This window comes from Mobula hypostoma, chromosome 30 (assembly GCF_963921235.1).
Source record: "Mobula hypostoma chromosome 30, sMobHyp1.1, whole genome shotgun sequence".
NCBI classification, from domain to species: Eukaryota; Metazoa; Chordata; class Chondrichthyes; order Myliobatiformes; family Myliobatidae; genus Mobula; species Mobula hypostoma.
In genome coordinates this window covers 3127735-3245141 of record NC_086126.1, presented here as the reverse complement: position 1 = coordinate 3245141, position 117407 = coordinate 3127735, and the positions used below count along the sequence as shown (strand labels likewise).

Here is a 117407-nt window from a genome sequence, read left to right as displayed (position 1 = left end):
CCCGCTCCAAGATCAATCTAACCCTTCCCTTCCACATAGCTTCCATATTTCTATCATCCTTGAGCCTGTCTAAGAGTCTCCTAAAGGTCAGAATCAGGGTTATTGTCACCGGCATGTGTCGTGAAATTTGTTAACTTAGCAGCAGCAGTTCAATGCAATGCATAATATCAAAGGAGAAAAAAAATATAATTACTAAATCAATTACAGTATATGTGTATTGAATAGATTAAAAATCGTTCAAAAACAGAAATAATATATATTAAAGAATTGAGGTAGTGTTCACAGGTTCAATGTCCATTCTGAAATCTGATCTTTGATTATTGGTAAATACCAAAGCCGAAGAGGTAAGGTATATCAGTTTAATCCAAGATATAAATATTGGACTAAAATTACATTTCTCAAGCGTACTAAATAAATATGCCCATTCGACTCTGTCAAACGCTTTCTCAGTGTCCAGTGAAATGACACATTCTGGAGTTCTAGATGAAGAAGTATAAACAATATTTATTAATCTCCTAATATTAAAAAGAAATAACGATTTTTAATAAATCCAGTCTGGTCGACAGAGGCAATACATTCTCCAGTCTAGATCTCCCTGTTTTCAGATGCTTCGTGACACTAGGCAGGGTTGTCCTCTTAGCCCATTATTATTTAATATTGCCTTGGAACCTTTAGCTACTGCTATTCGTAACTCACCTAATGTACTTGGCATTACCCGTGGGAATGAGATACACAAATGATCACTATATGCAGATGATTTGTTTCTCTAACCCTGAGAAATCCATTCCTGCAGTAATATCCCTGCTTGCTCAGTTTAGTAACTTCTCTGGCTACAAATTGAGTCTTAATAAGAGTGAACTCTTCCCATTAAATATGCAGGTTCCGATTTATAGACGTTCACCATTCAGACTGGTTACTGACTATTTTACCTATCTGGGTGTTAAAATTACTAAGCAGCATAAGGATTTATTTAAACTCAATTTTTTTACAGTTAATTAATCAGTTAAACAATTGTTTACTAAATGGTCCCCATTGTCTTTATCACTGATTGGCCGAATCAATGCTACTAAGATGATTATTCTACCTAAATTTTTATATCTATTTCAAACGGTACCAATTTTTATTTCTAAATCCTTTATTGATACTGTTGATTCTAAAATTTCCTCTTATATATGGCAGAATAAAAATCCTAGACTAAGTAGAAAATACTTACAGAAGTCCAAAAAGGATGGTGGTTTGGCATTGCCAAATTTAAGATTTTATTACTGGGCAATTAATATTCGATATTTAATATCTTGGACACAAGATTTGGATTTAATTCCAAGTCCACAATGGGTAAACCTTGAATGTAAATCTGTACAGGGCTTTTCACTGGTGTCTATTTTAGGGACTTTGCTTCCCTTTGTTCTCTCTAAATTGAATAAACAAATGGTTAATCCAATAATTAAATACACATTACGAATATGGTTTCAATTTTGTAAATTTATTTTAACAAGCCCTATTATATCTAATTTTTTTTCCAACCCTCTGTTATGGATCAAGTCTTTTTGATATGGAAAATGAAGGGTATAATATGTTGCAACACACATCAAAGTTGCTGGTGAACGCAGCAGGCCAGGCAGCATCTCTAAGAAGAGAGCATCTCAGGCCGAGACCCTGAAACGTCGACTGTACCTCTTCCTAGAGATGCTGCCTGGCCTGCTGCGTTCACCAGCAACTTTGATGTGTGTTGCTTGGATTTCCAGCATCTGCTGAATTCCTGTTGTTTGCGGTATAATATGTTTTTGTGATTTATTCTTGGATAACTGTTTCATGTCTTTTGAACACTTGTCTAATAAATATAATTTGCCCAGATAGCATTTTTTTAGATACTTCCAAATTAGAAACTTTTTAAATACCACACGACCTACCTTTTCAACTTCATATCCAACTGATATCGTGGAAAAATTTTTAGGTTTGAACCCTTATCAGAAGGGTTTAACAGCAATTATTCATGATATGATTATGAAAATACAGCCAGGTGTATCTGATAAAATTAAGAATGAATGGGAAAGGGAACTTCAACTTCACTTACCTATACAGAAATGGGAGAACATTTTTCAATTAGTTGGCTCTTCCTCTATATGTGCTAAACATAGGTTGAAACAATTTAAAGTAATGCATAGGGCCCACATGTCTAAAGATAAACTAGCTCGATTTCACTCTGACATAAGTCCTGTTTGTGATAGATGTCACTCTGAGGTGGCTTCTTTAACTCATATGTTCTGGTCTTGCCCTCTTTTGGAAAGACATCTTTGATATTATTTCAACAGTTTTGCATATTGATTTAAAACCTCATCCTATTACGGCAATTTTTGGTTTACCAATGATGGAACATAGTTACTTATTCTCTTCAGCTCGTTGGATGATCGCATTTGTTACATTAATGGCCAGAAGATCCATTTTATTGAATTGGAAAGAGATCAATCCCCCTACAACATTTCAATGGTTTTCCCAAACTATATCTTGTTTAAATTTAGAAAAAAATCAGAAGTGTCACTTTTGATCCTTCGGTTAAATTTGAAGAGGCTTGGAGGCCATTTATTTCACGCTTTCATACGACATAGCTTGACCTTTTCCGAATCCTTTTTATTAACCTAAAATATACGGACAGAGGAGTGGAGTTAACGACATTAATGATTGTATTCGATGTAATATAGTAGCCCAGCTTTTTTTAGTTTAGTTTTTTTTTATTTTGGGTTTTTTTTTTCTTGATATTTTTTCATTTTTCTTCTTATCGTGTTTAATTATATTAAGAGTTTGGGAGGCCTAATATACTTGAATTATCCGTAGTTTTTACTTGCGTATGTCAATTACCAATAATGTAATCCCAATCTCTTTGTATCAGTATTGTTGCTATGTTTATGAATTTGAAAATTAATAAAAATATTTTAAAAGAAAGAAAGAAATCGGATGGCAGAGGGGAAGAAGCTGTTCCTGAATCGCTGAATGTGTGCCTTCAGGCTTCTGTACCTCCTACCAGAGGTAGGAAAATTTCCCCCAATGTATCTGTCTCTGCTGCCACCCAGGCAGGGTGTTCTGCAGGCCCACCGCTCGCTGGAAACAGGAATTAACCCTTTGGAGGGTTGCCCTAGGAGCCCAATTCTGTGTGGCGGGGTGGGGAGGGGAGGGAGAACTGTAAACTGGCCCTTGCGTTAACCTAGGTTTTGCATAGCCCTCGCCCTCCATTACCCTCAATCTCATGATAGCCTAACCCTCGAATAACACAGCCTCACATGACTCCCATCATTGAATAGCCCTTGACCTTGAGTTACCCTCCCTCCCTCACATTAACCCCACCCTCTGCTGTAGGGAAAAGGACAGAGAGGGTTAACGACGAGCAACCAGGGACGTGGATTGTGCTAACGTGGTAACGGGGATCCGCAGACAAAGAGATATGGAATGTAGCCGTGACAACACCAAAGTTTCAGGAACTTCACTGATCATGTTACAGTGTGCAGCCATTGTTGTAGAAAATTGTATTTACTGTTCGACCTGCGGGGAATCATTTGACCCTGTAATCAGGACCCAGACTGTTATTGAATGAAGTTTTCCTGTTGCCACCAATCTCTTATCAAACTGTAGTTGTTCTGGTAATCTCGTCAGCTGAGAATGCAGAATCTATACCAGATCCATCCTCGGGTAGATCAGCTTTGTCTGGCCTCCTGGTACCAACCAGTTTTTAATAAATCGCCCGATATTTCCAACTCCAACTCCCTGTGACCTTTCTGTTGTCTCTGAAATGAAACAAATTTCAAATCAAAGTCTGGGACTTAGACCAGGCTTGTTTAAAGAAATCCCTGCCCAATCACCATCAGCATATAACCTGTGGCACCAGAGGTCCCGACAGACTAGACCACTGTTATACTAAGAGAAGGAATGCCTACCATTCCGAGCCCAGACCGCATTGCGGTAAATCTGATCACTGGGCTGAACTTCTCCTACCTGCTAAAGAGCAAAGCTCCAGAGATGAGAACAAAGGGGTGGTTGTTCGAGGTGGAGGAGAGGCCCTGGGATTGCTGAGAGTCAGTGGACTAGGCCGTGTTCAAGGACTCATCTGTGAATCTCAATAATACACCATGGTTGTCACGGACTTCATAAAAACAGTTGTAGACGAGTGTGTCCCCACGAAATCATTCAGTCTTCAGATTGGCAGCAACATCTCCTCCTCAATCTCTATCAGCACAGGTGCACCATGAGGCCATGTGCTTCACCCCTGCTCTACCTGCTTTACACCTATGACGGTGTGGCTAAGCACAGCTCTAATATCACATTCAAGGTGGCTGACGACGGTGTTGTTGGAAGAATCGAAGGTGGTGATGAATTAGCTCACAGGAGGGAGACTGGAAATCTGGCTGAGCGGTTCCACAACAACAGCCCCTCACTCAACGTCAGCAAGGCCAGGGAGCTGATTGTAGACTTCAGGAGGAGGAAACCAGAGGCCCATGAGCCAGTTCTCATCGAGGGATCAGGAGTGTAGAGGGTTAGCAACTTTAAATTCCTCAGTGTTATCATTTCAGAGGACCTGTCTTGGGCCCAGCACGTAAGAGCAATTGCAAAGGAAACCCAGCAGTGCATCTACTTCCTCAGGAGTCTGTGAGGGTTCGGCATGACATCTCAAACTTTGACAAACTTCTGTAGGAGTGTGGTGGAGAGTGTATCGACTGGCTGCATCACAGCCTGGTATGGAAACACCAATGAATGGAAAATCCTACAAAAGGTTGTGGATTTGGCCCAGTCCATCACGGGTAAAGCCCTCCCCACCATTGAGCACATCGACATGAAACACTGTCACGGGAAAGCAGCATCCATCATCAGAGATCCCCACCACCCAGGCCATGCTCTCTTCTCACTGCTGTGCCATCAGGAGGAAGGTACAGGAGCCTCAGGACCCACACCACCAGCTTCAGGAACAGTTATTACCTCTTAAGCATCAGGAAGGAGTTACAGGAGCCTCAGGACCCACACCACCAGCTTCAGGAACAGTTATTACCCCTCAACCATCAGGAAGGAGGTACAGGAGCCTCAGGTCCTACATTACCAGGTTCAGGAACAGTTATTACCCCTCAACCATCAGGAAGGAGGTACAGGAGCCTCAGGTCCTACACTACCAGGTTCAGGAACAGTTATTACCCCTCAAGCATCAGATTCCTGAACCAGAGGGGATAACTTCACTCACCCCAACAGTGAACTGTTCCCACGACCTATGGTCTCACTTTCAAGGACTCTTCCTCTCTTGTTCTCGATAGTTATTGCTTAATTATTTGTTGTTATTATTATTTCTTTATTTTTGTATTTTCATAGCTTGTTGTCTTTCGCACGCTCGTTGTCTGTTTGCCCCATTGGGTGCTGTCTTTCATTGACTCTCAAAGTTCAAAGTAAAGTTTACTATCAGAGTCCATACACGTCACCACATACAACCCTGAGACTGATTTTCCTGCAGGCATACTCAGCAAATCTATAGAATAGTAACTGTAAACAGGATCAATGAACAACAGACTGTGCAAGTGCAGATATAAATAAATAACGAGAACCCGAGATAAAGAGTCCTTAAAGTGAGATCATTGGTTGTGGGAACATCTCAATGGATGGGCAAGTGAGTGTAGTTATCTCCTTTTGTTCAAGAGCCTGATGGTTGAGGGGTAATAACTGTTCCTGGACCTGGTGGTGTGAGTCCTGAGGCTCCTGTACCTTCTACCTGATGGTTGAGGGGTAATAACTGTTCCTGAACCTGGTGGTGTGAGTCCTGAGGCTCCTGTACCTTCTACCTGATGGTTGAGGGGTAATAACTGTTCCTGAACCTGGTGGTGTGAGTCCTGAGGCTCCTGTACCTTCTACCTGATGGTTGAGGGGTAATAACTGTTCCTGAACCTGGTGGTGTGAGTCCTGAGGCTCCTGTACCTTCTACCTGATGGTTGAGGGGTAATAACTGTTCCTGAACCTAATGGTGTGAGTCCTGAGGCTCCTGTACCTTCTACCTGATGGTCGAGGGGTAATAACTGTTCCTGAACCTGGTGGTGTGGGTCCTGAGGCTCCTGTACCTTCTACCTGGCGGCAGTGAGAAAAGAGCGTGTCCTGGTTGGTGGGAATTCTATTACGATATAGAATATACCGAGTGAGCCCACTGGAAAATGAACCCCAGGGTTGTATATGGTGACATATTTGCACTCTGATAATAAATTTACGTTGAACTTTATCGAAGAATGCCAAACAGCAAATCTGGAAAAGAGCCAGACTGTGCAAATAAAGAATATCAGTCTCAGGAGCATTGAGGTGGTAGCGAGAAGTGAGTCGGGTTTAATTCCTGCCAACGTCTGTAAGGAATTTGTGACTGTGTGGCTTTCCTCCGGGTGCTCTGGTTTCCACCCACAGCCCAAAGACGTACCGGTTAGTAGGTTAATTAATCATTGTAAATTGTCCTGCAATTAGGTCAGGGTTAAATTGGGGTTATCTTGAAGTGCCAGAAGGGCCAATTCCACACTGTGTCTCTAAATAAATAAGAGACATGCACTACCCCAGTCTTTTCCCCAGGGTATGGGAGTCTAGGACTAGAGGCTTAAGGTGAGAGGGGAGAGATTTAACAGGGACATGAGGGGCAACTTCTTCACCCAGAGGGTGATCTGTACATGGAATGAGCTGCCAGAGGTAGTGGTTGATGCAGGTACATTAACAACATTTAAAGGACACCTGGACAGGTACATGGATAGGAAAGTTTCAGAGCGATATGGACAGGTATTTGGATAGGAAAGGTTTAGAGGGATATGGACAGGTACACGGATAGGAAAGGTTTAGAGGGATATGGACAGGTACACGGATAGGAAAGGTTTAGAGGGATACGGACAGGTACACGGATAGGAAAGGTTTAGAGGGATATGGACAGGTACACGGATAGGAAAGGTTTAGAGGGATACAGACAGGTACACGGATAGGAAAGGTTTAGAGGGATACAGACAGGTACACGGATAGGAAAGGTTTAGAGGGATATGGACGGGTACACGGATAGGAAAGGTTTAGAGGGTCCAGGTTAGACACCCAGGAACTTGAAATTGGAAGTAGAAAGTCCCTCCAGAAGGACTTGTGTGTGTTCCCTCCTCTTACCCTTTCTGAAGGAAACAATCAGTTCTTTGGTCTGACTGACGTGGAGTTGCTGTGGCACCTCTCCACCAGCTGAGGTATCTCGCCCTCACATCACCATGTGAGATTCTGCCAACAATGGATGTGTCCAGACTCCGTATTGTGTGACCATCCCCGGGGAGGCGGGTGGGGGTGGGGAGCAACACTCACAACACGCTGGAGGAACTCAGCAGGTCGGGCAGCATCCGTGGAAAAGATCGGTCGACGTTTCGGGCCGGAACCCTTCGTCGGGGCGGGGGGTGGGGGGGGGGGAAGCATATGTCCAGACTCCTCCGGAGTGTATGAGCACCCCCGGGGAGAGGGGATGTGTCCAGGCTAACACTCCCTGGGGAGGGGGAAGGACGATGTGTCCAGGCACATCCAGAGGAGGAGGGGGTGTGATCCGGAGCACCCGGAGGAAATCCAAGCACTCACAGGGACGGGTAGAAAACCCTTACAGGCAGGGGCAGGAATTGAACCTGGTCGCCTGCACTGTAGAGCGTTGTGCTAACCGCTACACTACCGTGCCGTCTCAAAGTGTGTTTGTCATATCACAAACTGGAAATTGATATTCTTCTGGGCACCCAGAGGAGAACAGAACAGACTATCATGAAAAAGACACATTGTGCCAAAGAGGGCAAATAGTTCAAAGAATGAAATGAATAACACTGAGAACAGAGCGAGTCCACGGCCGTGAAATCAGTTCCGGGCGAGTGAAGTTATGCACCCCGGACAAGGAGCCCGACGGCTGGAGGGTACTGATGGGGTGCCACACCACTCCCAGGACCCCAGTCGAGGGGCTGCCCTGCCAGATAGAGGCCCTCCGTTGGTTGAGGTTGACCACGGGTGTCATACACAGGCCAGGGCAGTACGCTGTTGCCCACACAGCGGGGTCGCCCTCTCCACGCAGAGGCCGGCACAGTTTGGCACCAGCGGCATCGCAGGAGTTGGCAGCCATTGTGGGACTCCCTCAGGGACTCCAGCTCCGGATTTTTCCCTCGGGGTTCACTCCCGAAGCCTTTCCCCACGGGCGGGTACCGTCCCAAGGCAGCGGGGGTTTGAGATCAGACTCTTCCTTCTCCGAGATGAGCTGCCAACCGCGGCTGGCGAGCTCCGTCTGCCCAAAGAGACTGGATTTAAGGTGCCCCTTTGCCCCTTCTCCTGTCAGTAGAACCTGGGTTCCACCAGGGGTTAGTAGCTAAACCAGTGAAAGCCAGGAGCTGGACTTGGTTGTCGAAGGCGATTTGAGACGCACACCATTTAATAGGTAGTGGGAGCTTGTCCCCTCTATCTCCCCAGGCCACAAAAACCTTAACCAACTGTGCTGGGAAGTTGCCACAAACGCGCTCAGACTGAAGCCGATCTTGTCCGGCGGTATGGAGCGTATCCCTTTAATGCTTTTCTATCCATGTACGGTGCGAGTGCCTTTTAAATATTGCTAATGTCTCACGGCCCCCGGGGATCTGTCCACACAGTGGTGGCATTGTCTGCGGATTCAGCCTGAGCCCGGTCCCCATGGTGACCGGCCGACCAATTCGCCTGCCCCGGATACTTAGTGACCCTGCTAATCTGCTCCTTGGCCGCACTGACGTTTCTGCCCGTCGGCAGCAGAGCCGCCTCCCTCCCGCTGAATGCAGAGAGAGGCCGAAAGCAAAGAGAGCGTCGAGCCCGGTGAGATTGTGCCTGCTGCGTCCCTCCGGTCCGGGAGCCTAACGGTTGAGGGGTGTCAACTGCTCCTGAACCTGAAGGTGTGGGTCCTGAGGCTCCTGTACCTGCTCCTTGCTGTCAGCAGCGAGAAGAGAGCAAGTCCTGGGTGGTGGGGGTCCCTGATGTTGGATGCTGCTTTCCCGCGACAGTGTTCACGTAGATGTGCTCAATAGTTGGGAGGGCTTTAGTAGTAGTAGTCATACTTTAACGAAAAATTGGTTTTCGTTACAGTTGCACCATAAATAATAAATAGTAATAAAACCATAAATAGTTAAATAGTAATATGTAAATTATGCCAGGAAATTATGAAATAAGACCAGGACCAGCCTATTGGCTCAGGGTGTCTGACCCTCCAAGGGAGGAGTTGTAAAGTTTGATGGCCACAGGCAGGAATGACTTCCTATGACGCTGTGTGCTGCATCTCGGTGGAATGAGTCTCTGGCCGAATGTACTCCTGTGCCCAACCAGTACATTATGTAGTGGATGGGAGACATTGTCCAAGATGGCATGCAACTTGGACAGCATCCTCTTTTCATACACCATCGTCAGAGAGTCCAGTTCCATCCCCACAACATCACTGGCCTTACGAATGAGTTTGTTGATTCTGTTGGTGTCTGCTACCCTCAGCCTGCTGCCCCAGCACACAACAGCAAACATGATCGCACTGGCCACCACAGACTCATAGAACATCCTCAGCATCGTCTGGCAGATGTTAAAGGACCTCAGTCTCCTCAGGAAATAGAGACGGCTCTGACCCTTCTTGTAGACAGCCTCAGTGTTCTTTGAATAGTCCAGTTTATTGTCAATTCGTATCCCCAGGTATTTGTAATCCTCCACCATGTCCACACTGACCCCCTGGATGGAAACAGGGGTCACCGGTGCCTTAGCTCTCCTCAGGTCCACCACCAGCTCCTTAGACTTTTTCACATTAAGCTGCAGATAATTTTGCTCACACCATGTGACAAAGTTTCCTACCGTAGCCCTGTACTCAGCCTCATCTCCCTTGCTGATACATCCAACTATGGCAGGGTTACCCGTGATGGACTGGGCTGTGTCCACTACCTTTTGTAGAATTTTCCATTCATTAGTGTTTCCATACCAGGCTGTGATGCAGCCAGTCATTACACTCTCCACTGCACATTTATAGGAGTTTGACAAAGTTTTAGATGTCATGCCAAATCTTCACAAACTCCTGAGGAATTAGAGGCGGCTGTGCTTTCTTGGTAATTGCTTTCATGTACCGTGTCCAGAACAGGTCCTCTGAAATGATAACATTGAGGAATTTAAAGTTTCTGATCCTCTGATAAGGACTGGCTCATGGACCTCTGGTTTCCCTCTCCTGAAGTCGACAATCATCTCCCCGGTCTTGCTGGTGTTGAGTGAGAGGTTGTTGTTGTGGAACCACTCAACCAGATTGTCAATCTCCCTCCTGTGTGCTGATTCATCACCTCCTTTGATTTGGCCAAGGACAGCGGTGTCGTCAGCAAACCTGAACATGGCATTGGAACTGTGCTTATCCGCACAGTCATGGGTGTAAAGCAAGGAGAGCAGTGGGGTGAAGTTCACACCTGTACTGATGGAGATCATGGAGGTGTTGTTGCCAGTCTGAACTGACTGGGGTCTGCAAGTGAGGAAATTGAGGATCTAGGTGCACAAGGTATTGAGGCCAAAGTCGTGGAGCTTATTGATTAGTTTGAGGGGATGATGGTATTGAATGTTGAGCTGTAGTCAATAAAGAGCATCCTGACGTATGCACCTTTGCTGTCCAGATGTTCCAGGGTTGAGTGAAGGGCCAACGGGATGGCATCTGCTGAGGACCTGTTGTGACGGTAGGAAAACTGGAGCAGATCCAGGTCGCTTCTCAGGCAGGAGTTGATATGTTTCAACACCAACCCCTCAAGACACTTCATCATAGCGGATGGAAGTGGTACTGGACCATAGTCGTTGGGGCAGGTCACCGTCTTCTTCTCGGGCACTCGGACGGCCGGGGCGGGAGGTTAAACATCTCGGTGAGCACCCCAGCCAATTGGTCAGCACAGGTCCTTAGTGGCGGCCAGGTACCCCGTCTGGACCGGGTGCTCTCGGTGGGCACACCATCCTGAGGGCTGCTCGCACGTCGGCCTCGGAAATTGTGCGATCGCTGGGGTCTGTGGGAGTCTGAGACGGTTCCTCCAGGTTTTGATGGTCAAAGCAGGCAGAGAAGGTATTGAACTCATCTGGAGGGGAGGCCCTGTGTCGCTGAATTGAACTTTAATAAGAGCTGATGGCATTCAAGCCCTGCCGCGACTGTTGGGCGTCCTTCGTTGTTTCAAGTCTGGTCCAGAATTGCCGCTTCTCCAGTGAGATGGGGTTTTGGAGATCGTACCCTGATCTCCTGTGACTTTCTTGGTCACCAGGCCTGAACGTCTCTGATCCGGCCCTCAGCAGAGTGCCGACCTCATGGTTTATCCAAGGCTTCTGCTTGGGGGAAGACTGAATGATTTTGTGTGGACAGACTCACCTGCAACCATTTTAATAAAGTCCATGACAAGCAGGATATATTTATTCAGATCCCCAGATGAGTCTTTGTCCACTGACTCTAAGCAATCCCATAGCCTCTCCTCCACCTCCCGTGACCACCCCTTTGTTGTCCTCATCTCTGGAGCTTTGCTCTTTAGCAGGTAGGAGAAGTTCAGCCCAGTGATCAGATTTACCGCAATATGGTCTGGGCTTGGAACAGTAGGCATTCCTTCTCTTAGTATAACAGTGGTCTAGTCTGTCGGGACCTCTGGTGCCACAGGTTATATGCTGATGGTGATTGGGCAGGGATTTCTTCAACCAAGCCTGGTTGAAGTCCCGGACTTTGATTTGAAATTTGTTTCATTTCAGAGACAACAGAAAGGTCACAGGGAGTTGGAGTTGGAAATATCGGGCGATTTATTAAAAACTGGTTGGTACCAGGAGGCCAGACAAAGCTGATCTACCCGAGGATGGATTTGATATAGATTCTGCATTCTCAGCTGACGAGATTACCAGAACAACTACAGTTTGATAAGAAATTGATGGCGACAGGAAAACTTCATTCAATAACAGACTGGGTCCTGATTACAGGGTCAAATGATTTCCCGCAGGTCGAACAGTAAATACAATTTTCTACAACAATGGCTGCACACTGTAACATGATCAGTGAAGTTCCTGAACCTTTGGTGTTGTCACGGCTACATTCCATATCTCTTTGTCTGCGGTTCCCCGTTACCACGTTAGCACAATCCACGTCCCTGGTTACTAGTCGTTAACCCTCTCTGTCCTTTTTCCTACAGCAGAGGGTGGGGTTAATGCGAGGGGGAGTGTTATGCAAGGGATGGGCTAGGTGAGGGGAAGGGTTATGTGAGGATGAGGACTAAGCAAGGCCCCTCTCCCCAGCTCGGACCGCTGATGGTTGGGGCGATGACGGGGGTGTGCCACATTCGAGGGGCTGCCCTGACAAGATGCCACAAACTCCCATGGAATGAAGCCGATTTTGTCCGGCAGCGACTGATACGCGGTGGGTGCATTCCGTCTCGCCTCTGCTCAATGAGCCAGAGTTAATTATTCCTGAACAATTGGCACAAACAAAGCAGCAACCTTTAACCCAGAGGCACAATCCTGCAGTCCTGGTGAGGAGGGCGAATGGCGGATGAAAGTTCGAGAGACCAACTTCTCAATAAATTCAAAACCTCCCCTCAGAATGAACATAAAATCAAATCTTGTTTATTATCCCTAACATTCACTGAGTGGCCACTATATTAGATACACCAGCTCGTTAATGCAAATATCTAATCAGCCAATCATGTGGCGAGCCTACAAAATACTCAGAACGGCTTCAGGGAGCGGTGTCTCAGAAAGGGTAAGAGGAGGGAACACACACAAATCCTTACAGAGGGACTTGCTACTTCCAATTTCAAGTTCCTGGGTGTCTAACCTGGACCCAAAATACCAATGCATCTACAAAGAGGGCACGGCAGTGGCTATATTTCATTAAGGACCCCCATCACCCAGGACGTGCCCTCTTCTCATTGCTACCATCAGGGAGGAGGTACAGGAGCCTGAAGACACACACTCAACGATTCAGGAAAAGCTTCTTCCCCTCTGCTGTCCGATTCCTAAATGGACATCGAACCAGTGAATGCTACCTCACTTTCTTAATATATATTATTTCCGTTTTTGCATGATTTTTAATCTGTTCAATATACATATACTGTAATTGATTTTTTCATTTCTTCTACATTATGTATTGCATTGAACTGCTGCTGCTAAGTTAACAAATTTCACACACATGCCGGTGACATTAAACCTGATTCTGATTCAGAGGAGAAGGGCCAGACTGGTTCAAGCTGACAGGAAGGCGACAGTAACTCAGATTAACCACACATTACAACGGCGGTGTGCAGAAGAGCGTCTCTGAACGCACAACACGTCAGACCTTGTAGTGGACGGGCTACAGCAGCGGAAGACCGCACCGCGTTCCTCTCCGTTAACTGATGAAGTAGAACCTGTGCGCAGGTCATGACATTTGTGGCCTTGCACAAAATCACCGGAAAACAATGCTGGAGAGGCAGCGACACACACAAAATGCTGGAGGAACTCAGCAGGCCAGGCAGCATCTACGGAAAAGAGTAAACAGTCGACATTTCGGGCCGAGACCCTTTGGCAGGAGAGCTAGTAATGGCGGGGGACAAAGAAATGGTGGATGAATGTAATAAATATTTTGTGTCTGTCTTTGCTGTGGAAGATACTAGCAGTGTGCCCGAGATTCGAGAGTGCCGGGGCTGGGGTGAGTGCAGTTGCTGTTACTAGGGAGAAGGTTCTTGGGAAACTGAAAGGTCTGAGGGTAGATAAGTCACCTGGATCAGACAGTGTACACCCCAGGGTTCTGAAACAGGGGGCTGAAGAGATTGTGGACGCATTAGTAATGATCTTTCAAGAATCACTAGATTCTGGAATGGTCCTGGAAGACTGGGAAATTTGAAATGTCACTCCGCTCCTTAACAAGGGAGAGAGGCAGAAGAAAGGAGATTATAGGTCAGCTAGAATAACCTCAGTGGTTGGGAAGGTGTTGGGAGTCGATTGTTAAGAATGTGGTTTTGGGTACTTGGAGGCACATGATAAAATAGACCCAGGTAAGCATGGTTTCCTTAAGGAAAAATCTTGCCTGACAAATCTGCTGGGATCCTTTGAAGAAAGAACAAGCAGGATAGACAAAGGAGAATCGGTTGATGTTGTGTACTTGGATTTTCTGAAGGCCTTTGACAACGTGCCACACATGAGGCTGCTTAACTAGCTACGAGACCATGGTATTACAGGGAAGACTCTAGCACGGACAAAGCAGTGGCTGATTGGCAGGAGGCAAAGAGTGGGAATAAAGGGAGCCTTTTCTGACTGGCTGCCAGTGACTAGTGGTGTTCCACGGGGGTCTGTGTTGGGACCAATCCTTTTTACGTTATATGTCAATGGCTTGGATGCCGGAATTGATGGCGTTGTGGCCACATTTGCAGATGAGATGAAGATAGAAGGAGGAGCAGGTAGTTTTGAGGAAGCAGAGAGTCTGCAGAAAGACAGATTAGGAGATGGGCAAAGAATTGGGGGAGGAATATAATGCAGGGAAGTGTATGGTCATGCAATTTGGTAGAGGGAATAAGGGTGTAGACTGTTTTCTAAATGGGGAAGAAATTCATCCAACTTGAACCTCAATGGAAAAAAGCCTGCTTGCATTTACCCTGTCTATACCCCCCATAATTTTGTATACCTCTATCAAATCTCCCCTCATTCTCCTGCGCTCCAGGGAATACAGTCCTAAATTATTCAACCTTTCCCGATAACTCAAATCAGAATCAGAATCAGGTTTATTATCGCTGGCATGTGTCGTGAAATTTGTTAACTTAGCAGCAGCGGTTCAATGCAATGCGTAATCTGGCAGAAAGGAAAAATAATAAATAAAATTTAAAAAATAATAATAAATAAACAAGTAAATCAATTACCTATATTGAATAGAATTAAAACAAACGTACAAAAACAGAAATACTGTATATTAAAAAAAAAGTGAGGTAGTGTTCATGAGTTCAATGTCCATTTAGGAATCAGATGGCAGAGGGGAAGAAGCTGTTCCTGAATCACTGAGTGTGAGCCTTCAGGCTTCTGTACCTCCTACCTGATGGTAGCAGTGAGAAAAGGGCATGCCCTGGGTGCTGGAGGTCCTAGTCCCGGCAATATCCTTGTAAGTTTTATTTTCTCTCTACTCTTTCTAGCCCTGGTTTTCCTCTGCTGCCTGTCGTCCCTCGGGCTGCCGACGCTGACGGCTGCTCGCTGTGTTGTGGCCACTTGATTATTCACCAATATTGTTCTGAAATGTAATGCCCCCATCCCACAGGAGAGGGTCGGTGAAAATTTCCTGGAGCACATTCTCTCCCCATTTCTCCCTCCCCCTGACTGTGTAAGTCTCTCTCCTTCTCACAACTCCCTCTATCACCTCCCTCCCTCCACCTCCTCACCCCCTCCACATTCTCAGTCACGCCTGTGACCCTCACTCGGACTCACTCCCTCTCCACACTCATTGCTACCCCTTTGCCTCCCTGCCCCTCTCTCTTGTTAAACAACAACTCACAGCACATTCCATTCCGCTAAACGTTGGCTTCCTGGAATCTGGACGGAATTATCTGGGCCTGTTTTTTTTAAAATGGGAGGACTGATCGGGTTTCTCTATGGACAAACAGCAGATGCTTTGGCACGGACTCTCTGACCTGGGGACTCCCTGTAACGGCCAGTGGTAAACATTTGTGTAAACTCGCTGGAGCTGTTGGCCTGGCGGCGGGGAGAGGGGTGTGTTAAACTGTTCAAAGGCAAATGGGGTGTCCGGGGGTGTCCAAAAGTTCGAAGTTCGTTTATTATCAAAGTGTGTATACTATAGAAAACCTTGAGATTTGTCTTCCCGCGGCCGCAAAGCGAAGAACCCGCAAGAAAAGACCATCAAACACCCAGTACACAAAGAGAAAAAAAAGAATTAAAAAAAACAATAAAAAAACAGGAAGAAAAAACAATAAAAATCAGCAAATGGCATTCAGAACTGAAGCTTTACGAAAGATTCAAAGCCAGGCCTCAGTTCAGCGCAGAGCTGAGTGAACATCAGGGGATCACAGACGCGAAGCCAGGCCTCACTGCAGCCTCAGTTCAGGAAAGAGCTGAGTGAACATCACGGGATCACAGACGCGAAGCCAGGCCTCACTGCAGCCTCAGTAGGCCAGAGTCTCAGTTCAGGAAAGAGCTGAGTGAACATCACAGGATCACAGACATGGAGCCAGGCCTCACTGCAGCCTGAGTAGGCCACAGCCTCAGTTCAGCGCAGAGCCGAGTGAATGTCACAGAGCAGTGAGCTGAACTGGCCCGTCCCTTGCCTCCGACGCCAACACCCTGACCCTTTTCAATCTGGTCCGGCGCTTAAATGGTTCAAACATCCGGCCGGTTCTCGCTCTTGGGGAGCTCTGTGGGGCCTGAACCCCACAGCCATGATTCGACCCGTACCTGACCTTCCCCGTTCGGCCTGGCACTTAAGTCGATCAGACACGGGGGCTTTTCCCGCTCTCGGGGCCGCCGCGGTTCTGCTTCAACCCCGCCTCCGCCTTCGCTTGCCTTGACATGTCTTCCCTGTGCCCCCGCCCGCCTCTGCTTCCCTCGGCTATCTCTCTGGCCGGCCTCTGCGTTGGTAGCTTTGATCATTATTAAAAAGTGTTATTAATAAGGTATTTCACAGCTTTGTGCTTTGCCGCCGTTAAGCAGTCGCTGGGCGTCACGAGCGCCATCTTAAACCGGGACGATTTATTACATCAGGCTCTTGAACCGGCGTGGACATCTTCACTCATCTCGACTCTGAACCGACTCCACAACCTACAAGCTCACTTTCGAGGGCCCCTTACAACTCGTGTTGTCAGTATTATTTTATATTTGCGCAGTTTGTCTTCTTCTGTACACGGGTTGTCTGTCAGTCTTTGTTCGAGTGTAGCTTTTCATTGATTGATTCCCTTGGGTTCTTTTTTCGTTCGACTGCTTTATGTGAAATTCTCTCTTTTAACAGCACAATGCTTTATCTGCGATGAGGGAATAATTCTGTGTTTACCATGGAGAAAGTTGTTTCGACTGGGGAGTTCAGGGAAGTGGATAGTGATTGGAACATATTCCAAAGGAGGAGATGCACTTTAACAGCCACTGCCTTTTTCCCAGGGGAGGAGGTGGTTAATACCAGGGGTCATAATTTTAAGGTGATTGAAGGAAATCAGATAGAGGTTTATAAGATCATGAGAGGCATGGATTTCGTTGTTATCCCCGGATTGGGGAGCATGACTTCTGAGAATAGGTTGAGTGAACTCGGCCTTTTCTCCTTGGAGCGACGGAGGATGAGAGGTGACCTGATAGAGATGTACAAGATGATGAGAGGCATTGATCGTGTGAATAGTCAGAGGTTTTTTCCCCAGGGCTGAAATGGCTAACGCGAGAGGGCACAGTTTTAAGGTGCTTGGAAGTAGATACAGAGGAGATGTCAGGGGTAAGTTTTTTACGCAGAGTGGTGAGTGTGTGGAATGGGCTGCCGGCGACGGTGGTGGAAGTGGATATAACAGGGTCTTTTAACAGCCTCTTAGATAGGTACATGGAGCTTAGAAAAATAGTGGGTAGGGTAATTCTAGAGTAGGTTACATGGTCAGCACAACACTGTGGGCCGAAGGGCCTGTAATGTGCTGCAGATTTCTATGTTCTGTGTCCTCCCCGTGCCTTGTGGCACATCTTGCAGCTGCCTTTGCATTTTGTCTGTTTTTCTTTTCAAGGCCGAGTTGTCAGCTCGACACTCAACCCAGCACGGGCGGAAAGCGTGCGAGGAGCCGGCTGGATTCGAACCCGAGACCGCTCGCCTCGAAATCCTGTTCAGATGCCGCTACACCACCGGCCGGCTTTGATAGAGTGGACAGGGAGTATCTGTTTCCCAGGGTAGCGATGTCTAACAGAGGGCATTGAAGGTGAGAGGGGGTAGGTTCAAGGGGGACGTGAGGGGTAAGTTTTTTAACTCTGAGAGTGGTGGATGCCTGGTGTGGTGGTAGAGACAAATACATTAGAGGCTTTTAAGAGACGTTTGGAGGGGCACATGGTTGTGAGGAAGATGGAGAGATATGGACATGGTGTAGGTAGGAGGGATTAGTGTTTGGGTGTTTTTGATTTGCTTTTTAGCCGGGTCAGTACAATGCTGTGGGCCGAATGGCTTGTTCCTATACTGTACCTGTTCCTATGTTCTATGAAAGTATGGGCGGGGTGGATGTCAGAGGTAGGTTTTTTTACACAGAGAGTGCTGGGTGTGTGGATCACCCTGCCTGGGCTGGTGATAGAAGCAGATATATTAGGGACATTTAAGAAACTCTTAGATATACACATGGATGATGGAAAAACGGAGGGCCATGTGGGAGGGATAGATTGATCTAGTATCAAGGGTCAACTGTATTCAATATATACACTTACAAGTGTAGGGAATTTGCTGTGGTGTGTTGTCAGGGCAATAGACAACAAAAACAGCATTCAACAGCTGTAAAGAAAGAATTATACAAAAACACTAATAGGGTTAGAGGTTGAAGTATGGATATGGAATAAGATGTGTGTACGTACATAAACTCCCCAAGTGGGCCTCAACCCCGTCATAGGGTTTGGAGGCTCACGTGCCTCGGTGACCCGGAGAGCTACATTGGCTGGAGATAAGGCTTTACGCTTTGGCTCTTGGTAGGGTCACCCATCCCAAACAGGTCAAAGGGTAGAGGTCAGACTAAGAGTGGCCGACCGATCCCCCAGGTTCAGGGCTGACAACCCTATCTGTCACTGAAACAGCAATGAAGAATCCTTCTACGTCAGAGTGCGACGGTATTCCTGAGACTCCACCCGGGACTTGAGTGACTGACAGTGGTGAAAACCGAGAGGAAGCCACTGGCACGATGGTGGGAGCCCCGAACACCGCCAAGACCAAGACCCCGAACCACACCAGGGGCACAGTCGAGAAGATGGCCAAGGACGGACCGAGATGGAGGACATTCCCCGCTGCCCTAAACCCCAGCGAAGTAAGGGGCACTTGGTGATGATGATGAAATACACCGGTGTTGGCGCGTGGCCAAGTGGTTAAGGCGTCGGTCTAGTGATCTGAAGGTCGCTAGTTCGAGCCTTGGCTGAGGCAGCGTGTGTGTCCTTAATCACACGTTGCTCTGCGACGACACCGGTGCCAAGCTGTATGGGTCCTAATGCCCTTCCCTTGGACAACATCGGTGGCGTGGAGAGGGGAGACTTGCAGCATGGGCAACTGCTGGCCAAGGCACAAATCCATGGTCTCACGAGACTAACGGATGCCAATAAAAAAAATCAGTCCCAGTATGTATTTACAACGTGGGTTAAGGTGATTACAGTGCAGTGACAGGGGTAATAGATGGGGGGGGGCGGCACGGGGAGGCTAACCAGAATGGTTGATCATATTGTCATATGTTGAAAGATTGGAGCGACTGGGCTCGTATACACTGGAATTTAGAAGGATGAGAGGGGATCTTATTGAAACATATAAGATTATTAAGGGATTGGACACGCTGGAGGCAGGAAACATGTTCCCAATGTTGGGGGAGTCCAGAACCAGAGGCCACAGTTTAAGAATAAGGAGTAGGCCATTTAGAATGGAGTTGAGGAAAAAGTTTTTCACACAGAGGGTTGTGGATCTGTGGAATGCTCTGTCTCAGAAGGCAGTGGAGGCCAATTCTCTGGATGGAGTGAGATAGAGCCCTCTATGATAGCGGAGTGAAGGGATATGGGGATAAGGCAGGAACTGGATACTGATTGTGGATGATATCAGCCATGATCACAGTGAATGGTGGTGCTGGCTCGAAGGGCCGAATAGCCTACTCCTGCACCTATTGTCTATTGTTTATCAGATTAACTGCCTGGAGGAAGAAATTTTTAAGATGCCGTTAAATTTTTTAAAAGCCCAATAGAGCTTTCAGGAAGGGAGGGTTTGGAGAAGGCGGTTAGCGTCCGCGATGATGTTTCCTGCCCGCTTCGTTGTCCTGGACACATCCAAGTCCTGCGGCCCTGTTGTGTGTTCTCTAACTCAGCGGTAACACGTAAATCTGAGTCAGGGATGTGGAGGGATTCTTTTAGCCAGAGGGCGGTGAATCTGTGGAATTCAGTGCCGAGACATCGGGTACACTTAAAGCGGAGGTTCAGGAATTAGTTCGGGTGTCGAAGGTTACGAGGAGAGGGATAGTAAATCATCCGTGATGGAATGGTGGACTAGACTTGATGGGCTGAGTGGCCTCGTCCCGCTCCTATGTCCCATGGTAACTCCAGCGTGAGCAGCCTCAAGCCCGGCTTTGAAAGGAAGGAGGTCGGAGCCCCATCCCAAACCTCCAAGAAACACCAACAGACCTCATTCCCCCCCCACCCCCGGGGGAGGAAGGGCTACACCCGGGGACAACCCGAAAGACCGGCCCAAGACAGAGGGACTCCGGCGAGCTGCCGTACCCCTGTAGAGGGTGGCGGGGTCTTGAACAAAGCAAACAAGTCTTGTGATTCTGATGCTGAGCTGGCGTTACAACGCGAACAGCATTGCAAAAAGTGTTGACAGAGCAGCGCCGGGGGCAGGCGGACTACACCGTGACACAGTTGTGTATGCCCGTTACGAGAAGCTAGGACCGCGGTCTTTACGAGGTGAGGCGACGGGACGGGACGGAGGGTCTTTTGACCTTTGTGCAAAAGGCTGACATATTCAGTGAACCCTTGAGTCGGGATTTGTGAAGACGCTCACGAGTCGAGGTGGGGAGGCGGCAGGGAGGGAGGGAGGGAGGGAGGGAGGAGGAGGGGGATGGGGGAGGGAGGAAGGGAGGGAGGAGGAGGGGGAGGAAGGGAGGGAGGAGGAGGGGGAGGGGGGAGGGAGGAGGAGGGGGAGGGGGGAGGGAGGGAGGGAAGAGGAGGGGGAGGGAGGGAGGGGGAGGGGGAGGGAGGGAGGGGGAGGAATGGGGAGGAGGGGGGAGGGGGACGGGGGAGGGAGGGAGGGAGGAGGAGGGGGGAGGGAGGGAGGGAGGGAGAACGGCAAGTACATCGCAATCCTTGAACAATCAAGGACGAACATAAATCAGAAGGGACGGGGCCTACGCAGCCCCCAGAGTGACAGTGGCTGTTGCTGGGGTAATGTTCGCAGTCTTGGCGCTGTGCCCGGAATCAGCCGACCTGACAACCTTCAAATCTGCTGACGGGCGCTCTCTCTCTCTGTCTGCTCGCTGGCTGTAATCCATCTCCGTCAGCTGACACGCCTCAGCCGGGCATGAGACAGCAATGATATTAAAGCTGACGCTGATACAACGTCCTGTGCGGACAGAGTTCTTCACCGTAACCCGGTACCCGCCAGAATAACAAATTCCTTCCCGGTTCCATCACTCCCCTTTGACCCTCTTGAACGGGCAACCAGAAACCCTCTCCCTAACCAATTCTCCTTTCCCCCCCCCAGTCAGTTCTTGCCCCCCTGCCGACCTCGCCCCCATCCGGCGTCCTACTACAATAAAACTTAGCTTGATTCCCCCAGCCCACCCCCCTTTCCCCAGCACCCTGCCATGGGCACACGGGATTCTGCAGACGCTCTCGGCCCGACATGTCGACTGTCTATTCCTCTGACCTGACCTGCTGAGTTCCTCCCGCGCCTAGCGTGTGTTGTCCAACTTTCTCTCGTTCGGTTCCTCTCCATTTCCCCTGTATTTTTATAAGACCAGAGGACATAGGAGCAGAATTAGGCCATTCAGCCCATCGGGTCTGCTTCGCCATTCCATCATGGCTGACTTGTTATTCCTCTCAACCCCATTCTCCTCCCCGCAGCTTTACTAAGAGCCCATCGACTCCACATTAGATATACCCAATGACCTGGCCTCCACAGCCGTCTGTGGCAAAATTCCACAGATTCACCACCCTCTGGCCAAAGAAATTTCTCTGGGGTACAGCTCTCCCCACCATGCAGGGACATTTCCAAGAAGGCGATATCTCTCATCAGGGACCCCCACCTCCTCTTCTCGATGCTGTCGTCTGGCAGGAGGAACAGCGCAGGAACAGTCCATTCAGCCCCTCTAGTCTGTGCTGTCCCGTTAGTCTGCCTCTTCCCATTGGCCTGCACCTGGACCATAGCCCTCCACCAACGAGGAACAGATGTTCCTCACTGTCTCGGCGAGGGGACAGCTCTCATCAGGGACCCTCACAATCCAGGCCGTCCCCTCTTGTGCCCATCCAAACTTCTCTTAAACATTGCAGTGGACCCCGCATCCACCACTTCTGCCGGCAGCTCGTTCCACACTCTCGCCACCGTCTGGGTGAAGAAGTTCCCCTTAAACTTTTCACCTTTCACCCTTAACCCATGACCTCTGGGTCTAGTGTCATCCACTCCCAGAAAAAGTCTGCTTTTCCCATTAGTCTCAGAGAGAAAGTTTACGTAGCAGATTTAGAAAAGGTGTATGAATTATGATAATTCAGGAATAATTTATGATAATTTTAGGTATAATTTATAATTTTATGATAGATTATATTTGTCGTGCAGAAAAAGAGGTAATTTTGATATCACGTGTATGTCTATCACTCATGATCCTGGGTGCCAACATCTCTCCTGGCCCAACATCCTGGGATGCAAACACGAAGGCACGATGGCAGCCAGATTTCACCGGGGGTTCGAGGGGATTTGTCACCAAAGACTCCAGCAGACTTCTACTGAAGTCTTAGGCGGCCAAGGTTTTTATTTAAATGGTTCCAGATGGTCTGGCCTCTACAGAGCCCGGATCTCAACACCGTCGAGACTGCCTGGGATTACCCGGAGAGACAGAAGCAAGTCAGGCAGCCGAAGTCCGCAGACAAACTGTGGCAAGGGGCTCGGAACAACCAGCCAGCCCATTTCCTTATAGAACTGCCGGACAGTGTACCTAAGAGAATTGGTGCAGTCTTAAAGGTCACACCAAATATCAGAATCAGAATCCTCCATTATTGCCAAGTATGTGGACACATACAGGGAGTTTGATGCCAGTTTCCCTGAGCTCTCGCTGCACAGAATCAAAAAGCAAACAAAACAATAATGCAAATAATCGTGAACTATATACAGTGAGGTATACCTGTGTATGTACAGGTGGACTTGATTTATAATAGACTAAATTTCAAGAGTTCATAAGACTGATGGCATATGGAAAGAAACTGTTCTTGTACCTATTTGTCCTGGCATACAGTGATCTAAAGCGCCTACCAGAAGGAAGGAGTTGGAACAGGTGATGTCCAGGGTGTGATGGGTCTACAATGATGCTGCTTGCTCGCTTCCTGAATCTAGATGCATATAAGTCCTGGATCGAGGGCAGCTTCACACCAATAATCCTTTCTGCAGCCCTGACAATTCTTTGGAGTCTATTCTTGCCTTGTCTGGGAGCTGATCCAAACCAGACAGTGATGGACGAACAGAGAACAGACTGCATTATTCCTGAATAGACAATAATCAAATATTGATTTGACAGTTTCTTTTGCTGTTTACTGCTCTTTATAGTAAATGTTTTGATATCTGGAAACTTTTCATTTCATTTTTTTTTTATTTGACAAAATCCTTATTATCTACACGCTTTATATACTCAAGACCTGTTTGATCATTACAAAAACCAGAGAGAGAATGGATTAAAAATTACAATGCAGTTGAAACTGATTAGGGCCCAGTCCAAGTTAAAGCCCGCCACGCAGTCTCAACACCAGATGCAGAGTTGATTCTTTCTGAATGTTGTAGTCAGAAAAGGTTCGTCCATCTTCCAGCTGCTTCCCAGCATCATTTCATTATTTTTGAAAGCATCTTCGCTTTGCAGGATTTTCTTTTTACATCTGCCCCAAGACTTTTGCGAAGTGCTGACCGATGAGGAGTATTCTGACTGGCTACATCACTGGAGGGGCCACTGCACAGGGCCAGGAAAAAGCTGCAGGGAGTTGGAAACTCAGTCAGCTCCATCACGGGCACCGGCCTCCCCAGTATCTGGGACATCTTCAAGGAGCGATGCTTCAAACAGGCAGCGTCCATCATTAAGGACCCCCATCACCCAGGATGTGCCCTCATCAGGGAGGAGGTACAGGAGCCTGAAGACACACACTCAACGATTCAGGAACAGCTTCTTCCCCTCCACCAACAGATTTATGAATGGTCCATGGAGGCCAACACAGTATTTTGCTCTCTCTTTGCATTATTTATTAACTTTATATATTCTGATCATAATTTATGTTAATGTTTATGTACTGCACTGTGCATGGTCAAGACGGTGCTGAGGTGCAGGGTCCGTCAAGGTGGCAGCTGAGACTGAGTTGCCCCTTCGGTTCGTAGGGGCCGTCCTCGGAACGGAAGGGAGGGGTCAGAGGTCAGGGGTCAGGGTTTAGGGACGGGGACGTGGAGCAGTTGGAGGTCAGGCCACAGCCCAGCACTCGGCTCCATGTTCCATACTCGAAGCCTAATGATGTCTAAGAAAAGAGGTGCCGGCTTTGGTCCAGAGATGGTTCACAAGAATAATCCCAGGAATGAGAGGGTTAATCTATGAGGAGTATTTGATGCCTCCTGCAGTTTTGAAAAATGACGGGGAGGGGATCTCATTGGATCCTCCTGAGTATTGAAAGGCCTCGACAGGGTGGACGTGGAGAGGATGTTTCCTATAGTGGGGGAGTCTAGGACCAGAGGACACAGATAGAGTGGATGTGGAGAGGATGTTTCCTATAGTGGGGGAGTCTAGGACCAGAGGACACAGATAGAGTAGACGTGGAGAGGATGTTTCCTATAGTGGGGGAGTCTAGGACCAGAGGACACAGATAGAGTGGACGTGGAGAGGATGTTTCCTATAGTGGGGGAGTCTAGGACCAGAGGACACAAATAGAGTGGACGTGGAGAGGATGTTTCCTATAGTGGGGGAGTCTAGGACCAGAGGACACAGATAGAGTGGACGTGGAGAGGATGTTTCCTGTAGTGGGGGAGTCTAGGACCAGAGGACACAGATAGAGTGGATGTGGAGAGGATGTTTCCTATAGTGGGGGAGTCTAGGACCAGAGGACACAAATAGAGTGGACGTGGAGAGGATGTTTCCTATAGTGGGGGAGTCTAGGACCAGAGGACACAGATAGAGTGGACGTGGAGAGGATGTTTCCTGTAGTGGGGGAGTCTAGGACCAGAGGACACAGATAGAGTGGACGTGGAGAGGATGTTTCCTGCAGTGGGGGAGTCTAGGACCAGAGGACACAGATAGAGTGGATGTGGAGAGGATGTTTCCTGCAGTGGGGGAGTCTAGGACCAGAGGACACAGACAGAGTGGATGTGGAGAGGATGTTTCCTATAGTGGGGGAGTCTAGGACCAGAGGGCACAGATAGAGTGGATGTGGAGAGGATGTTTCCTATAGTGGGGGAGTCTAGGACCAGAGGACACAGATAGAGTGGACGTGGAGAGGATGTTTCCTGTAGTGGGGGAGTCTAGGACCAGAGGACACAGATAGACTGGACGTGGAGAGGATGTTTCCTGTAGTGGGGGAGTCTAAGACCAGAGGACACAGATAGAGTGGACGTGGAGAGGATGTTTCCTGTAGTGGGGGAGTCTAGGACCAGAGGACACAGATAGAGTGGACGTGGAGAGGATGTTTCCTGCAGTGGGGGAGTCTAGGACCAGAGGACACAGATAGAGTGGATGTGGAGAGGATGTTTCCTGCAGTGGGGGAGTCTAGGACCAGAGGGCACAGCCTCAGAATAGAGGGATGTTCATTTAGAATGGAGATGAGGAGGAATTTCTTCAGCCAGAGGGCGGTGAATTCGTGGAATTAATATCCACAGATGATGGTGAAAGGTAGGTCGTTGGGTAGATTTAAAGCAGAGGTTGATAGTTTTGGTGATTAGTCTGGGCTGCGAAACAAGTTTCATGTCAGGGACGTTGAACCAGATCCTGATTCTACTGATCTACGTTCACTCCGATTGAAAGGGTGTGAATGTATTGAGGACTTTAATTCCCTTAGTTGGACTCTCGAACTTTTATCACCGTAATTAGCTTTCCTCACCAGAACTCCAGAATCGTGCCTCCTGGTTGAAGTTCACTGTTTTGTGCCAATTGTGCAGGAATAATTAACTCTGGCGTGTCGAGCAGAGACAAGATTCCACGGAAGAGTGTTCATGGGTTCATTGTTCAGAAATCGGATGGCGGAGGGGAAGAAGCTGTTCCTGAAATATTGAGTGTGTGTCTTCAGGCTCCTGATGGTAGCAATGAGAAGAAGGCATGTTCTGGGCGAGGGGGGTTTGTGGGGGGAGGGGCAGTCCTAAATGAGTTTCTAACATGTCAGTGGTAACAAACCGATTCATAGAAACCATAGAAAAACTACAGCGCAGAAACAGGCCTTTTGGCCCTTCTTGGCTGTGCCGAAACATTTTCCGCCTAGTCCCACTGACCTGCACACGGACCATATCCCTCCATACACCTCCCATCCATGTATCTGTCCAATTTATTCTTAAATGTTAAAAAAGAACCCGCATTTACCACCTCGTCTGGCAGCTCATTCCACACTCCCACCACTCTCTGTGTGAAGAAGCCCCCCCTAATGTTCCCTTTAAACTTTTCCCCCCTCACCCTTAACCCATGTCCTCTGGTTTTTTTCTCCCCTTGCCTCAGTGGAAAAAGCCTGCTTGCATTCACTCTATCAATACCCATCATAATTTTATACACCTCTATCAAATCTCCCCTCATTCTTCTACGCTCCAGAGAATAAAGTCCTAACCTATTCAACTTTTCTCTGTAACTGAGATTCTCAAGTCCCGGCAACATCCTTGTATACCTTCTCTGCACTCTTTCAACCTTATTTATATCCTTCCTGTAATTTGGTGACCAAAACTGAACACAATACTCCAGATTCGGCCTCACCAATGCCTTATACAACCTCATCATAACATTACAGCTCTTATACTCAATACTTTGATTAATAAAGGCCAATGTACCAAAAGCTCTCTTTACGACCCTATCTACCTGTAACACGGCTTTTAGGGAATTTTGTATCTGAGTTCCCAGATCCCTCTGATCTACTGCACTCCTCAGTGCTTTACCATTAACCCTGTATGTTCTACCTTGGTTTGATTCAGGCAACAATAATCTTGAGCAATGGACACAAAATGCTGGAGGAACTCAGCAGGCCGGGCTGCATCAGTCAAAGTTTCGGACCAAGACCCTTCTTTAGAACCAGACCTGAAATGTCGACTTTTTACTCTTTCCCTGACTTGCTTAGTGCTCCCAGAAACTTGTGTGTGTGTGTGTGTGTTGTGTTGCTTTGGATCTGCAGATTTTGTTGAGTTTGCTAACAATAATCTCGAATTAGGCTCTGCCCCCTCCCCCACAGACAGCCAGTGCCAGACCATCACCAGCCCTCCAGTAAAGAAGTATTTTTCTTCCCTCTTGCCTCACTATCTAATGTCCTGCCAGAGGGCGAAAGCCCTTCCAAGCACCCTCCAACCTCTCGTTCACCTCCCCCGAACAACCTCGGCATCTATTAAAAACTTGTTTTCCAAGCAACCCAGAGGCATCTGCTGTTCTGGGCACCTCTCCCAAAGCCTTGCTTGGGAAAAACAAGCAGATCGCTCGAGGTGGGGAGAGGACCCCCGCGTTTGCCGAGGGTACGGCGTTAAGGTGGAACTCCCAGTAGAAACTGCAAGCTGATCTCTTGCAGGTCCAGTGATCACAATGGCTCTCCGCTATATTCTGCATTGTGTTTTTTACCCCGTTCAACCTCAACGCAGACAATAGACAATAGGTGCAGGAGTAGGCCATTCGGCCCTTCGAGCCAGCACCGCCATTCACTGTGATCATGGCTGATCATCCACAATCAGTATCCAGTTCCTGCCTTATCCCCATAACCTTTGATTCCGCTATCTTTAAGAGCTCTATCCATCTCTTTCTTGAAAGCATCCAGAGAATTGGCCTCCACAGCCTTCTGGGGCAGAGCATTCCATGTATCCACCACTCTCTGGGTGAAAAAGCTTTTCCTCAACTCCGTTCTAAATGGCCTTCCTCTAATTCTTAAACTGTGGCCTCTGGTTCTGGACTCACCCATCAGCGGGAACATGCTTCCTGCCTTCAGAGTGTCCAATCCAGAGTGATTTGATTTGTACGAACAGTGGACAAGGGGGAACTCAGGCAACACACACATCAAAGTTGCTGGTGAACGCAGCAGGCCAGGCAGCATCTCTAGGAAGAGGTACAGTCGACGTTTCGGGCCGAGACCCTTCGTCAGCCTGAAAGTGTGGCCAAATCTCCATAGAGGCTGCCTGACCTGCTGAGCTCCTCCAGCATTTTGTGTGTGCGCCTGTGAATCTAAGGATGTCTGTCTGCACACTCTCCCTGTGACTGTGTGTCCCCAGAACAGGGGACAATTAATTTACCGACCCCGCCTGTCGTTGGGATGCGGGGGGAGGGAACACCCCCCCCCGCTCGGAGACAAACTCCACACACAGTAGCTTGGGATCGGACTGGGAGGGAGAGTGACACCCCACCCTTGTGGAAAACGGCCCCCCCATCAGAGCAAGCATCCTGGAAGGGGAAGGTCGCAAATGCCTCCATTTAAGGGATCGGGAATGGGATGAAGGGAGAAGAAATGGGAAGAGGGATGGGAGGGGAATGGGTGGAGGAGGAGGACGGTGAGGAAGGGGGATGGGGAGTGAGGGGGGGAGTTACGGGGCCACCCGCTTTTGCCGACGCCACCTTAAACCTCCGCCCCGGTGACGCTGCCGGGGGAGGCGGGCCGCCCTCGGCAGCCTATAAGAGGATCGGTCGGCAGTACGGGCTGCTTAGAGAGAAACCGGGAGCTGGAGCTGAGCAAGATGACCGAGACAGACGTGGAAGCGGGGCTGAAGGACGTGGAGCTGAACGAGGTGGAGACGGAGTCCGAGAAGCTGCCGATGAACTCGGATGGCGGCGGCGGGGGCGACAGCAACGGCGCGCTGAAGGCCAAGGAGGCCGAGCCCGAGGTCGAGCAGGCTTTCACCGGCTTGAGCAAAGAGGAGCTGCTGAAGGTGGCCAACACGCCGGGCTGGGTGCGCCTCCGCTGGGCGCTGCTGCTGCTCTTCTGGGTCGGCTGGCTGGCCATGCTGGCCGGCGCCATCGCCATCATCGTGCAGGCGCCCCGCTGTAAGGCGCTGCCCGACCTGCGCTGGTGGCAGTGCGGGCCCGTCTACCAAATCCAGGTCGGCGCCTTCCAGGACACGCGGGGCCGCGGCCAAGGAGACCTGGCCGGTGAGTCGGGCTGGTCTGTGATTGGGGGGTCTCCGGGGTGACGGGCCCACGTGGGTGGTGGGGTTTGGGCATTGTGATTGGGGGGTGAGTGTCTCCCCGGTGATGGGCCCACGTGGGTGGTGGGGTTTGGGCATTGTGATTGGGGGGTGAGTGTCTCCCCGGTGATGGGGCCACGTGGGGGGGGTCCTGATTTTTTCCTCGGGGGTGAGAGGACTGGGGCTCTGATTGGGGGTGACGTGGGGATTGTACGAAGGTAGCGGCCACATCATTGGGGGATGGGGGGAACCTTGGGGATTGGAGTCTTTCCCACTGGGGGGGCACGTGGGGTGGGGGAGACGACATCTTTGGTTGGGGTGATTTCCCCCCTATTTACGTCACACGCACCCTCCCGCTGCTGATTGGGCGGCCTGGGGAGTTGGAGGGGGCAATCCCCGAGGCCACGTGGGGTGGGGGCTCCCGGTGGTGAAGGGGAATCCTTTCCCATTGTCGGGAGATTACCGGGGGGGTGGGCGACTCCAGGGAGACGCGGGATTTGTGGGGGGGGGGGTGTTGGGGTCTGTGCACCGGGAGAAGAGGAGATGCTCTACCGGTTGCATCAGCCAGCTTGCGGGGAGCGGGGGTGGGGATGTGTCGCTGCCGCAAGTTGCATCAGCCGAGAGAGAGGAGGCGGGGCCCGGATCTCTGAATGACTGGATGCGGAGGGGAGATGTGGGGATCCTCCGCTCTAGGGAGGGAGGGTGGGGGTGCAGGGGTATCGGCGGGGCTGATATGCCCCCTCTGGGGACGGGCCACTCGCAGCCGCAGGGTTACTCGCTGCTGGCGAGGGTGGAATAGGGGAGAAGTGGCCCGTGGGGTGAGTGGTGAATTGGCTTGTGGCCATATGCACAGAGGTACAGCGGGGGTGGGTGGGGGGGGGGGAGAGACTTCGGTTTCATACGTCACCAGTCCACCAAGCAAGAGTTAATTAGTGAGGGGGGCAAATGAACCTTTGCCTCTTGGATAGGCAGGTGGATGATAGAAAAATGGAGGGTTACGTGGGGAGGGAAGGGTTGGTTCATCTTGGTTGGTTAAAGGGTCAGCACAGCATTGTGGGCCAAAGGGCCTGTACTGTTGCGCGTTGTGTATTTCTGCACTCCGATCATGGATTTTGAAGTGTGGGGGGGGGTACAGTTCACCCTGAGCCAGTTTCATTGCAAGAGGGGGGGTTCTCACTGCGCTCTCCGTTTTGCGCAGGGGTGGAACAGCGCCTGGAGGAGATCGCTGCCCTCAAGGTGAAGGGCATTGTGATCGGCCCCATTCACCGCAACACCCCGGACCAGATCGGCGAGACCAGGCTGACCGAGATCGACGATGCCTTCGGGGACATGGCTCAGTTCGACAGCTTGCTGAAGGCGGCCCACAGGAAAGGTAACCCGCGGGGTGGTGTTGAGGGAGGCGGGGGCTCAGCCTGGACCCTGGGGACTCCTGCTCCCTAGTTAGGCCAGTGTGGGACACTAGGGAGTGGCTGCACCTCGCAGGAAGGATGGGGGGAGAGGGGGTTAGGCACAGGGTTGATGGACGGACGTTGTCTCAATGGGCCAGAGGCCCAGGTTCAATTCCGCCCTGCGTGGAGACAACGTCATCTCCCTGTGGGCTCCCCACCCTCGGGCTCCTCCTGCCGCTGGCTACTTGGCCGGTCAGTTACCCCGAGTGTGTGAGTGAGCGGGCGGGATGTGGGATCTGCTGGGAAACGCGCAGGAGACGGAGCTCGGCTGGCGGGTCACCGTGAATGGCCAGTTCCTGCACTGGGCTGGAGAGGCGGGGTGGAGGTGTGGCGAGTCGGTGGGCTGATGGGTCAGCATGGAGCAGATGGGCTGAATGGCCTGGTTTGTGGTCTGGGCAGGTATCAAGGTGATTCTCGACCTCACTCCCAACTACCGCGGGACGGAGAAGTGGTTCGATCTTAGCTTCAACGAGACTGGCGGGGGCCGCGACCGTCTGCAGGTACGTCCACCATTTTCCAGCCGCGTGTGCGGTCTGCGTCAAATGCCGGTAAGCACGGGGCATTCAACCCGCCGTTAACCGACCAGCCGGTGTGCCTTCAGACCGTGAGAGGGAGCCGGGGCACCTGTGTCAGCCTGTCATCCCTGGTAGTGTGTTCAGCTGCCGGCGGTGGGGGTGCCCCCCCCTCCCCGCGCCCCCCCCCATGCCTCCTGACTGGCCGTAAGTTTGACTCTGGCCCACTCCCGTATCGGCAGCACTGACCTGCAGGAGGCTGGGAGTCGACCAGCGGGTGGGACGTGGGTGGAGCTGGAGGGTGGGGGGAGCCCACCTACGTTGCTTAGTTACAATGGTGGGGTGGGTGGTGGTGGTTAATGAACTCGACACTGCTGCCTGCTGGCCAAAGCCAGTCACTGCACCGCTGCCGTTTACATCCAGGGCTTTGAGCAGGAACGTCATCGGAATGACGTGAATTTGGTGCAGATCCGCCACGTCCCAGGGCGAAGATGACTGCCTGACCTGGGGTTAAAGGACTGTGTGGGAGTGGGGAGGGGCAGGGGAAACGGGGTCGTATTTGGTACTGGACAGTGTTGATGACACTTGCGGGCTGCACCCCCAGTTAGAGGTTACGGGGAGAAGTCGGGGGAATAAGAGTTGGGTAGTAAATGGGGTAGAGAATAAGGGTGGGGTAGTAAATGAGCCACGCTGGAATGGCAGAGTAGGTTCGATGGGCTGAATGGCCCGGCCCTGCCGAATCCTGTGTCTCGTGGCCTTGTTCTGGGGGTGTGTTGGCCGTTGCAGGCGAAGCCTTTCTCGCCTGATTTCGATGGCGCGCGGGGCGGGTAGACTGGGAATCGGGGCGGGCGAGGCCGCCTGCCCGGCGCGGAACCCTAGTGACTGGTGTGCTTCCCCGCAGGAGAAGGAGGCCTTCCAGTTCTGGCTCCAGAAAGGTGTGGACGGGCTGCGCCTGTGGGGAGTGGAGAAGGTTCTCAATTCCGTGAGTATTGGTGCAGATATTCCGGATGCTAAAATCCCTCTTTTTCACCGCCGCCCTCCCCCCCCACAGTTGATCCGTAGGTCCAAGCGACTCCAATTAATGTCGGAGAACGTATGCACCCTGAAATTCCTCCTCTTCACAGACGCCCACGAAACAAGAAGCCCCCATAGAATGATAGAAACATCAAACCCCGAAGCCCCCTGCCCAGCACAAGCAGCAGAAACACTGGCCCTTCCCCACCCTGAAAACAATAGCAAAAGCCCCCAAAGACTATCAAAAGCTCCAGCCCATAACCCAGCACTACAGTACCCCTCACCAGCGAGGGAGAGGGGGTGCGGAGAGCAGCAACTCGCTGGTTGTTCAGGTATTAGTCTCCTCCCCACCGACCCGGGGACTGACAAGCTCCCCCCCTCAGGAAAAAGAGGGTACGACTTGAGTACGGGGGCCTTTCCCTGCAGCCTCGCATGCCGCACTGCCTGCCGTCCTGACGATTCGGTCAGTGGGAATCACTGTGGTGCGTGCGGACTTGAAGCTGATGAAGTACTCCTGGTCCCTGAATGTGATTCCCACTGCCTCCTCGGCAGGAAATTAATTCCCGTTGGTCATCTGGGAATTTTGGGAAGTCTAGTTTGGGGGGGTGGGGGGAAATGACAGTGTGCATGGTCCAGCCCCCCTTGAAAAGGGCCAGTGGCCTCTCCAGCTCAAGAGGCAGCAGGAAACCGGGAACATCCTCAGGGGGCGGGGGGGTACTTAATAAAGTGGCCGCTGTTGCTGGCCTGTGTCGCCTGTGGGAGCGGGTGAGGAGTGACTGACCGATTATCCTCTATTGTAGGCTCCGAATCGGGTAATCGAGTGGCATAATCTCACCAGGAACTTCTCGACAGACGAGCAGCAAAGGTAAGGCTGAGGACCAGAGGCCTCGTACGCTGCAGTCCTGCCTCGGCATTAATGCCAACTCTTGTCTGACAAGATAGCACCTTGACCTCATGGTCCGCCTGGTTGTGATCTGGTTTAACATCACGGGCGCAGGTTCTGAGATTTGTTAACTTTTGCGGCAGCTGTGTGGAGCAAGGAGTAAAAAATACTCTTTAAGTCACAATGAGGAATATATTTAAAAGAAAAAAGAAGAAACAGTGGGGATAATGTGCATGGGTTCAGGTCTGTGCAGGATCTTGGGAATGAAAGGGTTAACATACGAGGAGCATTTGATGGTTCTGAGCCTGTACTTGCTGGAGTTCAGAAGAATGGAGGCGGGGGAAGGTCTCATTGAAACCTATCAAATATTGAAAGATATTCTCGATAGAGTGGATGTGGAGAGGATGTTTCCTGTAGTGGAGGAGTCTAGGACCAGAGGACACAGATAGAGTGGATGTGGAGAGGATGTTTCCTATAGTGGGGGAGTCTAGGACCAGAGGACACAGATAGAGTGGATGTGGAGAGGATGTCTCATTGTGGGGGACTCTCAGACCAGTGGACAGAGCCTCAGAATAGAGGGATGACCGTTTAGAACGGAGATGAGGAGGAATTTCTTTAGCCAGAGGGTGGGGAATCTGTGGAATTCATGGCCACGGACAGTCTCCAAGACAAGCTTTTCACTCTGCGTGTGACAATATGAAGCCAATCCTTCAAGTCTGCTTCTTGCCCCCAGGGTTCTTGTCATCGCCACGATGAATCCCAACCCCGACGAGATACTGCAGCTCCTGAAGGAATCGGATGTGGACCTGGTCTTCAGTAACTACCTGCGGCAGGCCGTCTCGGAGCCCGGCTGGCTGTCGGCCGCCGCCATCCACCGAAGCGTGCAGCGCTACATCAGCAACAGCAACAAGACCTGGCCGATCTGGGCGGTACGCAACTCCTCCTCCGCCGCGCCTTGCAGGGACAGGCCCTTCGGCCCGCAGACCTGTGCTAGCCCAATTGTCTGGGGGGGGGGCCCGTTGGTCAGGGTCTGTTGCGTCCTAGCGTCAGAGTACGATATGGAGAGCAGGCTCCCCCTCCTTTCCCACCGATGAACCAAAAGGAACGGCAGAGACTGGCGCAGTTTGGCACCGGTGCTGTCGCAGGGAGTGTTGAACCCAACATAGGGCCGTCCTTGGGGCTTCAGGTCCAGAGTTTATTTCCCCTCTGGGTTTACTCCCAAACTCCTGCCTGTGGGTGGGGATGGCACAAGGCAGTGGAGGTTTGAGATCAGTTTTCCTTCTAGTCGAGCTGACGCGCCCCATCTTCCTAAATCAATTAAATTAATATTCAAATGGGTAACCTATCTAATCCCCATCTGCCTTCACCATATCCATATCCCTCCATCTTCCTCTCATCCAAACGTCTCTTAAAAGTCCCTAATGTATTTGCCTCCACCACCGTACCGGGAAGCACATTCCAGGCATCCATAACTCGTATTTTATATATTTTTTTTAAAACTTGCCCCAAACATCTCCTTTGAAATTACCCCCTCTCACCTTCAATGCCTGCCCTCTGGTTATTTCAACCTGGGAAATGGATACTCCCTGTCCGCTATCGAGCCTCTCAATCTTATAAACCTCTGCCAGATCTCCCCCCCCCCCGCCCCCCCTGACGCTCCGGGAAAAACATTCCAAGTTTGTCCGGCCTCTCCTGATAGCACACGCTCTCTAAACCAGACAGCATTCTGGTGAACCTCTTCTGCCCCCTCTCCAAAGACTCAACATCCTTCCTGGAGTGGGGCAACCAGAAATGTATGCAATACTCCAGGGATGGCCTAACCAGAGTTTTAAAAAGTTGCGACACAACTTCCTGACTTTTGTACTCATTGTCTTGGTTCAGAAAGACAAGTATTCCTGTTTCCCTATTTCCTTCCCTCTTGGGAGTTCTCTTTCACCCCCTTCCCCACACCCCATTTCAAAGCTGGGTTGAGCTAAGGGGATTTTGACCGGACGTCCCAACTTTCCTTTCAGGTATCTGGGTCCAGGATGGGTCACCTGGCCACCATGAACCCTCACCTGGCCGGCCTCCTTCCAGTGATGTTGTTTACACTTCCTGGAACACCCTTCACCTACTACGGCGACGAGATCGGGCTGTGGAACAATGAGGTACGTGTCTGCTGGAGTGGTGGGGGGTCAGTTTGGCTGGGGGTTTTTCGCTTCGTACACCAGCAAGGTGAAATGCTAAGTTGCCACTGAGGGAAGCAACTGCGATGTTGGTGTTCATCGCGAGAGGGCAAGGGTGTGATGCTGAGGCTTTGTAAGCTGTCGGTGAAGCCTCATTTGAAGAATTGTGAGCAGTTTTGGGTCCCTTATCTACGACGGGATGTGCTGGGATTGGAGGAGGACCAGTGGAGGTTCACGGAGAATTATCCCGGGAACGACAGGAGCATTTGAGGTCTTTGTGCTTGATGGTGCTTAGAACAATATGGCAGAATCTCATTGAAACTTATTGAAAAGCTGAGATACAGTATGTTTTCTGCAGTGGGGGAGTCTAGGACCAGAGGACACAGATAGAGTGGATGTGGAGAGGATGTTTCCTGTAGTGGGGGAGTCTAGGACCAGAGGACACAGATAGAGTGGATGTGGAGAGGATGTTTCCTATAGTGGGGGAGTCCAGGACCAGAGGACACAGATAGAATGGATGTGGAGAGGATGTTTTCTATAGTGGGGGAGTCCAAGATCAGAGGACACAGATAGAGTGGATGTGGAGAGGATGTTTCCTATAGTGGGGGAGTCTAGGACCAGAGGACACAGATAGAGTGGATGTGGAGAGGATGTTTCCTATAGTGGGGGAGTCTAGGACCACAGGACATAACCTCATCCCTTTAGAACAGATGAGGAATTTCTTCAGCCAGACGATGGTGAATCTGAGGAATTCTTTGCCACAGACAGCTGTGGAAGCCAAGCCATTGGGTATAAAAGTGGAGGTTGACGGGTTCCTGATTAGTCAGGGCATTAAAGTTACGGGGAGAAGGCAGGAGGGTGGGGTTGAAAGGGATGATAAATCAGTCCCAGTGGAATGGTGGGGCAGACTCGATGGGCCGAATGGCCTCATTGTGCTCTTGCAGTCTTTAGGAGAGAAGTGCACGAAAGGAGGCATAGACTACATCTGCGGGGCTGAATGGCCTTTTGGATTTGGGTGTAGGCCATGTCTAGTCTTTTTTTTAAATGTTTCATGGGATGTTTCGGGGAGTTGGAGGCTGATTGAGCCAAGGCTGGTGGGGTGGGGAGGCGGAAGTGTTTCTCTCTGGGTTGTTGCCTCTGACTGAGTCCCCCCTGCCTCTGCTCGTCTCTGCAGCACGACCGGGACCCGTGGATGTTGTGGAACTCGTCAGTAAATGCCGGCTTCACCTCCAAGGCCAGCGGCCGCCAGAAGCCCAACTTCAACCAGACAGTGGAGGTGAGTGCTCGAAGGGTTGTTCAATGCAGTAGGGGAAAAAATAATAAACGAGTAAATCAGTTACAGTGTATGTATATCATATAGATTAAAAATTGTGCAAAAAAACCTGAAATTATAGAAAATAGTCGGGTTCAATGTCCATTTAGGAATTGGATGGAAGAAGCTGTTCCTGAATCGCTGAGTGTGTGTTTTCAGGCTCCTGTATCTCCTCCCTGATGGTAACAGTGAGAAAAGGGCATGCCCTGGGTGCTGGAGGTCCTTAATAATGGACGCTGCCTTTCTGAGACGCCGCTCCCTGAAGATGTCCTGGGTACTTTGTAGGCTCATGCCCAAGATGGAGCTGACTAGATTTACAACCCTGAAACATCGACTGATTATTCCCTTCCGTAGATGCTGACTGACCACCTGATTTCCTGCAGTGGTCTGTCTGTGCCCCGTTCAACCCTCACCGAGTCTAGCTACACCATCGAAAGGCTCCAGTATAGTCTGGGTGTCTTGCTGTCTGGTGTTTCCTGAGCATTTAAGGATTTAATTGTGACGTGCAGCGAAAGTTGTCGTTTGCGTCGATGGACCGACGTGGTCCGAGGATCTGCCGGGGACAGCCTGTACGCGGTCATGGGGGGGCGGGTGTGGGAGTGTATGGACTCCTTATGGGCAGTGTCAGGAATTGAACCCCCGATTGCTGGTTTCGTAATCGGGTTACACCGGCAGCTAAGATACCATCAATACGGGAACTGCTCTGCCCGTGACCGTGGGGAACCGCAGAGAGTTGTGGGGGTGGGACGCAGCTCAGCACGTCAAGGAAACCAGCCTCCCCTCTGTGGCGACAGACACGAAGTTGCTGGAGGAACTCAGCAGGCCGGGGCAGCATCTGTGGAAGAGAGCACAGTCGACGTTTCGGGCCGAGACCCTTCACCGGGACTCATCGGAACTTTGAAGAGTCGCGTCGCAAAATGTTGACTGCTTGCTCTTTTCTCGTAGATGCTGCCTGGCCTGTAGGTTTTCTCCTGCTTTGTGATTTTCCGCCCCCACACCTCTCTCTGTCTTAATAAATCACCCACCCCAGACATCCTGTCCTCTCGCCTCTCCCATTGGGCAGTCGATACAAAAGCCTGAAAGCCCGTCCCGCCGGGCGCAAGGAACGCTTCTCCCCACCATTATCAGAATATCGAACCCTGAGATGAGATGGACTCATGACTTCACAAACTACCTCGTTACGATCTTGGCAACTCGTTGTTTTCCTGGCACCGCACCTCCTCTCGCTGTCACAGTTCATTCTGCATTCTGTTATCGTCTGACCTTTGTTCTACCTCAGTGCACTGATCAGCATGAACAGCTCTTCCGCTGTACACGTGCCACTAATAAATTTTTCTCTCTCTCCAGGGCCAGAAATCCGACAGTAATTCTCTACTCTCACTATTCAAGAAATTGGGTCTACTGAAGGTGAAGGAGCGTTCGCTTCAGTTTGGTGAGTTCCAGCCGGTGCACACTGAGGGCAGCGTCTACGGCTACCTTCGTGTCTGGGACCAGAGCACCCGCTTCCTGGTCCTGCTGAACTTTGGTACAGAGCCTACCACTGTCTCCGTCGAGGGGAAGGAGGGCCTCCCCTCCATGGCCAGCGTGGAGCTCAGCTCGCTACCGCCCAGGTTGGAAGAGGAGATCAGCTTGGACTCCGTCACCCTCGCCGGAGGGGAAGGCCTCGTGCTGAAGTTCCCCTTTGTACCCTGAAGTGACACACCATCTCCCTCCCCTCCACCCACCACCACCCTCACACGCCGGGGGGGGGTGGGGAAACGTCCCTCCGAGTGAGGCTCCCACATTCCATTGTGCGCTGCTCTTTAACAAATGCTGGTTTTTTCCCGTTTTGTGTTGTTGCCGTTCCTCTCCCGGATGCCGGACGGTTTCCTCAGCCTCCCTGTTTACGGTCGGAGCCTGTCGTTGGCCTGAGCCATGAGGGGGGCGCGGAGCTGGGATGACCTGGTCCGACTTCATAAGCATTAAAACCCAGCCGTGCCCCTTTCAAACCTCCTGGTTTTATTCTCCTGGGCTGCCCCGGGGTGTAGTGGCAATGGCTGAAGACCATATGTAGGGGGTTAGGAGCAGAACACTTGGCCTGTTTTGGGGTGCGACTGATCTTTAAGACAAGGGAGCAAAATGAGGCCATTTGGCCCATCGGTTGTAGATTTGTTCCCCCCAACCACATTCTCCCCGTAACCTTTGACCCCTTGACTCATGAGAACCTACCGACCTCCGCTTTATATGTACCCAGTGACAGCCTCCATAGCCATCTGTGGCAACGAATTCCACAGAATCACTACCCTCTGGCTAAAGAAATTACTCCTCATCTCTGTTCTAAATGGACGTCCCTCTATTCTGAGGCTGTGCCCTTTGATCCTAGACTCCCCCACCATAGGAAACATCCTCTCCACATCCACTCTATCTGTGCCATCTGGTCCTAGACTCCCCCACTAGAGGAAACATCCTCTCCACATCCACTCTATCTGTGTCCTCTGGTCCTAGACTCCCCCACTAGAGGAAACATCCTCTCCACATCCACTCTATCTGTGTCCTCTGGTCCTAGACTCCCCCACTACAGGAAACATCCTCTCCACATCCACTCTGTCTGTGTCCTCTGGTCCTAGACTCCCCCACTATAGGAAACATCCTCTCCACATCCACTCTATCTGTGTCCTCTGGTCCTAGACTCCCCACTATAGGAAACATCCTCTCCACATCCACTCTATCTGTGTCCTCTGGTCCTAGACTCCCCCACTAGAGGAAACATCCTCTCCACATCCACTCTGTCTGTGTCCTCTGGTCCCAGACTCCCCCACTATAGGAAACATCCTCTCCACATCCACTCTATCTGTGTCCTCTGGTCCTAGACTCCCCACTATAGGAAACATCCTCTCCACATCCACTCTATCTGTGTCCTCTGGTCCTAGACTCCCCCACTATAGGAAACATCCTCTCCACATCCACTCTATCTGTGTCCTCTGGTCCTAGACTCCCCCACTAGAGGAAACATCCTCTCCACATCCACTCTATCAGGGCCTTTCAATATTTGGTAGGTTTCAGTGAGGACCCACCCCCCCCCGCATTCTTCTAATCATAGGACGTGGTGAGTCCATCTCCCTGTCCTGAACGGACCGGACTGCCCTGATGCTGTACCACGGTCCCTGGACACGAGTTTCAGTCGGGTATGCACCCGACCTGTTGGGTGGCCAAGTGGTAGTTCAGTCTGTCGGCTAGACAGACACTGAGAATGCTGGAGGGTCTCTGGTCAGGAGGGGAATAAAGAAACCAGTGCCGGTCACGGGTCTCGGCCCGAAACGCCCGCCGGCTGTTTATTCCTCTCCGTAGATGCTGTCTGACCTGCTGAGATCCTCCAGCGTTTTGAGAGAGACCATTCTGCAAATGGCATTGCCACTCGTTCACCCCGATGGCTTCCAGGCCCCTCCCTCACCACCCCCACCCCGTGCAGCCACTTCATTCGCTGGTGGTTCAGTTGTGATGGAATGGTGTAGCAGGCTCGATGGGCCGAATGGCCTAACGCTGTTCCGTTGTGCGGTGCTGTCCCCAACAGTCTGGATTCAATACAGCTTCGCCCTGTGAGTTAGAGTTGTCCTCTCTTCTTCCCCGTGAGTGGAAACGGCTCGCCCGCCAGTCTTTTAGTTCTCAGCGTGTCGGGCAGCATCTGTGGAGCAGGAGGCACTTCATGTTCTGGTGAGGCGACCGCGAAGGGGTCAAGTTCACTGTTATCCGGCTGTACACGTGTACGGTCCTGTGCTGAAGCTAGCTAATGTGTGTGCTGTGTTCAACGTGGAGTTTGTAAATCTGGCGGGAGCAGATGATGTTGGGGGTGGCGAGGGTGGTAGAGGAGTGCCAGGGTTGGGGAAATCTGTGGGTAGTTTTTTGCAGCAGTACACTGCAATGCATAAAATTACTACAGTATATAGCGATGGGGAGAAATGTACTTTTTACACAGTACTGTGCTCAAATGAAACAATGTTCCTCTGGACCACAGTACACCCACAAAACGTACATCACACACAGCCCAGAAACTAAATTCTTTGCACAACTAAGTTATTAAAATATTCAAAATGCATGTTATAGTGCACAGCACAGATAAAGTTATCAGACCCCAGGGTCTCGCTCTTCTCCCTCCTGAGCTGCTGAGTATTTTTTTTGGGTTGTTACAATTGCCCTCGGTCCTTGGCTGGTGTCCCATCCCCGGCGGAAAGAGGACGGACTGACTGACCTGCAGGCTGCGAAGCTGTATTTTCTCCAGAGCGGCTCGGCTTGGCTCCCGAACGTGGAAGCCGCCGGCAGCCGTGGCTGAGGAAACTTAACACTATTCCCTGCCCCTGTGTCTTGTGTCTGTTTACCTTGTGGTCGTTAACTGGATGTTGCGGCTTGTCTGAGATTGGCAAGCTTTGAGTATTTTTTTTTTTAAAACTGGATTTTTCATACTTTTTAATCTTGTTGTTCATTAAAAATAATGTTCCAAGCAAAAAAAAAACAATTGAGTGACTTCATTGCTGCTGTTGTTTAAGATTGTTTAATGATAATTCCTGGAGGATCAAATAATTTTCCAATGCATAACATTTAAAGAAAAACCCAATAAGTATAAATGCATGAGATTAGCTTGTACACAGACTCAGTTTTAGGGCCACAAAGTGACACTGATCCTGGTCAGTGGCATCCGCACTGTGCTTCAAGACGAGAGGTCCCAGGTTCAAATCTGGCCTGCTTCTTACAGGCTTTTCATCTGTGCTCTGTTGAGTTAGCAACTCTGCCTTGTGCTTTTTTTTAAAGAAACATAAAAATGCTGAAGAAATAGCAAGGTTCCTTCCTGATGCAACAGAGGTGATGTGAAGCACATGAGTTTCTGTGCAGAAGGTGACTGACAGGAAACAGGGCAGCGAGGGACAAAATAACAGCCAAACAACTGAGTCCCTCTAGGGTCGAGGTGCCAAGAGTCATATGAAGTACATCTACAATAGTAAAATACAATCACAAAGTCCCCGAGTCCCTAAATGTTGCAGCAGTCTACAAACATACATCTTGCCTTCTACTGAGCAACCACTGGAGGGCAGTGCTGAGTCCTGCATGGTCACCCTGGTACCCTGGGTGGCAACAAACTGGCAGCCTAGTCCTCACCATAACAGGTTACGCAGCTTCCCTTCCCCCAGGGTTCGCCAGCAAGCCAGTGAATCGGACTTGCGGCCACGAGAAAAGTGGCGGAGATCGTCGCTCGCCAACGGACCGCACACATCTTTGTACGCCAACGACTCGGTCGCGGGTGGCAACGCAGTCACACCAAACCCGGTTCCGGTTCCTGTCTTGCTGCTGCCGAGCGGCGGGCTCTCTGGTGGGGAAAACCTGCACCAGTGCTTTAAGTTCCTAATTTCCAGCGGGTCCTTCCAATCGTAAAAAAAAATAAAAGTTTTTTTTCCTAAGGAAAAGGTTTGGCCCCTGTAGAAGCTGCTGTGTCCAAATATGCTGACATCTTACAGGTAGGTTACCACTTAAAAGACTTGGGCAGGTGGCATGGTGGTTAGCGTAGCTCTTATTGCAGAGCTAGTGACGGGTTCAATTCCCGCTGCTGCCCAAGGAGTTTTTATGTCCACTGACTGTGCGGGTTTCCACCGGGTGCCCTGGTTTCCTCCCACATTCCAAGGATGTACCGGTTAGCGGGTTTAATCGGCGGCGTGGGTGTAATTGGGGGGCGTGGGCTCGTTGGGCCGGTGGTTTAGACAGATTATGCATGTGGATGATAGAGAAATTGGGGAGTACGTGGGAAGCAAGGTTCATGTTAGAGTGGGTTTAAAAAAATATATATAAAAAATTAAATTAGTGCAAGAAAAGCAAATGTAGTGAGGTAGTGTTCATGGACCGTTCAGGAAGCAGATGGTGGAGGGGAAGAAGCTGTTCCTGAATTGTTGAGTGTGTGTCTTCAGGCTCCTGTACCTCCTCTCTGATGGTAGCAATGAGAAGAGGGCATGTCCTGGGTGGTGGGGGTCCGTAATGATGGATGCTGCCTTTCTGAGGCATCGCTCCTTGAAGATGTCCTGGATACTACGGAGGCCGGTGCCCGTGATGGAGCTGACTGAGTTTACAACCCTCTGCAGTTTATTTCAATCCTGTGCAGTAGCCTCCCACCCCTCCTGTCCCCCCATACCAGGCGGGACACAGCCAGTCAGAATGCTCTCCACGGTACATCTGGAGAAATTTGTGACAGCCTTTGGTGACAAACCAAATCTCCTCAAACTCCAAATGAAGAACAGCCTCCGTCGGGCCTTCTTTGTAACTACGTCAATATGTTGGGTCCAGAGTAGATCCTCAGAGATGCTGACAACCCAGGAACTTGAAGCTGCTGACCGCTCGGTGAGGGCTGGTGTGTCCTCTCCAGAATTCTCTACCTATCCCTCCCTCACTTTAAAACTTTGGATTATAGACATCTGGCGTGGAGATGGATATCTCACCGCTTGCCAAGTTTACATCCCTCGTAACTGGAGCCGGTTGGGTCTCCAGCCTTCAACAGATGATAGGTGCAGGAGTAGGCCGTTCGGCCCTTCAAGACAGCACCGCCATTCACTGTGATCATGGCTGATCATCCACAATCAGCAACCCTTTTCCTCCCTTCTCCCCTTATCCCCTGCTGATGACCGTTCCCCTGACTTCCCCTTTCAGGAGTCAGCAACAAGCTCTGTGGGTGGTTTGTCAGCTTTGACGGGGAAACCGTTATTGTGACACTGCGTGGCCACATCTTCGATCTCAGTTCTTTACACTGACTCATCAGCAGGTTTGTGGGGGGGGGGCGTTCGAGCTGGGCGTAAGCACACAGTGGCGCGTGTGACGAGGGTAGAGCAGAGGGGTGAGCACGCAGCCTCAGGATGAGCAGGGAATATTGTAGCCCATCTGCACTGACCTGGATTTGCTGTCGAGGACGTGCACCCCACCAAATTCAGGAACAGATATTACCTAACCAGTCTGGTTAACTTCACTCACCCCAACACTGAACTGATTCCACAAGCCTCCACTTTCACCCTCCAGTGCATGTTCTCAGTATTATACATCTATCTGTCTGTCTGTGTATCTATCTTCTTATCTGTCTATCTATGTATCTATATCTATCTGTCTGTCTAACTATATATCTGTCTGTATCTAACTATCTATCTGTATATCTATGCAAACACAAGGAAATCTGCAGATGCTGGAATTTCAAGCAACACACAAAAAATGCTGGTGAACACAGCAGGCCAGGCAGCATCCATAGGAAGAGGTATACTGTAGAGGTCTATCTGTGTATCTATCTGTCTGTCTACATCCTGAAGTGGGAAGGAGAACAGCCAGGGGTCATGTTACATATTGGTTCCAACGATATAGGTAGGAAAAGGGAGGAGGTCCTGAAAACAGACTACAGGGAGTTAGGAAAGAAGTTGAGAAGCAGGACCACAAAGGTTGTCATCTCAGGATTACTGCCTGTGTCACGTGACAGTGAGTATAGGAATAGAGTGAGGTGGAGGATAAATGCGTGGCTGAGAGATTGGAGCAGGAGGCAGGGATTCAGATTTCTGGATCATTGGGACCACTTTTGGGGCAGGAGTGACCTGTACAAAAAGGATGGGTTCCACTTGAATCCTAGGGGGACGAATATCCTGGCAGGAAGGTTTGCTAAGGCTATGGGGAGAGTTTGAACTAGAATTGCTGGGGGTTGGGAAGCAAACTAAAGAGGCAGAGGAAGAGGCGGTTGGCTCACAAACAGAGAAAGCTTGGAGACAGTGCGAGAGGAAGGAGAGGCAGGTGATAGAGAAGGGACACACTCAGACCGATGGTTTGAGATGTGTCTCTTTTAATGCAAGTATTATGAACAAAGCGGATGAGCTTAGAGCGTGGATCAGTACTTGGAGCTATGATGTTGTGGCCATTACAGAGACTTGGATGGCTCAGGGGCAGGAATGGTTACTTTGAGTGCCAGGCTTTAGATATTTCAGAAAGGACAGAGAGGGAGGCAAAAGAGGTGCGGGTGTGGCTGTTGATCAGAGATAGTGTCACGGCTGCAGAAAAGGAGGAAGTCATGGAGGGATTGTCTACAGAGTCTCTGTGGGTGGAATTTAGAAACAGGAAGGGGTTAATAACTCTACTGGGTATTTTTATAGACCACCCAATAGTAACGGACATCGAGGAGCAGATAGGGAGACAGATTCTGGAAAGGTGTAATAATAACAGGGTTGTTGTGGTGGGAGATTTTAATTTCCCAAATATCGATTGGCATGTCCCTAGAGCGAGGGGTTTAGATGGGGTGGAGTTTGTTAGGTGTGTTCAGGAAGGTTTCTTGACACAATATGTAGATAAGCCTACAAAAGGAGAGGCTGTACTTGATCTGGTATTGGGAAATGAACCTGGTCAGGTGTCAGGTCTCTCAGTGGGAGAGCATTTTGGAGATAGTGATCACAACTCTATCTCCTTTACCATAGCATTGGAGAGGGATAGGAACAGACAAGTTAGGAAAATGTTGAATTGGAGTAAGGGGAAATATGAGGCTATCAGGCAGGAGCTTGGAAGCATAAATTGGAAACAGATGTTCTCAGGGAAACGTACAGAAGAAATGTGGCAAATGTTCAAGGGATATTTGTGTGGGGTTCTGCATACGTACATTCCAATGAGACAGGGAAGGGATGGTAGGGTACAGGACCGTGGTGTACAAAAGCTGTTGTAAATCTAGTCAAGAAGAAAAGAAGAGCTTGTAAAAGGTTCAAAAACTAGGTGATGATAGAAATCTAGAAGATTATAACGTTTGCAGGAAGGAGCTTAAGAATGAAATTAGGAGAGCCAGAAGGGGCCATGAGAAGGCATTGGCAGATAGGATTAAGGAAAACTCCAAGGCATTCTACAAGTATGTGAAGAGCAAGAGGATAAGACGTGAAAGAATAGGACTAATCAAGTGTGACAGTGGAAAAGTGTGTATGGAACCGGAGGAAATAGAGGAGGTACTTAATGAATACTTTACTTCAGTATTCACTACGGAAAAGGATCTTGGTGATTGTAGGGATGACCTGCAGTGGACTGAAAAGCTTCAGCATGTGGATATTAAGGAAGAGGATGTGCTGGGGCTTTTGGAAAGCATCAAGTTGGGTAAGTCACCGGGATCGTTGCATCATCAATGAGGACGAGAGAGGTTCTGGAGGATTGGAGGGTCGTGGATGTTGTTCCCTTATTCAAGAAAGGGAGTAGAGATAGCCCAGGAAATTATAGACCAGTGAGTCTTACTTCAGTGGTTGGCAAATTGATGGAGAAGATCCTGAGAGGCAGGATTTATGAACATTTGGAGAGGCATAATATGATTAGGAATGGTCAGCATAGCTTTGTCAAAGGCAGGTCCGTGCCTTACGAGCCTGATTGAATTTTTGGAGGATGTGAGTATGTGCACTGATGAAGGTAGAGCAGTAGATATAGTGTATATGGATTCTCCTGATCTAACTTGAAAAGGCTCACAGTTACTGTTGCTGACCATGACTGTGGCAAGCATGCCATCGTGGAGGAGTCTCAGGATTCAAATGTACTTTTCAGGGCATCCATAGGTGGATAGGACATCCCATAGGAGTTCCCTTGATACCAAGTCAAAGGCTTTGGTGAGGTCAACGCTGTCTTCGAAACATCCTAAATTCAGCTGGGAAGATAGAAGAACCAACGTCAGCATGCTAAATGAAGCAAAAACAAGAAGCATTGAAGTCTACGTCATCAGGAACCAACTAAGATGGAGCGGTCATGTTGTTCGGATGAAAGACAAACGTCTGCCGAAACAAATCTTCTGCTCCCAGCTTAAAGAAGGCAAACGTAAAAGAGGCGGACAACAGAAGAGATTCAAAGACATCTTAAAAGCCAACATGAAGAAGTGTAACATCGACATCAACAAGTGGGAAACCAATGCCAAGGACAGAAAACTCTGGCAAGCCATCATCCGAGAAGGAACAACAACTTTTGAAGCCAACAGATGTGCAGAATTAGAAGAAAAGAGTAGAAAATGGAAAGAGAGGCAGCAACAGCCAAAGCTCGATCTGCCATCTGGAACTACCTGTCCTGAATGCGAAAGAACTTTCAAAGCCAAGATTGGACTCATAAGCCACTTGAGAGCCCAAAAATAGATCAACAGAACGAAGACCATCATCCTCGACCTCGAGAGATAGCCACGACAACGACGACGTATATGGATTTTAGCAAGGCATTTAATAAGGTACCCCATGCAAGGCTTATTGAGAAAGTAAGGAGGCATGGGATCCAAGAATTGGCTTGCCCACAGAAGGCAAAGAGTGGTTGCAGACGGGTCATATTCTGCATGGAGGTTGGTGACCAGTGGAGTGCCTCAGGGATCTGTTCTGCAACTCCTAATCTTTGTGATTTTTATAAATGACCTGGATGAGGAAGTGAAGGGAAAGGTTAGTAAATTTGCTGATGACATAAAGGTTGAGGGTGTTGTGGACAGTGTGGAGGGCTGTCAGAGGTTACAGCGGGACATTGATAGGATGCAAAACTGGGCTGAGAAGTGGCAGATGGAGTTCAACCCAGATAGGTGTGAGGTGGTTCATTTTGTTATGTCAAATATGATGGCAGATTATAGTATTAATTGTAAGACTCTTGGCAGTGTGGAGGATCAGAGGGATCTTGGGGTCCGAGTCCATAGGACACCCAAAGCTGCTGTGCAGGTTGACTACGTAGTTAAGAAGGCGTACAGCGTATTGGCCTTCATCAATCGTGGGATTGAGTTTAAGAACTGAGAGGTAATGTTGCCGCTATATAGGACCCTGGTCAGACCCCATTTGGAGTACTGTGCGCATTTCTGGTCGCCTCACTACAGGAAGGATGTGGAAGCTATATAAAGGGTGCAGAGGAGATTTACAAGGATGTTGCCTGTATTCGGGAGCATGCCTTATGAGAATAGGTTGAGTGAACTTGGCCTTTTCTGCCTGAACGACGGAGGATGAGAGGTGACCTGATAGAGATGTATAAGATGATGAGAGGCATTGATCGTGTGGATAGTCAGAGGCTTTTTCCCAGGGCTGAAATGGCTGACACAAGAGGGTGTAGTTTTAAGGTGCTTTGAAGTAGGTTTAGAGGAGATGTCAGGCAACAGAGAGTGGTGAGTGCGTGGAATGGGCTGCCGGTGACGGGAGTGGAGGTGGAAACAATAGGGTCTTTTAAGAGACTCCTGGAGCTCAGAAAAATAGAGGGCTATGGGTAAGCCTAGGTAGTTCTAATGTAAGGATATTTTCAGCACAGCTTCGTGGGCCGAAGGGCCTGTATTGTGCTGTAGGGTTTCTATGTTTCTAACCTGATTCTGAACAATCTCTCACTCAGCTTCAACAAACACAAAGAGCTTATCACTGACTTCAGAAAGGGGAAGTTGGGAGATCACATGCCAGGTCTCATGGCTGAGTCAGATACGGGCAGAATCAGCAGCTTTAAGTGCCTTAGTCCTAAGCCGCCCATTGGTCGAGGAAGACCATGGATGTTGTGCCCTAGCTGCCTCCATGGTAGGCAAGCCTAGGCAGTACGATGTGGAGAACATGCAGCAGACTCCCCCTCTCCACCCTCCTAATGAATACAAAGGACCGGCAGAGACTGATACAGTTTGGCACCAGCGGCGTCGCAGGAGTTGCCAGTCAGCGTTGAACTCAACGTAGCACTCCCTTAGGGACTCCAGCTCCGGATTTTTCCCTCAGGGTTTACTCCCAAAGCCTTCCCCACGAGCGGGTATGGCTGCAAGGCAGCGGAGGTTTGAGATGAGAGGTTTCCTTCTCCTAGATGAGCTGCCAACCACAGCTGATGAGGGAGGTACCATGGAATACGAGGGACCATAACTTTAAGGTGATTGGAGGAAAGTATAGGGTGGATGTCAGAGGTAGGTTTTTTACACGGAGAGTGGTGGGTGTGCCAAGGGTGGTGGTGGAGGCAGATACACCAGGGACATTTAAGAGACTCTTAGATAGGCACGTGGATGATAGAAAAATGGAGGACTATATGGGAGGGAAGGGTTAGATTGATCTTGGAGTGGGTTAATGGTCAGCACAACATGATGGGCTGAAGGGCCTGGACTGTGCTGTAATGTTCTATGTTCTAATCTAACTTCCAACTGAAGCTTTGTAGCGGGTATTGGGTGTGGACATTCCCATCGAAACTGCACAGGGGAAGACACCAGGTGAAGATGGCGCCAGTGACATCGCAACCAACAGCGACGTCCCGCAGGAAGTCCACGAAGCTACTTGTTTACTTCTTTGTCTTTCTTCAAATATGATTCCGCTACTGTTGGAACCTGTGGTTTACACTTTGATGGCGCGATCTGGTGCTTTGCTGTCTGCGAGGGGGTTCGGTGAGATTTACGGTGCAGCGTGTGGAATCGAAGAATCCTGGGGACGGGGCACGAGCCAATGATCGACTCCATTTCCCACCGATGAAAGTGTCCAGCAAGGTTGAAATCAACGAGGACGAGAGTGGGTGGTCAGTGTCTTCTGCCTGCGTCTGAGCGGTCTCTCTCTTCCTCTCACTCACTGATCCCGGAGGAAGGTGCCTGCGTTTGACTGGTCTCTCTTTCCCTCTCGCTCAATGCTGCTGGAGTCCCGGGTCTTGGGCAAGGTTTAATCGACACGGTTTGTGGATTGCACTCTTTAGTTCACGTAATGATGTGTTTCTGGTTTCTGGCTGGTCCTTTTTTATTGGTATTTTGTGTGATTTTGACTGGGCTGCACTGGCTCTGCGGCCTGCAGTTGGTGAGCGACACAGCAGGGAACTGAACTGAACTGAACTGAACTGTTCCAATGACTCTGTGGTTCGACGTTTTATATTCTATGTTTTCTGCTGTTTGCGCCATTTTGTTCTTTGTTTTTTGCTCACTGGGTGTCTGATGTTTTCTTTGAATGGGTTCCATGGTATTTCATTGTTTTGTGGCTGTCTGCAGCAAGACAGATCTCAGGGGTGTACACAGCATACACACTTGGATAATAAATCTCAGGGCTGTATACTACATACACAGTTTGATAATAAATCTCAGGGCTGTATACTCCATACACAGTTTGATAATAAATCTCAGGGTGAACACTCCATACACACTTCGATAATAAATGCACTTTGAATAGATGAATGTTCCAGCACATTGTTAATTAAAGGTCTGTCCCTGCCACTTAATGCACAGTTCAGGACAAATCTGTTTTGTCAGTTAACCTGCTGGTGAGCTGTACATTCGCCGACACATCCCTCAACACTGTAACCACAGGTATAGCGTTCTTATGATTCTGGACAAGGAGAGGTTGGGTTGGGTGAGGAAGCCCCTCAGTAATCATGGCAGTACCCTACCCCTGGGGGCTACAGGAGTGGCAAGGGTCCTATTGGTTTTAGGAATATAATGGGAAGCTTTTTCTTGACTTCTAGGGCCCTTAGTTCACAGTGGAGCATAAGCCATCGATGACCTCCAGACTCCATCGTCCAAAGCCGACGGTATGTTTGGAGTTTATCAGTGTTTCTTAAACCATTGTATCTCCTGTACAAGGTATCAGCCACACAGCTTCACCAGAGCTCTGTTCAAAGGTCCATTTATTATCAAAGTATACAGCTCTGGAACTCTTCAGTGTTCTGGGTGGCCATAAAGCCAAGAAAGAAAAGAAAGGCAGCACGATCATCCACCCCAATTCCCACTACCTCGCAAAAATAAAAAAAAAATGGATCAGGCACATCGGCCCCCAAATCCCTCCTCCCACACAAAAACCCAGCAAAACGGATCAGACACATCGACCCCCAAATCCTTCCTCCCACACAAAAACCCAGCAAAATGGATCAGACACATCGACCCCCAAATCCCTCCTCCCACACAAAAACCCAGCAAAACGGATCAGGCACATCGACCCCCAAAATCCCCCTCCCCACACAAAAAAAACGAGACAATTAGGCAAAAAAAACACAGAATATATAAAATGCAAAACTTAAAAAAAAAGAATCTATAGTCCAAGTCCACATCCAAAACGTAAAAAACGTCCTCGGGCAACACTGTCCGGGCACAGTGGCAGGCTCTGCCCTCTCTGGTACTGAGCACCCGATCAAAAGCCTCACCCTCCGCTGCTTCAATCTCCCCTGTTGCTTTAATCGGTGAACAATGGGGGCTTTAATTGGCAAAGAGCAGCCAGACATCGGCTTGCACCCAATCCTGCTGCCTGCCCTGCTACAAGGTCTGTGCACGCTGCCTCCCAGAATCCCCTCGGAGACGGCAGAGCGCTGGAGCGCCCGAGCGATCTCCAAATGGCGAAACACAGTCCCCAACGGTTCCAGGGTCACATTCAAGATGAGGAGCAAATGTAAAAGACCTAAAAGAAGTGGAAAAGATGGTTTTGTGACCCATCCAGAAGATGCTGGCCAGAGGAGCATGCGGAGGAAACTCACACTGTCAAGGGCAGAAGGTAGAAAATCCTGATTATCATTGGAACGTTGTACGTAGGCGCCATCTTGACTTACCCGTTTCCACCTCTCACAATGGAGACGTAGGGTTGGGCTTTGAGAGGCCAATAGAGCACTGCAGAAGTTCAAAGCAAATATTTATTTACAGTCAGAGTAGGCCTCTTTGAGCCACCCAGCAATTCCCAGGTTTAATCCTCACCTAGACGTGGGACAACTTACAACAACCAGTTAACCTACCAGCCGGCCGGTGCGCGTAGTGGCATCAGCACCAGACTTGGAGGCGAACGGTCCAGGGTTCGAATCCGACTGGCTCCTCCGTGCTGGGTCGAGATGGAAACTCGGCCTCACAAAAAAAAGCAGTCAAATGCTAAGGAAATGGCAAAAACGCCACCAAGGTGTGAAAGGCCCACCAGCAAACTATCTACCAACCGGTACATCTATCCACTGCGGGCGGAAACTGCAGCACGTGGCCAAGGGGAGAAGACTACAGACTCCTTATTATCAAAACACACAAAGCTACAGAACCTGGGCCACTGTGGCTCCCTCTGCAACCGGATCCTTGACTTCCTTTGCCATCCAACCCATGAACACTACCTCAAGATTTTTAAAACTTAACTTGTCACGTACCCCGTGATGGGTTAAAGAACAAGCAGAAGCGGAAACCACTTTGGAGTCTGGTATTGCTATTAACTGATAATATTTATTAGTAACTACGCAATATAGTAATATAAATGCAGATGAATCAAACAGGTTAGCAATGATTATATATAAGTAAGTGTGGAATATATATGAAAACCAAGCTTCTTCATGTCTAGGGGTAAATAGATAGTCTTATCATGATGAGTAAAGTTTAGTTCAGTTCGTGGTATTGAGTTGAGTAGTGATGGAGAGAGAGGGGGAGAGATTTGAGTCTTCTGGTGAGCTGACGCCGTCGATCTTCCCGTTGTCGTCAGAAATCCTTTAAAAGTCACCAACTGTGACCACAACAAAGGGGACCATTCTTCTGTGGTGGAATTATCAATCCAGGCAAGGATTGGACACATGGACAACTCCCCACCGGTCACGCCCTGTTCACACTGCAGGAGCCACTGATCGATCCTCCAAAAACCCACTTTTTCTGTGGGCACAACAAAGCTCGTTCAGTGTCCAAAAACCATGTGCCTGAGGTCTATCATCTGACCTCCTATTTACCTCCCCGTGCTGAGTACCAACTGTTATTCAAACAGCTCCTCCCTTCTCTGTCTGTGTGAGAATGTACAAGCAGACCATGTCCTTGTAGAGAGTATAAACAAACTGTGAGCAGTCTTCGTCTCTCTCTCTCTTTTTAACAAGGTATTTGTGTTAAATAACTCTCTCTCCCTCTTTTCAAAAGCACAGTTCATAGGGGTAGTCGAGCACAGTTTATAGGGGTAATTCAGGACCCCCGTCACAAACTATTTTATATATATATATTTACTGAAATTCACAGTTTTTCCTCCATGATTATTCATTTCAGTGACCTGCTGCTGCAAAGTCGACAAATTTCACACGACATACACCAGTGATATGGAACCCGATTGCGATTTGGCTTCCTGTGGGTCCCTGCACGGGAAATGAGTGGGTGGCTTGTTTAGCTACGAAAGGTGTTGAAACTGCATCTGTGGATATAGCCGATCAAGAGGCTAAGGGGTCGGCAGGGTTAAGAATTAGGGGTTTAATGGCAAGACTTGTGAGATAATGGGCATGAGGGGAGACAGCTTTACTAAACACATAAAACTGCTGGGATTATGGGAGGAGGGGAGGAACTAGTTTGACACAACTCAGAACTGGCCATTCTGTGCTTAATTATTCCTCATATCTTGTTGGAAAACATCACTCCGGGCTGTGTGGGCTTTGTCATCGTTATGAAACAGTTGAACGTATCCCGTTACAGTGTGAATCAGAACCGGAATCAAGTTTAACATCACCAGTATACATCGCAAAATTTATTATCTTTGAGGCAGCAGTACAATGCAATACGTAATAATAGAGAAGAACTGTGAATTACAGTAAGTATATATATTAAATAGTTAAATAACTAATGCAATTGAATTGACTTTATTTCTTACATCCTTCACACACACGAGGAGTAAAAACCTTTATGTCTCCTCTTAAATGTGCCACGTGCAATCATAGTAATTTACAATAAATAGAACAGTCAGTGTAATATACGGTACACTCAAATCAGCATGAATTAATCAGTCTGATGGCCTGGTGGAAGAAGCTGTCCCGGAGCCTGTTGGTCCTGGCTTTTATGCTGCGGTACCGTTTCCCGGATGGTAGCAGCTGGAACAGTTTGTGGTTGGGGTGACTCGGGTCCCTAATGATCCTTCGGGCCCTTTTTACACACCTGTCTTTGTAAATGTCCTGAATAGTGGGAAGTTCACATCTACAGATGCGCTGGGCTGTCCGCACCACTCTCTGCAGAGTCCTGCGATTGAGGGAAGTACAGTTCCCGTACCAGACAGTGATGCAGCCAGTCAGGATGCTCTTTTCTTTCTTTTCAAATCTTTTTATTGTTACATACAGGAAAAATAACATGAGTACATCGAAGTAACAACACTTACAATGCCTCAAAAAAAAACATTATCTTAAAGATTGAAAAAAAACCTACAAAGCGGAAAAGTGAGAAAAAAAAAGAACCCATTAGGTGTACAACCCCGGAGCCATGCGTCATACAAAAAGCTTCTCAAGATAAGCATCAAACCACCAGCAAGAAAGGAAAATATACAAAAAAACTTACAATTAGATCGTGGAAAAATTATATCAATTAACTCAAATGATAATAACGAGCAAATGAGCCCCATCTTTTCTCATCTTTTCTCAAAATCAAATAAAGGTTCAAAGGTTCGACTTCTAATTTTCTCCAAACTAAGACATAGCATCACTTGAGAGAACTATTGTGACAAAGTGGGAGCTGATGTATCCTTCCTCTTCAACAAAATGGCCCTCCTAGCTATCAATGTAACAAATGCAATAGCATATTGGTCAGACACAGAAATACCATGAATATTTTGAGGAACTATTCCAAAGAGCACAGTTAATTTATTAGGTTGTAAATTAATTTTAAGTGCTGTAGAAATTGTTGAGAAAACCAACTTCCAGAACTGTTCCAATATAGAACAAGACCAAAACATATGTGTCAGTGTAGCTATCTCAGTTTTACATCTATCACAATGACTATCAACATTAGGAAAGATTTTAGAAAGTCTCTCACCAGTCAGGATGCTCTCAATTGTGCCCCTGTAGAAAGTTCTTAGGATTTGGGGGCCCATACTAAATTTCTTCAACCACCTGAGGAGAAAGAGGCACTGTTGTGCCTTTTTCACCACACAGCTGGTGTAGTCAATAGGGACTAGCGTGTCTCCTTTCCTCCTGTAATCCACAACCAGCCCGTTTGTTTTTGCGACAATGGGGGAGAAGTTGTTTTCTTGACACCAATCTGTCAGAGAGATGACTTCTTCCCTGTAGGCCACCTCGTTATTGTTTGAGATCAGGCCAATCAATGTAGTGTCATCAGCAAATTTAATTAGCAGATTGGAGCTGTGGGTGGTGATACAGTCATGGGTACACAGGGAGTAAAGGAGGGGACTCAGTACGCAGCCCTGAGGGTATTGAGAATCGGAGGGTTGGAGGTGAGGGAGTCCACTCTTACCACCGGCCGGCGATCTGACAGGAAGTCCAGGATCCAGCTTCACAAGGCAGGGTCAAGGCTGAGGTCTCTGAGCTTCTTGTCGAGCCTGGAGGGAACTATGGTGTTGCGTGCCAGGTTGTTGCTGTGACACCACTCAACCAGCTGATATATCTCACTCCTGGACGCCCTCTCATCACCATCTGAGATTCTGCCAACAAGGAAGCATATAAGGTTGAAAGAAATCAAGTGCAGGCTTCATAACAGTCTTTTGGGGGCTGATGGTTTTCATTTAAAAACTTTGTGAAGTTATGGGAGTGACTTTCATTCACACTGTGGTCTTTCATTACTTACAGCCTACAGGGCTTTCTGGGGGTAATTTAATTTTTATTTGAAAGAGAAGTAATGAGTTTTTTCTCCCTTCCCCAATTCTCTACCCCACACTCCAGCCCAACCGGTGGCCATGAAAAGTCAGAAGGGCTGAAGACGTTAATTTCCAAGTTTTAAGGTAGGGGGCGGGACGACTGTGGGCGACGTCACTTCCTGGATACCGGCGCCCGGAGGTCACGTGTCTAAGATCACTTCCGCTACCCTTGCCGCAGCCGCTTCGATCGCCATGTCGTCCGCCGTTTTCCGAGGGCTCGCTCGCCTCGCCCGGGCCCCGACCCCGAGGTCGGTGGCGCTGATGCCCCGGGCCGGTTATACTGTCAAGGCGGCCCGCAGCCCGGTCGGCACCGCGGTGAGTCCGGCGCTTCAGGGCCGCAAAGGCCTCGGGGGTCGCCTGAGCCTCGGGCCCGGGCCTGGGGCGGGGCGGGGAGGGAGGGGTGTGGAAAGGGCCCCTTGGCTGCTTCTCTAGAGGGGATGGACGGGCTGATCATCTCTCTTCCAGGCCTTTACCCGCTCATTAGAACAAGGAAGCGACCGCTCGGCACCTCCTTCCGGGTCTATATTTTAATGGCATCGCGGTGAATGCGTCTCACCCTTGAAATTTAGCAGCAAGGAGAATATTCCCTTAATATCCAGTGGCAAGGAGGATATTCCCTTAATATCCAGTGGCAAGGAGGATATTCCCTTAATATCCACTGGCAAGGAGGATATTCCCTTAATATCCAGTGGCAAGGAGGATATTCCCTTAATATCCAGCAGCAGGGAGAATATTCCCTTAATATCCAGCAGCAGGGAGAATATTCCCTTAATATCCAGTGGCAAGGAGGATATTCCCTTAATATCCACTGGCAAGGAGGATATTCCCTTAATATCCAGTGGCAAGGAGGATATTCCCTTAATGTCCAGCAGCATGGAGAATATTCCCTTAATATCCACTGGCAAGGAGAATATTCCCTTAATATCCAGCAGCAAGGAGGATATTCCCTTAATATCCACTGGCAAGGAGAATATTCCCTTAATATCTAGTGGCAAGGAGAATATTCCCTTAATATCCAGCGGCAAGAAGGATATTCCCTTAATATCCAGCAGCAAGGAGGATATTCCCTTAATATCCACTGGCAAGGAGAATATTCCCTTAATATCCAGTGGCAAGGAGAATATTCCCTTAATATCCAGCGGCAAGGAGAATATTCCCTTAATATCCAGTGGCAAGGAGGAGAGTCCTTTGTTATCTACCAGCGAGGAAGAGATTTCCTTATTACCCAGCAGTCATGATGGAGGCAGATTCGGCAAAGTCAGATTGGGGAGGGGGTCTAAAACTAAAGGGCACCTGTTCAGGGGGAGAGGGAGGAAAGATTTCTCTGGGTTTTTATTCCACCCCAACTGGGTGTTGGGTATGCGGATTGAGGAGGTGGCCGCAGTTGTGATTGAAAGGCGCGGGGGGCGGGAGTTCCCAGCTTTTCTCATGCCATGGACCCCCCCCCCCCACTGTTGACCTGTGGAACCCATGTTGGGAACCTCTGGTTTAGAGGGAGACGGGGAACGCTGGGATCTGGAGGAACGGTGAGTTGGAAAGGTTTAGAGCTGGGGAGGGGGTGTTCCCGACCCTTGTGCTGGTGGATGGGTGGTAAGGAATTGTTTCTGGTTGAAAACCTACATTAGGACTGAGAGTGGAGAGGTGAGATGGCCGTTATAAAGAGCAGAGGGGCTGGAGGTGGCGAGATATCAGTAAAAAGTCGGTAGGGTGGAACATACAGAGAAAATTTGCAAAGGATGTTTTAAAGGTAGATGTCATAAAGTTTAAAGTTCAATTAATATCTAATTATTTATACGTTGCACATCCTTTAGATTTGTCTGCTTACAGACAGCCACAAAATAAACCTCAAAAGAGCCCTTTTTTTAAAAAAAGACTGCCAACCACCCAATGCACAGAGAGAGAGAAATAAATCGTGCAACAGTAGTCAGACCTGAAGTCTGACAAAAGACTCGAAGCCAGGCATCACTGCAGCCTCAGTTCATCTGCAAAGCCAAGCGAGGGGGGTGTTTCCCGGCCTTTTTAATGCCATGGACTCCTCCCTACCATTAACAGAGAGGTATTCAGACCCCAGGTTGGGAACCTCTACTTTAGTGGGAGGTTGGAGATGCTGTAGTCTGGAGCAAGACTCTGGAGGATCTCCCCCTGCCCCTGCATACCCAAAAGAAACGCAAAAATCCTCAGGCAGAGTGGCAGGCTGGGCAGTCTCCCCTGTCCAGCAGCAGAGCGATCAAAAGGCGGGCAGCTCACCCTTCGCATTTGCCTCTGTTTCAAACGCCCTTGCGGCTTTAATCGGCAGAGTGGAGTCGAACATCGGCTCGGGCCCCCTGCAGCCTCCGCACCATGAGGCTCGCGCACGCTGCCTCGGCCCCCCGGAATCCTCTGTAGTTAACGGCACTGTTCCCTCGCTTGACAGCTGCCGCACTTTGACCCTGTTCCGCCCCGATCCGAGACGCCCACTGTCTCCTGCGTCCCGTGACGATTCCCCTCCCTCACACCTTCCACTGCACTTACCACAGCGGTGGGATGTCTGCGTTCTCCCGTTCACTGATCAGACTTCCTCTCTCCGTCCGCCACAGGAGACCTTCATTGGATTGGGCACCATAGCCGTAGTGATGCTGGTTCCAGCGGGCTTTTTCCTCGCCAACATCGAGAACTTCAAGAAACGGGACTGATGGGGAGCTGAACCGGAGACCACACTCCACTCGCCCTCACAGCTGGGGATCCCCTCAGCCGACATTCCGAATGCTCGAAACCCGTGGCCCTCTCGCGAGATGGCTGCCTTTGAATGTGATGTTAAATGCCTTGCCTTGTTGAACTGATGTTGATTAAATTAAAATTAAATTTCTGACAGTTGTACACAGTTTTGTGTTTGGAGGGCAGAAAACCGGGTGAACGAGTCCAGAACAACACAAAATGCTGGGGGGACTCGGCAGGTCAGGCAGCATCTATGGAGAGGAATAAACCGTCTTCAGGACCGGTAACTCTATTCTCCTCTATCGATGCTGCCTGACTGGAATAATTTCAAGCTTTCGGACAGGTACCTGGGCGGGTGGGGGTGGAGGGTTATGATGGAACACAGGCAGCTGGGACTATACGACCATGAGACATGGGAGCAGAATTAGGCCATTCGGCCCGTAGATTCTGCCCCATCATTCCATCATGGCTGATCTGTTTTCCCCCTCAACCCCATTCCCCTGCCTTCTCCCCCTAACTTTTGGTGCCCTGACTAATCAAGAACTTATCAACCTGCGCCTTACGCATGCCCAATGACTTGGCTTCAATGATTGTAGCAATCAATTCCACAGATTCGCCACCCTCTGGCTAAAGAAATTTCTCACCCCTGTTCATACATTAACCCTCTCCTCTCCATGAACCTCCTCTAGACCAGGGGTTTGCAACCTTTTATGTGCAACGGACTCCTACCATTAACAGAGGTTTCCCTGGGCCCTCTCCAATGCCAGCACATCTTTTCTCAGACAAGGGGCCCAAACCTGCTCACAAAACTCTGTGCGGTCTGACCAGTGCTTTATTACGCCTCAGCATTGCATCCTTGCTTTTTTTCCGGTCCTTGAGGCTTTATAAAGTACTGGTGCCTCACTTCGAGTATTGTCAACAGTTTTGGCCCCCTTATCTGAGAAAAGGTGTGCTGACATTGAGACAGTTCAAAGAAAGTTCATGAAAATGATTCCAGGATTGAAGGGCTTGTCATATGAGGAGTGTTTGATGGCTCTGGGCCTGTACCCACTGGAATTCAGAAGAATGAGGGGTGACCTTATTGAAACCTGTCAAACGGTGAAAGGCCTTGATAGACTGGATGTGGAGAGGATGTTTCCTGTGGTGGGAGAGTGGAAGACCGGAGAACACAGCCTCAGAATAGAGGGGCATCCTTTTAGAATGGAGATGAGGAAGAATTTCTTTAACCAGAGTGGTGAATCTGTGGAATTTGTGTATATTTAAGGAAGAGGTTGATAGATTCTTGATTAGCCAGGGCATGAAGGGATACCGGGAGAAGGCAGGAGAGTGAAAAAGGATCAGCCGTGATGAAATGGTGGAGCAGACTCGATGAGCCAAATGGCCTAATTTTGCTCCTGTACCTTATGGTCCTTCGGAGATGAACACTGAATTCACATTTGCCTTCCTCACCACTGGCTCAATCTGCAAGTTCTTGGTTCTTGATCCTCCAAAATATTCCGCATGGAATTTAAACTGGAGGTGACGGAGGGCAGGCTTAAGAAGGGGCTTTTTGAAGAAGAAAAGCTGCCTGTAATGTAATTGGGTTTGGTTGTGTGACTATGTTAGGATTAAGATTATTCCATGCTTTAATTGTGTGGGGGGAAAATGAATTGCTGTACGCATCTGACTTGCTAGTTAACGTTTAGGGAGTCCCGCACGAGGAATCCCAAGTCCCTTTCCACCTCCGACTTCTGGAATTCTGTCCCCTTGGGGAAAATAGCAAGATACAGGAATTAATGGTAATCCCTTCTACCAAAGTGCATGACCACACACATTCTATCTCCCACCTTGCCCATTCCCCACATCCTCCTCCTTGTGATTGCATATCAGTGCTAGGTGCAGACCAGAGCCTCTCAAGGACTCTGCAACTCATGAGGGTGGCGTTGAGGGGAGAGGTGCGGGGCAGGAGGAGAGGGGGGCGCATTGCCCCTCTCTGGGTGCTGGGCCGGAAACGGGAGGCCGGAAGTGGCGGCGGCTCCCAGCGTCCCCAGCGCGCGGGCAAGATGGCGGCCGAGCAGCAGGAGCCGGCGGTGGTTGATGTGGAAGGTAACGGACCGGAGAGGGGTCGGGCGGCGGTGGGTGTGAACTATCGGGGCCCGGCAAGGCTGAAGGGGCGGCCCGGGCGGATGCAGGTTCGGTCCGGAGCCAGGTTAAAGGGAGAGAGGGGAGATCCTGTGAGCCCTGCCCCCTCTCCTCCTCAGTCCCGTCCTTTCCCTCCTCTCCTCCTCCTCCTCCTCCTCTTCTGCCTCTCCTTCCTCCCCTCCCTCCCTCTGTCCCCCTCCCACCTCACTCTCTACCTCCCCTCCCCCCCTTACCTTTGCCCCTCTCCCTCCCCCCTGCTCCCCTCCCTCAATGAATGTAGGGGTTTCGAACAGAGCTGGTCAGGGAAGCTACGTCAGGTGGCGAAAGTCTATAGTGGTGAATAGAACTTTAAACAAAGGACCAGTGCTGGGGCCTTTACCCGGGTGGAAGTGGCTGAAACGAGAGGGAATAATTTTACACTGATTGGAGGAAAGTATAGGGGGGATGTCAACGTTAGATTTTTTTTACACAGATGGTGGTGGGTGCTTGGAACTCCCAAGTATAGGGTGGTGGTAGAGGCAGATACATTAGGGTCATTTAAGAGACACATGGATGACAGAAAAATGGAGAGCTGTGTGGGAGAGAAGGATTAGATTGATGTTGGATTAGGTTAATGGGTCGGCACAACATTGTGGCGTGAAGGGCCTGCACTGTTCTGTGTTCTAAGATAAAGTTCAGAATGCTGAATTGAGTGCAGATTGTGACAGCATGTTTGGATGGTAGAGGACATCTTGACCCTGGAGGAAGATTAGACTTCCCGCAGACAGCCGCAAAACAGAGAAACACCACACAATCTGTTCAAAGAAAACATCAAGCGCACAACGGGCAGAAAACCGAGTGAAAAGCACAGAATATAAAGCATCAAACTACGGAGTCCTTGAAATAGTCTCAGGAAATGTTGGGTTCAGTTGAATTTAGTGTTGATTCGCTCACCAACTGCAGGCCGCAGAGCTAGACCGTCCCGGTGAAAATCGCAGTAAAGAAAGCAGTGACCAGAATCAACACAAAGTGATTACACTTTAAAAACGCAAACACGAGGAATTCTGCAGATGCTGGAAATTCAAGCAACACACATCAAAGTTGCTGGTGAACGCAGCAGGCCAGGCAGCATCTCTAGGAAGAGGTACAGTCGACGTTTCAGGCCGAGACCCTTCGTCAGGACTCACGAAGTTCCTGACGAAGGGTTTCGGCCTGAAACGTCAACTGTACCTCTTCCTAGAGATGCTGCCTGCCCTGCTGCGTTCACCAGCAACTTTGATGTGTGTTGTGTGATTACAGTTTGTATTTTTGCAATCACTCACTTTAACATTTTGGATATAATCAGGTGCATTTTCAGAATTACTTATTTACAATGGTAGCACACCTCAACTAGCAGATCCCCTTTGAATATTAAATTCTGGTGTCTGTCACAAACTTACTTAAGCCCCTCACCCCTGCTGGGGCTCAGGCCGCCAATGGCAGCTTGCCAGGATCCTCTGTCCTGGGCTATTCTTGCGAGGCTTCCCCAGGTGTAGCCCATCTTTGGAGACCCTTCCTCTCCCAGGGACGAGATCCTTGTTGGTGTTTCTGTAGCTCTGGGATTTTACAGGATGGGGTTGGTGCCCCCCACCGCCCAACCATTTTCCCTTCGCAGCCGGCCGGCTTGGGACCGCGCATGGCAGGTGCTCCGAAAACCTCGGCCCTGTTTCTGTTCCGTGTGACCATGGGAGATGAGGTCCTCTTCCTCAAGTCTGTTCTGGATGTCGCTCTGCAGGGCAGGACGGGGTGGGAGGTCGCAGGAAGCTCCAGCCTGAAGGCAGGTGCGGGCGAGGTCAGCTCCTCCTGCAATGGGAGGTCGAGTGGGCCTGACTGAGCAGGTCGCCTGGGGTTTGGAAGACTGAGAAGTGATCTCCGCATTGCTTTGCGCCTCGTGGTAACGTCCCAGGAGGCTGCTGACGGACAGGTCGGAGTGGGGTGGGGACGGCAAGCTCGCGGTCATGTCTGCCGCACAGAAAGCGGGCACTCCGCAGAGTGCTCACCCAATCGGAGTCTGCCTTCCGCCTTTCTTCCGGGTAAGGGCGTCAGAGGCCTTCAGCAGGGACGAGACCTGGAGGTCCTGACTGTCTGTGTGTGAGTCGGTGGGAGAGGGGCTCGTTTTGTGGCTGTGTTTTCTGTCGTTCTGCTGAGCTTTGCAGGTATGCTGTGTATGAATGTGTGGTGAGGCTTACTGGCTGCCCCCAGCACAACTTTTGTGTTGGTCATTAGCGCAAACGACGCATTTCACTGTATGCCTGGATGCTTTATACTTTATTGTTGCCAAACAATTGATACTAGAGCGTACAATCATCACAGCGATATTTGATTCTGCGCTTCCCGCTCCCTGGAGTACAAATTGATAGTAAATATTAAAAATTTAAATTCTAAATCATAAATAGAAAATGGAAAGTAAGGTAGTGCAAAAAAACCGAGAGGCAGGTCCTTTTGGTCTTCGATGGAAGTTGGCTGAGTGTGTCTCCCCAGAGTCACAAAGTGGCTTCCGTGTTGGAAGGACGACTGTGGACATGATTTTCTCCCTCTGCCAACTCCAGAAGGGCAGAGAACGAAAAGAAGCCCCTGTACTTTGTGTTTATAGATCTCACCAAGGTAATTCTCTTGGTCAGCAGAGACAGATCCTCTTTAACGTTGTCTGCCCGCCAAGGCTACAGGACACGATCAGGTCCTTCCACAGCAACATGAAGGGGACTGTGCGGTACACGGCACCTCCTCAGTGTCCTTTACAAAGCAGCGACGTTAAGGAAGGCTGTGTCCTCGCCCTTCTTTGCCCTTCCCCTGAAGCACTCATTTGGCTTTGCAGCAGAGTGGATCTACCTCAACGCTAGATCAGATGGCAGGCTTTTTAAACCTCACCTGCCTAAGAGCCCAGGCCAGAGTGCACCAGGCTGTGATATGTCTGCTGAGGATGCAGCAGTCACAACCCACACTCCACAGCGTCTCCAAAGCTCGATGGATCGCTTCTCCCAGGCCTGCAGGGAATTTGGTCTGACCGTCAGCCTGAAAGGGGGGAGAACGTGGAGGCACCACCAGTCATTACTGCTGGTTACTACAAACTCGATGTTGTTCGTCAGTTCACATACCTGGGGTCCGTCAGAAAGCGGATGCAGAAATCGACAAGCTCATCGGCAAGGCTGTAACGACTCCCGCCCGCCTCACCCGACAAGTTTGGGGGAACTCCACACTCTCAGTCAAAACAAAGATGGCAGTGCCAAAAGCTTGTGTCACCAGCACGACAGAGACCTGGACGCCGTATAAGCAGGGAGAAGGCACAACGCTTTCCATTTAAGGTGTCTTTGTCACATCATGGGCACCTCCTGGAGAGACAGAGTACCTAGTGCTGAGGTTCTCCCTCACGCCAGCCTCCCTAGCATGTACACCCTGATGTTGATGCTGTGATCTGTCCAAGATAAATCCTCAGAGATGTTGATCCCAGAGGAAGTGGTGGAAGAGGCACTTGGAAATGCTTGCTAGCAAAGAATGTCAGTTTCCTATACACGTCTTCTTTAGATGAGTGTGCCTCAGTGGGAAGGTGAGGATTGGCCAAAAGCAGGAAATTGTGAAGGGGTGAGTGGGCACCGTGGCTAGCATGGGTTTGTTGGGCCAAAGGGACTGTATCCTCCAAGATTCTATGTCAACTTTAATCTCTCCTCGTGACAAGTCCAACTTGCCAGGAATTAAAATAGTGAACACGAGGAATTCTGCAGATGCTGGAAATTCAAGCAACACATATCAAAGTTGCTGGTGAACACAGCAGGCCAGGCAGCATCTCTAGGAAGAGGTACAGTCGATGTTTCGGGCTGAGACCCATAAAATAGTAAACTCGTTCCAGCTTTCTCTCTCAGCCCAAGATTCCAGTCGCGCTCTTTCCCGTGGTCTGACCTAACTTGCAGAATGGTCTTTCTCGTACTCAGATCCTGTCGCAATAATGTGTCTCGTCTGTCTTCCCAAAACAGCACCTGCATGTTCGCTGTCTGTAATTGGTCTGTCAGCTGTGCCGGGATGTCACGTGAATGGTTCCGGGAAGGAGAGGGTTTACGCCTGAGGGTCCTTCGGTGGCCCTAGGCCTGTACTCGCGAGAGTTTAGAAGAATGAGTGGCAGAGATCTCACTGAAACCTATCCAGTACTGAAAGGCCCAAGTAGAGTGGATGTTTCGCAAAGTGGGGGATCTAGGACCAAAGGGCACAGTGTCAGAGTAGAAGCACGCCCCTTTAGGGCCTCCACGGCTGCCTGTGGCAACAAATTCCAGAGACTCACCACCCTCTGGCTAAGGAAATTCCTCCTCATCTCTGTTCTAAGAGGATGTCCTTCTGTTCTGAGGCTGTGCCCTCTGGTCCCAGAGCCCCCCACTAAGGAAACGTTCTCTGTGTGTGTACTGTCGACCTTTCTTGACAGGTTTCAGTGAGATCCCCTCCCTCACCCCCATTCTCCTAAACTCCAGTGAGTACAGGCCCAGAGCCATCAAAGCCTCCTTACTCGAGTCCAGTTGAAGAGTCTCGACCCGAGGCAGCGACTGTTTACTCCACCCCCACAGATGCTGCCTGACCTGCCGAGTTCCTCCAGCACCTTGTGGGCAGCTCTGGATACCCAGCGACCGCAGAACCCCTCGTTTACGATTTGCTGCTCCTCGTACATTAACCCCGTCATTGCCGGAACCGTTCCCGTGAACCTCCTCTGAACCCCCCTCCGATGCCAACGCGTCTGTTCTCAGATAAGCCGCCCAGAAGTGCGCCCCATACTCCAAATGTGGTCTGACTTATAAATCCTCAGCGCTACGTCCCTGCTCGAAACAGTGCATCTGCCTTTCCTGCCACCGACTCAACCTGCGAGCTCACCTTTAGGGAATTCTACAGGATGTCTCCCACGCCCCTTCGCATCTGAATTTGCTTCCTGTTTCGAAAAGTCTGCGCCTTTATTCCTTCTAGCAAAATGTCTATTATCAAAGTACATACATTTCACCATATACAAACCTGAGGTTCATTTTCTCACGGGCATACTCGATAGAATAACCGGAACAGAAGCAATGAAAGACCACACCAACTTAGGCGTTTAACCAGAGTGCAAAAGGCAACAAACTGCAAATGCAAAAAGAATGAAATATTATTAAGTAAATAAGCAATAATTATTGAGAACGTGAGATAAAAGAGTCCTTTGGACTAGGTTAAGGCTGGGGCACTGTGCGTTAAACAAAACATTGAAAATGATAGGGAAACACCAGACAGGATTGTGTGAGGAATGTCAGGAAGAGGAGTCAGTAGAACATGTAGTCCTGAGTTGCAGGAAGTATGGGATACAGAGAGAGAGATGATGAGAATTAATCTAAGGGAATTGGGGGGTGCAGGAATTCACATTAAAAGGGTTGCTGGGCACAGGTGAGAGAGCACAGGTCCAGGTATTTTTAGCTTTCTTAAGGGGTACAGAGGTTTTTTACAGGATATGACGGATAAGCAGGAATATGGTACTAGGATGACCAAAGATGGGAGGATTAGATTATGAGGACACACAGTCCTCTTTTATTGTCATTTAGTAATGCTTGCATTAAGAAATGATACAATTTGTTCCTCCAGAATGATATCACAGAAACACGAGACAAACCGAGACTAAAATAACTGACAGAAACCACATAATGATAACGTATAGTTACAACAGTGCAAAGCAATACCGTAATTTGATGAAGAACAGACCATGGGCATGGTAAAAAAGGTCTCAAAGTCTCTCGAAAGTCCCATCATCTCACACAGACAGTAGAAGGGAGAAACTCTCCCTGCCATGAGCTCCCAGTGCCGCAAACTTGCCGATGCAGTATCCTGGAAGCACCCGACTCTGAGACCGTCCGAAAACTCCGAGCCTCCGACTCCAAGCACCGAGCACCATCTCTGCCGAGCGCTTCGACCCCTGCCCCGGCAACAGGCAAAGCCGAGGATTTGGGGCCTTCCCTGCGGAGATTCTTGATCGCACAGTAGCAGCGGCAGTGAAGCAGGCATTTCAGAAGTTTCTCTAGATGTTCCTCTGCGCTAAAATGTAGGTTAGGGTATTTATGTGGGTATGATTGGGTGAAGGAATTTGGAATGTAAGTCTATTGCACACTGCGGAGCAGAAGGTGGTGGTAATGCACCATTAAGCTGGTGCCAACTGCCGTAAAACAAGAAGAAGAAGAGTCCTTGAAAGTGAGTCCGTAGATCGTGGGAACAGCTCAGTGACGGGGCGAGTGAAGTTATCCCCTCTGGTTCAGGAGCCTGATGTTTGAGGGGTAATAACTGTTCCTGAACCTGGTGGTGTGAGTCCTGAGGCTCCTGTACCTCCTGCCTGATGGCAACAGTGAGAAGAGAGCACGGCCTGGGTGGTGCAGGTTTCTGATGACGGATGCTGCTTTCCTACGACAGCACTGTGTAGATGTGCTTAATGATGGGAGGTTTTTACTCGTCATGTACTGGCCTGTATCCACTACCTCTTGTAGGAATTTTCATACAAAGGCATTGGTGTTTCCATAGCAGGCCATGATGTCAATAACTCCCCACCACACGTCTATAGAAGTGCCTCAAAGTTTCAGATGTCCTGTCGAACCTTCGCAACCTCCTAAGGAAGTTGCTGTGCTTTCTTTGTAATTGTACTGAAGTGCTGGGCGCAGGAGAAGTCCCGTGAAATGTTAACACTGAGGAATTTAAAGTTGCTGACCCTCCCCACTGATCCCCCGGTGGAGACCGTGGACCATGGACCTCTGGTTCCCTCCCGAAGTCAGTTCCTTGGTCTTGCTGCCATTGAGTGAGAGGTTGTTGTTATGACACCACTCTGCCTGATTTTTAATCTCCTGCCTTTATGCTGATTCGGCCTATGACAGTGGTGTCATGAATTTGGCATCGGAGCTGTGCGTAGCCACACAGTCCTAAGGGTAAAGTGAGTAGAGCAGGGGCTGAGCACACAGCCTTGTGGTGCACCTGTACTGATGGAGATCATGGAGGTGTTGTTGCCAGTCTGAACTGACTGGGGTCTGCAAGTGAGGAAATTGAGGATCTAAGTGCACAAGGTGCTGAGCCAAAGTCGTGGAGCTTATTGATTAGTGTGAGGGGATGATGGTATTGAATGTTGAGCTGTAGTCAATAAAGAGCATCCTGATGTATGCACCTTTGCTGTCCAGATGTTCCAGGGTTGAGTGAAGGGCCAACGGGATGGCATCTGCTGAGGACCTGTTGTGACGGTAGGAAAACTGGAGCAGATCCAGGTCGCTTCCCAGGCAGGAGTTGATATGTTTCAACACCAACCCCTCAAGACACTTCATCACAGCGGATGGAAGTGCTACTGGACCATAGTCGTTGGGGCAGGTCACCGTCTTCTTCTCGGGCACTCGGACGGCCGGGGCGGGAGGTTAAACATCTCGGTGAGCACCCCAGCCAATTGGTCAGCACAGGTCCTTAGTGACGGCCAGGTACCCCGTCTGGACCGGGTGCTCTCGGTGGGCACACCATCCTGAGGGCTGCTCGCACGTCGGCCTCGGAAATTGTGCGATCGCTGGGGTCTGTGGGAGTCTGAGACGGTTCCTCCAGGTTTTGATGGTCAAACGGGACAGATCACTGTGAATGTAAGTGCCACTGGGCAATAGTCATTGAAGCAGATCACCGTGTTCTTCTTAGGCACTGGTGTAATTGAAGTCTGCTTGAAGCAGGTGGATAACTCAGACCGCTGACGTAAGAGGCTAACAAAGAGAAAACCTGCAGATGCTGGAAATCCAGAGCAACGCACACTGGAGGAACTCGGCAGGCCAGGCAGCCTCCATGGAAGGAGTAAACAGTCGACGTTTCGGGCCGAGACCCTTCATCAGGACGGGAGAAAAAAAAGACGAGGAGTCAGAGTTCGAAGGTGGGGTGGGGGGGAGGAAGAGACATAAGATGATAGGTGAAACTTGGCGGGGGGAGGGAATGAAGTAAAGAGCCATGGAGTTGATTGGCGAAAGAGATACAGGGCTGGAGAAGGGGGAATCCAATAGGAGAGGACAGAGACCATGGAAGAAAGAAAAGGGGAGGAGCACCAGGGGGAGATAATGGGCGGGTAAGGAGATAAGGTGAGACGGGAATGGTGAAGTGGGGGAGGGGGCATTACCAGAAGTTTGAGAAATTGATCTTCATGCCATCAGGTTGGAGGCTGCCTAGACGGAATATAAGGTTTTGCTGCTCCAACCTAAGTATCGGCCACTGGTGGTACGTAAATTGCGCTCAGGATTATGGAGGATTATGGCATTTGACTGTTGGGTGTGCAACGTCAGGGGAACACGAGTTCGAGAAAACCGACACATTGGAGCACCATTGAGAGTTTATCTTGAAACACACACCTCCACCTTTTGCCTTTTCTGAATCAGCAGTCTGGTCCAGACTGAACATTGAGAAGCCTTCTGGTTTGATTGGAATCTGGTGTGCTGGGAGAAAGCCACGTCTCGCTGAGACACTTAATACAGCAGTACCTCATTTCCCGCTGATACACCAACCACACCCTCGGGCCCTCAATTTTGTTCTCCAGCAACCGCACATTTGCCAACAAGATGCTGGGTAGAGGGGACCTCAACCCTCTGCTTCAACCTGGCTTGGAGTCCCGTCGCTTAAAGATGTCGTACCTATCTGGTCCACAGAGACCTTCATATAATTGTGAAATCTGTAGATCATCAAGTTAGTTATGGTCTTATGGTCTTAACCTGAAAGTGCATTGCTCAGAGGGAAATTATACATTGCAGATTTTTTGTGAGAGTAATTCAAAAGAGGGATATATAAAAGTTTATTTGGAACAGGGGTGTCAAACTACCAGCCCGCGAAGGGGTCCAATCCAGCCCGCGGATGATTTTGGGGAAAAAAAAAAGTATATTCACGACCATTTATTATGTATCTGTACGGCAGCCGCTGTCTGCTGGCAGCTTGTTGTGTGTACTTAGAAAACAGTAGGCGGCTGTTAACCACCCGCTGTGCTGAAGCACCTACCACCCTGCACTGAAGACCACTAGGGCCCCACTTACGTCGTCAGACACAGTATAAACACACAGAGTACTCAGGTAACTAACACCTGGAGCAAGGCTGAGACTGTTTGCTGCTGTGGTTCAAAATGCTTTCCAAGAAAAGAAAAGTTGATATCGAAGGTTGGATATTCAACGATAATTGGAAAGATCGTTTTTTCTTCTGTGAGGTCAACGGCAAACCTGTGTGTCTGATATGCTCACAATAAGTGGCTGTGGCAAAAGAGTACAATATCAAACGACACTATGAGACATCACACGGAGAAAAATATGTCAAGTACGTAGGACGACTCGGAACGCAAAAGGTAAACGAGCTTGAAGCAGCTCTGAAAAAACAGCAATCAGTGTTCACCAGAAGTCGAGAGACTCATGATGGAGCTGTCAAGGCCAGCTATATTATTGCAACAAAATAGCTGCTGCATCGAAGCCATACTCAGAGGGAGAATTCATCAAAGCATGCATGCTGACGGCGGCTGAGCTGGTGCCCTGAGAAGAGACAGGCTTTTGGTAATATCAGCTTGTGGCAGAGAGAATCGGGGACCTTGCAGGAGATTTGAACAGTCAACTAAATGAAAAAATGAAGTCATTTATTGCCTTCTCTATTGCAATTGATGAGACTGATGTAGCTCAATTGGGAATATTTATTCGTGGTGTTGATGCATCTTTGCCCGTCACCGAGGAGTTTGTGGAGATGGTGCCCATGACGAACACCGTAATGGCGAATGACGTTTTCTCCAGCCTCGTCGAGGCCTTGGACAGACTGAGGGTTGACTGGAGTCACACTGTCAGCGTGGCAACAGATGGCGCACCGTCCATGGTCGGGAAAAAAGTTGTTGTGAAACTCAGAGAGAAAGTTCAGACAGAGAATTCAGAGCAGGAATTCTGGAATTTTAATTGTATTATACACCAAGAGGCGTTATGTAGCAGGAGCCCTAAAATAGACAATGTCATGGATGTAGTAATCAAAACGGTTAATTTTATTAGAGCCAAGGGACTCAACCATTGGCAATTTGACACTCTTTTGTCTGAAAGTAGTATTGGACATGGCCTACCCTACCACACTGAAATCCGCTGGTTGAGCAGAGGGGTTGTGCTCAAACGTTTTTTTCAGTTACGTGGGGAAATTGGACTATTCATAAATGAGAAAGGGAAGCCAGTGGCAGAGTTGGATGACCCAGACTGGCTTCATGATCTTGCATTTTTGGTGGATACAACAGAGCACTTAAATGTGCTTAATGTTAACATGCAAGGCCGCAACAAACTTGTTACAGAATACTACGACAGCATTCGTGCCTTTCAAGTTAAATTAGGCCTGTGGGAGATGCAACCATCCCGGAGCAACCCAGCTCATTTCCCCTCTTTGCAGTCTGTGTGTGTCGCTCGTGGGAATAATGACAACATGGACAGGTACAAGGACAAAATATCACGGCTGAAAGGTGAGTTTCAGAATCATTTCCAAGCCTTCACTCAGCTCGAGAAGGAATTCTATTTTGCTCGCCGTTTGCCATCAACGCAGCATCAGATGTGCCAAAGGAACTCCAAATGGAACTAATTGAAATTCAGTGTAACTTGGCTTTGAAATATAAGTTTGAGACTGTGGGTCTGGGCTCATTCTATCAATACCTGGGACCGATGTACCCCAAGATGACAGACTTTGCCTCAAAGATCCTTTGCATGTTCGAGACAACACATCTCTGTGAGCAGTCGTTCTCCAGAATGAACATTAACAAATCCAAACTGCGGTCACAGCTGACACACAGACATCTAAATGACATTATGAAAATCACAACTGCCCAGAAACTGGCCCCTGATGTTGACAGGCTGGTTAAAGCCAAGAGCAGCAAGTGAAAAATGAGTGACACTGCTCGATGCACTGCGACATGTAAGCAAAATGCGTTATGAAATATTGAGCGTCATAATATTGTGATTCATTCATTTTCAGGCTATTCTATTATTGTAAATGTGATCACTTCAATAAAAATTGCAGGCTAGCTGTGTTCATTGAGTTTGATGGAAGCAGGCTAATAAAAATTAGGTGCAGTTGTGTAGCCTACATTTACAATTTGTTTCGTTATGTCTACATTTGTGTCTGCTAATGTTCGATTTCAAATGGTTTATTAGTGGAAAGAGTGTGGCTCCCAAAACAAGCTTAGCCAAAATAGTGTCGTTTTTTCTCTCTCTCATCACAACTTTCTTGTAGCCTACGACTATAAGTTAATGCCAATCATAAAAATAATGCTTGCTAGGCAATCTTCTTCATAAGAAACGAAATTGGTAAAGTGAAACACTGTGTAGTTATAGCAGAGACTGAGACATGAGAGCAGGTTGAAAAAAAACGAAGGCAACGAAAGCTGTGGGAGCACGCGCGTGCACAACTGATCCGGCCCGCATGAAGTTGCATTTTGCCGAATCCGGCCGGTGACCTAAAATGAGTTTGACACCCTGGTTTAGAAGTATGGTCCGCAGCCCCCAGTGTTGATGTGGCACACTGGCGCCATCTCCTGACAAGGCCCTATAAAACTAAATGTTGCTGCTGATACTTTTTGAAGGTGGGACCTGACGTTGCGATGACGTGTTTTCTCTGAGCTATTCAGCCTGGGTAGCCTCACAGGATGTGATCCGCAGGTGGCGGGGAGAATCAGTTTACCTCTGAAGAATCACGTTTGTTATCGTTAGCATATGTCATGGACTGGCAGAAACAGCAAACCCCACGCTCCCCACTTCACCATTCTCCATTCCGGTTTCCCTCTCCCACCTTATTTCCTGACCTGCCCATCAGCCCTTTGGAGTTCCTCCTCCTTCCCTTTCTTCCATGGACTTCTGTCCTCTCCTATCAGATTCCCCTTTCTGTCCTCTCCTATCAGATTCCCCTTTCTGTCCTCTCCTATCAGATTCCTCTTTCTCCAGCCCTTTATCACTTCCACCAAGCAACTTCCCAGCTCTTTACTTCACTCCTCTGTTTGGGTTGGGTGTGGGGTGTTTTTGTATCGGGCGGGTGTAGGGAGTTTTGGACAGGAGGAGTGTTGAGTTAATATTTTTCCCCTCTCTCCCCGTAGCAGTGAACTTCCTGGCCTATGATGAAGCCATCATGGCTCAGCAGGACCGGATCCAACAGGAGGTGAGTTGTGTGGGGACTGGGTCAGCAGCAGATGTGCAACACCCTCTCCTTCCACCTGTCAGTGTTGGAGAATGTCCAGTGTAGTGCTTTCCCCAAATGTGTATTTTTTATGGATTATATCATACCATATTCTGTATTTATGTATTTTAATTGATTGTGTATCATTTACTATTATTGCCTTATTATGATAATATATTTATGATTTATTCATAATCTTATTATATTGTACACTTAGTGACCACTGTATTAGGTACACGGACACTTGTCCATAATGTTTATATCTAAAAAGCCAGTTACTTTTATTTATCTGTCTGTCTATCTATCTATAGAACATAGAAACCTACAGCAGTTTACAGGTGCTTCAGCCCACAATGTCATTCCAACCATGTAACCTACTCAAGAAACTGTCTAGAATTTCCCTACCGCGTAGCCCTCTTCTTTTCTAAGCTCCATGTACCTATCTAAGAGTCTCTTAAAAGACCCTATTGTATCCGCCTCCACCACCATCGCTGGCAGTGCGTTCCACGTACTCACCGCTCACTGTGTGAAAAACTTACCTCTGACATCTCCCTTCTACTTCCAAGCACCTTAAAACTGTGCCCCCTCGTGTTAGCCATTTCAGCCCTGGGAAAAATCCTCTGACTATCCACACGATCAATGCCTCTTATCATTTTATACACCTCTATCAGGTCACCTCTCATCCTCCGTCGCTCCAGGGAGAAAAGGCTATTCACTCAACCTATTCTCATAAGGCATGCTCCCCAATCCAGGCAACATCCTTGTGAATCTCCTCTGCACCCTTTCTATGGCTTCCACATCCTTCCTATAGTGAGTGCTCTGCGGGGTCTTACTAAGGCCTTATATAGCTGTAACATTACCTCACGGCTCTTGAGCTCAGTCCCACGGTTGATGAAGGCCAATACACCGTATGCCTTAACAACACTGTCAACCTGCCTGCAGCAGCCTTGAGTGTCCTATGGACTCGGACCCCAAGATCCCTCAGATCCTCCACACTGCCAAGAGTCTTACCATTAATATTATAATCTGTGTTCAAATTTGACCTTCCAAAATGAACCACATCACACTAATCTGGGTTGAACTCCATCTGCCATTTCTCAGCTCAGTTCTCCATCCTATCGATGTCCCGCTGTAGCCTCTGACAAAGCTCCAGACTATCCACAACACCCCCAACCTTTGTGTCTTCAACAAACTTACTAACCCATCCTTTCTACTTCCTCATTCAGGTTATTTATAAAAATCATGAAAAGGAGGGGTCCCAGAACAGATCCCTGCGGAACTCCACTGGTTACCAACCTCCATGCAGAATATGAACCATCTATAAGCATCCTTTGCCTTCTGTGGGCAAGCCAATTCTGGATCCATAAAGCAAGGTCTCCTTTGATCCCATGTCTCCTTACTTTCTGAATGAACCTTGCATGGGAACCTTATCAAATGCCTTGCTGAAATCCATATACACTACATCCACTGCTCTACCTTTATCAATATGTCTTGTTACATCCTCAAAGAATTCATTCAGGCTCATAAGGCACAACCTGACCTGCCCTTGACAAAGCCATGCTGACTATCGCTAATCAGGTTGTGTCTCTCCAAATGCTCATAAATCCTGCCTCTCAGGATCATCTCCAACAATTTGCCCACCACTGAAGTAAAACTCACTGGGTCTATACTTTCCTGGGTTATCTATACTCCTTTTCTTGATTAAGAGAAAGATATTTGCAACCCTCCAGTCCTCTGGTACCTGTCCCGTCCCTATTGATGATGCAAAGATCATTCTCAGAGGCTCAGCAATCTCTTCACTCACTTCCCACAGAAGCCTGGGGTATATCTCGTCCAGACCTGGCAACTTGTCTGATTTAATGCTTCTCAAAAGCTCTAGCACATCCTCTTTCTTAATGTGTACATGCTCAAGCTCTTCAGTCCACTGTCAGTCATCCCCACAATAGCCAAGGTCCTTTTCCCTGGTGAATGCTGAAGCGAAGTATTCATTAAGTACGTCTGCTACCGCCTCCGACTCCATGCACACGTTTCCACTATCGCTTCTGATTGGTCCTATTAGATAAGAACACGAGAAACGGGAGCAGGAGTCGGCCATCTGGCCCGTCGAGCCAACTCAGCCATTCAATAAGACCATGGCTGATCTGGCCATGAACTCATCTCCACCTACCTGCCTTTTCCCCATAACCTTTAATTCCCCTACTGTGCAAAACTCTATCCAACCTTGTCTTAAATGTATTTACTGAGGTAGCCTCCACTGCTTCATTGTGCAGAGAATTCCACAGATTCAACACTGTCTGGGAAAAGCAGTTCCTCCTCATCTCCGTCCTAAATCTACTCCCCCGAATCTTGAGGCTTTGTCCCCTAGTTCTAGTCTCACCTACCAGTGGAAACAACTTTCCTGCCTCTACCTTATCTATCCCTTTCATAATTTTATATGTTTCCATAAGATCCTCTCTCATCCTTCTGAATTCCACTGAGTACAGTCCCAGGTAACTCAATCTCTCCTCGTAGTCTAACCCCCTCATCTCTGGGATCAACCTGGTGAACCTCCTCTACACTGCCTCCAAAGCCAGTATATCCTTCCTCAAGTATGGAGACCAGAACTGCACACAGTACTCCAGGTGTGGCCTCACCAGTACCCTGTATAGTTGCAGCATGACCTCCCTCGCATTAGGGAGGGGTGATTGATAAGTTCGTGGCCCAAGGTAGAAGGAGTCAATTTTAGAAAACCTACCACATTTATTTTTCCTACATTTACACATTTAGTCCAGCGGTCGTGGAGCACACGGAGCCCTTCTTTGTAGAAGTCGACGTCTTGGACCTCCAGAAAGTGGTCCACATCAGGGGTGATTGATAAGTTCGTGGCCCAAGGTAGAAGGAGATGAGTTATTAACTTCAAACTTTCTGCATTTTCACTCAGAGTTGAACTGCACGTGCACGTAACGAGAGCCTTCTACCTTAGGCCTCGAACTTATCAATCACCCCTGCTGTGGACCACCTGGAGGTCCAAGACACTCTTGTTACATGCACGTGCAGTTCAATCTTTGAGTGATTATACAGAAAGTTTGAAGTTAATAACTCATCTCCTTCTGCCTTAGGCCACAAACTTATCAATCACTTCTGCTGTGGACCACTTCTACAAAGAAGGGATCCGTATGCTCCACGACCGCTGGACTAAGTGTGTAAATGTAGGAGGGGACTATGCTGAAAAATAAATGTGCTAGGTTTTCTAAAATTGACTCCCTCTACCCTAGGCCACAGACTGATCAATCACCCCTGGTAAATTCAATCCCTCTGGCAATGAAGGCCAACATTCCATTTGCCTTCTTGATAGCCTGCTGCATCTGCATTTTGCAATCCTCGCACAAGCACTCCCAGGTCCCTCTTGCAGAGCAGCACGCTGCAATCTTTTACCATGTAAATAACAATCTGCTCTCTAATTTTTCCTTCCAAAGTGGATGACCTCGCATTTACCAGCGTTATACACCATCTGCCAGACCGGTGCCCAATCACTTAACCCATCTGTATCTCTCTGCAGACTCTGCGTATCTTCTGCGCAATTTGCTTTTCCACTCAATTTGGTGTCGTCAGCAAACTTAGAAACACCACGCTCGGTCCCCTCTTCCAGATCGTTAATGTAGATCATGAATGATTGTGGGCCCAGCAAAGACGCCTGTGGCACACCGCTCACCACTGATTGCCGGCCGGAGTAACACCCATGTGTCCCAATTCTCTGCTTTCTAATGGTTAACCAATCCTCTGTCCACGCTACTACATCACCCCAACTCTATGCATCTTTCATCTTATGGATAAAAGTCTTTTATGTTGTACCTCATCCAAGTAAGTACCATCCATCTGTTCCCCTCTATCCACTGTGCTCACTATATCCTCAAAGAGCTTCAGTAAGTTTGCCAAACAGGACCTGCCTCTGCCGAATTCATGCTGCATCTGCCTATTCTTGCATGGCTCGCCCTCTTGCTCTTCACGTACTTGTAGAATGCCTTGGGGTTTTCCTCAATCCTGTCCACCAAGGCCTTCTCATGGACCTTCTGGCTCTCCTAATTTCATTCTTAAGCTCCTTCCTGGCACCCTTGTAATTTTCTAGAGCTCTAACTTTTCTAGCTTCTTGAACCTTTCATAAGCTTTTCTTCTTAACTAGATTTTCTACATCCTTTGTACACCATGGTTCCTTTACCCTCCCATCCTTTCCCTGCCTCAATGGAACATACGGATGCAGAACGCCATGTAAATGTTCCCTGAACGTTTGCCGCATTTCTGCTGTACATTTCCCTGAGAACATCTGCTCCCAATTTTCTGCCTAATAGCATCACATTTCCCCCACCCCAACTAAATGTTTTCCCAAATTGCCTGCTCCTATCCCTCTCCAGTGCTATGGTAAAGGAGATAGGGTTGTGGTCACAACTCCAAAATGCTCTCCCACCGAGAGATCTGACACCTGACCAGGTTCATTTCCCAACACCAGATCAAGTACAGCCTCTCCTCTTGTAGGCTTATCTACATATTGTGTCAGGAAACCTTCCTGAACACACCTAACAAACTCCCCCCCATCTAAACCCCTTGCCCTGGGGAGATGCCAATCAATATTAGGAAATTTGACAGCAACCGTTATTGTTGCACCGTTCCAGAATCTGCCTCCCTATCTACTCCTCAGTATCTCTTGTTACTATTGGGAGTCCATAAAAAAACTCCCAGTCGAGTTATTGCCCCCTTCCTGATTCAGGTTTCATCCACACTGGCTCGGTATACAATTCCTTCATGACTCCCTCCTTTTCTGCAGCCGTGATACTATCCCTGATTAGCAATGCCACTCCTGCACCTCTTTAGCCTCCCTCCCTGTCCTTTTTGAAGCATCTGAAGCCCAGCACACTCAGCACCCGTTCCTGCCCCTGAGACATTCAAACCTCTGTAGTGGCCCCAGCATCGTAGTTGCATGTATTGATCTAAGTTCGCCTGCCTTGTTTATGATACATCTTGCATTAAAATAGACCGTCTAAGTACATCTATGTTCTATCATCCGGCCATCCTCCCTTTCAAACTCCCTACGAGCTGTCTCTGCTTGTGCTCCAACCTCCCCATCCTCTGCCTCTTCACTTCGGTTCCCATTCCCCTGCAAATCTAGCTTAAACCCTCCCCAACAGCATTAGTAAACCTCCCTCCCCGGATATTGGTTCCCCTCCAGTTCAGGTGCAACCCGTCCCGCTTAAACAGGTCACCCCTTCCCCAGGAAAGCTTCCAAGGATCCAAGAACTTGAAACCCTGCCCCCTGCACCATCTCCTCAGCCACTCATTCATCTGCGCTATCGTCCTGTTCTGACCTTTCCTAGCTCGTGGCACCGGGAGTAATCCAGAGGTTACTGCCTTGGGGGTCCTGCTCTTTAGCCTCCTCCCTAAACTTACTGTGCAGAACCTCTACCCCTCTCCTGCCTATGTCATTGGTACCAACATGTACCACCACCTCCGGCTGCTCTCCCTCCCCTTCAGGGATACTCTGCAACTGCTCAGAGACATCCTGGACCCTATCTCTTTATTTGTCTGACTGTTTATCTATTTGTTTATTTATTCATTGAGATTCTGCATGGAATAAACCCTTCCAGCCCTTTGAACTGCACCGTCCATCGTCTCGATTTAACCCTGGCCTAATCACGGGGCAGTTTTATAATGAACAATTAACCTGCTGACCGGTACTTCTTCGGAATGTGGGAGGAAACTGGAGCACCCGGAGGAAATCTGCGCGGTCCATGGGAGAGCGTGCAAACTCCTTACGGGGTGTAGCGGGAATTGAACCCGGGTCGCCTGTACTGTGAAGTGTTACGCCAACGCATAAAAGCATGCAGACAAGGTCAAGAGTAAAGGAGTAGAGTGTACTCAGACATGACAGTGAGTATAGGAAGAGAGTGAGGTGGAGGGTAAATGCGTGGCTGAGGGATTGGAGCAGGAGGCAGGGATTCAGGTTTCTGGATCATTGGGACCTCTTTTAGGGCAGGCCTGACCTGTACAAAAAGGACGGGTTGCACTTGAATCCGAGGGGGACCAATATCCTGGCGGGGAGGTTTGCTATGGCTATTGGGGAGAGTTTAAACTAGAATTGTTGGGGGTGGGAACTGAATTGAGGAGACGGAGGAAGGGGCAGTTGGCTCACAAATCGGGAAAGCTTGTAGACAGTGCGAGAGGGAGGATAGGCAGGTGATAGAGAAGGGATGTGCGCGGACCGATGGTTTGAGATGTGTCTATTTTAATGAGAGGAGTATCATGAACAAAGCAGATGAGCTTAGAGTATGGATCAGTACTTGGAGCTATGATGGGGTGACCATTACAGAGACTTGGATGGCTCAGGGGCAGGAATGGTTACTGAGAGTGCCAGGCTTTAGATGTTTCAGAAAGGACAGGGAGGGAGGCAGTAGAGGTGTGGGCGTGGTACTGCTGATCAGAGATAGTGTCACAACTGCAGAAAATGAGGAAGTCATGGAGGGATTGTCTACGGAGTCTCTGTGGGTGGAAGTTAGAAACAGGAAGGGATCAATAACTCTACTGGGTGTTTGTTATAGACCACCCAATAGTAACAGCGACACTGAGGAGCAGATAGGGAGACAGATTCTGCAAAGGTGCAATAATAACAGGGTTGTCGTGGTGGGAGATCTTAATTTCCCAAATATCGATTGGCAGCTCCCTAGAGCAAAGGGTTTAGATGGGATGGAGTTTCACACCTAGTTCAGGAAGAGCAAGAGGATAAAATGTGAGAGAATAGGACCAATCAAGTGTGACAGTGGAAAAGTGTGTATGGAACCAGAGGAGATAGCAGAGATACTTAATGAATACTTTGCTTCTGTATTCACTACGGAAAAGGAACTTGGCGACTGTAGGGATGACTTACAGCAGACTAAAAAGCTTGAGCATATAGACATTAAGAAAGGGGATGTGCTGGAGCTTTTGGAAAGCATCAAGTTGGATAAGTCACTGGGACCAGACAAGATATACCACAGGCTACGTGGGAGGTGAGGGAGGAGATTGATGAGCCTCTGACAATGATCTTTGTTTCATCAATGGGGACAGGAGAAGTTCTGGAGGATTGGAGGGTTGCAGATGTTGTTCCCTTGTTCAAGAAAGGGAGTAGAGGTAGCCCGGGAAATTATAGACCAGTGAGTCTAACTTCAGTGGTGGGCAAGTTGTTGGAGAAGATTCTGAGAGGCAGAATTTATGAACATTTGGAGAGGCATAATATGATTAGGAGTAGTCAGCATGGCTTTGTCAAAGGCAGGTCGTGCCTTATGAGTCTGACTGAATTTTTTGAGGATGTAATGAAGGTAGAGCAGTAGATATAGTGTATGTGGATTTTAACAAGGCATTTGATAAGATATCCCATGCAAAGCTTATTGATAAGGTAAGGAGGCATGGGATCCAAAGGGACCTTGCTTTGTGAATCCAGAACTGGCTTGTCCACAGAAGGCAAAGAGTGGTTGTAGACGGGTCATATTCTGCATGGAGGTCGGTGACCAGTGGTGTGCCTCAGGGATCTGTTCTGGGACCCCTACTCTTTGTGATTTTTATAAATTACCTGGATGAGGAAGTGGAGGGATGGGTTAGTAAATTTGCTGATGACACAAAGGCTGGAGGTGTTGTGGATAGTGTGGAGGGCTGTCAGAGGTTACAGCGGGACATTGATACGATGCAAAACTGGGCTGAGAAGTGGCAGATAAGAGGTTCATTTTGGTAGGTCAAGTATGATGGCAGAATATAGTATTAATGGTAAGACTCTTGGCAGTGTGGAGGATCAGAGGGATCTTGGGGTCCGAGTCCATAGGACACTCAAAGCTGCTGTGCAGGTTGACTCTGTGGTTAAGAAGGCATACGGAGTATTGGCCTTTATCAATCATGGGACTGAGGTTAGGAGCCGAGAGGTAATGTTGCAGCTATACAGGACCCTGGTCAGACCCCACTTGGAGTACTGTGCTCAGTTCTGGTCATCTCACTACAGGAAGGATGTGGAAGCCATAGAAAGGGTGCAGAGGAGGTTTACAAGGATGTTGCCTGGATTGGGGAGCATGCCTTATGAGAATAGGTTGAGTGAACCCGGCCTTTTCTCCTTGGATTGGCGGAGGATGAGAGGTGACCTGATAGAGGTGTATAAGATGATCAGAGGCATTGATCGTGTGGATAGTCAGAGGCTTTTTCCCAGGGCTGAAATGGCTAACACGAGAGGACAGTTTTAAGTTGCTTGGAAGTGGGTACAGAGGAGATGTCGGGTAAGATTTTCACACAGAGAGTGGTGAGTGCGTGGAATGGGCTGCCGGCGACGGGAGTGGAGGCGGAAACGATAGGGTCTTTTAAGAGACTCCTGGAGCTTAGAAAATTAGAGGGCTATGGGTAAGCCTAGGCAGTTTCTAAAATAAGTACATGTTCGGCACAGCATTGTGGGCTGAAGGGCCTGTATTGTGCTGTAGGTTTTCTGTGTTCTGAGTAGAACTTTGAAACCGAAGGTGTTTGCCTGTCGAGAGAGACAGGTAATTGGTTGGAGGTTGGTTAGAAGGGCCTTGCATGCCAAATATTACCCCCGTCCGGATTCCCACCTGGCGCCCTCTCCCCGTTGCCCGCACACTGACAGGCTGCCGTGTGGCGAGGACACGGGAACTAGAAGCAGGCAGAGACCTTCCCGCTCCTCAGCCCTACCCCACCATTCAGTCCAATCCCTTCCCCCCAGCGTCAGCCCCGCAGAGTCACACCGTACCGAAACAGGCCTTTCTGCCAACCAGCGTTCCCATTTTACCCAGTTCCGTTTCCCTCAGCCCGTGTCCTTCTGTGAACGTTTCCTGTCCAAATACCCCGATTTCTCCGGCTTCCGGTCGTTTCCCCTTTATTTCCCCACACCTGCCTGTCGCCACCCCCCCGGGCCCACCTCCTTCCCTTTCTCCGGTCAGATTCCTCCTTCTTCAGCCCATTACCGCTTCCACCTCTCACATCCCAGTTTCGCACTTCATCGCTCTCCCGCCACCCCCACCCACCTCTCCACCTGCCACCGTCCAGATTGTCCTCCTTCCCCTCCCCCTCGCCTCCTTAATTTGGCATTCCCCCCCCTTCCTTTTCGCTCCTGATGAGGGTCGTCGGCCCAAACCATCAGGATGGTGCCTGGCCTGCTGAGTTCCTCCAGCATTTTGTGTGTGATGCTCCTCCTTGTGTTTTTAACGCCCCTGGCTCGGCCAGCTTCCATACACTGACCGCCCTCTGGGTGAAGAAGTTGCCCTTTGGGTCCTTTTTAAATCTCTTTCCCTCTCACTTTAAACCTGCGCCCTCTAGGTTTTGGGTTGCGGTCTGACCAATGCCTTCTAAAACCTCAGCACTGCGCCCTCTCCCTCAGATAGCAACGACGAACCCGCTGGTCTCAGACAAGTTGGACTTGTCGGTGCTCTACAAAGAATACGCGGAGGACGACCAGGTTTACCAGTTAAAGGTCAAGGTGAGAGCTCAGGGAGGCCGAAAGGGTGGGCTGTGGGGACTGGGCAATCCGATGTGACTGCTGTCCTGGAGGGCCAGTACAGACTTGATGGGCTGAGTAGTCTCCGGCACGCTTATGCCCTGCACGTACCCTGGAGAGGGTCCAGACCAGGTTCAGGAGAGTGGCACTGGGAATGGAAGGGTTAATCTATGAGGCCTGTTTGATGGCTCCATACCTGAACTACGACCAATAGTACATAAATTGTTTATATTTTCAAATTAAAATACTTCCTACAAAACATCCGAGCCCCGACGGTTCCCTCATTCCTGGAAATCGAGACAACGCGTGCTCCTTCCCCGGGGACATCTGGGCACACACGCCACCCCAGAGCAGGGGCTGGCACTGTGACAGTATAACCCTCCCTCAGTACCACCCCCCCACAGTGTGACCCTCCCTCAGTACCACCCCTCCCACGGTGTGACCCTCCCTCAGTATGACTCTCCCTCAGTACCACCCCTCCCCACAGTGTGACCCTCCCTCAGTACCACCCCTCCCACAGCGTGACCCTCCCTTGGTACCACCCCTCCCACAGTGTGACCCTCCCTCAGTACCACCCCTCCCACAGTGTGACCCTCCCTCAGTACCACCCCCCACAGTGTGACCCTCCCTCGGTAGCACCCCTCCCACAGTGTGACCCTCCCTCGGTACCACCCCTCCCCAGTGTGACCCTCCCTCAGTACCACCCCTCCCACAGTGTGACCCTCCCTCAGTACCACCCCTCCCACAGTGTGACCCTCCCTCAGTACCACCCCTCCCACAGTGTGACCCTCCCTCGGTACCACCCCTCCCATAGTGTGACCCTCCCTCGGTACCACCCCTCCCACAGTGTGACCCTCCCTCAGTACCACCCCCCACAGTGTGACCCTCCCTCGGTACCACCCCTCCCACAGTGTGACCCTCCCTCGGTACCACCCCCCACAGTGTGACCCTCCCTCGGTACCACCCCTCCCACAGTGTGACCCTCCCTCGGTACCACCCCTCCCACAGTGTGACCCTCCCTCAGTACCACCCCCCACAGTGTGACCCTCCCTCGGTACCATCCCTCCCACAGTGTGACCCTCCCTCAGTACCACCCCCCACAGTGTGACCCTCCCTCGGTACCACCCCTCCCACAGTGTGACCCTCCCTCAGTACCACCCCCCACAGTGTGACCCTCCCTCGGTACCACCCCTCCCACAGTGTGACCCTCCCTCGGTACCACCCCTCCCCAGTGTGACCCTCCTCCAGTACCCCTCTTCCCTCAGAACTGCACTGGGTGTGTTGGCCTATATTGTGGGAAGATTGCCTCCACGTTGAAAGGTTGATGAAAGAGGCTCCCAACACGAAAGTGTGGAACAGCAAACAATCTGTTGGCGGCACGCAGCGGGTGGCACTGTGTCTGTGAAGGGTTAAACGGCGAGGGCTGGGTTTGTCTGCTCCACCAGTCAACGCCACCAGAGAGCAGCACTGAGCCGGCTGGCGGCTGTCTCTCTCTGTCCTCAGCCTTAAACCCGATTTATACTACTGCATCAACGCAAAGCCGACGCAGATCCCTACAACAGAGCCTGCATCGCTGTGACGTGCACCTCTCCCAAAATGTAACCGCGCGTTGCAGCAACGCGGACCGTGAGAACTGTGATTGGTCCGCTTGGTAGCATCGCATTTCCTCCTACGCTGCAATAGCTTCCCATTGGGCGACTGAAGGGCAGGGAAGGAACTCTGGCTGCAATGCTTTCCATAAAGCCCTACAGACCTCCGAAATTCTGGAGGACACATTTCGCTTTTACGGAAAAAGACGCTCGCTCCTTGTTTACCCCGAGAAAGACTACCATGACAATGGAGCCTTGCGCGGGCAGGTGTGTGCGCGAATTGCAGAGCGACGCAGACACACCAACGCAGAAGCGTAAATGCTCACAACGCGCATAGGTTACGGCATCAAGTTGACGCAGAAGTATAAATCAGGCTTTACAGCTGTTAACTCCCTCCCCCCCGACACCCCAAGGAGGGTCTCCCCGAGGGAGGGAGGGCAGCAAAGGAGGGAGCAGAGGCCCGATGAGGGTCTCCTCAAGGGATGGGAGGAATCCAGGGAGCAGGGAGACTCAGAGGGAGAGGACAGAAGTGACACAAGTCCGTGGGAAGGAGGACTGGTCTCCGAGGAGGAGGTGAGGAGGGAGATTCTGGTGGAGGAGGAGGAGGGAGATTCTGAGGGGCTCGAGGGAGAGTTGAGCGAGACTTAAGGAGTGAGGAGGGTGACTGGAACCAGAGGAGGATGCTGGGGGTGGGAGACCCCACGGTGCTGAGTGAGCGGAGAGGAGCTCCAAGGAGGGATCTTGAGGGACAGAGGGAGGGGGAGAGGTGAGGGTCACAGGGGAGGGATCCGGTGCGTGCTGTAGAGCCTCCCTCTCCTCTCCCCACTCTTCCTGCCCGGGTGGGGTCTGGCGCCCCTCCCCCTGATGTCCGTCCTTCTGTTCCCCCCTGAACAGGACCTGCACAATCGGTACTGCTGCATACGCAAGACCCGGCCTGACGGGAACTGCTTCTACCGGGCGTTCGGCTTCGCTCACCTTGAGGCACTCCTGGACAACAGCAAAGAACTACAGAAGTACGAGCCCATTCCCCCTCCTCCACACCCCAGCGTCCTCCCTCCCTCCTCCAGCCCCCTTGCACACCCTCCTCCACACCCGCGGGGGTACTCCCAGCTCTCCTCCCTCCCTCCCCCTCTTCCACGCCCATGGGGTCCTCCTCCCTCACTCCCCCTCCTCCACATCTCCCTCCCCATCCTCTCCACACCCATGGAGTTCTCCCTCCCTCCCTGGCCTTAGAACATTGATTTCTCCAACTTCTGGTAAATTTCCCCCCTCCCCCTTCCCTCTGTTTTCAATTCCCCACCCCTTCTCCTCACCTCCCTATCACCTTCCCAGGGTAACCCTTGTCCTTCCCTTTCTCCCGTGGTCCACTCTCCTCTCCTATCAGATTCTTCCTTCTCCTTTTCCACCTATCACCTCCCAGCTTCTTACTTCAGCCCTCCCGCACCTGCCTGGATTCACCTATCACCTTCCAGCATGTGCTGCTCTCCCTCCCCCCCCCCCAATCAACCACCTTATTCTGGCATCTCCCCCCTTCCTTTCCAGTCCCGATGAAGGGTCTTGGGCCAAACTGTCCATTCCCCTCCACAGATGCTGCCTGACCTGCTGAGTTCCTCCAGCATCTTGTGTGCATTGCCCTCAGATCTGCATGTGTGTGTCTACTTGCCGGGCTGTGATAGATGTTGATCGATTTTTCCTTCCGCTGTGAAGTCTGACGTTTCCCTCCCTTCTCAGGTTTAAGGCAATAGCCTCCAGAAGCAAAGAGGACCTGGTGACCCAGGGCTTCACTGAGTTCACCATCGAAGATTTCCACAACACGGTGAGAGAGCTGAAACGGTAGCTTTCATTTTCACAGGACTGGGATACACACACTGAGGCTTCATAAGGCATTGGTCAAACCACAGTTGGAGTATTCTGAGAGCAGTTTTGGGCCCCTTATCAGAGTCAGAACTAGGTTTAAAACCACCAGCGTATGTTGTGAAATTTGTTGTCTTTGAAGTTACAGTACAATGAAATATGTAATACTAAAAAAACTGAATTATAGTGTATATATAGTCATAGTCATACTTTATTGATCCCAGGGGATCAATATAATAGTTAAATAAATAGTACAAAATTAGAAATAAGGTAGTGAGTTAGTGTTCATGGATTCAATGTCCATTCAGAGATCGGACGGCAGAGGGGAAGAGGCTATTCCTGAATTGTTGCGTGTGTGTCTTCAGGCCCCTGTACCTCCTCCCTGATGGTAGCAATGAGAAGAGGGCACGTCCTGGGTGATCGGAGGGCAATGCACACAAAATGCCGGAGGAACTCAGCAGGTCAGGCAGCATCTGTGGAGGGGAATGGACAGTTGACATCTTGGCCCTTAATGATGGACACTGCCTTTCTGAGGCATCGCTCCTTGAAGATGTCCTGGATACTATGGAGGCTGGTGCCCATGATGGAGCTGACTGAGTTTACAACTCTCTGCAGCTTATTTTGATCCTGTGCCGTAGCCCACCCACACCAGATGTTGATGCAGCCAGTCAGAATGCTCTCCATGGTAACATCTGTAGAAACTTGTGAGTGTCTTTGGCGACAAACCAAATCTCCTCAATCTCCAAATGAAATGCAGCCGCTGACGTGCCTTCTTTGTAGCTGCGTTGATACGTTGGGACCAGGTGAGGTCCTCAGAGATATTGACACTGAGGAATGAAGTCCACAATCAGTTCTTTGGTCTTACTGACGTTGAGTGAGAGGTTGTTGCTGCGACACCACTCCACCAGCTGGTCTATCTCACTCCTGTACGCCCTCTGGTCACCATCTGAGATTCTGCCAACGATAGTTGGGTCATTGGCAAATTTATAGATAGTATTGGGTGTAGAGAGAGAGAAGAGAGCAGTGGGCTAAGCACTCATCCCTGAGGTCTGTCTGTGTTGATTGTTATTTCCAATCCGTCTCCCGGTTCGGAATTTGAGGATCCGGTTGCAGAGGGAGGTACAGGAGCTCAGGTTTTGGAGCTTTTCAGTCAAAGAAAGGATGTACTGGCATTGGAGAGGGTCAAGAGAAGGTTCACGAGAATGATCCTGGGATCAATAGGGTTAAACTATGAGTGTTTGATGGTTGTGGGCCTGTACTCACCAGAGTGTATGAGAGAGAATCTCGTTGAAACTGATTGAATATTGAAAGCCCTAGATAAAGTGGGTGTGGAGAGGATGTTTCCTGTAGTGGGTGAGTCTAGGACCAGAGGACACAGATAGAGTGGATGTGGAGAGGATGTTTCCTACAGTGGGGGAGTCTAGGACCAGAGGACACAGATAGACTGGATGTGGAGAGGATGTTTCCTATGGTGGGGGAATCTAGGACCAGAGGACACAGCCTCAGAATAGAAGGACGTCCATTTAGGACAGAGCTGAAGAGGAATTTGTTTAGCCGGGGTGGGGAATCTGTGCAATTCATTGCCACAGATGGCTGTTGAGGCCAAGTCACTGGGTGTATTTAAAGCGGAGGTTCTTGATAGTCAAGGTGTCGAAGGTTACGGGAGAAGGCAGGAGAATAGGGGCTGAGAGGAATAATAAATCAGCCACGATGGAATGGCAGAGCAGACTCAAGGGGCCAAATGGCTTAAAAATTATGATGAAGGTGAAATAAATAATGCAGAAAAGAGGAATAATGAGTCAGTATTTCTGGATTATGTATCGATGGGCCAAGTGGCTCATTTCTGCTCCTTTGTCTTCTGGGCTTCATGTGCTCCCGGGGTCTGTAATCCCACCACACTGTTGCCCCCCCAGCCATTTTCGCCCTGCTGTCGAGGCTGTGGAGAAACCACTGGGGTGTGTGGTCCTCGGAGGGGAAGGGACCCAGCACCAGGACTTTTTCCTGTGGGCAGGGTGCCTCAGGAGGCAGGAGGAGCTGGCTTTGTTTTGGCGGACAGTGGATGAGGAGTCGGGGCATGGGTGGGGAGGAATTCTCGATGGAGAGGGGAGTGAGAGCAGAAGGAACGGGAGCTAGGCTTGGCTTAACCCATCAGCCCTACCAGGGCACAGGCCGCTGACAGCAGCTCACCAGAGTCCTTGGTCCAGGGCCGGTCTTTCAAGTTGTCCTCGAGTGTAGCCGGTCTGCGAAGACCCTTCCTCTCCTCGGGGTGAGGCCTTTGGACCTTCCGCTGGTGTTTCTGCAGCTCTGGGATGGGGCCGCCTCTTCGTAGCTGGGTTTGGGGCCCGTCTGCGGCAGAGTCAACAAGAGCTAGGGGAGGTGGGAAAAAGGGAAGTAGGGGGTCACCCAGAGAGCGGCTGGAATCTGGAACGGTTGCCCGAGGGGTTGGTGGAGGCAGAACGGCCCTTCCGCGACATTTATGAACAAGCTCGTGAATTGTCGCGGCAGAGGAGGCTGCGGCCAAGTGCTGGGGACTGGGGCCCAGTGTAAATGTTGGGTTTGGAGAGAGTGGGCCGAGGAATTCCTTACCATTGTCACGTTGGAGGTAGATAAGTTTTTGTACGCAGAGAGGGGTGAGGTGGGTGTGTGGAATGTGCTGACGGGCTGGTGGGAGAGGCAGGTACATTAGGGATGTTTAGACACTCTTGGGTAGGCACGTGGATGATAGAAAAATGGAGGGCCATGTGAGAGGGAAGGGATAGATTGATCTTAGAGTAGAACATAGAAAACTTACAGCCTACAATGCTGTACCGAACATGGGCTTTCTTTTTTTTTCAAATTTTATTTCAACAAAATCTTTTCCCCGAACCCGTGAGTCAGTGTTAAAATTATGTAAACCATAGCTTACAAAACATAAAATTATCCATAAAATAAAAACAAACATGGCAGAAATAAATATCAATATAATAACCAAGTGTGTCTATTAGACCTCTAATAATAGAAAAGACTACCATTCAGAAATATACTTCACCACTACATTCACCAGTACTTTCCCCCCCGCCCCAGGAAACCTAAATATTTGCCCCATTTTTGTGTATAGATGTCCAATCTATCAAACTGTTTGTAAGACGTGTGTTCAAAAGCTGCCACTTTGGCTATTTCTGTGACCCACTCCCGAAATGATGGTTCCTCTCCCCCCCCCCCCAAGTTCCTCCAGCCTCTAAGTATAATTTGTCTTCCAACCATTACGCTTGTCTGGATCCAATTTTGAGAGTGTTTATCTCCAAGTAACCCAAGTGTGGCTCCCAAGACAAAAAGTCTGGGGCAGAAAGGGAGTTGAATACCTGAAACTTCACCAATATACTTATATATCATAATCTAAAATTCCTGAATTCTGGGACAGGACCAGAGAGCGTGTGCTAAGTCCCCTTTATCCGCCAGCATTCAGGGGTGTTTTTCAACCCTAATCTCTGTAACTTTGCTGGAGTCCAATAGAAACCGTGTAGAGTCTGAAATTAAATAAGGCGCACTCTCAGGTCTCTCGACATTGTTTTGACATTTTTGCAGATTTTATCCCATTCCTCTGTCTCAAAAGTCACACTCAGGTCTTTTTCCCATGCTCTTTTAAGACCCAACAGAAATTTGTCCCTGGAGATTTGTGTTAAACCTGAATAATAAGCTGAGGCTTCGTGACCTTCACCATATGCAGCCAGTGCAGTAGACAGTATCGTAGCAACTTGTGGGGGTTGCTGTGTAGAACCAAAAGTTGTATGTAGCAAATGACGCGGTTGAAGATACCTCCAAAATTGTGACCTAGAGATATCGTACTGTTGGGTTAATTGATTAAAAGATTTTAAACGGTCACCATTATAAAGGTCTCCCAATTTAATTATACCTTTCCCTTGCCATTCCCTCCAGAAGAAAGGGGACTTATCAATACACACCTTTCGATTCATCGAGATACTAGAGGCTTCATTCAAGTATGGATTAAGTTTAAATAATCTGGCTAGTTTATTCCAGACAAATGCATATGTGATATAATTGGGTGAGACCTTGCTTCAGGAGGTAACTTGATAGACAAACATTGTAATGGAGGGATGGGAGGAAGAGCAGAACACCCAATATGATACCAAGGGGGCGCTCTCTCCGGAGGGAGAGACCAATGTGCTGAATGTTTAGGAGTAAAGGCATAGTAATAGTATATTATCTCTGGCAAATTTAACCCCCCCCCCCTTTCAACTGACAATTGTAATTTGTTAAAGTTTAAACGTGGGCGTTTACCATTCCAAATAAAAGCCTTAGTTATTTTTATCAAATTGCTTAAAGTATGTCAATGGGATTTGAACTGGTAACGATCGGAACAGATAATTAACCTTTGGAATGCTATTCATCTTCAAGGCATCTACTTTTCCCGACATTGACAAATACAATGATGACCATCTGCCTACATCACATGAAATTCTCTGCAGTAATGGATCAAAATTTACCTTTACTAAATCCTTCAGTTGAAGGGGAAAGTTAATACCTAAATATCATATACCCTTCTTTGTCCAGTGAAATTGGCCTGGGTGAAAAGCAGATGCAGGGCAATATGCAGTCAACGGTAGTGCTTCCGATTTTGTCCAATCAACCTTATAGCCTGAGAATCTGGAGTAAGACTTCATAATATTAAAAAGACAAGACACCGATCGACTAGGGTTCAACACAAATAATACAATACCATCGGCATAAAGCATCAGTTTATGTACCTGTCCTTCCACAGATATCCCTATAAAGTTCTCATTCTCTCTGATTGCTGCCGCCAGGGGCTCCAAAGCTAGACAGAACAACATTGGGGAAAGTGGGGAACCCTGTCGGGTACCCCGTTTAAGAGAGAAGTAAAGTGAAATGTAACCAGTAGTTTGAACCTTTGCTTCAAGGTACAGTCTAATCCATTTTAAAAAGATGGTTCCAAATCCAAAAAAATTGAAGAATCTTAAACAGATAGCCCCATTCTACCCGATCAAAAGCCTTTTCAGCATCGAGTGAGATAGCTGCTAGAGGTGACTGATTATCGGCCACTGGCCACATAATATTCACAAGACGCCTTAAGTTATCAGATGAGCTGCGGCCCCTGATAAATTCCACCTGATCACTATGTATCAACCATGCCATTACTGTGTCTAAATGGTTTGCAAGAATCTTTGATAAAATTTTCACATGTATTGGGATTAGGGAAATTGGTCTATAATTCTTACATTCACCTCTTTCAGAATCAATGTAATTAGCACTTGTGATAAAGTAGGGGGTAAATTACCCCGCCCTGTAGACTCATTGTGCATATTCAGCAGTAGTGGAGCGAGCTTCTCAGCATAGCATTTAAAAAATTCCACTGTAAATCCATCTGGGCCAGGAGCTTTCCCAGTAGGTAAGGTCTTAATCACTGATATTTCTTCCAGTGTTATAACGGAGTCAAGGTATTGTTGTTCTTTTGTCAATTTAGGTAACCCTAATGGCCTCAGAAAGCTACCAATTTCTTCCTCACTAGAGTTGGAAGTTGATGTATATAGGTCCTTATAAAACCCTTGAAATGTATCATTAGGTGTCGTCAAAGTATCACCTGTTGCTGATGATATCTGGGATGATAGATATTGATTCTCTCTGTTTTATACACCTTGCCAACTTTCTCCCCCAATTCAGATTGCCTTTGTCTCGTCCTGAAAAGCCAAAATTCTACTTTCTGGGATAATATTAGATTGTGTTGATATTTCAGCCGTGTTAGTTCTCTCAGATCTTTGAATGATATCTGCTGCTTCAATTTTGTCCCAATTTCTTTGATCTTATTTTCTAAGTTTGTAATTTTCTGATTACAGTATTCTGTTTTCTCATATAAGAAATATGTTGAACAGTATGGATATACTACTATATCCATACTATAAACTGCTTTCAGGGCTTCCCGGTTAGTCCCTGCGGAGGGGGCCGCAGGTGTATTCATCTCTAAATACTCCTTGATATGTTGTCTCCAGCTTGCCTAATTATTGAATCTTGTAACAAGGGTGAATTAAATCTCCATCTATGTGACTGCATTCTCTTATACTGAGGTATTGTCTCTTGACAAACCCAAGCATGATCTGATAATATAATATTACCAATTGCCCATTGAGACACAGACTGAATAAGTGACTTGGATATAAGGAAAAAAATCAATCCTTGCGTATGTTTTATGAACCGCAGAAAAAAATGTGTAATCCCTCCCACTGGGATTCATAAGGTGCCAAGCATCCACAAGCCCGAGGGCTTTACACATTTCTTGCACCATCACAGTGAGATTTCAGGTTTGATATGACAACATCTTACTATGGTCGATGATTGGATCCATTACCGAATTAAAATCCCCCTCAAGTATGATATCATTAGCTCCAATAGAATGTAACTTTCCTTTAAGATCAACAAAAAGTCCTGCATCCTCTATATTAGGTGCATATATGTTTGCTAAAACAATATGTTGCTCCTGTACTTCTGCCACAATAATAAGAATTCTCCCTGCTTGACCTTTGATCTGTTCCTCACATCTAAACTGCAGCCGCCTGTTGATAAGTTTTATAACGCCCCTGCTCTTAGTTGACCCTGCACTGTAGAAAACATGATCTGTAAAACCCCCAGTAGCTTTATTGATTCCTCTGCTGATAAATGTGTTTCCTGTAGAAATACCACACCCCATTTTTGTCTCTTAACCTTATTCATTGCCTTTTTTCCTTTTTATCGGATTCCCCAGACCGTTAACATTCCATGTGGTGAAACGTATTTTTTCTGAGTTAAGACACCTCCCTGATGGTGGTGTCTGAAAAGAGGATGCTGTCCAAGTTGCATGCCATCTTGGACAATGTCTCCCATCCACTACATAATGTACTGGGTGGGCACAGGAGTACATTCAGCCAGAGACTCATTCCACCGAGATGCAACACAGAGCGTCATAGGAAGTCATTCCTGCCTGTGGCCATCAAACTTTACAACTCCTCCCTTGGAGGGTCAAACACCCTGAGCCAATAGGCTGGTCCTGGGTTTATTTCCTGGCATAATTTACATATTACTATTTAACTATTTCTGGTTTTATTTCCATTTATTATTTATGGTGCAACTGTAACGAAAACCAATTTCCCCCGGGATCAATAAAGTATGATTATGATTATGACTACTACTAGAAGCCATAATTAGGACAAACAAATACACTACAATATTTAAACACTGACTCATAAACCCCCGTTTAAACTGAAAAGTAGCAAAATGGTGCGTAAAACTCCCCCGCGCCCAACAGTGGCCACAGAACACGGCCAAACGTCCCTTCCCTTCCATAAAGGTTCATGAAAAGCCCGGACCAGTTTTAACTGCTCAGAACGATGCCAGTCTGGTTTCACAGTCAACGTAGCACACTTAATAGCTTGTCAGCCCTAGTGAGGATAAGGTAGCTTCAGTACAATGCAATCAGGCAAGATTTAAAAAATTAACAAACACAACCTGACTCCCGTCTTGCTCAATCTAACTAGCGTAGTTAAACTCCCCCATCTCCTCAATAAATTTTCTTGCTTTACTGGGCACTCAAAAAACTTGAAACCGTCCTTAGCCTCTATTCTTAGCTTGGCTGGGTAAAGCAGCGCAAAGCTCACGTTCCACCCCCGAAGCATCTTCTTCCATTCTTTAAACTTTTCTCGTTTTACTTGCGTGGGTCTGGAGAAGTCCGGGAAGATCACAACATGGTTGTTGTCCCAGGTGAACTTACCCTTGTCCCTCGCCGCTCGCAGCACAAAAACTCGATCCTTTGACCTGAGGAACCTTGCAAGGATAGGCCGAGGCCTATCTCTGGTACTGGGTCTAGGGCCCAGCACTCTGTGTGGGCGTTCTACTTCAAGCTTTTCCTCCCGATCGCTGACAAGCTCCGAGACTAGTTTATCCATGAAGGCGATGAGATCCTGCCCCTCTTTTCCCTCTGGAATGCCAATGAATTGGAGATTGTTGTGCCGATTACGGTTCTCCATGTCCTCCAGTTTATCTGTTAACCGGTCAACGTTCGCTTTGGTAGCCAACGGGTTAGCTTCTCGTTCCCTATCCGCCACTTCTAGGTAGTCAACCCGCTTCTCGACGTCTGCAAGCCTGGTTATCAGCGATGACGGCTCTGACTCCACTGGCGATATAGATTGGCGTATACCTTCAAGGCCTACCAGGTCGTTGGAGATTTTTTTCAAAGCTGCATACATATTAGCCAAGTCATGACTCGCCTCTTGTTGGTCTCCCTCAGACGATGGTCCTCCGCCTCTCATCGTCTTGTACACCTCTATCAGGTCACCTCTCATCCTCCGCCGCTCCAAGGAGAAAAGGCTGAGTTCACTCAACCAATTCTCATAAGGCATGCTCCCCAATCCAGGCAACATCCTTGTAAATCTCCTCTGCACCCTTTCTGTGGTTTCCACATCCTTCCTGTAGTGAGGCGACAAGAACTGAGCACAGTACTCCAAGTGGGGTCTGACCAGGGTCCTATATAGCTGTAACATTACCTCTCAGCTCTTGAACTCAATCCCACGATTGATGAAGGCCAATGCACCGTATGCCTTCTTAACCACAGAGTCAACCTGCACAGCAGCTTTGAGCATCCTATGGACTCAGACCCCAAGGTCCCTCTGATCCTCCACACTGCCCAGAGTCTTACCATTAATACTATATTCTGCCATCATATTTGACCTACCAAAATGAACCACCTCACACTTATCTGGGTTGAACTCCATCTGCCACTTCTCAGCCCAGTTTTGCATCCTATCAATGTCCCGCTGTAACCTCTGACAGCCCTCCACACTATCCACAACACCTCCAACCTTTGTGTCATAAGCAAATTTACTAACCCATCCCTCCACTTCCTCATCCAATTCATTTAAAAGGGAAGGGATCCCAGAACAGATCTCTGAGGCACACCACTGGTCACCGACCTCTATGCAGAATATGACCCATCTACAACCACTCTTTGCCTTCTGTGGGCAAGCCAGTTCTGGATCCACAAAGCAATGTCCCCTTGGATCCCATGCCTCTTTACTTTCTCAATAAGCCTTGCATGGGCTACCTTATCAAATGCCTTGCTGAAATCCATATACACTACATCTACTGCTCTACCTTCATCAATGTGTTTAGTCACATCCTCAAAAAATTCAATCAGGCTACTAAGGCACAACCTGCCTTTGACAAAGCCATGTCAAATCATATTCCTAATCATACTATACCTCTCCAAATGTTCATAAATCCTGCCCCTCAGGATTTTCTCCATCAACTTACCAACCACTGACGTAAGACTCACTGGTCTATAATTTCCTGGGCTATCCTTACTCCCTTTCCTGAATAAGGGAACAACATCTGCAACCCTCCATTCCTCAGGATCCTCTCCCGTTCCCATTGATGATGTAAAGATCATTGCCAGAGGCTCAGCAATCTCCTCCCTCGCCTCCCACAGTAGCCTGGGGTACATCTTGTATGGTCCTGGAGACTTATCCAACTTGATGCTTTCCAAAAGCTCCAGCACATCCTCTTTTTTAATGTCTATATGCTCAAGCTTTTCAGTCCACTGTAAGTCATCCCTACAGTCGCCAAGTTCCTTTTCCGTAGTGAATACTGAAGCAAAGTATTCATTAAGTATCTCTGCTATCTCCTCCGGTTCCATACACACTTCTCCACACACACTTTTCCACTGTCACACTTGATTGGTCCTATTCTCTCACATCTTATCCTCTTGCTCTTCACATACTTGTAGAATACCTTGGGCTTTTCCTTAATCCAGTCAGTCAAGGCCTTTTCACGGCCCCTTCTGGCTCTCCTGATTTCATTCTTAAGCTCCTTCCTGCTAGCCTCATAATCTTTTAGATCTCTATCATTACCTAGTTTTTTGAACCTTTCGTAAGCTTTTCTTCTGGACTAGATTTTCAACAGCCTTTTGTACACCATGGTTCCTGTGCCCTACCATCCTTTCCCTGTCTCATTGGAATGTACCTATGCAGAACGCCATGCAAATATCCCCTGAACATTTGCCACATTTCTTCCATACATTTCCTTGAGAACATCTGTTCCCAATTTATGCCACCAAATTCCTGCCTGATAGCCTCATATTTCCCTTTACTCTAGTTAAATGCTTTCCTGACTTGTCTGTTCCTATCCCTCTCCAATAGTATGATAAAGGAGATAGAATTGTGATCACTATCTCCAAAATGCTCTCCTGACCAGGTTCATTTCCCTAACCAAATCAAGTACAGCCTCTCCTCTTGTAGGCTTATCTACATATTGTGTCAAGAAACCTTCCTGAACACACCTAACAAACTCCACCCCATCTGAACCCCTCACTCTAGAGACATGCCAATCGAAATTTGGGAAATTAAAATCTTCCACCACGACAACCCTGTTACTATTACACCTTTCCAGAATCTGTTTCCTTATCTGCTCCTCGATATCCCTGTTACTATTGTGTGGTCTATAAAAAGACACCCAGTAGAGTTATTGACCCCTTCCTGTTCCTAACTTCCACCCACAGAGACTCTGTAGACAATCCCTCCATGACTTCCTCCTTTTCTGCAGCTGTAACACTAACCCTGTTCAACAGTGCCACGGCCCCACCCACCTCGTTTGCCTCCCTCCTTGTCCTTACTGACACATCTGAAGCCTGGCACTCATAAGTAACCATTCCTGCCCCTGAGTCATCCAAGTCTCTGTAATGGCCACAACATCATAGATCCAAGTACTGATCCACGCTCTAAGCTCATCCGCTTTGCTTCTGATGCTTCTTGCATTAAAATAGACACATCTCAAACCAACAGTCTGAGTACATCCCTTCTCTATCACCCGCCTATCCTAACTCTTGCACTGTCTCCAAGCTTTCTCTATAAGAACATGAGAGCATAAGAAATAGGAGCAGGAGTAGGCCATCTGGCCCATCGAGCCTGCCCCGCCATTCAATAAGATCATGGCTGATCTGTCTGTAAACTCAGCTCCATCTACCTGCCTTTTCCCCAGAACCCTTAATTCCCCTACTGTGTAAAAACCTATCTGACTGCATCTTAAATATATTGAGTAAAGAACCCTCAACTGCTTCCCTGGGCAGAGAATTCCACAGATTCACCACTCTCTGGGAAAAACAGTTTCTCCTCATCTCCGTCCTAAATCCTCTCCCCTGAATCTTGAGGAAATGTCCCCCAGTTCTAGTCTCACCTACCAATGGAAACAACTTTCCTACTTCTACCTTATCTATCCCTGTCAAAATTTTGTATGTTTCTATAAGATTCCCTCTCATTCTTCTGAACTCCAGAGAGTATAGTCCCAGGCGACTCAATCTCTCCTCACAGGTCCCTGGAATCAACCTGGTGAACCTCCTCTGCACGGCCTCCAAAGCCAGTATATCCTTCCTCAAGTATGGAGACCAGAACTGCACACAGTACCCCAGGTACAGCCTCACCAGTACCCTGTACAGTTGCAGTATGTGAACCAACTGCCCTTTCCTCCGTCTCTTCAGTTCGGTTCCCACCCCCCAGCAATTCTAGTTTAAACTCACCCCAGTAGCCGTAGCGAACCTTCCCGCCAGGATATTGGTCCCCCTCGGATTCCAGTGCAACCTGTCCTTTTTGTACTGGTCACGCCTGCCCCAAAAGTGGTCCCAATGATCCAGAAATCTGAATCCTTTCCCCCTGCTCCAATACCTCAACCACGCATTAATCCTTGACCTCATTCTATTCCTACACTCACTGTCACGTGGCACAGGCAGTAATCCCGAGATTACTACCTTTGAGGTCCTGCTTCTCAACTTCCTTCCTAACTCCCTGTAGTCTGTTTTCAGGACCTCCTCCCTTTTCCTACCTATGTCATTGGTACCAATATGTACCACGACCTCTGGCTGTTCACCTTCCCACTTCAGGATATTGTGGACGCGATCAGGAATATGCTGGACTCTATCACCTGGGGGCCAAACTACCATCTGTGTTTCTTTCCTGCATCCACAGAATCGCCTGTCTGACCCCCTAACTATAGAGTCCCCTATCACTGCTGCCATCCTCTTCCTTTCCCTACCCTTCTGAACCACTGTGCTAGAGGCACGGCCACTGTTGCTTCCCCCAGGTAGGCCGTTTCCCCCCCCCCCCCACAACAGTACTCAAACAGGAGTACTTATTGTTTAGGGGGGCAGCCACTGGGGTACTCAGTAGGCTAAAGGGTTGGCATGATGTTGTGGGCCGAGTGGTCTGTACTGTGAACCAGGGACAAACAGGCAGAGCGCACATACACACACACGTTTAAGAAACTCTTAGTTAGGCGCATAACTTCGCCGTGGACTGTCCCAAGTCGGGCTGCGGAAGGAGGAGGATTGGTTATGGGGCTAGCAACCCCCTCCCGGAAAACCCCAGAGCTACAGAAATGCCTACAGAAGCTCCGAATCTTGAACAATGTCTCCCATCCACTACATAATGTACTGGTTGGGCACAGGGGTACATTCAGCCAGAGACTAATTCCTCCGAGATGCAGCACAGAGCGTCACAGGAAGTCATTCCTGCCTGTGGCCATCAAACTTTACAACTCCTCCCTTGGAGGGTCAGACACTCTGAGCCAATAGGCTGGTCCTGGACTTATTTTCATCTGGCATAATTTACATATTACTATTTAATTATTTATGGTCTTATATTGCTATATTTATACTCTATTCTTGGTTGGTGCAACTGTAATGAAACCCAGTTTCCCTCGGGATCAATAAAGTCTGTCTGTCTGTCTATCTATCTATGTATCTATCTGTCTATCTATCTATCAAAGACCCCATCCCTGGGAGAGGAGGGATCTCCACCGAGAAGACGCATGAGGTCATGTGGCGAAACTTCGGCCCAGGACAGAGGATTCTCTGTTAGCAGCCTATACCCCGGTAGGGATGGGGGCCATCTGTACAGACCACCCCCCCACTGTGACCGCCTCGGTTTCCCCCTGGTTCCCTGGTTTCCTCCCGCAGTCCAAAGGTTGGCAGGTTAATTGGTCGTTGTCAGTTGTCCCGTGATTAGGCTGGGGTGAAGTCGGTGGGCTGGGACGGCCTGCTCCGTGCAGTATCTCAGTTAATAACTAAGTAGGTAGACATGTACATGGATAGGAGGAAATTGGAAGCCCTGCCCCCGGCCCCTGACTGCGTGTGTTGTCTCGCTGATAGTTCATGGACGTGATCGAGCTGGTGGAGAAGCAGGGCTCCCTGGCCGACCTGCTGACAGCCTTCAATGACCAGAGCACGTCGGACTACCTGGTGGTGTACCTCCGCCTCCTCACCTCGGGCTACCTGCAGCGTGAGTCCGGCTTCTTCGAGCACTTCATCGAGGGTGGGCGGACAGTCAAGGAGTTCTGCCAGCAGGTGAGGGTGTGGGGGTGCGCGGGGGAAGAGGAGAGGGGGAGAGGCACCGAGGAGGAGGAAGAGGAGGAGGGATGGGGGAGAAGAATGGAATAGGGGAAGGAGGGAGGGAGAGAGGGGGAAAGAGGAGGGATGAGGGGAGGGAGGAAGAGGGGGAAGGTGGGGAGGATGAGGGAAGAGGGGACAAGGGGGAGGAGAAGGAATGAGGGAGGAGGAGGGATGAGGGGAGGGAGAGGGAGGAGGAAGGATGAGGGGAGCGAAAAGGAGGGGAAGGGATGTGGGGAGGGAGAGGAAGGGGGAGGGATGAGAGGAGTGAGGTGGAGGAGGAAGAGAAATCACAAGAGAAAGTGTGGGGAAATTGGATTGGCCTGTGGGTTGGAATAGAGCCGATGGGGGGAATGGCCGTTTTCTACTTGGTGAGTGTTGATGGAAGGTGAAGGGTGGCAGTGGGGGTTGTTGGGGAAGGAGGGGGAGAGAAGGGGCCGTTGACTGACGGTATTTGTCCCTGAAAAACACCCGCAGGAGGTGGAGCCGATGGCCAAGGAGAGCGACCACATCCACATCATCGCGTTGGCCCAGGCGCTGGACACCTCAATCCGCGTCGAATACATGGACCGGGGCGAGGGCAGCACCACCAACCAGCACATCTTCCCCGAGGGCTCGGAGCCCCGCGTCTTCCTCTTGTACAGGCCGGGACATTACGACATCCTGTATAAATAGGCAGAGTGGCCCGCGTTTGTACAGAGTTCCCGTGGTTGTAAATGATGGGCTGATCCCCCACTCCCTACACCCCACTTTGTTACTGAAGTTGTCTGACTGACTGGGGGGAGCTGGCCTCGCACACTCACACACTCACACTCACTCACACTCACAAACGTGTGCATGTATACACACTCTACACATGCATGTCCTCTTTCATGTATCCCCTCATCCCTCCTCTCTCTCCCCCTCCATCTTTCTCTTCTTTCCTTTCTTCCACCCCTCTCCCCTCCACTCCCCTCCCTCTCCCCCCACTCCCCCTCTCTCTCCCCTCCACTCCCCCTCTCTCTCCCCTCCACTCCCCCCTCTCCCCCCACTCCCCCTCTCTCTCCCCCCACTCCCCTCCCTCTCCCCGCACTCCCCCTCTCTCCCCCCTACTCCCCCTCTCTCCCCTCCACTCCCCCTCTCCCCCTCCCACTCCCCTCTCTCTCCCCCCACTCCTCTCTCTCTCCCCCACTCCCCCCTCTCTCCCCCACTCCCCTCCCTCTCCCCCCTCCCCTCCCTCTCCCCCCACTCCCCTCCCTCTCCCCCCACTCCCCTCCCTCTCCCCTCTCTCTCCCCCCCACTCCCCTCTCTCTCCCCCACTCCCGTCTCTCCCCCCACTCCCCTCTCTCTCCCCACTCCCCTCTCTCTCCCCCTCTCCCCTCTCTCTCCCCCCTCTCCCCTCTCTCTCCCCCTCTCCCCTCTCTCTCCCCCTCTCCCCAACTCACCCACACCCCCTCTCTCCCCTCTCTCCCCCACTCCCCTCCCTCTCCCCCCACTCCCCTCTCTCTCCCCCATTCGCCCCTCTCTCCCCCTCTCCCCCACTCCCCTCTCTCTCCCCCACCGTTCCCTCTACCCCTCCCCTCCTCCTTCCTCCCCCACTACTCCTGATCACACCTCTCTCACTCGCTCCTTTCCTTCCTTTGTTTTCAATCCCCAAATCCTCCGGCTCTCTTTTACCCCTTTCCCCTCCCCTCCCTAGTAGTCTCCACTCCCCCGGTCACCAACTCCGAATTGGCCCAGCCCTGGCCTCTGACCCCCCCCTCCTCCTACCACTTTTACAATCCCTCTGCCGCGTACTCAGGCAGACACTCGTGTCCCAGCAATTGGAGTTTCCCACCAGTTATCGTGGAGGAGCCCCCCCCCCACCTCGAGCCCTGACCTACAGACGGAGTGTGAATGATCTTTGAACCATGGGGGGGTGGTGGGTAGCCATCAGAACTACTCCAGATCCTCGCCTGCCCCTCAGCCGGGCACCCTGGTCGATGTGTACACTGACCCTGGCAGAGGACAGTCCGGCCGTCCCTGGGCTACGGGGAGCCGGGACCCCAGGGGGTGGGCTCTGGGACGCGCTGTCCACGGTGTGATGCTACTCGGCCCCTTCCCTCCTCTCCCCGCTCTCTGTTCCCCTTCCTCACCCCTCTCAACCCCTTCCTTCCACTCTCCCCGTCCCTGCTGCCCTCCCCTTCTCACTCTCCCCCACCCTTTTCTCCCGGCCCCCTCCCCCCCAGCCGGGTGGAATGAGGTGGGGTTGCTGATCTGGAGTTGGGGTGAGTGGGGTTACGGTGGGGGGTTCACTCCATGCTCGACTGTGATGTCACGGGCACGGTGAGGGTCTCAGGGTCCCCACAACCCTCACTCGGTCTCCGCCCGCTTCGCCCTGATTTGGCTGTGGGGGAGGGGGGCAACAGTGTGTCAGGAGCAGCGAGCGGGGACTCCCCACCCAACCCCCCCCTTTTAATAAACCGGCTCCATCCCAACTGGCCTCCCTTCTCTTACTGTCGGCGGGGTGGGGTAGGGAGAGGGGGACGGACAAGGGGAAGGAGTGCGGGAAGAGAGCAGGGGCTTGGGAAAGGAGAGGGGGGCAAAGGGGGAGAGAGAGTAAGGGACGAGGATGCGGAAGGCGGAGAGGAGAGGAGAAGAGGGAGACAGGAGATGGAGAGGTAAGTGGTGGGTTTGGGGCATTGGAGAGAGAGAGAGGAGAGTTGGAGGGAGGGTTGCAAGGAAGAGGGGCAGAAGAACAGGGAAGAGGGAGGGGAGGTGGGTGCGTAGCAGAAGTATATAGAGGGTGGGGAGAGGTTGCATGATGGAGGGGATTCAGGAGGGAATGGGATGGGACGGATTGGAGTGGGGTATAGGGAGAGGGCAAAATGTGGCAAGGAGAAGAGGGGGGTGTGGGAGGAAGGTGAAGGGCAGGAAGATCCTTGTTTGTGTATGACCCTCAGCCCCTCACTGTTCCTGACAGTGTAACAGTGAGCTGGGCCCAAAGAGCAGCCCCCTGCCCCGAGTGAGGGACCGCTTAACAAACAACGAACAAACCCCCCCAATACCCCCCACCCCACGCTGAACCACAGCACCAGACCCTCCCTGAACGTCTCTCCGTGGCCTGGTTGGCGCTACGACGGAAACCCCAAATGCACTTGGCTGCTGAGGGGGCGGCGGGGCCGTCTGGCGAGATGGGTGTTCCGTTCGCGCTCCACCGGTGTGTTGGGTCAACTTCTGTGGCCTTACCCGGGCAGGGTTGGGCCGAGTGAGTTTCTCAGCTGCGGGGGGGGGGGGCGCGGGTTGAGGGTCTGGTAGGAGTAGCCACTCACTGCTGACGGACTGGATCTTGTAAAGGGTGATCTGAGGGGAGTCCAACTTTGACTGTCTTAATGGGCAAAGGGATCTTGGGGTCCAAGTTCATGGCTTTCTGAACCGGTCGATAGTGGGTGAAGAAGGCTTATGGAATGCTTGCTTTTATTAGTGGAGGCTTTGAGTTCAAAGGTCAGGTTATTTTGCAACTTTATAAAACTCTGGTTAGGCCACCTCTGGAGTATTGTGTACAGTTCTGGTCACCCCACTCTAGGAGAAATGTTGAGGCTTTGGAGAGAGTGCGGAAGAGGTTCACCAGGATGCTGCCTGGTTTAGAGAGCGTGTGCTATTAGGAGAGGTTGGATAAACTTGGGTTGTTTTCTCTGGAGTGTCTGAGGGGAGATCTAATAGAGGTTTACAAGGTTATGAGAGGCAGAGATAGAGGAGACAGGGAGTATCTGTTTACCGGGGTTGAAATGTCTAATACCAGAGGGCAGGCATTGATGGTGGGGGGAGTTTAAAGGAGATGCGCCGGACAAATGTTTTTACAGAGGGAGTGGTGGGCGTCTGGAATGAGCTGCCAGGGGCGGTGGTGGACGCAGATGGGATAGAAGAGGTTAAGCGTCTCAGAATGTACAGGGAATGATGGGATACAGACCATATGGAGGGAGATGGACCGTGTGCGTGGAGAGGGGTGGGGGAAGGAGCTTTGGAGGACCAGAGGGGTAAAATGCATGGAGGGTTTGTGTGTAACAAGGGGATGGAGGAGGAGGAAGAGACACCTGATGGGACAAATGGCCTTATTCTGCTCCTATGTCTTACGGACAGGGTGAGCGTGTCTGAGTGGAGAGGGGCCAGGATGGGGGGGAAAGATAGAGAGGGGAGAGACTGGTCAGATGGGAAGAATGGCCATTAGTCCTTCCAGGTGAAACATCAACTTCCGGTGCGTTCATTTCCAGAGGACTAGAGTAAAAAAGCAAGGATGTAATGCTGCGGCTTTATAAGGTGTTTGTCAGATCTCATTTGGAGTATGGCAGCAGTTTTGGGCCCCTGGTCTATGAAAGGGTGTGCTGGTGCCGGAGTGGGTCCAGAGAGAATGAGGAGTGTTTGATGGCTCTGGGTCTGTACTGTTTTCAGAGAATGGTGGGGGTGGGGGGGGCGGGTTCCCATTGAAACCTATCAAGTCTTGAAAGGCCTAGATCGAATGGATGTGGAGAGGATGTTTCCTATAGTGGGAGAGTCTAGGACCAGAGGACACAGATAGAGTGGACGTGGAGAGGATGTTTCCTATAGTGGGGGAGTCTAGGACCAAAGGATACAGATAGAGTGGATGTGGAGAGGATGTTTCCTATAGTGGGGGGAGTCTAGGACCAGAGGACTCAGATAGAGTGGACGTGGAGAGGATGTTTCCTGTAGTGGGGGAGTCTAGGACCGGAGGACACAGATAGAGTGGACGTGGAGAGGATGTTTCCTATAGTGGGGGAGACTAGGACCGGAGGACACAGACAGAGTGGACGTGGAGAGGATGTTTCCTATAGTGGGGGAGACTAGGACCAGAGGACACAGATAGAGTGGATGTGGAGAGGATGTTTCCTATAGTGGGGGAGTCTAGGACCGGAGGACACAGATAGAGTGGATGTGGAGAGGATGTTTCCTATAGTGGGGGAGTCTAGGACCAGAGGACATAGATAGAGTGGACGTGGAGAGGATGTTTCCTATAGTGGGGGAGTCTAGGACTGGAGGACACAGATAGAGTGGATGTGGAGAGGAAGTTTCCTATAGTGGGGGAGTCTAGGACCGGAGGACACAGATAGAGTGGATGTGGAGAGGATGTTTCTGATAGTGGGGGAGTCTAGGACCAGAGGGCACAGATAGAGTGGATGTGGAGAGGATGTTTCCTATAGTGGGGAAGTCTAGGACTGGAGGGCACAACCTCAGAACAGAACAGGCGAGCAGGAATTTCTTTAGCCAGAAGGTAGTCTTCATCAGCACAGATGCACCACAAGGCTATGTGCTAAGTGGGCTCTACTCACATTGTACCTCTGACTGTGGCTCAGCACAGCTCCAATATGTTCAGGTTTGCTGCTGACACTGCTGTCCTTGGTCAAATCAAAGGAGGTGATGAATCAGCAGGGAGACTGAAAGTCTGGCTGAGTGGTGTCACAACAGCCTCTCACTCAGTGTCAGCAAGATCAGGGAGCTGATTATTGACTTCAGGAGAAGGAAACCAGAGATCCATGAGCCAGCCTCATCAGAGGTGGAGAGCGTCAGCGACTTTAAATTTCTCAGGGTTATTACATCAGAGGACCTGTCTTGCGTCCAGCATGCAAATGCAATCACAAAGAAAGCACGTCAGTGCATCTACTTCCTCAAGAGTTTGAATTGACTTGGCATGACATCTAAAACTTTGACAGTCTAGTGGAGAGTGTATTGACGGGCTGCATCACAGCCTGGTATGGAAATGCCAATGCCCTATAACAGAAAATCTTACAAGATGTGGTGGGTAATCCCTCCCCAGTCCATCGTGGGTAAATCCCTCCGCAGCATCTACACATGGTATTGTCACTGGAAAACAGCATCCATCATCGGGGACACCCACCACCCAGGACGTGCTCCTTTCTCGCTTCTATCTTCAGGAAGGTACAGGAGCATCAGGACTCACACCACCAGGTTCAGGAACAGTTATTACCCCTCAACCTTGAACCAAAGGGGATAACTTCACTCACCCCATCATTGAAATGTTCCCACAATCAATGGGTTCTCATTCAAGAATTCTTCATCTCATGTCCTCGATATTTTTTGCTTATTATTATTATTTCCTGGTTTGTATTTGGACAGTATCTTGTCCCCTGCGCTGTGGTTGAACGGCCAAGTTGGTGTGGTCTTTCATTGATTTTATTATGGTTACTATTCTATAGATTTTTGAGTATGCCTGCAATAAAATGAATCTCAGGGTGACATCCAGTTGCAAGAAAAAGTTCGTGAACCCTTTGCAATTACTTGGTTTTCTGCATTAATTACTCTTGAAATGTGGACTGATCTTCATCTAGGTTTCAATAATAGGCAAACACAATCTGCCTAAACTAATAACACACAAACAGTTGTACTTCTCTCAATACTAAGTACACCATTTAAACAATCACAGTCTAGGTTCATAAAAAGTATGTGAACTTCTGAGGTAGTTCCTTCTACAAAAGCTATTTGGGGTCGGGCGTTCCAATCAATGAGGTGAGATTGGAGGTGTGGGTTGTAGAGGTGCCCTACCCTATAAAAAAAGGCAAACAAAGTCAGGTTTCTGACAGAACCTGCTCTTCTCAACAAAGATCTGTTGATGTGTATCATGTCTCAATCAAAACAACTTGCAGAGGACTTTTAGAAGAATTGTAGAGATACAGGAAACTGGAAAAGGTTACAAAAGCATTTCTAAAGATGAGTGTTTTCATCAGTCCACAGTAAAAAAAAATTGTCTACAAATGAAGGAAACTCAGTACTGTTGCTACTCTCCCAAGGAGTGGGCATCCTGCAAAGATCACACCAAGAGCACAACGTGCAATGCTGAAGGAGGTGAAAAGAACCCAAGGGTAACAGCAAAAGACCTGCAGAAATCTAGAACTTGCTGAAGTCTCTGTTCATGGGTCCGCTGTAAGAAAACCTCTGAACAAGAACGGTGTTCATGGATGGGCACCACGGAGGAAACCTCTGCTCTTCAAAAAAAGCATTGCTGCGTGTCTCAAATTTGCAAGAGACCACCTAGATGTTCCACAATGCTTTTATGACAATGTTCTGTGATCAGATGGGACAGACTTTGAATTTTTTTTGGCAGAAATACACACTGCTGTGTTTGGAGGAAAAAGGGCACTGCACACCAACATCAAAACCTCATCCCAACTGTGAAGCATGGTGGAAGGAGCTTCATGGTTTGGCGTTGGTTTGCTGCCTCAGGGCCTGGAGAGCTCGCAATCATTGAGGGAACAATTAATTCAAAATCTACTGGAGAACGTCAGGGTAGCAGTCCATCATCTGAAGCCTAATAGAAGTTGGTTGATGCAACAAGACAATGATCCAAAAGTAAGTCAACAAAAGAATGGAATAAAACGTAAGAAAGTTCGTGTTTTGGAATGGCCAAGTCGGAGTCCAGACCTTAACCTAATTGAGATGCTGTGGCAGGACCTGAAGAGGGCTGTTCATGCAAGGCATCCCAGAAATATTGATGAATTGAAAGAGTTTTGTGTGGAGGAATGGTCTAAGATTCCTCCTCGCCATTGTGCAAGTCTGATCAGCAGCTACAGGAAACATTTTGGAGGAGGTTATTGCTGCTAAAGGAGGTTCTACCAGTTATTAAATACAAGGGTTCACAGACTTTTTCCAGACTGGGCTGTGAATGATTAAACAATGTGTTCAATAAAGACATGAACAGTACAATTGTTTGTGTGTTACTAGTTTAGGCAGATTGTGTTTGTCTATTATTGTGACTTAGATGAAAATTAGACCACATTTTATGAGTAATTAATGCAGAAAACCAGTTTTCACAAAGGGTTCACAAACCTTTTCCTGCAACTGTACCTACTTTGATAATGAACTTACTTTGAACTTTGGGTGAATCTGTGGAATTCATTGCCATGGACAGCTGTGGAGGCCAAATCACTGGGTGTGCTGCATTTAAAGCGGGGGTTGATAGGTTCTTGATAAGCGTCATAGAGTCGACTGTGAACAAGGGGATTACACAGCTGGGATCTAGACTGACCGTCAAAGTCTCATCTGCACTAAATCCTTCACCATCACCTTTGTGCTCGTGGCATTCGGGTATTTGTTGAGATCAAAATAACACAGTAAACTTGATCAAAGTACATATACGTCACCATATACAACGCTGCGTGTGTACACAGTAAATACAAACAATAGAATCAATGACACGATGGACTTACAAAAGATACAAATACAAAATGGGAAAAAAAATAAGCAATAAATATGAAAAATCCTTGAAAGTGAGGACATCGGTTGTGGAAACGGTTCATTGTCAGGATGAGTGAAATTATCCCCTCTAGTTCAGGAGCCTGTTGGTTGAGGGGTAATAACTGTTCCTGAACCTGGTGGTGTGGTTCCTGAGGCTCCTGTACCTCCTTCCTGATGGTTGAGGGGTAATAACTGTTCCCGAACCTGTGGGTGTGGGTCCTGAGGCTCCTGTACCTCCTTCCTGATGGTTGAGGGGTAATAACTGTTCCTGAACCTGGTGGTGTGAGTCCTGAGGCTCCTGTACCTTCTTCCTGATGGTTGAGGGGTAATAATTGTTCCTGAACCTGGTGGTGTGGGTCCTGAGGCTCCTGTACCTCCTTCCTGATGGTTGAGGGGTAATAACTGTTCCTGAACCTGGTGGTGTGGGACCTGATGGTTGTAGGGTAATAACTGTTCCTGAACCTGGTGGTGTGGGACCTGATGGTTGTAGGGTAATAACTGTTCCTGAACCTGGTGGTGTGGGACCTGATGGTTGAGGGGTAATGACTGTTCCTGAACCTGGTGGTGTGAGTCCTGAGGCTCCTGTACCTCCTTCCTGATGGTTGTAGGGTAATAACTGTTCCTGAACCTGGTGGTGTGGGTCCTGAGGCTCCTGTACCTCCTTCCTGATGGCAGCAGTGAGAAGAGAGCCTGGCCTGGGTGGTGGGGGCCCCTGATGATGGATGTGATAATGCTCCGTGTAGATGTGCTCAATGGTTAGGGAAGGTTTGTTGGGGGGGGGGCGGTGTCGCTCCCTCTACTCCTCCCTGCACCCCCCCCGGGGGAAATTCAAGATTCCCCCCACCCCTCGGACTACCCCTGAACCTCTTGGTCGTCACCTCCATCCACAGGTCTTCGAGATACCTTTCACTGTCTTAAAACAGCATCCTCTCCCCCCGGGTGTTTTCCGCGGTCACTTTCCTCCCCTCATTTGTGGGAGCGGCCGCTCAGCCCGGGGCGTGCGTGGGGAGAATGAGATTACACCCAGTCATCTCCGGGGTGGGGGACCGGTCTTACCCCTCGATCAGGAATCTTTCCTTGGGGACGCACTGTGTCGTCTCATCTTGCAGTACTCCCTCTCTCTTCGGCCTGAGGGGTGTTTGGCAGGCGCTCAGCTCCCTGCCGTCTCAGTTCCAGCGTTCACGTTGGAATTCAGTTTGTTTGTCGTCCGACTGTACACACGAGTAGCACTAAAACGTAAACGTGTTCCTCCGGTACATAACACAGTCCAGATAACTCACAAACAACGCATGAAGTAATATTACCACAAATAAATGAGCACATAGTAAGGTGTATCTACGACACAAGTTAAACGATAAACAGGATAACGCTGCTAGCTCTCCTTATGTGATGAGAGCTGGGTAGGGTCAGGGAGTTCAGTAGGGTCATGGCCTGGGGGAAGAAGCTGTTTCCCATCTTAATAGTTCTTGTCCTAATGCTACGGTACCTCCTGCCTGGTGGTAGGGAGTCACAGAGATTGTTGGACGGATGGGAGGGATCATTGACAATTCTAAGCGCTCCTGATACATATCTCGGGTTGGCGGGCGAGAGACCCCGATGCTCCTCTCAACAGTCCGTGCAATCCTTTGGAGTGACTTGCAGCCAGATTCCTTGGATTTCCCGCAGCTGGCCAGGACAGCTCTTGAATATGAGAGCAAAGAGGTCCTTCTGCAGCTGTACAGGGCCCTGGTGAGACCACACCTGGAGTACTGTGTGCAGTTTTGGTCTCCAAATTTGAGGAAGGACATTCTTGCTATTGAGGGAGTGCAGTGTAGCTTCACAAGGTTAATTCCTGGGATGGCAGGACTGTCATATGTCGAAAGATTGGAGCGACTGGGCTTGTATACTCTGGAATTTAGAGGGCTGAGAGGGGATCTTATTGAAACATATAAGATTATTAAGGGATTGGACACGCTGGAGGCAGGAAGCATGTTCCCGATGTTGGGGGAGTCCAGAAGCAGAGGCCACAGTTTAAGAATCAGGGGTAGGCCATTTAGAACGGAGTTGAGGAAAAACTTTTTCACCCAGAGAGTGGTGGATATATGGAATGCTCTGCCCCAGAAGGCAGTGGAGGCCAAGTCTCTGGATGCTTTCAAGAAAGAGATGGATAGAGCTCTTAAAGATAGCGGAATCAAAGGTTATGGGGATAAGACAGGAACTGGATACTGATAGTGGATGATCAGCCAGGATCACAGTGAATGGCGGTGCTGGCTCGAAGGGCCGAAGGGCCTACTCCACCTATTGTCTGTTGTCACTCCTGCCTTACCGGCCGCAGCGTCGCTCGGTACCCACCGAAACCCCTCGACGGCGGGTGGGCGCCGCGACGCCCAGACCGGGACGTGCCCCTGCCCGCCGCACGGCTCGCTGCCTGATGGGTCGAGAATAGTGATAACTGAGGTCTCCCCACACCCCACCATCCCTCACCCCCTCGAGCCGCACCCATCTCCAGTGGGGGGGGGGGGCAAAGGAGTGGATTTTGGGGTCTGGGGAGGAGTGATTGGCCTTGGGATTGGGACGGGATGGCCGAGATGTTGCGAAGATTTTCAGATGTTGCCCTCTAGGGTTGAATAGCCAGCTAAAAGCCCCGTTTGAAAGTCGGCCCTCCTGTCCACACGGGAGGGTCTTAGATTCTTTATCTCCGACCCCACCTTTTCCCCAACCCCCTCCCCACCCTCTCCCTCACTCAGACACCTCTCCCTCCCCACTGCCACCTCCCCAACCCTCCCTCAGCCCCCTCACTTTTCCCTCACCCCCTCGCTCTCCCAGTCAGGCCCGGAAGCAGGATCCGATTCTCACCCCTCCCCAGGGCCGGGCAGGGGGCAATTAACGAAACGCCAAGGACCTGCCAGAGTTCGGGTAGGGAGAGCGGCCAATTCCCCCCCCCCCCACCCCTGTCCCTCTCTCCGTCCTTCCTTCCTTCCCCAGCAACTCCACACCCCCCCCCCCCATCACCCTACCCTCCGGCCCAGGAGTTCTGTCCACCTTCGCTGCTCACAGATGTGAACCAGAACAGAGGCTCCAAGACCGAGACTCCTCCCGGGTGTGGGGTCACTTGTACCCGAGGCCACCAGGGACCTGCGATCCCTCATCCCTCCCCAGCCCTACCTCTTCATCCCTCCCCAGCCCTACCTCCTCATCCCTTCCCAGCCCTACCTCTTCCTATCTGCTCCCTAACCTTCCTCTCCTGTCCTCTCCCCTCCTCCCCTTCTTCCCTCTTCCTCACCCTCTCCCCTCTTCTCCCACCTTTCCTACCCAAAACCTTCCTCTCCCTGCCTCTCCTTCCTTCCCTCACTTCTCTCGTTATCCCCACCCCTCCTGTTGCTTCCACCTCCTCTCACATGCACCCCACCCCAGCCCCCGCGCATTAGGTTTACACACGCAGTGTGTTTGACCCTCGGTTCCTTGTCCAAGGTCACTGTGCTTGTGGCCGAGGGACCAACCCCCTCCTCAAGACCCTCCCCCGTCTGTCCTTCTGACCTCCTTCGTCCTTCTCCCCCTTCCCCTCCCTCCTACCCTACCCTTCCTCCCCCTACCCCCCACAGTCCGTGTTCGGCGTTTGGTGCCCCAGGGTCACTGACGTATGCTGGGTGATTTCAGAGGGGGAGAGGACTCGCCGGTTTGAAAGCCAAGCCTCCTTCGTACCTCCTCTCCCCTTAACCCCTTCCCTTCCCTCCGTCCTCTTCCCTTCTCCCTTTCCCTCCATTCCCTTCCCTTCCATCCATCCGCTCCTCTTCTCCCTTTCCCTCCATTCCCTCCCCTTCCCCTCCCTCCATCCTCTCCCCTTCATCCCCTCCCCTTCCCTTCATCCCCTCCCCCTTCTCCCCTTCCCTCCATCCCCTCACCCTCTCCCATCCCCTGCCCCTTCTCCCCTTCCTCCCCTTCCCTCCATCCCCTCCCCTTCTCTCCATCCCCTCCCCTTCTCCCCATCCCCTCCCTCCATTCCCTACCCCTTCTCCCCATCCCCTCCCCTCTCCCCTTCCCTCCATCCCCTCCCCTTCCCTCCATCCCCTCCTCCTTCTCCCCATCCCCTCCCCCTTCTCCCCATCCCCTCCCCCTTCTCCCCTTCCCTCCATCCCATCCTCTGAGGGTTGGAGCCGGGGGTTGGAGTTTGAGACGAGCAGAGAGCACGGCTTTAAACAAATTAGCAAAAAACTTTATTGAACCTGAAAATGTACAACGGTGTGGGGAGAGCAGGTGGCGGGTGGGGGGTGGGGGTGAGCTGAGAGAGCGGAGCGGAGGGGGTGCAGTCTGCGTCCAGTCCTGGGCTCAGTCGGGATGAGGTGAGGCTGCACCGGGTCCTGTTGTTCCGCTTGCCTGTTCGTGCTGCTCTCCTTCTGTGGAACGGGGGGGGAGGAGGAGGGCAGACAGTCAGGAGCGGTGGTCCCGTTAACCCGAACCCCTCCTCCCTCATCCTGTTCCCCCTCCCTCTCTCCTCATCCCATCCCCTCTTCCCCCCATCCCATCCCCTCTTCCCCCCCCATCCCATCCCCTCTCCACTCACAGACACACCCAGCCCCTCCATAAGACATCGGAGCAAAATGAAGCATCCGTCCCTCCGAGGCTCCCTCCCTCCCTCCTCCGCCCGCACCCCTTTCTCCATCCCGTCGATCCAACCACACACTTTCAGGGTCCGAGGACTGGGCTGGAGGCAGCCCCCAAGTGTCACTACGCTTCCGGCGCCAACGCGGCGAGCCCACGACTCACTAACCCTCAGTGGCACGTCTTCGGGACGTGGGGGCAAGCGGAAAACCCAGGGGGACCCCACAGGGAGAGGGGACAGACAGCAGCGGTAATTGTTCCTGCTGCAGCCTCACGCGAACCGCTGTGTTACCCGCACCTTGTAAGCGGACAGACTGAATTCACGGTACAGGAATCATCTTGTTCCCGACACCATTATGATGGTGTCGAGACTAGCGCTTGATTTGGATTTAAGTGAAGGAGAGTTGAGCAGCGTCAGCCTCACTCTCTCTTCCCAATTCCCATCTGGATCCAGTGGCAAGACAGAGTCGAGACGGCTGGAGATGGGACTAGGCGCAGTGGATGACCAGGACGTCTTCTGTGTCTTGTCCTGCTCTATGCATTCCACGACGTTTGCAGAGACCGCCTTCTTGACCGTTGGATCTTCCATTGGTCTCGTCCGCTCAGTCCGCCGGAGTCTGTCTTCACATGCTGGGATAGACAACTCCCTATCTCACCGAGGGTCTGAGACCCGTCGGCTACCCTCACCTGGTTTAGCCGGCTTGTCGAAGCTGTTGCCCGGGGTGTGGCCGCTGTCGCATGCAAACACTAACGGGGAGCCACAGGTGAGAGCTGAGTGCCAGGTGGGGACCAAAGGTGGACTAACCGCCCTGAAAAGGACGCGACATGTTGCCCCACCAGAGGTGCTACCCTTCCCTGACACCCCACACACCCAGGGATCATAACAACGTCTCGACTGTATGCACTTTGGAAGCTAATAATACAGTACGCTGCCGGAAAAGAAACGGGTATCGGTTTGGTGTGGGCGAGGCCAGAGTCGATCGCTTCCTGATCGGTCAGGGCATCAGAGGGTACGGCGAGAAGGCAGGTATGTGGGGTTGAGTGGGATCCAGGATCGGCCATGGCGGAGCAGACTCGATGGGCTGAATGGCCGTATTCTCCCCCTGCGTCTTATGGTCTATTCCCCGGATGGCGCCGAGCTGCAGCCTCTATCTGATAGGGTCGCTGGCGGTGGAAAGCGTTTCGCTAACCGCGGTGCCTCCTCGCTGTCTGCGGCTGCACGAATTGCTGTCCCCCGCAACCATACAAAGCAGAACACGTACATTACCCATATCACAGGGATCCCGGAAGCTGATCCCCGCCGAACACCAACTGTTCCATCACCACTACGCCTCCCCGCTTCCTATTTCCAAGCCAATCTCAAACCATAAGAAAAATGCAGCAAAATTCAGGCCATTCAGCCCATCGAGACTGGGACATCCACCCCAAGAGAATGGGGGCCGAGAGCGAAATGAATCAGCCATGATGAATGGCAGACAGACTCGATGGAACAAATGGCCTAATTCTGCTCCTATATCTTATGCTCTTATTCTCCTGCCTTCTTCCCATAACCTTTAACACCCTGACTAACCAAGAGCCTATTAACCTCTGCTTGAAATACACCCGATGACTGGATTTCCACGGCCGTCAGTGGCAATGAATTCCACAGATTCACTACTATATGGCTAAAGAAATTCCTCCTCATCTCTGTTCTAAAGGAGCATCCTTCTATTCTAAGGCTGTGCCCTCTGGTCCGAGACTCCCCCACTATAGGAAACATCCTCTCCACATCCACTCTATCTGTGTCCTCTGGTCCTAGACTCCCCCACTATAGGAAACATCCTCTCCACATCCACTCTATCTGTGTCCTCTGGTCCTAGACTCCCCCACTACAGGAAACATCCTCTCCGCATCCACTCTATCTACACCTTTCAATCTTGACAGTTTTCAATGAGATCCTCCATCAGTCTTCTCAACTCCAGCGAGCACAGGCCCAAAACCCATCAAATGCTCTTCATACATTAACCTTTCCATTCCCAAAATCATTCTCGTGGATCCCCTCCAATGCCAGCACATCCTTTCTTAGTGAAGGGGCCCATAACTGCTCACAATACTCCAAGTGCAGTCTGACCAATGTCTCAGCATTATATCCTTGCTCTTCTATTGTAGTCCTCTTGAAATCAATGTTAACACTGCATTTGCCTTCCCTGCCAAAAGCTCAACCTGGAAGTTATCCTTTAGGGAATCCTGCACAAGGACTCCCAAGTCCTTCTGCACTTCCAATTTCTGGATTTTTCTCCCTATTAAGAAAATATTCCACTCCATTATTCCTGCTACCAAAATGCGTAACCATACATTTCCCTTCACTGTATTCCATCTGCCACTTCTTTGCCCAGATTCTCCTAATCAGTCCCAGTCCTCCTGCAGACTCCCCTCTTCATCAACACTACCTGCCCCTCCACCTATTTTCATATCGTCTGCAAACTTGGCCATAAAGCCATCAATTTCATCATCCAGATCATTGATATATAATGTAAAAAGAATTGGTCCCAACACTGACCCCTGTGGAACATCACTAGTCACCAGCAGCCAGCGAGAAAAGGCTCCCTTTATTCCCAGTCTTTTCCTCCTGCCAGCCAGCCACTGCTTTACCCATGCTAGAATCTTTCCCGTAATAACGTGGGTTCGTAACTTGTTAAGCAGCCTCATATGTGACACCTTGTCAAAGCCTTCTGGAAATCCAAGTACACATCAACCAATTCTCCTTTGTCTCTCCTGCTTGTTGTTTCTTCAAAGAACAGTCATAGAGGAGTACAGCACAGAAACAGGCCCTTTGGCCCATCTAGTCCATGCCAAAACCAGTTAAACTGCCTACTCTCATTGACTTGCACCAGGACCACACCCCTCCATACGCCTCTCATCTATGTACCTATCTAAACCTCCCTTGAACATTGAAATCGAGCTCCATCCACCACTTGTGCTGGCAGCTCATTCCACACCCTCACCACCCTCTGAGTGAAGAACTTTCCCCTCATGTTCCCCTTAAATTTCTCACCTTTCACCCTTAACCCATGACCTCTGGTTGTAGTCCCACCCAACCTCAGTGGAAAAAGCCTACGTGTATTTACCCTGGGACTATACCCCTCATAATTCTGTAAACCTCTAGCAAATCTCCTCTCAATCTTCTACGCTCGAAAGAATGCAGTCCTAATCTATTCAATCTTTCCTTATAACTCAAGTCCTCCAGTCCCGGCAACATCCGTGTAAATTTTCTCTGGACTCTTTCAATCTTATTTACATATTTCCTGAAGGTAGCTGTAGAATTCCAGCAGATTTGTCAGGCAAGGATTTTCTGTGAGGAAACCATGGTGACTATGACCTATTTTATCAGTAGCCTCCAAGTACCCTGAGACCAAATCCTTGATAATCGACTCCAACATCTGAGGTCAGACTAACTGGCCTACAATTTCCTTTCTCCTGTCTCTCTCCCTTCTCGGAGAGGAGCGACATTTTTCAATTTTCCAGTCTTCGAGAACCATTCCAGAATCTATTCAAGTGAAGTGGTTTATCGTCATTTAACTATATACATGTATATGATGTATATAGAAATGAGACGGTGTTTCTTTGAGCAAAGCACAGTAGTACACATAACACACAATAACTAACTTGTGAAGTTGAGGATAAAATCTACGGATGGATTACACATAAATAACAAACTAAAGTGCATATATTCAATATTGTAAGGTACGGAACAAATTAACCAGCGACACTTTGAATGTGATGCAGCAGGGAGTTCAGAAGCCTCCTGGCCTGAGGGAAGGAACTATTTCCCATCCTGACCGTTCTTGTCTTTGTGCATCGGAGTCTCCTGCCTGATGGTAGAAAGTCAAAGAGGATGCTGGATGGACGGGTGGGATCCTTGATAATACTAAGGTCCCTGCATACACAGCGCTCCTGATAAATATTCCCGATGGATGCTCGGCTGCTCCCAGACCAGATGGAGATGCAGCTTGGCGCTCCTGTAAAATTCAGTTAAGATGGAGGAGGAGGGGATCCTCATTTGCCTCAACCTCCTCAGGAAGGGGAGGTGCTGCTGTGCCTTCTTGTTCAGGGAGGTGATATGAAGGGATCAGGTGAGGTCATCTGTGCTGTGAACTCCCAGGAAACTGGTGCACTTAACTCTCTCTATGGAGGAGCCATGTATTTGCAGATGGGGGGGATGGTTTATCTGCACCAATGATTTCCTTTGTCTTCTCCACGTTCAGGCTTAGGGTGTTCTTCTCACACCAGTCCACCAGCCGCTCCACCTCCTCTCCATACTCTGACTTGTCATCGTTCTTGACGAGGTCAACCACTGTTGTGTCATCCACGGTTTGAGTTGGATCCTACGACGGTCGTGCGTCAGCAGTGTGAACAGCAGCGGGCTGAGATCACAGACTTGGGGAGAGCCAGTGCTCAGCGTAACGGGGCGAGAGACGTCGCTGCCCACACGGACTGACTGTGGCCTTACTGTTAAGAAGTCCGGTGTCCAACTGCAGGGGGAGGTGTTGATTCCCAGCCAGGACAGTTCCCCCACCCATTTCTGGGGTATGGTGGTGTTGATCGCCGAACTGCAGTCTATAAACAACAGTCTGACATAGGAGTCTCCATTTTCCAGGTGGGACAGGACAGAGTGGAGGGCAGAGGCTATGGATCGATCTGACGGATGTGAACTGGAAAGGGTCCAGTGTAGCTGGGAGAAAGGCTTTAACGTGCTCCATGGCCAGTGGCTCAAAGCATTTCATAATGGTTGGTGTTAATGCCACCGGACGATAGTTATTGAGACAGATTACTGTCGCCTCCTTTAGCACTGGAATGATGACTTCCGCCTTGAAAAACCCAGGGGACAGAGGACTGTTCCAGAGGGATGTTGACGATCTCCACCAGCACCCTGGTTCGCTGGGCCGCGCGATCTTTCAGAACCTGACCTGGAGTTTGAGCGGGCCCCGCGGCCTTGCGTGGACTAGCTCTGGCTAGGGTCTTCCTCACCTCAGCCTCAGCCAGACGGACCGTCTGCTCCCCTGGGGGGGGAGGGGGGAGGGGGGAGGGGTGCCTTGCCCTGAGACATCCAGCCTCTCGGAGTGAAGCACCCTGGTCACTGACACGCGGGGTAGACTCGTAGTTCATGATCTTCTGAATTCCCTCCCACATGTGCCTCGGTGCCCCCGGCATCGCAGAAGTGGCTGTAAACTCTCCGAGAATGCTCGCATTTCACCTTCCTAATGAGCCTCCTGAAGAGCTGACACATCCCCTGATCTAAAGGCAGCCTCCTCTCGGCCTCTCAGACAGGTACATGGAGCTCAGAAAAACAGAGGGCCATGCGGCCGGGAAATTCTAGCCAGTTTCTAGAGTAGGTCACACGGTCAGCACAACATTGTGGGCCGAAGGGCCTGTAACGTGCTGTAGATTTCTATGTTCTCTGTTCCATGTTCTATCACAATCCCTCAGCCGTGCACAGACCTCTGCAGGAGGCCCGTGGCTTCTGACTTTCCCTCACCTGGATGGGCTTCATGATGGTAACATCCTCAGTTCACTTCCCTACGTAGCTGCTCACAGAATCCACATATTCCTCCATGTTAACATGGCCGCCACAGGGAGCAGCCTCCCTGAACGTTCTCCAGTTCGCGTTATCGAAGCCGTGCTGAGATTGCCCCCCACAGGCCAGGTTTTCTCCACCTTTCGAGCAGGCTTGAACCGCTTGTACGCTGGAATTAACGTCACAGATAAGTGATCTGAGAGTCCAGTGTGGGGTGGCGGGACGTCTTCACGTCAGTGTAAACCAGCTCTGGTGTTTTCTCACCCCCGGCAGCAAAATCGACATGCTGGTGGAACGTAGGCAGGAATGTCCCTCAGATTGCACGGTTAAAGTCATGGGTGATAATCAGGGTGACTGGTTTGGTTTGCTGGTGCTGTAGAGTTCATGCAGCCCCTCGCCAGCATTAGTAGTGGCGGGTTTGACTATTGAAAGATCATTACTAAAGGCATCTGTTAGTCTTGCGAGACTATGGATCTGCGCCTGGAAAGTCTTCACTCTCCAGGGCGCAGGCCTGGGCAAGGTTGTGTGGAAGACCGGCAGTTGCCCATGCTGCAAGTCTCCCCTCTCCACGACACCAATGATGTCCAAGGGAAGGGCATTAGAACCCATACAGCTTGGCACCGGTGTCCTCGCAGAGCAATGTGTGATTAAGTGCCTTGCTCAAGGACACAACACGTTGGGCCTCGGCTGGGGCTCGAACTCACGACCTTCAGATTGCTAGTCCAAT

The 117407-nt window shown here is 49.7% G+C and overlaps 3 protein-coding genes and 1 long non-coding RNA gene across 7 annotated transcripts in view; 3 read left to right on the top strand and 1 right to left on the bottom strand.

Annotated features, from left to right (window-relative positions):
• Positions 1-14962: 14962 nt before the first annotated feature.
• LOC134339627 (uncharacterized) lies at positions 14963-24756 on the top strand. The gene is made up of 3 exons (XR_010016431.1): positions 14963-15091; positions 17688-17876; positions 22451-24756. It is a non-coding gene; the product is annotated as an uncharacterized LOC134339627 (long non-coding RNA).
• Positions 24757-28704: 3948 nt separating this feature from the next.
• slc3a2b (solute carrier family 3 member 2b) lies at positions 28705-39601 on the top strand. The gene is made up of 9 exons (XM_063036616.1): positions 28705-29159; positions 30393-30566; positions 31042-31142; positions 32056-32136; positions 32969-33033; positions 33785-33980; positions 35064-35198; positions 36391-36492; positions 37876-39601. Exons 1-9 carry the CDS (start codon positions 28748-28750, stop codon positions 38218-38220), a joined length of 1611 nt encoding a protein of 536 aa, XP_062892686.1. The 5' UTR covers positions 28705-28747; the 3' UTR covers positions 38221-39601.
• A 20121-nt stretch (positions 39602-59722) lies between these two features.
• otub1b (OTU deubiquitinase, ubiquitin aldehyde binding 1b) lies at positions 59723-99531 on the top strand. 2 transcript variants are annotated; one of them, XM_063036269.1, is made up of 7 exons: positions 59723-59789; positions 71905-71966; positions 81355-81453; positions 83955-84073; positions 84792-84876; positions 98089-98283; positions 98803-99530. In XM_063036269.1, the coding sequence occupies exons 1-7, from the start codon at positions 59747-59749 to the stop codon at positions 98998-99000; spliced, it is 801 nt and encodes a 266-aa protein (XP_062892339.1). In that variant the 5' UTR covers positions 59723-59746; the 3' UTR covers positions 99001-99530. The 2 variants fall into 2 exon arrangements, with proteins under 2 accessions (XP_062892339.1, XP_062892340.1); XM_063036270.1 differs by having other exon boundaries at positions 59735-59789; positions 81294-81453; positions 98803-99531.
• An 11200-nt stretch (positions 99532-110731) lies between these two features.
• LOC134339634 (protein LBH-like) overlaps positions 110732-117407 on the bottom strand; it is a 29604-nt gene continuing 22928 nt past the window's right edge. For all 3 annotated transcript variants that reach the window (XM_063036315.1, XM_063036314.1, XM_063036316.1), the window contains one exon: positions 110732-110921. In XM_063036315.1, the coding sequence (XP_062892385.1) occupies positions 110854-110921 (68 nt within the window). In that variant the 3' untranslated portion in view covers positions 110732-110853. The remainder of the gene's footprint in view (positions 110922-117407) is intronic.

Excerpts from the sequence above, each read along its gene's own strand:
- slc3a2b (XM_063036616.1), top strand. The coding sequence starts at position 28,748 with ATGACCGAGACAGACGTGGAAGCGGGGCTGAAGGACGTGGAGCTGAAC. Across the intron at positions 29,160-30,392 it reads CGGCCAAGGAGACCTGGCCG|GGGTGGAACAGCGCCTGGAG; the intron begins GTGAGTCGGGCT and ends CGTTTTGCGCAG. Across the intron at positions 33,981-35,063 it reads AGACCTGGCCGATCTGGGCG|GTATCTGGGTCCAGGATGGG; the intron begins GTACGCAACTCC and ends CTTTCCTTTCAG.
- otub1b (XM_063036269.1), top strand. The coding sequence starts at position 59,747 with ATGGCGGCCGAGCAGCAGGAGCCGGCGGTGGTTGATGTGGAAG. Across the intron at positions 84,877-98,088 it reads TCGAAGATTTCCACAACACG|TTCATGGACGTGATCGAGCT; the intron begins GTGAGAGAGCTG and ends TCTCGCTGATAG. Across the intron at positions 98,284-98,802 it reads TCAAGGAGTTCTGCCAGCAG|GAGGTGGAGCCGATGGCCAA; the intron begins GTGAGGGTGTGG and ends AAACACCCGCAG.